We start from the raw sequence: 121,896 nt of genomic DNA on the forward strand, positions 1-121,896 counted from the left end.
GCTACTATCAGAGGCGTACGACGGGGGAACGTGAATGGTTGACTCCTCCCAAATTTTACGCCGCTGGTGAAATTGCTATTTTAGTGCAATTTTTTGATTCTCCAATACTTTCTATGTAAATAACATACTCTTCATTCGTAACGATAAAGTCATTAGTTTTCGAGATATTTGAAGCTAAAAACGAAGGAGCGTAATACATTAATCAAAATAAGTGTGCTTCTTCATTTTTAACTTCAAATATCTCGAAAACTAATAACTTTATCGTTGCGAATGAAGAGTATATTATTTGGGACTTCATTAAATTGGATGGTCCGAGAAGTTAGCCACATTAGATTTTCATAGAACGTTGAATTGAAGTTTGACAGTGTTGCCATGTAATTATAATGTATATAATGTATAATATGTTGCACGCTTCAAATATAGAGAGAAAACTTTGAAAACTATCTTTTTTACATTATTTTGTGGATTTTGCTATTTTTTAATGTATGTAAAATACGAACGAATAAATATTTGTTGTTTTTTTTTGATATTAATTGCAGTTAATTATTAAAAATTGTTTTGTGGCAATTGTCCTGATAGGTTACTGAGTAGATTTGGCAATAGAGCGAGAACGTTTAAATTTGCGTTTGCCAGATTGCACAGATGTTCCGCAGATATACATTGTATGACTTTCTTTTTATTATATTATATTTCTTTTTATTATTTGGAATGAATGTACCTGAAATGCTTTTAGTTACTGAAAAGTGTTTACTTCGTCAGTACGTTATTTTTGTGTTCATTTTGTATTTTTTAAAATATTAAAATGCCTACAACTATTGTAGCACGTGAAAGACTTTTGAACATAGCGCAAATGCGGGAAGAGCGATTCACTTTAGATTCACATATATTTCTTTTAATTAATTATTAATGTTCTGACAGTTTTATGTAAATTATTTATACTTATTACAAATAGCAATTTTTTTTAATTTCTGCGTTTGTCGGTTTGATAAATAAAACACATTATTACCGCGATATTTGTCATTTCAAATAAGTACTTTAATTAATAATAATAAACATTACATTATAATACACAACACTAATTTACATTTGTTACCAGGTTGACGTTTTTTTATGGAATTATAATACATATTATATATTTATACAAAAAAATATATACCTACCCTTTACCCATATAAATAGTTACCATTTCCATTTTAGACAAATTATATATTTTTCCTATTGGCTCCGTGAGTCTCCCCTCTACGTACAGTCACGTGATACGCTGTCAGATTTTGTAAGGACGTTTTAACATTGAGTCTTATGGGATTATTTTGTTAAACTTGAATATATTATTTTGTAGTGATAATAACCGAATACAATTGTTAGAATTCATTAATTATTAATTTATACTGTAATTTATAGTGCAACAAAATATTTTCTTTTTCGTTAATAAATATTTATTGACATAAACTGCGATAGTGAGGTTATGCATACAAAATTAAACTGATAATCAATATTGGAAAGTGAAGAATTTATAGTGCGTTTTTATTTTCTGTTTATATTAATACATAATATCACTAGCGTGACACGACATTTTTTTAAATGTCTCATTTAAACATACACAAAGCGTCCTTATAAAATTTCAAAAAACCGCCACCATGAGCAGGTCGGTCGATTTTGCTTTGACACTTTGTTAACGCTCGGAGCGAATAATAGTACTGTCACCGAACAACGTACTGTGGACTTGTATGTTGTTTATCTGTATTTTCAGTTGCATATAGTCTGGAGCCTGTATCACAGCTTTATTATTTCTGTGGACTTGTATATCTGTATTTTCAGTTGCATATATTCTGGAGTCTCTTATTATCACAGCTTTTTAATATTTTTGTCTTTAATCAATGTTAGAGTTTTTTCGATTGCTATAAGTTCAACTGAAAATATGCTATGTAATAATATTACTAGATAATCTGTAATTATTGTATTGGCGACTTTATTATTTACACAAATCTTATTTTTATATAGATAATAAATAAAGTATATAGTAAAATCTTAAAACAGCAGAATTTTACTTACTTTGCACTTTATTTTACAAATTTCATTTTCATATAGATTATAATAAACAAAAAATATATAGTAAAATCTTAAAGCAGCAGAATTTTACTTATTTTACACTTTTTAACTTTATTATTGATACTAAAATCTTGGTATTTCGAGATAATTAGAGAACATTAAAAAATTTAAAAATTTTTGTCGTTATTTTATCTACATAGTTAATGTTTTACATTTATTGTCAATAAATAAATTAATAAAAATATATCACATGCTCTTTCCCGATTTATTCTAAGAACACATGGCAACACTGTTAGGCCTTCATTTCCTTGTATCTGTAGCTAACTTCTCGGACCCCGCAATTTAATGAAGTCCATTATTTGCATAGAAAATATTGGAGAATCTAAAAATTATGCTAAAATAGCAGTTTCATCAGTGGCGTAGAATTTGGGAAGGGTCAACCTTTCACTTTTCCCTGTCGTACGCCCCTGGTAGTAGCCAGAAACAATCATTTAACATAATTTAGTAGGGTGTACAGTTCCTACACTTTCTCTGCCAATTATGACACGGATATGTCAAATTATTTTAAAGTATTCTTTTTTTTTAATAATTTATTCCATATTTAAAACTGTAATAATTATGTGTACCCGGTACTATAAAACTATTTGACATATCCTTATGATACTTGGCAGAAAGTGTAGGTACTGTACACCCTACTAAATTATGTTAAATAATCGTTTCTGGTTAATACCAGAGGCGTACCAGAGGCTTACAGCACCACTTACCAAATTTCGTGTTGTTGTCCCATGCCTGTCAGGAAATATTCAAAAATAAATAAAATAAAATAAAAGTTTAATTTTGACACTCTGTATTTCGGTTATTATCAACTTTTGTACTAAGGTAAGTTAGCTTAAATCGTCCTATTTTAACCTCAGGAATCTAAGGTTAAGCTATGGCCCATTCTTTACCAAACACCCTGTATACATTCAAAAAGTACAAAATTCTGCATAATTCTGCGACTAATGTTTATTAATCTTAATTTATAAGTACATATAGTAAGAAGCTACAGAATCACTTTGGTTTAGCTGCCTATAAATGCCTATGCAATGCTGGCAGTTGTTTGAATAGAAAAGTGGGAAGAAACTCATATTATATGATTCTGGCGATTGTCGAGTATGTATGGGCGGTTCTACATAAGTAATAGGTTCTCAATATTGTATCTATTTCATAAAGAAAATGTATTGGTAATCAGCACTTTCAAAAGTCTTTTATAATAGGTATTAAATGTTAAACAAATATGCGTTTAAAATAAAATTTTCGAATTTCTTTCGGCAATATTGGATCGGCCATTTTGTTTAAAAAAAAGTACTGTTAGATTTGTAATCAGCGACCTTAAACTACCAAATTTGACAAAAAAAAATTGCGTTTTGATTAATATTTTCAATTTCTTTCCGCCAAGTTGGATTCGCCATTTTGTTTTTCAGAAAAAATAATGTCACATTCGTAATCAGCGATGCCAAAAAAACCTTAAGAACGAAAGTAATTCCGTAGTGTAAACAATATGCGCTTTTAAACGCTCATAACCACGTTATCGGCATTTGGAACCACAGTGCGAGTATAATGAGACAAGTTCAAGAGAAATCATTAGAATACAACAAACCGGTATATTTATGTTTCGTTTACCTTAAGAAAGCATTTGACAGGGTCGAATTCAAGGACCTTATCCATTTGTTATACTCAAGAGAAGTACCTCTAGGAATAATATAACGATCGAAAATATCCACCAGAAGAGCACGATAAAAGTAAAAGTAGAAAATGAACTGTTCCAATTGAAGCTGGAAATGGGATAAGACAGGGGGATTGCCTGAGTCCTTTATTGTTCTACCTGATCATGGATGAAATAATAAAAAAGTCAGGCAGGATCAAAGAAGGATACCAAATGGGAGAAAGACGACCTAAAATAATCTGCTGTTATACAGACGATGCAATATTAACATATGTACACTAATCACAAAAAATGTTGCATAATTTTTGAAACAGAAAAAAAAAGTTTAGAAATAATTTTTAATTTTTAGCAGAATGTTATGTTATAATACATTAGTGTCTTTGGTTTAGGTGTTTACAAACCCATAACATTTTAAGTTGAAGCGTGTTTTTACAGAAAAAAAAACAGTAAACAAAACGTTGTTAAAATAGTTATTTATGTACCAAGTCAGTAAAGTGACTCTTTATCGAACGAGTCTGATATTATGAGCCGAGCGAGCGAGGCGAATAACAGACGAGTTCGATAAAGAGTCTTTACTGGCGTGGTGCATACAAAATTTTATCGCCAATCATAAAAAACATTAACACTTACTTAATTACATCCTAATGAAAAAAGAGTGTGTGTACTTGTACCTAGTACGCACGTAAGACGTTATACTTCTATTATTATGATTTCAACGAAATAAATATATTTTAAACAGTTTAATCGTATTGTTATTTAAATAATAAACCAATTTTAACACTTAAAATAAAATACCAAAAATTAAAAATACCGTTAATAGTTACGTTATGTTTATGAAGTGTTACTCCGGTCAACTTACACGTCCGAGGTTACAAAAATTACCATCAAGCTGAAAATTGGCAGCATTTTTCAAAATACCATCATAAATGAAATCTAAAAAGTTCTTATAAATCCTACCCGAGCTAAAAAATTTACGCGGGGTCAAAGGTCACCAAATATAGTTTTTAGCGATTTTCAGCGAAACGTTTTATCATAAAATTAAGTTCTAACAAAAAATGTAGATTAGCAGGGTTTCCCAAACTTATTCGTACTGTGACGCCCTTGAGACTTGCTATTTTTTTGCGAGGCCCTCAACCCAACCCCAATAAAACTTACCAATTTTAGTAAGTACTAGCCTAGTAACAGGTTATAGTTATAACAAAAAAAACTATTTGAACATTTATATTTTTATTAGAAATTATAGTCGGAGAGATAGAAGTGAATTTTGTGTGTGATAAGTAATATGGAAAAACTATACGGGGATATGTTGAATTAGTTGTGTACATGACTTTCACCAACGACCGGCAACCAGAGTTGGGGCCGAGGGTAGTTATAAGGGGTCAAAGTCGCGGATTTTATTATTTTTTTATGACGCTCATGATCGAGATAGTGCACCAAAATTTGGGAATAAGTAGGTCATGACGTAACTAAGTAAAATCTCTAGGGTCGGAACGCTGCGTGGCCGACAAAGGGGTGGGGGTAGGGGTAAATATAAAAATATAAAGGGTTTTTTGCGACGTTCGTGATAGAGATAGTGGACCAAAATTTGGGAATATGTAGATCAGGACATTACTAAGTAAAATCCCCAGAGCCGGAAACCAGAGTTGGGGATAAGGGTAGTTATAAGGGGTCAAAGTCGCCGTTTTTATTATTTTTTTGTGACGCTCATGATCGAGAGAGTGCACCAAAATTTGGGAATAAGTAGGTCATGACGTAACTAAGTAAAATCTCCAGGGGTGGCACGCTGCGTGGCCGACAAAGGGGTGGGGCAGGGGTGAATAAAAAAAATATAAGGGGTTTTTTGCGACGTTCGTAATTGAGAGAGTGTACCAAAATTTGGGAATAAGTAGACCATGACATAACTAAGTAAAATCCTCAGAGCCGGAAACCAGAGTTGGGCATGAAGGTAATTATAAGGGGTCAAAGTCGCCGTTTTTATTATTTTTTTTGTGACGCACATGATCGAGAGAGTGCACCAAAATTTTGGGAATAAGTAGGTCATGACGTAACTAAGTAAAATCTCTAGTGGTGGCACGCTGCGTGGCCGACAAAGGGGTGGGGGAGGGGTGAATAAAAAAAATATAACGGGTTTTTTGCGACGTTCGTAATTGAGAGAGTGTACCAAAATTTGGGAATAAGTAGACCATGACATAACTAAGTAAAATCCTCAGAGCCGGAAATCAGAGTTGGGCATAAGGGTAATTATAAGGGGTCAAAATCGACGTTTTTATAATTTTTTTTGTGACGCTCATGATCGAGATAGTGCACCAAAATTTGGGAATAAGTAGGCCATGAAGCAACTAAATAAAATCTCCAGCCGTGGAACGCTGCGTGGCCTATAAAGGGGTGGGGGTAGGTGTGAATATAAAAAATATAAGGGGGTTTTTGCGACGTGCTAGATTGAGACAGTGCACCAAAATTTGGGAATAAGTAGACCATGACTTAGCTAAGTAAAATCTCCAGAGCCGGAAACCATAGTTGGGGATGAGGATAGTTTTAAGGGGTCAACGCAGTGTGTATTATTTTTTTGTGACCAGGCAGAACATTTGTCCCCCACGCAGCTTTCCGCCCTGGAGATTTTACTTAGTAATGTCATGATCTACTTATTCCCAAATTTTGGTGCACTATCTCGATCACGAACGGCAAAAAAACCTCCACATATTTTTATACTCACCCCTGCCTACCACCCCTTTGTACCCCAAGCAGCGTTCCGCCCCTAAAGATTTTACTTAGTTACGTCATAACCTACTTACTCCCAAATTTTGGTGCACGATCTCCATCATGAGCGCCACAAAAACAAATAATAAAAACCGCGACTTTTACCCCTTATAACTACCCTCATCCGCCACCCTGGTTTCCGCCTCTGGGGATATTACTTACTTATGTCATGGTCTACTTATTCCCAAATTTTGGTGCACTATCTCAATCACGAACGTCGCAAAAGACACCTTACATTTTTTTATATTCACCCTGCCACACCCCTTTGTCGGCCACGCAGCGTTCCACTCCTGGAGATTTTACTTAGTTACGTCATGACCTACTTATTCCCAAATTTTGGCGCGCTATCTCGATCATGAGCGTCACAAAAAAAATAATAAAAAACGGAACTTTGACCCCTTATAACTACCTTCCTTCCCCACTCTGGTTTCCGGCTCTGGGGATTTTAATTATTTATGTCATGGTTTACTTATACCCAAATTTTGGTACACTATCTCAATCACGAACGTCGCAAAAAACCCCTCATATTTTTTATATTCACCACTACCCCCACCCCTTTGTCATCCACGCAGCATTGAGCCCCTAGAGATTTTACTTAGGTACATCATGACCTACTTATTCCCAAATTTTGGTGCACTATCTCGATCATGAGCGTCATAAAAAAAATAATAAAATCCGCGACTTTGACCCCTTATAACTACCCTCGGCCCCAACTCTGGTTTCCGGCCGTTGGTGAAAGTCATGTACACAACTAATTCAACATATCCCCGTATAGTTTTTCCATATTACTTATCACGCACAAAATCCGCTCCCAGCTCTTAGACTATTAAGAACGAAATCAAAACAGGCACAAAAATAAAAAGGGATATTTTTTATGTAACTGACTGGTTAATGTGAGGGGTGCGCATGTTTTTTTGAGCACAGCTTATGAAACCGGGACTCCAATTTAGAAATTGCCATTCTCATTTTTTTTCTAAGTTTATGTTTGGCCTGTACTTGTTTTTAATTACTGTCATTGCAGAAAAGTCCGTTTCGCACGAGTACGAAGCCTCAAATGGTAATAAATATGTTGCAGTGCTGATGGCATGATGTTCATGAGAAACTGAGGTCCAAAATTCAAACAGTTTCTCCTTGTATTGAAGCTTTAGGTTGGAATCACAGGACAATTCTGTCAGTTGTTCTTCTTCCTCTGTTGAAAGTGTCGATGATGTGGATAACTGGAAAGGGTTTCTGACCCAGTCATATTACTCCAGATCTTCGGGAAAATATTTCTCAAAGTGTTCGCTCAATGATAACATGTGTTGTGTAAACATATTTTTTAAAGAGGGATCGAGGATTTCTATTGATTTTTCTTCTAGAATACCTTGTAAAGCAGGGAAACAGTAAATTTCCTGATCTTCTAATTTTCTCTTGTATAAGAGCAACTTCTTCTGCAACTCAGTAGATAACTTTATCTGCCAATTGCAGGATATAAGTATTGTAATAAATATATTTTCTGTATTAAAAATCCGCTCTGACATGCGACGCCCCTGGGACAACTCGGCGACGCCCCAGGGCGTCGCGACGCACAGTTTGGGAAGCCCTGGATTAGACAATTATCTATAAAAAATGTCTTTTTACTTTTTGAAGTTATACTTCTTTAGGCGCGATTGAGAGTAAAATTTCATAATACTGCGCGCATGCGCACACAGACAGTATGGCGTTTAGTTGCTATCTTTGAAGTTATGTATAAATAAACTGCGCGTCATAGAAAACGGGCACCCTAAAAAATGGGTTTTTGAGGTCGCGTATCTCCTAAACCTGTTGTCCGATTTAAGTGATTTTTTGAATATGTTATAGCCCTAATCTTTGCCAATATCACTGTAATAATATTTTTGCTAAACAGGTAAATTTTCATTGAATACCGGGTGTACGAATCAAACTGTGTTTTTTTCTCAAAGTTCGCAACACCCTGGGGAATATCCTAGCATTTATAAAATATTTAAATTAAAACCCAACTATAGCCTCAGGTTTTTTCAACACTCTGTTTTTTGATTCATTCGCTTATGTTGGATAATACAAAAGTTAGGTACATTAACAACTTAGACATGTTCTTTTTCAGTACAGGGTGTTTCTAAACAAGTGCAACAAACTTTAAGGGGTAATTCTGCATTAAAAAATAATGACAGTTTGCTTTATAACCGTATGTCCGCAAATTCTTCGTTTCCGAGATACGGGATGTTGAATTTTTTCTTACAAACTGACGATTTATTTATTGCTTTAAAACCGGTTGAGATATGCAAATGAAATTTGGTAAGCTTTTGTTTTCACCATTGGCGTGCATACGGGTAATATGATCGGTCATATTACCCGTATGCAGGCCAATAGTGAATATTGCGACCCACAGAAACACGCTTCAACTTGAAATGTTACCTATGGGTTTGCAGACACCTAAAGGAAATGATAGATGCGTATTAAAAAAATACTGCTAAAAAATTCTGCTAAAAATTAAAAATTGCTTTTAAACTTTTCTTTTTCAAAAATTATGCGATACTTTTTGTGATTAGTGTAGGTACTTATTAATTTCGCAAAAAGGCAAAATGCATGGTTGTAACAGAAAATTCAATAAGATGTAAATTAGAGCTGGAGGGTCAGATAATAGAACAACTGATGGAGTTGACGGATGGTGACAGAACAGATAAGATGGTAATAAATATGTTAAAAGGGAATACGAATGAGGTGGACATTTTTTACCCACCCTTGGGCGTTTAAGGGTTAAATTTTTCTTTACTTCTGTGAAGTATCTCTCTTTTGGTCTTTCTCCTCAGTAGTATTCAACTCAGTCGATCTATCGACATCCTCCACAAGACCCACCTCGCTTGTGAATTGATCGGCGGGATTAATAAAGTCCAGTGTCACTGTACTGAAGTGGTCTACAGTTAAACCACTTGTACTAGTGACACTGCTACTGGGCATTGTAATCACCATTTCGCTAGCCAATAGATCACTCGGATTCATATAAATCAGTTCGCCTTCATTCGTATCAGGTACAGCCATTGTTTGAATCTCGACTGAATTACTTGTACACGTCGTAACAGGTGTATTAGCATCTGCTGTATCAGTCATATTACGATCCCAACCCATGTATGTCATAGAATAGATAGCATCAACTGAAGACGTCGTAATTATGGTAGATCTGGTGGTGCTAATATCAGCATGATCAGGTTCATCAGGAACATCTTCAGTCATGGTACTGACTGACATGGTAGGAACAGGTATAGTAGAATCTGTTGTGCCAGTCATATTACCACTCCAAGTTATGGATGTAGGAGAATAGATTACATCACTGGAAGACGTCGTAATTATGGTAGATATGGTGGTACTAATATAAGCAAGATCAGGTACATCAGGAACATCTTCAGTCATGGTAGTCGCATCAGTAGCAATAGTAGGACTACTGGTACCTCCAGTTGTGTGAACAGCGGCACTACAAGGGGGCTTACATGACCTGTTATCGACGGCACAAGGGCCACTACACGGGTTGTTATTTGCAGCACTGCAAGGGGCCCTACATAAGTTTTTATAGACTGGGCTACAAGAGGCCCTGCAAGTCGTATTAATTGTAGCCCTCGTTTCCGTATTGGCACTATCATCAACTTTTTCATAAGCACTTGCCTGGGATGCTGCATTTGTCGTTATTGAAGATGTTGATGCGTCAACTAAATCTGCAGTGCTAGTAGGGGCCCTACAAGTCGTATTAATTGTAGCCCTCGTTGTCGTATTTGCACTATCATCAGCTTCTTCATAAGCACTTGCCTGGGATGCAGTAGCTCTCGTTCTTCCGGATGTTGATGCATCTTCCTCTTCTTCATCACGTTTTCTGGGCATCTGTCTCCTGTCACGATGCATGTTGTAACGATGCTCTTTGCACGTCGTCTGTCTCTGAAAAGTAAATGAATGTTTGTAGATTTACGTAAAATTAATATTGGTAGAAAAAATGGGTACCAAACATAATTTCAATAAAAAGTGTATGTACCAGAGTCATTTTTATCTTATTTTTCAATTAAATCCAAGATAAAAACTTAAAATTATACAGGCTTACGCACAGTGGCGTAGCTGACAGGCCCGCAGGGCCCGCAAGGCGGGGGGCCCCGACGTTAGGAAAGGACCCTTAAAGCCTTCAAGCTTAATACTTACTTTTTTTAAATTGGGGACCAAAACATATTTTCCTAATAAGCATCAAAATAGGAAATTTGGAAGGAAGTAATGAAAGGTAATTGACCTAACTCTTACTCTTTCCGGGTGCAATTTAGCGATTCGTGGACATGTTGGTAGTTTAGATGGATGTAGCTAAATATGATCCTGTTTTAGCTAAATTAATCGATAAAAACAATAACGTAAAAACAAATTACTTGAGCCGCCAAATACAAAACGAATTTATAAATTTGCTGGCTCAAGAAACTGAAAATACATTGATTATTTTAATTAAAAAAGTTGTTTTTATTCAATAATTCTTGACACCAATCAAGATAGTTATTTCAAAACACGATCAGCTTATTAGTTTATTTTTCGGTATGTAAAAATAACTTGCGGTGAAAATAATTTACCTTCCTAAGCAGAAGTTGTTGAAAGTCTTTTGGGATTTATTCGCATATTAGACCAAAGTGCAGAATGTCTTGTAAATGAAATTTTAAAATTTATACAATCAAAGCACCTTTCTGTACACAACTGCAGAGGAAAGGGGTATGATGGGGCAAGCGTTATGAGTGGTGTATATTCAGGCGTAGAAAGGCGCATAACTGACATTGAAACAACAGCTTCCTATGTTCATTCTGCATCCCATAACTGAATCTATATAGTGTTAAATGATGTAATTGCTGGTGTACAGGAGTTGGTTTTTTACGATATAATTAAGACATATGATTTTTTTTAGTGCAAATATTAAAAGATGGGATCTACTATTAGTCCATATGTGGTGAGACCGCTCCCGTCTGAAAAAAATTTCTGATTCGGTTTCTTTGTGGATTCCTATTCAAAAATGTCCCCTTTAAACAAATCTGAAGGGTGCCGGGCGGAATTTTTGGGCAGAAATTGTTTAAACAATTTTTTTAAACAAATACAAAAGATCATGTTTTTTTGCTCTTAAGCATATATTTTTAGATTTTTTGGGTCAATCTAAACAAGAAAGGTATCTTGTAATTTTTCTCAGAAATTGATAGTTTTGGAGTTATAGGCGATTTAAAATCTGAAAAATGCGAAAATACGAATTTTCGAAGCTTAAAAACTCATATTTAAATTAGTATTTTTGAGGTTGCCAGATACTTAGACTGAAGACTGAACATTCATCTTCAAGATTCTGAAGAGTGATCGCGTCTAACTTTAATTTATACCGTTGTTTTTTAATTATTAAATATGCGTGCTTATCTGATTTTTTTGCCGGTGCGGCGCGCTCCATTTCAAAAATCTCCTATTTTCCTCCGAAAAATATTTTTTCTAGATTCTTTGTGATATTCTAAATAAAATAAGTTTCTTGACATTTTTCTCAAAAGTTAATAGTTTTTAAGTTATAAGCGATTTAAAATCCGAAAAATGACAAAAAAACGCATTTTCTGATTTTAAATCGCTTATAACTTTAAAACTATTAACTTTTGAGAAACATCTCAAGAAACTTATTTTATTTAAAATGTCCCAAAGAATCTAGAAAAAATATTTTTCGGAGGAAAATAGGGGATTTTTGCACCAGAGCGCGCCGCACCGGCAAAAAAAAAAGGATAAACACGCATATTTAACAATTAAAAAACAACGGTATAAATTAAAACGCGATAACTCTTCAGAATCTTAAAGCTGAATATTTAGTCTTCAATTTAAGTATCCAACAACCTTAAAAATACTAATTTGAATATGAGTTTTTAAGCCTCGAAAATGCGTATTTTTGCATTTTTCAGATTTTAAATCGCCTATAACTCAAAAACTATAAATTTCTGAGAAAATTTACAAGATGTCTTTCTTGTTCAGAATGACCCACAAAACTCAAAAATATATAAAAATGTATAAACATTCTCAATTTCTTTGCAAAACGAAAATGCAGCAGCTGCATAATACTCTGGTTAAAGCGGAGAGTGCAGGAAGAGTCTATACCGGTTTCGGAGATCTTTTTCCCCTCATCAGTAAACCCTCAGTAAATTAAGGAATCTTTCTTGTTGGAGCTTGTTGGAGCTTTACCACGCTGAGTAGATGAGTTGAGAATTATTTAAAATTCCCTCATCTTAATTTCCTCGGCACCCTGTATGATTTATAAATTTTGAAAATCTCAGGAGGTGTAACCAAAGAAAGTATTCCACCTGTTGTCAATCTGGTGGTACGGAGGCGATATTTATTGTCGTTTTCTGCGCTACTTCGATTGATAACTTAGTTTGTTTTTCGGTAGATGGTCCTAGTTCATCCGTGACATTTCTTTCTTTGCAATTCGGGAAGGCCTAAGCTATGGTAAATGGTTAAAGCGGAGAGAAGAGGATATGGGTTTACTGATGAGGGGAAAAAGATCTCCGAAACCGGTATAGACTCTTCCTGCACTCTCCGCTTTAACCAGAGTATTATGCAGCTGCTGCATTTTCGTTTTGCAAAGAAATTGAGAATGTTTATACATTTTTAATTCATTTACTCTTTTGTTTGAGTATTAAGGAATCTTTCCTGTTGGAGCTTTACCACGCTGAGTAGATGAGTTGAGAATTATTTAAAATTCCCTCATCTTAATTTCCTCGGCACCCTGTATGATTTATAAATTTTGAAAATCTCAGGAGGTGTAACCAAAGAAAGTATTCCACCTGTTGTCAATCTGGTGGTACGGAGGCGATATTTATTGTCGTTTTCTGCGCTACTTCGATTGATAACTTTTTTTTTTTGGATTGAGGTGGAACGCTCTTAGCAGACTAGGGAAGGTGTCCCTAGTACTGTTGGACTCGGACAGGAGAGGAGAACACGCTAGGGCCCACAGACCAGAGTAGGTCCATGCGTCCCGCGTGCCCCCCATAACCAGCCGCCTACCAACTAAAACCACCCCCTCTTCCGACCCGGAATATCCCTGGACGTGTTCATTAGTGAACGATACATGGGGATATCCCGCGCAGTCTATGTAAGTAGGGCTAAAGGAGAAGATTGGCATAAGCCCTTCTATACTATTCTCGCCTTCCTAGAAACGAAGAGGCGGATAGGGGGGAGGTCTTTGAGGATAAACTCATAAAAAGAAAGGACAGGCTCGCCTACCTAAGATCAGCAGACGGGCAGGGGAGGTCTTTGGATAGTGAGCTGAATAGTAGTATAGTATTAGCTATGCTATTCTCGCCTGTCTGAAAATGACACGCGGATAGGGGGAGTTTACGACTGAAGGTGGGTATTATTTAATTGATAATCGGCCCAGTGAGCCTACCTACAAATGGTAGAAAGAACATAATTGATTAAGGTGTAGGGAGACTTAAAGATGAATATAAATAGGTAGGCCTTGAAAAAAATTTAGGGTAATGTGCCTGTGAATGTTTATATCTGTTGTGGCAGTTTTTTTCCTATTTTTTGTCTTTTTTCTGTTTTTTTTACTATTTTTTATTTATTTTTATTTATTTTTATTTTTTTTTATTGTTTTTTTTTATTTTTTTTTTTTATTTTATTTTTTTTTTATTTTTTTTTTATTTTTTTTTTATTTTTTTTTATTTTTTATTTTATTTTATTTTTTATCAACTACGTGTAGCCAATCTCACCCATCTTGTTCCGCTCGTTCTAGAACCGCTCTGCGCTTTACAATACCCGTGACTACGTCTATAATAAATTCAAAATTGGACTTATTCTCGACCGCGACGTTAATTATGTTATTGGGGCCTATATCGCCGAATCTGTTCCTGAGCCTGACCTGCTCGCAAGCGAAGACGCTACACCGGAAAACGCAGTGTTCTGCGTCTTCCCTCACGTGGCAGGTCCGGCACAGGTCATCGTTTGCCTTACCGATTCTGTAAGTGAACGCCCGGAAGGACCCGTGCCCGGTTAAAAATTGGGTGAAATAAAAATTAACCCGCCTAAACTTGCAAGCGTACCACGTCCCCACATTCGGTATAAGCTGCTTGGTCCATTGGGCTTTACTTATTTCCGCCTCCCATTCTACCTGCCAGTCCATGAGTAGCCGCTCTCTGGCAGCCGCTCTTACTTCCGGTAAGTGGCCGTTTTGTTGCTCATATAGAGATTTTCTTTCCCTGGCTAGAAGGTAGATAGGAGGGGCGCCCGCTATCACTTGTAGGGCCGTGGTAGACGTAGTCTTGTAGGCACTGACTACGTTCAACAGAGGTTTCCTCTGCGCCTTATTTAACAATTCTCTGTACTTCTTGTGCCGTAGAGCCTCGACCCAGACCGGGGCTCCGTAGAGAAGGGTGGACTGTATAGTGTTGAGGTACAGTCTTCTTTTGGCACTACCTGGCCCTCCGATATTTGGTGTTATTCTTCGGAGGGCTGCGGTTTGTGCCTCGGCTTTCCTTACCACTCTCGTTAGGTGTTTGGAGAACCCAAGTCCACGTTCGAGGTCTATACCCAGGTATTTGGCGCAGAAGGAAGGTTTGACCTCGTTGTTTCCAAAATGGAACAGCAGGTCTGGTCCGTTTCTAGGTTTCTTTAGAATCACCACCTCTGTCTTTGCGCTTGCAAGTTCAAGATCATTCTCGATCATCCAAGCGTTCACCCTGCTGAAACATCCTTGAGCAATCTCAACTAACTCCCAGTGACAGTCGTGGCTGACGAAGACGGCAAGATCGTCCGCGTAAGCCACAGCCTCACAGTAGCGCCCGTGCCGCAGATTCAGTACGCCGTTGTATAGTATATTCCAGAGGGTCGGTCCGAGGACTGACCCCTGGGGAACGCCGGCAGTGAGCTTGGTATTATTGTTTTTATTAATTATTAGGGACCTGTTAGACAGATAGCTCTTGACTATGTTGACCAAATAATCCGACAAATTGAGGGCCTCCATCCTATTTATGATGTGCCCCCAATTTGCCGAATTAAATGCGTTTTTGACATCAAACATGATCAGCGCGGCCCATCTTCGATTGATAACTTAGTATGTTTCAAAAATATATGTTTCGGAGCAAAAAAATGTGATCTTCTGTATTTGTTTAAAAAATTTTTTTAAAGAATTTCTGCCCAAAAATTCCGCCCGGCACCCTTCAGATTTGTTTAAAGAGGACATTTTTGAATAGGAATCCACAAAGAAACCGAAATCAGAAATTTTTCCAGACGGGAGCGGTCTCACCAAATGGACTATATGTATGTATTATTGCGACTTTGGATTCATCGCGTTTGCCAACACTTAAAAAAGGTTATGTGAAACCCGGTGGTCATCCAAACATGATGCTGTTATGGCTTTGCTTCGAGCTTTCCGACAAATAATGAAATCTTTAACGATAATTTCATTGCTATCTAAAAAAAACGATAAAAAATTAGAAGCTAATACATTATAAGAGCATATGAATAATTTTGAATTTGCCGTTAAGATTACCATTCAATCTAAAATACTTAACTTTATTAATCTAACATCAAAATTTTTGCAATCTGAAACGACAGAGTTAAAGGTCACCTTCAACTTTTTGAAAAAACTCGTGCTAATCTTCGAGAAATGAGAAATTCGTTTTCCGAGACTTTAGTAAAAGCAGCAGGAGTAGCAGAATAGTGGGGTACTATACCATACCGGAATTTAAAAATAAACAGATAAAACGTATAAAAAAAATTTACGATGAGCTCAGCTGCGACCAGGCCCGGCCCTAGGGATTTTGCCGCTCTGGGCAAGATCGGCGACCGCCGACCCCCTCCTCCAAAAACTCACTATCCATATCCATAATTACACACTTACATTTTTAAGTAAGTAGCACTCTTCTTATCTTTGGCACGGGAAAAGTCTTAACAATCCTCCAAGATCCAAGGACTCTGAGAGAGAGAGAGAGAGAGAGAGAGAGAGAGAGAGAGAGAGAGAGAGAGAAAGAGAGAGAGAGAGAGAGAAAGCTTTTCTCTCCAGAGGCCACTGTCACTGCTAGGGTTAATAAAATCCTCAAAGCAACACTATTGTTGGGTGCGAAATCAATATCATACTCTCTAATCATTTTCAGGGTCTCTAGAGGTGTACTCTTAGGCAGGCCGCACATCAAAGAAACATGAAACGTAAATTACGTTTCATGGAAATAAACCACTGCTAAACAAATATATCTCCGGCCATTTATGAAACTCTCCGAAAATAAAAATGTGTCATGAGCATGAATCACACTCGTTTCATTGGTAGGCGGACTTTGAGATTTGTTTAGCAGTGTTTTCGTATCATGAAACATGTTTTTCGTTTCATGTTTCATGTTTTTCGTTTCATGTTTCTTTGGTGTGCGGCTTGGCTTAGGCTTCACAATCGTGGAAAGTACTTTGAGTTCATCTTTTAGATCAGCATAATTTAGATCTTTTGACTCATCAAAAGTTAAAGCACAGCTTAAAACATTTATCTGATAAATCATGCGTCTTTTTTGCGTCTGCCAAATAGCCCTGAAATTTTAAATCACTTCTTAGAGACTTAAAATAGATTTCCGTTTTTCCTAATAAACTCACAGCTTGATACATTCTTCCATATCAATACTCTGTAGGAATTAGCTGACTACGTTGATGTGAAGTAAAATGTCGTGCCATATTACCACAGAGCAAAGAAAAGGAAAATCACTGATTTTATAATTCCGTGGGGACCATTTTAGCGTTGTTTTTATTGACAGTGATTTCTACAACAGCATCGTAGATTTCTTCAATTTGATATCTGATCGGAGTAATTGCATCAATTCTCATCTAGTTCCCATCTAGTTGCGGACAAAGGTTTCAATGTTATGCTATAAATATGATTTTTCAGTATAGCCCAACGATGAATAGATGCTGAGAAAACGTTGTAAATTTTTGTCACTACACAAGTAAAAGAAAGAAACTGCAAACTGTGCGGCTTTAGCAGCATCGTTCATGACTAAGTTGGGTGAATGGCTAGAACATGGGACGAAAAGTTCTTCACTTTCATGTTTGCCCCATTATCATACCCTTGTCCTCTCATATCTTACAAAGGTTTTCTCAGTTCATTCAGTTCTTGCAAAATAACTTCTGTAAGTCCCAAGCCAGTGGCTTACAGTAAAGGCACAAATCCAAGAAAATGTTCTGCAATTTTAACACTTTGTGAACAGGAACATGAATGACAAAACGTACAACAATAGTCATCTGTTCCCACCCCAGAAATAGCAGGTGTACAATCTAAAATTATGCTACAGTTCACCAAGAATAGCTGAAAGTCTGAAAATAACCACGCCCATGATGCGCATTCGTCATCCGACGGATCTCGCACTGAGCGTTCACTTACTTAATATCTATTGTCCAAGTAAAAAATACTGTAGAATAGCTTTAAGCCGGTGAAATATGATATTCTATGAAAGCATCTGTGTTTACGGCCAGACCTCCCGCATATCTATTCACAAGTTTCGTGCAAAACATTAGTTTTAGTTCGGTAGCCTAGCAGTGTATTAGTACTGGAGTGTACGTGTGTTAAGTGATACGAGTGTTTTGTTTGCTGTAATTATTTTGAATATTGGTTTAGTATTTCGTTTGTAGAGTGTCAAGTGTTGATTATTGTAATTTAATTAATGTGAATAGTGATGTGGCGCCCGTGGGATAATGTAAATATCGCGCACGATAACGCTGATATTGTAGAAATTGCCAGTGCTAGTGTGAATGTAATTACTAAAAAAAAAAGAGATCGTAAAGAAGATTCGAATGCATTTAAATGCAGAAACACAGCAAGTATGTTTGAATGTATACAAAAATCTACGTACGAAATTCGGCTTCGATGAAACACTATTGGCACAAGCCACCTCGGATTTAACAGAAATTCCACTTTCTACTGTATATAAAATAGTTAAAAATGAATCATCGCAAGAAACGATGTGACTACAAATTTTCAAGACCTTTAAATCCTTCACTTGTAGAACTATTGAAAACCACAATATACGACTGCTACAAAAGCAATGAAATACCTACAATAGAAATAATAAGAAAGAAATTGGAAACTACCGGTCGAAATATGAACTGCTGTGAGAAAACTCTTCAAAATTGGATAAAAAAAATGGGCTTTAAGTTCAAAAAAATAAATAAACGTCAAGCAATTATGGAAAGCCAAAGAATAGTCAACAGACGTAATATGTACCTAGAAGAAATTACTAAATATAGGCAAGAAAATAGGAGAATTTATTATTTAGATGAAACTTGGTATGATACCCACGATACAGTAAAGAAAGGATGGACAGATGGTTCAAGCATGTGCATACCAGAAATGCCTGCAAATAAAGGCTCGCGACTAATTATTGTACATTGCGGAGGAAGTAAGGGATGGGTTCCGAATGCTTTAAAATTATATGGGAAGAAAATGGAAGATTGTAACGTTGACTACCACAAGAATATGGAAGCTGGCATTTTTGAAGATTGGTTTGAAAATTCGCTGATCCCAAACTTGGAGAAAAACAGCGTAATAGTGCTTGACAACGCTTCCTATCATTTCCGACAACTCACTAAAATACCAAATACATCTTCAAAGAAAGATGACCTGCAAAATTTTTTAATGGAAAATGATTTGTATTTCGAAGATTTTTACACAAAAAAAACAACTTATTGAAGTTCTACACACGAAGCAACTTAGAAAATTATACGCTCTAGAGAGTATTGCCGAAAAGCATGGACACACTATATTGAGACTTCCCCCCTACTTTTGTGTTTTCAATCCTATTGAGTTAATTTGGGGACAATTAAAACCAAGTATAAGGCGTTCAAATAAATTTCCTAAATTTGACAAAAAGGTAATTGAGATAATTAAAAAAGAAGTAGCCAATATTACCAAAGTAGACTGGCAGAAAAGAATCGCCAAAGTGATCAAAGTGGAAGAATATTATAAGAAGATTGGGCACTTCCACATTAATGGTGGAAATAAATTTATTATTGAATTGGGCGATGATAGTGACGAAGAAAATACGGAAGAAGGAGAAAATGAGTTAAGTGTATCAGTATTTTAATTGTTGTGTTGTGCAATTCATTTTCCAAGCATAAGTGTACTAATGAAAAGACTCGGTTAAAAAAATATTTTTAGATTTTGTATTTTTAATAAAAAAAAAGAGCGGGGACATGCTTGCATTTTGTGCTGAATTTTAAAAGTTTTGAACTGTATACCTAAAGTAATTTTAGATCTAACTGTGTTTTTATAAAGTTCTTTTAGTATCAGTAATTCTAACAATAACAAGATTAATTATAAAAGCTATTCTACATCAGTTATTAATGCAAGCATGCGGTAAGAGGGAGGTCCCTGTGAGGTTAAATGTTATTAAAAAATTGATAAAATTAATTTTAACACATACAATATTATGTCCTGCTTTAACGGTATTTACCTAAGTATAAATAAATATTTTTAACTACATATTTAATTATCAGAAAACACCAGCTGCCGGCCTAATATTAAAGAAGAACAACCCAAAGAAAGCTACAAATCTTACCTATTACACTATATAGATTGCTTGAACTATAAATGTAATTTATTGTTCTAAACGAGGCGGATTCTCATTTTACAGGTCCAAACTGGTCAGTCTGCAAATTTAAATTGTAGGTAGCGTGTTGGTTTTTAAGATACACTTCAGGACGACCCTGTTTAGCTTTCATGCGCGTTTGTTTACAGTTGGGAATATGTAAAATGAATGGACTTTAGACGCCTATATTTTTGACTCTGATATTATTCCACGCTTTTTTTTATATTGTAAAACTATATAAAAAAAATTAACCACTTAAAGTCCTGTGTTTTGGCTATGTGTGGGCAAATTTTCAGTCAAATCGAAGGTCATGTTTTTTGGGAATGGAGCAAAATATAAAAACGGTATTTTAACGTTTTCTACACAAAAATAAAATTTTTAATCAAAATAACTTATTTTGATGTGTTATAATGACATTTTTGTGTCCCTACTATTAAAACATTATTTTTTTCCATTGATTTCCATTGATATATTACGAAAAAATGGAAATTTGTTTAAATAAATACCAAATCACTATGAAATTTTCGTGGACTCCACTTACAACTTGTGAACCCCCATTTTTATTTCACGCCAACGTAGACCCCCGTTAAGTCCCTCGTGGATCCCTGGGGGTCCACCTGGACCACTTTGTGAATCACTGGTCTACACGCTAGGATTGGACTGTGCAGCCGCGATCTAAAACGGTTTATCGAATAAAATTTAATTTTGTTACTGCCAGTGGCGTAGCTAGCGTGGGTAACACCCGGGGCGGTAATCGATGGTGTCACCCCAAATCTTAAAAATAAAGATTGTTAAAATCAACGAAAATCCGATAAACGTATGTTTTGAATAATGAAAAAATTAAGAATTATAGTTAACGAAACTGCAGTAAATAGTATATCATCATCATCGTCTAACCCAGCGGTTCCCAAACTGGGGGGCGTGAGAACATATCAGGGGGGGCGCGAGACAAGTTGAACATTAAAATAAATTTAGTTATATTTTTCTAAAATTCAATATTAACCGCTTGTCAAACTGTGTCTGGTAGCGCAGAGTAAGCAAAAGTTATCTCAAATACCTCTTTTTGACAACACTGTGCATGAAACACCGCATTAATGATATGACCGAAGACGTACAAAACCAGGTAGTTGATGCAGTAAAATAATCGCCATTTTTTGCTATTCAGCTAGACGAGAGTACTGACATAGCACAATGTTATCAGTTAATTGTTTATGTTCGGTATATTCAAAACGAAAGAATGAAAGACAAGCTACTCTTTTCTACAGAGTTGGAGACTGGAGACCACGACAAAAGCTATTAATGTTATGAAAGCAGTGTGAGAGTTTTTTGACAAACATGAACTTTCTTGACAAAAACTGATCAGTTTATGTACAAATGGCGCACCTTCAATGCTAGGTTTTCGCTCAGGCTATTTGCAATTAGTAATAGAGAAAAATGCTGGTGTGATTGGGATACATTGTTTTATACATCGACAAGCCTTGGCAGCAAAACCCCTTCCAAATGAACGTATGGCTGTCTTAAAGTTGTGTATTAAAGTAGTGAAGTACATAAAAAAAGAGTTCGTTGAATACTCGACTGTTTAAAACGCTTTGTGAAGATTTAGAAAGTGATCACAAAACACTGCTACTTCATACAGAAGTACGATGGCTCTCAAAAGGAAACATGTTGGCAAGATTATTTGACCTTTGAGATGAAGTAATCACCTTGAAACATCAAAAGCAAAATGAGCTAAACATGGCCTTCAAAAAACATTGTACCCAAGTAATATTGGCTTATTTGTCAGACATCTTTGACTCGTTGAACATCCTCAACCTAAAACTGCAGGGTGGAGACTCAAATATAGTAGTTACTCATTGTGATGGAGGCTTTCCACTTTGGAGGCGTAAAATATCAGCAAATCCCTGAAATTATTCAAATTTCTCTAAAGTAGAGCCAATCTCAGAAGAAACACGCAGAGGAAAGGACATTTATGAAGGATCAAGTTTGAAAATCCAAATATCAAACGATTTGGAGAGCCTAATTGAAGAGTTCCAGAAATACTTCCCAAACACCTGTGACAATTTTATTTACAGAATGTCAACTGATCCATTCCATGTCAACATAGACTCCCTGCATGAATCACTTCAAGAAGATGCTTTGCAAATAAATCCAAATGATTTTTTGCACGATTCCTCTGCCAAATACTTTGTTATAATGGCCAAACCTTCATTTTGGTTAAAATATTTCAAAGTGTATCTTAGTGTATCACGGGAAGCTCTTCATTTATATTTGCCTTTTTCAAGTAACTATTTGTGCGATTTTCAACACTTGTGGCAATTAAAACAAAGTATCGGAATAAACTTGATGTTGCTAGTGACTTGTGCTGTGCACTTACTAAAACTCAGCCTAGGAATCCTAGTAAATAAAATGCAAGCACATTTATCTCACTAAGCAACATAATCTATTTTTCTTTTATTAATAATTTTTGTATTTTATGGAAACTGATATTGTTGTATCTTATGGCAGAATAAATAAATGTTTTGTTTTCAAGCTAATACTTATTTGTTTTTGTTTTGTTCCTATTTAGGCGCATACAATTTATTGTAAGGGGGGGGGGCGCGAGAAGCTTTCTTTAAAAAAAGGGGGCGTGGTACAAAAAAGTTTGGGAACCCCTGGTCTAACCGCTATCGTCCACTGCTGAACATAGGCCTCTTTTAAGTTTCTCCATGTCACCCTATCTTGAGCTACCCCTATCTAGTTCCCGGCAGTTCTATATAACAGTTTATTTACTTTTTTGGTTTACACTATGTGAATGAATTAAAATATTTTTTTAGCTTTACTAGCGACAAACTCTGAAATTACATTTTCTATATTTATGTTTTGTGTTGCTTCATGTTCGATAGTTAATCATCATCCGACCAAAAGTCCACTGCTGAATATAGGCTTCCTCCCTTCATTTCCAACCCCATCTATCCTGCGCCGCTCTGATCCAGTTTTTTAGCTTTCTTAAGTCGTCAGTCCATCTTGTAGGCGGTCGACCGACGCTTCTCTTGTCTTCTCTTGGCCTCCATTCCAGTAACTTCTTCGTCCATCTCCCATCTGTCGTTCTGGCTATGTGTCCTGCCCATCTCCACTTCAACCTGGCTATCCTTTCGATGACGTCAGTCACCTTTGTTCTTCTCCTGATTTCTTCGTTTTTGATTTTGTCTCGCAGAGTTATTCCTAACATTGACGGCTCCATTCTCCTAACATTGACCGCTCCGTTCGATAGTTAATAAACCTAGGTTATTTAGCCTTGTTGACGTCATTGTTTCTCGCAAGTAATTCTTGATTGATTTTAGCTTCCCAAAATTTCTCTCCCATGAAGCAACCGATACAAAAATGGTCATAAACAATTTTAAGGCGACCATTAAGTTTGGGAGAGATTCCATAAAATCCCATTCCACAATGAATTTTAAAAAGTCTACAGCTAACCATTTAGATGCTGTAATATTGGCCGCTTGTAAAAGACTTCTGAGCCTTGGTATTTTTAGCATTAGGTCTTCTTCTGATACCTCCTCAAGGTAAAAGTCAACAGCTAATTTCAACTGTTCACTGTTCGTGGAAAAGCAAAGTGTGTGTCTGCACAGCCTCGAACAAGGAAGCCATATGAATGGACTGATCTGGTTTCGAGTTCAACATTGAATGTCAAAACATTCCAACATAATATTATCTTTTTGAAGTTCTGCTCGAAGTCTAAGTCCTATATAGGTAGCTAACTCACCATCCATTCGTTTTCTACGTCGAATTAGTTTTTAGGTGGAAATGTCGTCGTCCTCATATTTTGTCGTGGCAAAATCTATGCATTACTTTATTTATAATATGATTAAGTTTTTCTTCAATATAAAGACGAAGTGCCCCTATTTTGGTCATGATTGATCAATGCCTTTAGTTACACAGAGCGGGCATGAGGTTATGTGCAGCACCTCTGGTGTATAAATTTTCTTGTTGATGAGAGAATTTGTAAATTGAAGCAACAACACTATAAAAATGTTCTGCCAATACTTTAACTGCAGCCAGCATAGTGCGCAGTGACTGAGAACTCCAACGCGTTGTGGAAAGTCTCTCAGCAGATGTTTTGCTGTGTTTAATAAGCACTTCCTAGCAGCTAATGGAAACATAAAAAAAAACTTAAAAATTGCTTCTACAGTAGTTCTGAAAAATGTTACACAAGATGTGTTTTGTGCAAAAGAGTGCTGGCCACATAAATTAACTAAATGATCAATAGATCCGAAGAAAATGGCCTTTTTGATTTTTGCTTTAATAATAGCTTGTATTCCTCCATGTACGCCGATTATAACAGCTGCATTATCGTATCCCTGTGAACGGCACTTCATAATATTTCTACACCATCAATTTCAAGCTTCTTGAGAATTTCGTTACTTAGATCAACTTAGATTAACTGTTTTTTTCTTTTAACGGAAAAAAATCCAAGAAATGCCTCTTTGACCTCGACTTCTCTTGGTTTTGTCACAGTATAAAGAGGAACAGTAAAATTTCTTCTATGTAGGCACTTTGATCTCAAGAAGTACTACCGGCAGAGTACGCAATTGGTAATTCACCAGTAGTGGGTGCGGGTTTTCCCTGTTAAAAGCCATACGTTTCTATGCGGATAGCAATGTGAGAGTGGTGCAATGCGCCTTTTTTACTTTTTACTTCTTTACTTCTTTTTACGATTTTACTTCCAATTTTTCGGAGAGAAGTTTTACTATCCCTCTTTATACTGTGGTTTAAGGTGTTCACAAAATAACATCGAACTTTAGATTGATACGTGAGTAAAGTCACAAATTAACGATTTATTCCTTTGTGGTCGGGTCTCTCGGGTGTCACCCCTTCAGGGGTGACACCCGGATCGGACCGCCCCCCCACCCCACCCTAGCTACGCCACTGGTTACTGCCTGTCGATCGTTTCCACCGACCAAAAATTTGCCTCGATTTGCGTCCACACGTTCGGTTCGATGAATCGACACCAACGCACTGTACATACTTAGGCCGTCCACACATGGGGCGATCGAAGACACGTCTCGAAATTCGCGCATCTTGCTCGTCTTGTACGAACCCTGCGACACAAGCGATTGCCCTCCGCACACTAGTCGATTCTGTTTTTGTAAATTAGGGAGCGTTCAAGTATTAAACGCGATTTTTGAAAATTTTTGACCCCCCTCCCCCCTATGTAACGCACTCTAATGGGCGTTTAACTATTGCGTAACGCAATTTTTGAAGATTTTTTTAACCCCCCCTACCTGCGTTACGTAATACTTGAACGGTTCCTTAACGTATTTTTTATATAGTAACCAAAAGGACTATTTCGGTCTGTGAAAAGTACGCTATTATTACATTCTTATACAGTTGAGGGTATTTTTCTACTTCCTCAACGATTTTTATAATAAACACCTAGAAACAGAAGTTCAATGTTTTCAGAATTTTACATTACAAACAATATATTTCCACAAAGCTAATAGTACTACAATCAACGAAAATAACATTCACCGATCTTTAAAAAGACAAAAATTTAATTTAGGGCAAAAATCAACAAAAACGAAGCCAACAAATAAAATAATGACTGTAAACGTGCGTCTCACTCGAACTTTCTCGTGCGCTTCAGATCGCAAGGAACGAGAGTCGTACAAGACGAGGAGATTTGCAATCCTAAACGCTCCGTGTACGGAGCTCAATGCCACAACGAAGGAACTTAAGTGACGGGGAGAGATCTACGCGATTGGAATCGAGTCGATTACTTCGAGCGTCGCTCCATGTGCGGACGGCCTTACTGTATATTGCGGGCAATAACGTAAATCTGGCCAATAACGTTAATAACCGGCCAATATCGACAATGGCCTGTCGAATTAGTCATTGTCGACAATGGCCGGATATTAACGTTATTGTCCATAGAAACTGGACATTGATGAAAATTTTAAATTATTGATAACATTTCCATCATTGTCCGATCAATGTCAACAATGCCCGTTGTTAATCGGTCAGTGTTGAAATTTAGACTAAAAGATAGGTTACCTATGTTTAATATTTGCTTCATTTCTTTGCTCGTGCTGAAATTATTCGTAGTAAAATGCCTAGAGCCGGGTAAGATGATGAAAAATGCCCCCAACTCAATTCGAATTGCATATAGGTCAACATTTAGCACATATAGAGAAACTCACTTTCTGAAATTTTTAGCCCCCTAGGTGGTCACGTGACTCACCTAGAGACTAATTAGGCTTTTTATGTTTTTATTTTTTATCTCAGCGGCATCGAGAGCTAGCGAAAAACTTTAAATGAGAAAGTTGTAAGTTTCAAAAAGTTCTGTCCGAAAATTTTTTTTTTATTTTTTGGCGGGAAATTCAAATTTTAGGGCGATTTTAAAATTTTAAATAAATATAAAAAATAACTAAGACATTCGATCTCACGAAAAAAATTTGTAACGTGTATTTTTGCATAATGTTTCACCCTGAATTTTTTCAGATTTTTAAAATTGGTGAAACGTACTTTTAAAAATACGAAACCGCATTTTTTCGCTTTTTTTTTTTCGTTTTTTGATACAATTTTATACAGGGTGTTTAAAAAAGCTCACACAGTCACTAGTACAGGTGAAAAACTAAAAAATAATTGGGGTTTGCTGAATAAAAAATTTTTGTAATGTTATTCATTTTCAAGATACAGGACGTTGAAAAAAACAAAATTTTTCACATTTTTTACGATTTTGCCGAAACTACTGGCAACATTGTAATAAAATTTGGCAGATTTTAAAAGGTAGTTATTGTTAATTTTTTCACATACAATTAAGAATTTTATATTCATCATTAGCGCGCATACGGGTAATGGTCTGAATTTTTAAAGACAAAAGATAGTACGCCACTGACATATTTCAAATTAACAATCATTTTTGAATTCCTCGTTCAATTTGTGACAAAAAATCTCTCCTCCCATTTTTTCTTGCTTAATTCCAATACTTTGGAAGCGGTAAGCTCTTTTATTGTTTGCATGAAAACGGCGCGTCGTATGAAAAAAATGGTGGAAAGATTTTTTGTCCAAAATTGGACGAGGAATTCAAAAATTATTATTAATTTGAAATATGTCAGTGGCGTACTATCTTTTTTCTTTAAAAATTCAGACCATTACCCGTATGCGCGCCAATGATGAATATAAAATTCTTAATTGTATGTCAAAAAATGAACAATAACTACCTCCTAAAACTTGCCGAATTTTATTACAATGTTACCATCAGTAGTTTCGGCAAAATCGTAAAAAATGTGTAAAATTTTGTGTTAACGCCCTGTATCTTAAAAATGGATGACATTACAAAAATTTTTTATTAGGCAAACCCCAATTATTTTTCAGTTTTTTACCTATCCTATTGACGGTGTTACCTTTTTTAAACACCCTGTGTAAAATTCTATCAAAAAGCGAAAAAAAAGCGAAAACATGCGGTTTTTTATTTTTAAAAGTACGTTTCACCAATTTTAAAAATCTGAAAAAGTTCAGGGTGATACATTATGTAAAAATACACGTTATAAATTTTTTTCGTAAGAACGAATGTCTTAGTTATTTTTTTATATTTATTTAAAATTTTAAAATCGTCTTGACATTTGAATTTCCTGACAAAAAATAAAAAATTTTTTCGGGCAGAACTTTTTTAAACTTACAACTTTTTTATTTAAAGTTTTTCGCTAGCTCTCGATGCGGCTGAGATAAAAAATAAAAACATAAAAAGTCTAATTAGGCTCTAGCTCTAGGTGGGTCACGTGACCACCTAGGGGGCTAAAAATTTCAGAAAGTGAGTTTCTCTATATGTGCTAAATGTTGACCTATATGCAATTCGAATCGAGTTGCGGGCATTTTTCATCATCTTACCCGGCTAGGCCCTTTATGTAAAAAGTGTTACAAAATGCCATGGTTCACTATCTTGTCAAAATAAAAATGATTAGCCTTCAAAAGCTATCTTATATAAAAAAAATAATAGGACATCATACCTGATTTTATTTATTTATCAACATTGGCCCTTTGCTGTTGGCCACTGTCGTTATTGACCGGTAATTGATGAAAACTCTAGTTTTAGGTTATTTTTTACAACATTGGCCAATAGCTAATGTCATTGTCGTTAATGGCCGGGCATTGTCGTTAATAACCAGGGGAAATGGACATTCACGACAATGCCCGATCTTTAACGTCAATGGCCAATTTATATCATTGTCCGTAACGTACAATCACATCATTACGAAAAATCGTTGTCGTGTATACGGGCTATAGGCTATAACTTAACACAAGATATTCCCTATATTTTTAAATACGCAATGCCAAAGAAGACGACAGCAACAAACTCGTCTGATCGTCTGAAAACTAATCACGGCGCATTCCCAACTCACTTAGGTAAAAGTTAAATATTATCCCTTCTGGGGTATGCTTATGCGATCATATATCACAATGTGACATCAACCATATTCTTTTCAAGTGCGATAAACATACGTAAGTATGAAACAGATCAGCTCTATTCAAAATTATTATCAGATCATAAAATTCAGACTCCCATAAACATCCCCCATTTACTTTCCTTAGACAGTAGAGAAATAATGAACTAATATGTAACTTTCTTTTTAAAGTGGGTTATAATATTATTTAAAAACCAATATTATATCTATGTATTACAATACAATAATTATGTGGCTAAAGAACTAGCTTCCAAGCCAACTCTTTGAACACACACATATATTTATATCTGGTCAGAAAAATGTGAAATAAAATAAATTTTATTTCAATGTAGGTACTTACGAATAATTACACCAACCCTAAATTATAGATACTTCTATAACTACCACTTTACATTAACTATTAACTTTAATTATGACTATTAACTTATATAACTAAGTAAGTATTTATTATAAATATTATTAGATAATTTTATACACGAAGCTAATTACTTTGTTTGCAGTGTTATCTAGCTTTGATTTGATCACCATTCAACTATAAAAACAAAAGACATGCATTATTTTGACTTTGACACATGCAGGATCTTTTCTTCCATTGGCGTGCAGTGTATGTTTTGAATGTTTAATAGAGGGTACCTAAATTATAAAGTTAATTTAACATTTGATTATATTAGAAAACATTTAAAGAAATTCTATTCATTGAGAATTCGGGCGGGTTGTACCAGACTGCAATGAACCTAATAACCTTCATTTCTTTTTCATATATGTGAGTCACAGTGTCACAGTGTTGCCATTCTTTATTGTTTAGTTCTTGTACCTAATTATAATCACTCATCTTTTTTATTTATCAATTTATCCACTTTTTTTATAACAATGTAAATTATCTTTCATTTAAAAACATTTACAGTTTATCTTTATTTATCTTTTTTATTTATCAGTTGTTCTTCTTTTTTATAACAGTTTTAATTAACTTTGATTTAAAACGCTGTGTCTAGATACACGCTAACGTGTACGCAAATAAAAAAGTTAGGTACACGCAAATTCATCAAGCCAGTGACGTCATTATTTAGCGTGCGCAGTGACTTTATATTTTGGTACACGCTATTTAGATATGGTATAATATTTGATGTTTGTTTGATAGAAAATATTTTTATTAAGAGAAGGGGAAGGGAAGCAAAACTATTCAGATGTTTCAAATTTAATTGTAATAAAACAATGTATTTAAAAGTATATATTCAGGTTAGCAAAATAAATATTAGTTAACATGATATATACAAAATACTGCTAAAATAATTTTTATACGTAAGTTAATTGTACCAGTTTATATTGGTGTTTATTTTTGCTGTGGTGTTTATTTTTATTTATACAGGGAGTTGACCTTGTTACGATTTTCATAGAAACTTGGTTATAACTTTGTAAATACCCTGTATAACATAATAAACCTTTTTATTTGTGTGATATGGAAGTTAAGAAGATTTCGAACATAAAATAAAATATAGAGTGTTCCATTTAAAAAACGTAAGTTTGGTCGGCCACTATATTATCGAACGCCCTGTAATATTCTAACTAATTTTAGTAATTTTGTAATATGAAGCTCAAAGTTTGCTAAAATTTTTGTTACTAACTTTTATTGCTATCTATTACTATAGCGGATCTACTGAGCTTTATCACACTAATCAATCGCCCCGTATATATTTTATCTTATTATTTCTGCTACCCTTAATCACAAATTTTTGTCTCTTATCTTTTTCATACTGTTTTAGAATGTTGTTAAACTCATTAAAAGAACTAAATAATTGTCCACACTCCATAGTTAATTAAAAACACTAAACAAAGTAAAAATAAGAAAACTCGTTACAAATCAATATTAAAGTGTAAACATAACGCGATTAAACAAATAATTCTAACCACACTCTGACACTCGCGATACTTACAGATACTTAATACCACAGCATACATGCGGCTCAAATTAGCGTGTACCAAAAAACCCAGTCATAGTACACGTTAAATAATGACCTCACTGACTTGATGACGTTTAAGCGTGTACCTAACTTTTTTATTTGCGTACACGTTAGCGTGTACCTAGACACAGCGGATTTAAAATGCCTCTTTTGAGCTTGTTGTATCCAATATTTACACTGATATTGTAGATACTATTTACTTTTCAAAACTTTACTTTTTTGGTGTTTCAAAACTATTTTTGTATCTAATTTGTAACAAAAATGTAACTTTATCTAATGTGATAGTATGAAAAAACATATGGCAACGGTGCCATATGTCAAGCTTAAATCCAACATTCATTGCTGGTTTGTACAACATGTCCAAATTATAGGTACCTATTTCTCTCTTTTTTGTTTGTTTTGTTTAATATAACTGGGTGATGAATAGTTAAACGGGCGATAGGAAACTCAATGGGAAATTCTAAATTGTTCAATTTCTGCTTCCCTAATTATTTTACATCAAAAGTCGTCACCCCTTTAATAGATCATTAACGAATACGGAAAGAACGAAATAAACCACGTACCGGGTGTCCCAATAAGAATGGCTCTCGGCCATACGCATACGCATACCTCAGGAACCGTTTATAGTAGGTACAGCTTTGAGAAAAAAATATTTATAACAAAATTTGCCTCGGGAAGAACCTGGAAATTATTTTCATAATTGTAGGTTCACCGCTAGAAGGCGTAATTGAATATCAAAAATTAAAAAATCAAAATTTACAAAATTTGCCTAATGAAAGGGCACTGGAATCCGATCATCGTATTCTTCATAAAATTCTGCGCATATTTGATTGCACATATTTAAGTCTACCTTTGCAAAGAAGAGGTGGGGGTGAGTGGGAACCTTGTTATGAAAAAAATGGCTGTAAGTCCGGTTCTGCTAAATCGAATTTGGCAAACTTGGTCTTGTTGAAAACAGCTCTTTTTTGTCAATATAAGAGTTATAATTTCGAAACAGCCTATTAAGTAATATGCCAGCTAGGAGGCGTTATTTAATTATTTTCAGAAATCTCGTTTTCTTTGGAAAATATTAAATACAAGTATGCATTTCTAATCCTGTATTACAAAATTAGATCAAATTAGCAACAGAATAGCGAAAATAGCATATCAATACCTTTTTTCTGTCTCGAGATATCTTACGAAACGTGTAAATTTTAAACCTAACCCTTACTGTCACCGGTATAAACGAAGTTAAGGAAAGGTAGTGTGCTGTGGAAAAAACAAAGAAACATTTTCCAGATCTCAACGTATATAATTAAAACAACAATAATACAAACAACACTATAAAATATAACAAAGAAATAAAAACAACTATTTAGTGACGACTTAAACGTTCAAATTATTGCATATCATTTTTGATTCAAGCATTTACTCTTTCAAGCGTATTTTGAACAGCAGTCTTTTTCTGCTCTCAAAATGCTTTGAATGGGGTTTCGTATTCTCTGGATCATTTTTCTCGAGTAGGCCTAGCTGCAAAAACAAGGTTTTTAATCCGTCCTCATACCTAAATAAAGTGAAATACCAAACCGTCCCCACACCAAACAGTTAAATCTGGTGATAGTCAGAAAATTGGACCCTTTCTTTTCGATAATGCTATTATTGGTGAACTCTATCTGATTTTTTTAAGGAATGAATTGCCTCTTCTTTTAGAAGATGTACCGCTAGCCAGGGGCGTAACAGAGGCCCCCGCACCGTGAAGCTTGCGGGGGCGGGCCCAATCACTTAGGGGCCCCATCTTGTCATCTGATATTATGTAAAAATCTGTTATTGTTATATTATTTTACGTTGTGTGTTTAAACTTAAAAACGTAAATTTCTAAATAGACATATTTGCCAAGTGAATTATCTCATAACATCTAGAAACTTAATCCCTTCTGGCCTACCGAAATTTTATACGAACGACAATAAACTATAATGCTTTGTACGTGACTATTGAAAGATTTGAGAACTGCAATTTGCCGAATTTTAGAACAATATTTCTAAATCTAGAAATGGGTTTTCCCTTTAATCTTTACCTACGTTTAGTATTTCGATACAATTATGCTAGCAGTTCGTAGGTCCATGCTGTTTCAGCACGATGGTTCTCCCGCCCATTTTTCCAGAGTAGTAAGAGATTTTTTAGATGAGTCATTCGCTAATAGATGGATAGGACGTGGAAGCCTATTATTTGGCTAGCCAGATCACTAGATTTAATTGTTTTAGACTTTTATTTATGGGGGCGGATTAAAGACCTTGTTTTTGCCGCTAGGCCCACTACTCGAGAAAACATGATCCAGAGAGTAGAAAACGCCATGCAAAGCATTGCGAAAGCAGAAATTGAGACTGGCTGTTTAATATACTCTTAAAGAGTAACTTGCACTTGTACTTGCATCAAAAATTATGGGCCATAATTTGAACATTTAAGTCGTCACTAAGTAGTTGTTTTTATTTCTTTGTTATATTTTATAGTGATGTTTGTCCTATTGTTAATTTAATTAATACACTTTGACATCTAAAACATGTTTCTTTGTTTTTTCCACAGCACACTACCTTTCCTTAACTTCGTTTATCGGTGACAGTAACAGTTATGATTAAAATTTACACGTTTGTTAAGATATCTCGAGATAGAAAAAAGGTATCGACATGCGGTTTGCGCTATTCTGTTGCTAATTTAATCTAATTTTGTAATACAGGATTAAAAATGCACACTTGTATTTAATATTTTTTAAAAGAAAACTAGATTTCTGAAGATAATTAAATAACGCCCCCTAGCTGGCATGTTACTTAATAGGCTGTTTCGAAATTATAACTCTTACATTGACGAAAAAGAGCTGCTTTTAACAAGACCAAGTTTGCAAAATTCGATTTAGCAGAACCGTACTTAGAGCCATTTTTTCATAACAAAGTTCCCACTCACCCCCCACCTCTTATTTGCAAAGGTAGATTTAAATTTGTGAAATCAAATATGCGCATAATATAATCGGATTTCCAGTGCACATTCATTAGGCAAATTCTGTAAAATTTTGATTTTTTAATTTTTGATATTCAATTACGCCCTCTAGCGGTGAACCTACAATTAGGAAAACAATTTCCAGGTTTTTCGCGACGCAACTTTTGTTATAAATATTTTTTTCTCAAAGTTGTACTATAAACGGTTCCTGAGATATGGCCGAGGGCCGAGAGCCATTCTTATTGGGACACCCGGTAGCATATTTACAGATGCTAGCGTGTGTGGACACCAGGGTGTTGAAATCAGTTAGGGTTTGGAAAAACAGTACGTTTACAGATGCTAGCGTGTGGTGACACCAAGGTGTTGAAATCATTTAGGGTTTGGAAAAACAGTACATTTACAGATGCTAGCGTATGTAGACACCAGGGTGTTGAAATCAGTTAGGGTTTGGAAAACAGTACATTTACAAATACTAACAGATTAGGACACCAGAGTGTTGAAACCAGCTAGCTTTTTTAGTGGCGATACATGCATAGATGCTAACGGCTATTGGCATTGATTTTATGCACCTACTTCTGTGAAAAAATATTTAAGTGATTTAGATATTAATAAATAATTAAACGTTGTTAGGATATGAACAATAAAAATATACAGGGTGATTCATTAAGAATGTCCAATATCTAAGTTGTAGATTCTAGACCTTAAAATAATGAGATTTAACCCAAATGACTTAGATAAAATGTGGCTCGTTACTGAGTTATAGGGTGTTTTATTTAAAAATTTAATAAACATTTTTACTCAGTACTTTAACACTATTTGACGTATCCTTGTCATACTTGGCAAAAAGTGTAAGTACTGTGTACCCTATTAAATTATGGTAAACAAACGTTTCTTGCTACTACCAGAGGCGTATGACAGGGGAAAGTGGATTGTTGACCCCTCCAAATTCTACGCCACTGACGGAATTGCTATTTTAGGAAAAATTTTATATTCTGCAATACTTCCCATATAACAATCTATTCTTCATTCGTAACGATAAAATAATTAGTTTGCGAGATATTTGAACTTAAAAATGGAGGGGCACAAAACATTAATCAAAATAGCTGTGACGTTTCATTTGTAACTTCAAATATCTCGAAAACTAACGACTTTATCGTTACGAATGAAGATTATATTGTTTACATAGAATGTATTAAAGAATCTAAACATTGAACTAAAACAGCAATTCTGCCAGTGGCGTAGAATTTGGGAAGGGTCAACCATATACTATACCCTGTAAGTACACAGTACTTACACTTTCTGGCAAGTATGACAAGGACACGTTAGTGTTAAAATTAAATCATTTTTTTAGTAAAATTGTGGCTTATTTCACATTAAAAATAGTTAAATAGTGCTAAAGTAGGGGAACAAGGGGCTTGTTGTCAGGGCCGCCGAGAGGGATGAGCGGGCCCCGGTAAAAAGTGAAGGGCGGGCCCCCGGCAAAAAGTGAAGAGCGAGAAAAATTATTTAATTTTTATAGAAATAAAATTATTAATAATAATAAACATTTCAAATATAAATTTTATTAAATTTTGATTGTATTTATAATAGTGAAAATATTTATAATACAGGTGCTGTTCGAATTTTCTGATTGGCAAAAATGTCTCTAATTTCAATTTCTTTTTCATTTCTTTAAATTTCAATTCACAAACTTGATCGGCAGCTAACTGATCCTGTTTCATTGTAGCTATCATTACCTCATATCATTTTTATTCGAAAAAGAAAACTAAAAGATCTTTCTGCTTCTGCGACTGTCACCGATAATGTGCAAAATATTCTTAACGCAATAACGATTCAAATTTGAGATGTTTAATTTTATTAAGCAAATCTATTGAAGAAGGTTGAGATTCACCAATATTGTCCTTGTATATCGCTCTCAAATTAAAAATTTCATCTATCAATTCTTCACTGATGTCTTCTTTATAAAACTCGCGCAATACATATATCATGAATGAATTTTATTTTACGCATTAAATCGTCTAGTTAAATTCTTATATGACAATATTAAAAAATATTTCCCAGCGAAATATTGCGTCGGGATCAAAATTTTCAGTCTCATCACTACTAGGCCCAGGCAAATCATCAAAAAATCTTACAGGTTTTTTGCGCCGTTTTTCTTTATTTGATGTAAATTCTGGATTTATTCTATAATTTCTGGTATGGTAACTAATTTAGATTCTTCAACATAGATTCTTCCGATTTTTTGTAAATATTCTAGAAGCCCTGATATATTTTTAATCTCCATATCCATACCATAGTTTTATCTGACTGCACTGTAGTATTTGGTTCCTGTGATTTATTGCTGTTAAAATGTTAAACAAAATCGATTAAAGATAATAATATTAAATACAGCCGAGTATTATCTAATTAAACGCATTATGGACATAAAGTGAACATATGGACATAAAGTGAACAGGAAAAATTACGTCTTTGGTCTGGTCGACGCCGGGCCCCTTACATCGCCGGGCCCCGGTAAAATGTACCGGCTGTACCGCCCTCTCTGCGGCTCTGCTTGTTGTAACAGGGATAAGTAGTAACACGGCTTTTTCATAGGTTATTTGGCCGTTTTTAACTAATTTAGCTGATAATTGATAGATTCGACCGTTACTTGATGGAAGTTCATTTTATCTCACAATAAAACACTGAAAAACATTTGTTTTTCTATACTTCCACAAAATTTATTACAACTATGTTATTACTACAGCTGTTTCGGCAAAGTGCCTTTCTCAAGTGATATATTTTACAATGTGTTTGCCTTTTTAAGTCTTTAACTAAAAAGGCAAACACATTGTAAAATATATCACTTGAGAAAGGCACTTTGCCGAAACAGCTGTAGTAATAACATAGTTGTAATAAATTTTGTGGAAGTATAGAAAAACAAACGTTTTTCAGTGTTTTATTGTGAGATAATTTAGCTGACTCAATCTTATTCTCTTATCGCCCTGCAAATAATACCGTCTAGCCAGCCATCCTCCGATAGTTGCAAATAGTAGTTTTTAGGCCAGGGTAATAAGACAAAAATATACCCTGTTCGTGACACTCGAGCAGCCAGGGTACTGAAGCGTTTTTTCGACAAGTAGTACCTATAGGAACAAATTGTAACTATTTCCTGCGTAGGATCTGGCGGCCATTTTTATTTATAAACAATTAACTGTCAAAAAATGGCATTTTTCCCTTTTTTTTCAAATCAATGGAAAACAGTGAAACTTATGATTTTTTTAGTACAAATATCTTTGAGATTCTGGAAAAAGCTTTAAAATGACATATTACAAAGTTTGATATACTCATTTATTGTTAATATAATTGCGAAAAAAGGTCGGAATTGCAAAAAAAAATTATTTTCGCAATAACTGCTGTAAAAGTTAGTGTACAGGTTTGAAATTTTTGTCAAATGAGGGTTCTTTGGTGCTTAATATGTGATAAAAATTTCAACTCGATTCATTCAATTGTTTAAATTTTATTCGAATTGTTTATCTCAGTGAGCATTTTTTTTGCACTAACATAAGTCAGAAAAAAATTACGTTAGAACCATTCCACAGGTGTCAAATGGAAGAGCATGAACTATATTTTCAACTTGGTTTAAAAAAAGCGAATAAAAAATGCATTTATTAGTAATAAATAATTGTGCAAGAGTATCGTAAATCTTTCCTTATAAACTTTTTGAATAACTTTTTCCAAAAAAATTAACTTTTTTACCCTGTTTTAAGTGCACAACTACCAAATAATGTTATTTATATCATAATTGATAAAAAATTGTAATAAATATATATAATTTCTTATATAACAAAATAAAAAGTTTATAAGGAACGATTTACGACACTGTTGCATAATTATTTATTACTAATAAATCCATTTTTTATTCACTTTTTTTAAACCAAGTTGAAAATATAGCTCATGCTCTTTCATTTGACACCTGTGGAATGGTCCTAACGTCATTTTTTTCTGACTTATGTTATTGTAAAAAAAATGCTCTCTGGGATAAACAATTTGAATAAAATTTAAACAATTGAATTAATCGCTTTGAAATTTTTATCACATATTAAGCACCAAAGAACCCTTATATGACAAAAATTTCAAAGCTGTACACTAATTTTTACAATAGATATTGCGAAATTAATTTTTTTGCAATTCCGACCTTTTTTCGCAATTATATTAACAATAAATGAGTATATCAAACTTTGTAATATGTCATTTTAAAGCTTTTTCCATAATCTCAAAGATATTTGTACTAAAAAAAACATAACTTTCACTGTTTTCCATTGATTTGAAAAATAAAGGGAAAAATGCCATTTTTTGACACTTAATTGTTTATAAATAAAAATGGCCGCCAGATCCTACGCAGGAAATAGTTACAATTTGCTCTTATAGGTATTACCTGTCGAAAAAACGCTTCAGTACCCTGGCTGCTCGAGTGTCATGGAAAAAACCTTAGTACCCTGGACTATTTGTGCACGTGCTTCATTTGGATGAGGTAATTTAAAATTTGACTCTCATAAAATTTTGGTTATCGCTATTGTTTTAAACGGAAATTAATCTTTCGGTGTTCATTTCTTTTCTAAATTTAGTTATACTTTGATGTTGCTTAACTATTTTACGATTAGCAAGATATTTTTACAGTTATTTTAATAAATATACAAAAGTGTGCTACGGGGAAAGTTGTAACAAAACGTTGGGGCTTGTTGTAACATGTTACACATTGCGCTGTATCTTACTAAATTTATGATCTACAATATAAAAACGTATTATTTAGTTTAGTAATAGTCCAGAACGAGACAACATAAAAGAAAATCAGAAAGGGCAACTCAAAGCCAGGAAGTGAAGTCTACGAGTTAGGTTCAGGGAAATTTTAGATAATCAATGTAGCATAAAGCAAGCAAGTAAAACAGCACGGACTGTGTGATGTATCTTTATAACGATATAGAAAAAAAGAAAAACATTAAGAGTCTACAAGTGGGCTGTACTAAACCAGGGATAGTTTTTACATCCGAAGAAGAAAGTAAAATTGCTTCGTATATTCTGAAGTGAGTGCACCGAAGTATATTTTGGACTAATTCTCATGAAGATGCAAAAAATGCCTTACCAATATGCTGTGAAACTCAGTGCTAAGCAACTTCCTTCTTCTTGGTATCAAAATTATACAGTTGGTCCAGATTGGGTCCAAAGAAGCCAGGTTGGACCAGAAGCCACCTTATTAAGTCGAGCAACATCTTTCAACAGGACCAACGTTAGTATTTTCTTCGAAATATTCCAAAAAATTCGAATTTTCGTAATGTTACAACCTGCCCCAATAGATGTTACAACTAGCCCCAAGCGCGGGGTAAGTTGTAACAATGCACTTTTTTGGTAAAATGCTAGTTGATTAAAAATAACAGTCTTCTTAACTTTTCTTCAGTTCAATTTTATTCAGAAAGAGTTAAACTAGCGTTTAGTGTTTAACTAGTTATAATTGGGAAAATAGCTGTCAAGATATATTTGATTTTATGAAAATTGTTACAACTAGCCCCCTGCTCCCCTACTGAGTAAAAATAGTTATTAAATTATTAAATTCAAATATCTCGCAAACTAATTATTTTATGCTTAGGAATGAAAAATATAATGTTACATGGGAAGCATTGGAGAATATAAAAATTCTCCTAAAATAGCAATTCCGTCAGTGGCGTAGAATTTGGAAGGGTCAACAATTCACTTTTCCCTGTCGTACGCCTCTGGTAGTAGCAAGAAACGTTTGTTTACCATAATTTAATAGGGTACACAGTACTTACACTTTCTGTCAAGTATGACAAGGATACGTCAAATAGTGTTAAAGTACTGAGTAAAAATGGTTATTAAATTTTTAAATAAAACACCCTGTAACTCAGTAACGAGCCACGTTTTATCTTAGTCATTTGGGTTAAACCATATTATTTTGAGGTCTAGAATCTACAATTCAGAGATTGGACATTCTTAATGAATCACCCTGTATATTTATATTGTTCATATCCTAACAACGTTTAATTATTTATTAATATCTAAGTCACTTAAATATTTTTTCACATAAGTAGGTATATAAAATCAATGTCAATAGCCGTTAGCATCTATGCATGTATCGCCACTAAAAAGCTAGCTGGTTTCAACACTCTGGTGTCCTAATCTGTTAGTATTTGTAAATGTACTGTTTTTCCAAACCCTAACTGATTTCAACACCCGGGTGTCTACACACGCTAGCTTCTGTAAATGTACTGTTTTTCCAAACCCTAACTGATTTCAATACCCTGGTGTCAACACACGCTAGCATCTGTAAACGTACTGTTTTTCCAAACCCTAACTGATTTCAACACCCTGGTGTCTACACACGCTATAGCATCTGTAAATATGCCACCCGGTACTCATTACCTACGAATATGGTAAATGTTAGGTATATGTAAAATTATCATTTTACTTTCATTTTTTCTAAACCTAACGTGTACTTAGGTATAAGCCGTATTTTTTTCCAACGTCATAATTGGAGTAAAAAAATGCAACATGTTAAAAATACAGCACCAAATAGTAAATTTATTCTCTATACTCTATATTATAGACTTTTAAATAGTTAACTCGTAATTTGTGTCCACCGATTTATAAAAGCCACCCGTATAGATTATTATTAACAATTATTCATCAGTGTTGGAGTCAGAGGTCAGGCCAACAACACTACACACGTCCTGACACGACAAATAATTTTGTCGGGATGTTGGAATAGCAAGATCACCCGACTTACACTTTCTGTCAAGTATGACAAGGATAGGTCAAATAGTGTTAAAGTACTGAGTAAAAATGGTTATTAAATTTTTAAATAAAACACCCTGTAACTCAGTAACGAGCCACATTTTATCTAAGTCATTTGGGTTAAATCTTATTATTTTGAGGTGTAGCTACAATTCAGAGATTGGACATTCTTAATGAATCACCCTGTATATGTATATTGTTCATATCCTAACAACGTTTAATTATTTATTAATATCTAAATCACTTAAATATTTTTTCACAGAAGTAGGTATATAAAATCAATGTCAATAGCCGTTAGCATCTATGCATGTATCGACACTAAAAAAGCTAGCTGGTTTCAACACTCTGGTGTCCTAATCTGTTAGTATTTGTAAATGTACTGTTTTTCCAAACCCTAACTGATTTCAACACCCTGGTGTCTACACACGCTATAGTATCTGTAAATATGCCACCCGGTACTTATTACCTACGAAGATGGTAAATGTTAGGTATATGTAAAATTATCATTTTACTTTCATTTTTTCTAAACCTAACGTGTACTTAGTGCAGTCAAATGTGTCGGTGCACCCTGTATTAGAGCTCTACTGATAACGTGGAGCGCCGAGTGCGCAGACGATCATGTGTTTTCAAGGCAAACCTCTCTTGTATGTGGATGATTCGTTATCTGACTCGATAAAGATAGGAAGTAGTTTTTAGTTTTTGTTTTGAATACAAGAATAATATATTGTTAGCGAGTGTAATAGGTAATAATAGTGATTATTACAGATATAGTGCAATTCCGTAGTTTTATTTAACATTGAGACTACATTAGGTATAAGCCGTATTTTTTTTCAACGTCATAATTGGAGTAAAAAAAATGCAACATGTTAAAAATACAGCACCAAATAGTAAATTTACTCTCTATACTCTATATTATAGACTTTTAAATAGTTAACTCGTAATTTGTGTCCACCGATTTACAAAAGCCACCCGTATAGATTATTATTAACAATTATTCATCAGTGTTGGAGTCAGAGGTCACTCCAACAACACTACACACGTCCTGACTCGACAAATAATTTTGTCGGGATGTTGGAATAGCAAGATCACCCGACCAAATCCATCAACCTGACTGTCAGGATTATTCATTTTTGTTGTGCGACAAGCCTAGACACGCTGCAACAGTCAGACCCAACGTTGTCAGGCCCGACAGTCAGGTGGTTTTGTCAGAGAGTGTGTAGACGTTATTAGGCTTTTTTATTTTTTTTTTTATTAAAGAATCTAAATAGTGGCATCTTTTACACTAAGTTGTTAATAATTAAAAAGATGCCGAATTCCCTGTAGAAAACGTTCAAGTTTTCTTCATATAGGCCCATAATAACTAAAAAAAGTCAAATATACTCCATCTAATTTACTTTCCGTTGCACGTCATCCGCGTCATAGCAAGAGACGTCACATGATACCAACAAGAAATATTTAGGCGGCAGGTGTGTTCTTTTTTAGAATCACTTTGCCGAGTACACTGGCGTTACAGCCACTAGGCATATTTTATTATATACGCGTAGAAATAATATTTAAAGATTTCTGTTAATGTTAACTTAAAGAAATACACAATAATGTTTCATTTAATTTGTATAAATGGATTATAAAGCGTTTTTATGAAGCATATTTGTTCGGAATATACTGTAAATATAATCGAACGAAGGTGATATTTTGGCATAAATTGGTAACATTTATTTGACAGTTGCGGTGATGACACTTCAGATTTGTTTATATTCTTTACTATAAGTATTTGTTTCATTATATTTACTGTTTTTATTATGTACCTTAACTAACGTAAGATTATAACTTAATTATTGTTTTCTATTTCTAAAGATTTTATTTATTTACATTGAATATTAATTTGTTTTGTTGTATAATCCACTTCAGCAAAAATTGTGTGATGTATTTGATTTAAAATGAATTCAAGAATTTTTTGTAATTGGGTAACAATGTCAACTTAGATCTCTAACGTAAATAATGAAATAATGACGTGCAACGGTAAGTAAATTAGACGGACTGTAGGTACCTACCTGTACCTAGATTTATCACAGTCCCAAACAGTTTTTTGCTTATTTCACTGTACTTAGTAAGTCCTTTTACCCTATGACGGCCGATATGCAATCAAGAGATGATCAGTGGGTCACAAACAGCGGGGCGTTAAATAATATTTAATTCCGATCGCTTGAAAAGTAAAAATATTTAATTTCTTGTATTTTATGTTCATTAAGAATATTGGATTTTACTCTATCAAAGGCAAATAAAATGAATATAATACGTATATACAGGGCGTGTTAAAAGAAGTGGGACGGAATATTTCGAATACTCGAAATTATTTGTCGACATCATATGTTCATTAAGATCTCTATTTTGCGTAGAATGAAAATTATACGAATGGTTTTGCATGCAGTAAAATTGGAAAATACTTGACAAGTTGCTGGTATGTCCAAATTTGAATAAAATACATCCAGGACTTTACTTTCTACAGACACTGTATTAAATATAACCTTGAAACAAACTGACACTAAATCACTTCCGAGTTTTCAACAAATTGAAAGGTTTAAATAAGTCTAGTGATTTCAAAAACGGTTGGCATGTTTTAAATAAGATTTTTTGCTAATTATGTATTTTGCTAAAATATTAAATAACACCAATACAATTCACAACCATCATTTAATTTTCAATGATAAACAAAAGTGTAATATGATTACAAGTTTGAATTTGATCGACTTTGTCGATAACAGTGTCGTTAATAGATATTTTTAAATACCATGAATCATTTTCCAATGATTGATGATTGGGTGGATTTAAGAAATACATATTTACTAAACAATTTTTTTTACGTTAATAAAGGAGATTTTAATAATTATGACACATGGTAGGTACTCCTTATATTTTTTAAATAATATGGTTTTGTAAAGGCATAACTTTGATTATTGGCTAAACCTAGGTACATACATTATAAGATACGTCACAAGAAATTAAAAAAAATTAACATGTAAATTCACTGTTTAAATAAGATACAGTGCGATGGAATAAGTGTTACCCCACTTAATAACCTATTTCTTTCTAGCACATAAGCAAAACACTCGGACAGGTCGATTTTTAAAATAATCAGTTTCGAACATAATTTAAAATAATCAAGAAATAATCATGTTTCGAACTTTACGCGAACCCTCTTAAGGTGACAAGCAAAACTTTGATTTTTTTAAATGGGAAAGTACATTTGTCGAATTCATTATAGTAGAGGATCTGATATAAGGTCGATTTGCACCGATCTGTTTAATGGATAAAAATTATTGGATATGTAATTTAGAATGTTAGCTTAGCAATTAAAAAAAACAAGGGTTGCCCGATCTAATATTTAATTAATAATTAAAAAATGGCATTTTTTATGAATTTAAAAAAAATCGACCCGGGTAGATATTATATCAGATTTTTTGGATCATTCTAAACAAAAAAGGTCTTTTGTAATTTTTCTCTAAAGTTGAACGTTTTCGAGTTATAAAAAATTTAAAACTGAAAAAAGAATGAAAGATGACATCAAGGCTCAAAAACACAATTAAAAAATATGATTTTTGTAATCATGGAGTACATAAATTCAAGTTCAAACCTTTTCTATCAGGTCCCGATAAGAATTTTAGCCATGTTTTATTCTAAAACATATTTTTTTAATGATTAATGAGGAAGGTTTCTTAGGGGGAGACGGGCATTAAAAACTAAAACACAATGTTTCAGAACGAAATAAGTCCAAAAGGCTTATCAAGAACTGATAGATTAAGGTTTGAGTTTGAATTTAGGTATACTTCTTAATTTCAAAAATGATATTGTATACTTATGTTTTTGAGCCTTGAAAATCGTCATCTTTCGTTGTTTTTTCAGTTTTAAATTGTTTATAACTAGAAAACGATCAACTTTAGAGAAAAATTACAAAAGACCTTTTTTGTTTAGAATGACCTAGAAAATTTGAAATAGTATCTGCCCGAGTCGAAATTTTTTTTTAATTTATTAAAAAAATGTCATTTTTTAATTATTAATTAATTATAAGTAGTTAGAACAAGATTAGATCGGGCAACCTTTGTTTTTTGTAATTGTTAACATGCTAAATTACATATCCAATAATTTTTTTCATTAAACAGTATCAGACCTTATATCGTATCTTAGACTATTAGTTCAAATAATATGTTTATACAAAATTTTAATGTTATGTTTCAGATTTCCGTGATAACTCAGAGGCGTACCAGCTGTTCGTAAATTTTAGCCTCGATCTGTGCAGGTGCCTGAAAGATCTGGACCATAGCAGATTGTCGGTCGAAAATGTTATAAATGAAATAAGGATAATAAAATAGTATTATATAATATATAGGCAGGGCTGCTTTATCCATTAGGCATAATAGGCAGCTGCCTAGGCGACAGATTATGAGAGGGCGGCAGATTATGAGAGGGCGGCAGATTATGAGAGGGCGGTAGATTATGAGAGGGCGGCAGACTATGAGAGGGCGGCAAAAATACTGTACAAACATATTTGTATATAAAAATTAAAATCGAATAACATTTAAGTACAGAGTACATCCATCAATGGAATATAAGTGGGCATTCATTTCTAGAAAACAAATTGCATTTTCTTAACACTATTCATTCAAAAAGTACAGAAGTCGTAAATTGGGCCGTCGGCAGCACCGCAGAAGCGGCGGGCGCACTGTTCTATATATTTTTTTAACTGAATCCTTTTGGGTTATTCGTGGTGGAAAATTTGCCACTTTCATTAAGAAATGTCGCCTTTTCGGACAGTTTTTTGTGAATACCTTAAAAATTATGCATCTAACGAAAAAAACTATATAAAACATTTTTGTAGCTTATGAAAAATCAAAGAGATTCGTTCCTTCATAAGTCTTCAAGTGATAACATAAAAAGAGATATGGTAGGTGGAATGAAATTTTTTTTGTGCATGCTCAAATGGGTGTGTTCAACTTAATAACAGAGAAATGGTCGATTATAAGGGTATAATGCTATCAATATCTTTTGTAAGTAAAGTACTGTCTGAAAAGACTTTTAAAACGACCGCACTGTTAAATTTCGATTACATTCAAACTAAGCGAGATAGGGTGCAACAAAAAAGGATGACTAATGTATTTTAAAACAAAATGCGAAGTATGTATATTTTAACCCCTCATCCACCAGATTTAAATACATCGTTTTGCTTCTACAATACCTTTTACTATAGTGTTATTTCTATGTTCAACAAGTTGGACGGGTTTAAAATGTATGGTTTTTGAAAAAAATAAGATAAAATTAATTATAGAGAGCATTTTTAATTTTTTTTTTAAATCTTCCTTTTTCTTCATGTACAATTTGGCAGTGACAGTGACAGTATGGAAATAATAAGTATTTATCCTTCAAAATATAATAAATTAAATATAATTAAAGTCATATTCATTACATCACACCTCACCAAAAGCTTTTTACAAGAACGTAGTCAGCGATTTTGATATGGCTTAGAGCCAGACTACATCAAGATCGCCTATAAATCGTGCTGGTAATCGCCTTGCAGCGAGACCAAAAACAAAAAGAAGCAGAAGAAGAAAATACACTGCTCAATTTTCTACAAAATACGCTTTAAGAGTCGTATCAGTTTTTTTGGAACCAGCTGTAACTCGAAAATGATAATGAGATGCAGTAATGAAAGAAAAATAAAATTGTTATCTAAAAGTAAACCTACATTTTTGTAAGGTATTTATTTACGTATCTCTTTATCACTTTCGAATTACATGGAGAAAAAGGAAGATTTTTAAGAAAATTTACAAATGCGCTCTCTAATTTGATCTTATTCTTTTCAAAAACCATTCATTTTAAACCCGTCCAACTTTTTAAATATAGAAATAACACTATAGAAAAAGGTATTCTATAGAAGAAAAACGATGCATTTAAATTCTGGTGGATGAGGTGTTAAATATCTTCTTATTTTTCCTTAAAATACATTAGTCATTAGTTTTTTCAGCATATCTCGCTTAGTTTGAATGTAATCGACATTTAACAGTTCTCGTTTTAAAGGTCTTTTCAAGCGCTACAAAAGGTATTCGTAGCATTATACCCCTAAAATCGACAATTTCTCTGTTATTTTAAGTTGAATACACCGATTTGAGCATGCCCAAAAACCCTTTTTCACCTACCATCTCTTTTTTTTTATTAAATTTAGAAGATTTATGAAAAAATTAATCTCTCTGATTTTTCATAAACTACAAAAATGTTTTATATAGTTTTTTTCGTTAGATGCACAATTTTTATGGTATTCCCAAAAAACAGTCTCCGAAAAGTGTCATTTTTCAATGAAAATGGCAAATTTTTAACCACGAATAACTCAAAAAGTATTGAGTTTTCAAAAAAATTTATAAAACAGTTATTGCTTAGAATTAGGTTTCCTAATTCTAAGCAATAACTATAATTCTAAGCAATAACTGTTTTATAAATTTTTTTGAAAACTCAATACTTTTTGAGTTATTCGTGGTTAAAAATTTGCCATTTTCATTGAAAAATGACACTTTTCGGAGACTGTTTTTTTGGGAATACCATAAAAATTGTGCATCTAACGAAAAAAACTATATAAAACATTTTTGTAGTTTATGAAAAATCAGAGAGATTCATTTTTTCATAAATCTTCTAAATTTAATAAAAAAAGTGATGGTAGGTGAAAAAGGGTTTTGTGGGGCATGCTCAAATCGGTGTATTCAACTTTAAATAACAGAGAAATTGTCGATTTTAGGGGTATAATGCTACAAATACCTTTTGTAGCGCTTGAAAAGACGTTTAAAACGAAAACTGTTAAATGTCGGTTACATTCAAACTAAGCGAGATATGCTGAAAAAACTAATGACTAATGTATTTTGAGGAAAAATAAGAAGTATATTTAACCCCTCATCCATCAGAATTTAAATGCATCGTTTTTCTTAGCGTAGACTTTGTTTCTTGAGCTATTCCCTACTTACAGCGAAAATATCAAGTAAATTTATGCAGTAGGATGGAATTCGGAGCCAAATACCCTCACTAACTGCACTAATAGATACCTACATCATTCATACATGAATGCATTCATTTAAAGGTTCATTTGGATACCACAATAAAATCACCAATCACCAATAATTGACATATCTAAATATTTAAAGAAGAGTGGATTGAAAGATATTTTCCCTAATTTTGATATTGCTACCAACGTGTCCGCTGAAAGGTCATTTTCGAAAATGTCAAGAATTTAAAATAGTCACGAAGATAATTTCCGATCAAGTATGACGCAAGAACGTCCTAACAATTTGTCAATTTTGTCCATAGAAAGTGACGTAACAAAGGCGATAAATTATGACATTATAGATGATTTTTCCAAAGAAAAATCAAGAAAGAAATTTGATGTGATCGAACTGGACTGACAATTTTTATGTATTCTTATTTAAATAAAAAAACACAAATGGTACATGCTTGAAGGGCGGCTACTAGAGAATTGCCTAGGGCGTCAATTGACCTAAACGCGGCCCTGTATATAGGTAGTATTTAAGTATGTATATAATTTTTAAATATATTTTTTACATCTCTTACATTATTTTTATTTTTATCTCATAAATTATCTTCATTAGTACTTAAAGTAAGTTGCTACTCAACTCCTTATGAATGGAAGAACTAAGAACAGATATAAAGGCCCATATACCTACTAGAAGAAGATTGAATCAGGAGACAAACCACTCTTTTTACGCTAAAATAATTCCACAACGGTATGAACAGGTTACAAACGGGAAAGCTGCAGGTATAGATGATATATGCAGTGAACAAATAAAGTATCAAGGCCAATGAGCAAAAAACTGGATCTTGCAACTTTGTAACACGTGCTGCAAAGCACTGCAAAACTCTAAAATCATGCAGAAAATCCAAAGTACCTAATAGCCTTTTTAAAACCAGGAAAGGACCCGGTAAATCCCAGTAGCAACAGACCTATTTCGCTGTTGTGGCACTTTTTGAAACTACACGAGAGACTCATCCTCGCCAGAATAGAAAAAATGTCGACAAGCACCTCATCCTTCAACAAGGAGGATTCAGACCCGGCAAATCTTGTACCGGTCAAGTCCTCGCAATAACAGAACACAGAACACATTGAAGAGGGCTTTGAAGAAAAACTAATAACAGAGGCTGCTTTCGTAGATTTGACAGCAGTCTATGACACAAAACATTGCTCCGCAAATTATACGACACTCTCAATGACCACCATCTGGGTAAAGTCATAGATTAAGGTCGTTAACCTACTTTTGCATTGAAGTTACCAACCATTAGTAGGTATGTACTATGTAATTTCGGATACTTTTTCAATTCTTCTAGTTGTGTTGTTCATATAATTCCATTTTATTGTTTTCTGTGTGTATCTAGGTAGGTACTTATTTTTTTTAATTGACTTGTTTGTTTGCTCTTTTCATATATGACATTAGTCCATTCATTGCTTTGAATTCTGTAACTTTGTCCCTTATCTTATAAATTACAATAGATACCTAAATAAGGAGATTATGAAAGGCTCTTGAATTTAGAAATAAGAGATATACTAGGAGGCGAGGATATAGTGACAGCTATAAAAACCCAGCGACTACGGTGGTATGGACAACAAGAAAAGGGGAGAAGTAGGGGTGGAACCCAAATATAACAAAGGCGAAAGGAAGACTAAAAAGTAGATGGAAGCAGAACCTATTTTACTTCAAATCAGGCCCGAGGCACTACATAATTTTCGGGCCCCTAAATATAACTTAATAATAATATTAATTAAGTTAATAGTTAATATTGATATCAAATTTTTTAATTGTTCTAAGACCTTCTTCTTCTTCTTAACGTGCCCTATCAATTCCTCTAGACGTTGGCGATTAGCATGGCGAAACTGTCTCTGTCTCGATCTATTCTAAATAGTTGTTCTGCTTTCTTTATTCCTGTCCACTCCCGGCTATTCTTCAAACCAAGAGGCCTGCTTTCTACCAATTCCTCTGCGCCCTTCGATTTTACCCATCATAATAAGTTGAAGAATATTATACCGGTCTCCCCTTACTACGTGTCCAAAATAGGCCATCTTTCTATATTTGATTTGATGTTATCAAGCAGCTCGCGGGCAGCATTTGCTCTCTTAAGGACTGCCACACTTATCAGAGTAGCCGTCCATGGTATTTTCAGTGTACGTCTGTGCAGCCACATTTCAAAGGCCTCCAAACGATTAATGGTCGATATTTTTAATATCCATGCTTCGACAACATACAAGAGGACTGACCAAATGTAACATTTAATCATGCGCTTTCGAAGTTTAAGTTGCAAGTTATCATTAAGTACAGAAGAATGACCTCATTTTTAAAAATGTCGTGCGGGCTATCTCGATTCTACATTTTATCTCTTTATCTGGATCTAGTTGTTCAGTAATATGGCAACCAAGATATTTAAAACTGGGTACTCTTTGAATTGTATGACCATCAACATATAACTGTGAATCTTGATGGGCCAAACGGCTAATTACCATGTATTTTGTTTTTGAACAGTTTATGTTTAGGCCAAACTCTCTTCTCTCTTCCCACTGTGTCAATGGCATTTAAAAGGTGATATAATCTATTCATATCATCACTTGAAATAACTGTATCGTCTGCATATCTGATTGTATTTATCAGAATTCCATTAACTTTCACACCCCATTCCAAAATATAGCGCTTCCTTAAATATTCTATCTGAATATAAATTGAATAACAGTGGGGACAATATACAACCCCGTCTGACACCTCTTTGTATTTTGCATATTTCTGTTGATTTTCTTTTTATGAAAGCTGTCGCTGTTTGACGCCAGTATAATTTTTCTATGATTCGTACATCTTGACTATCAACTCCTTAATTCTTTAATATTTTAATTAATTTGTGATGTTGTACTCGATCAAAGGCCTTCTCATAGTCAATAAATACAGCAAATACGTCTTTCCTTTGATGTCGACATTTCTGCAATAATACATGTAGTGCAAAGAGTGCGACCCGGGTTCCCAGTCTATTTCTGAAGCAAAATTGTGTTTCATCCTGGTCTTCTTCACATTTACCTTTGATTCTACTGTAAATGATACGTAGGAAGATTTTCAAAGCGTGGCTCATGTGGTTCTAAGACCACAGTTGACAAATTTGAAAATTTATCTTGTTTTATTGCAATAAAATTTTTTTGATGGTCTTTCCGGGCCCCATTAAAATGCGGGCCCGAGGCAGGTGCCTCACTGGCCTAGTGGTAAAATAGGCCCTGGATGGAAGACCAGGTCTTGGAGGACATAAAAAGACTGAAAGTGCAAATATGGAGACATAAAATACAGGACCGGGATATATGGAGGAAAATAACAGAGGACGCTAAGAGGAACCCTAGATTAAACGAGTTAACTAACTGGAGAGAAGAAAGAATATTGGAGTGACTCGCCACAATAAATGAGTCAATGAGCTCAGTAAGAGCGGCTCCAACTCCGCACGGAGTGTATAGCCTGTATATATAATACAGATAATTCACTCTATCTTTAATAAAATCTAAATTATAATTTCTTGAAACTATCTGAATGCATTTTCAGATATAAAAACCAAATAAATAATATCTAATCATGTTTCCGATGTTTCTTATTCTTTTGCACCGTCCCCTGTAAAACCTAACTTCAGTAGAATCCACTACTTGCGACATCTAGTAGAGGAATTAACACTATAATTATAGTTTCCAATCAATTTTCCAATAAAGTATAATTTTGATTATTTAAATTATATTTTTTTTAACCATTTTGTTATATTATTCTACTATTCATCACAAGATAAAAATAAAAATGTTTAAGTTTAAGCTTAGCTATTATAAAAATTGTTGGTTATGAGACGACGGCCGCTACAAATAAACTGAAATAAAAAGAAGAATTTAAAAATGGTTGATACTTAGACAAGGAAAGAGAGAAACTCTTTTTTCCTTGTCTAAGGGTTGATAAACAACAGATTGATGAATGATTGATTGATGATTGATGTTGATTCTGTCATATTGTTTTTGTTAGTTTGTTGCCGGTTTATAGAGGAAAAATATTATATTGTAGAAGTAGAATAGTAGTTAATACAAACCTGAAAGAATATTAGATTATAAGGATGGCTGACAAATTTGAAGAGTTATATCAAAAGTATAATCTTTTATCCAGCGCTAAGGAAAACATTACAGAGGTTAAAAATTAAAGGTTAATTTTTAATAAAAAATATACTTATATTTTGAATATATTTCAGCTTTCTGATGAATACCTGGAATGTATAGAACATGCCAAAGGTACAGACAAGGAAAAGAAATTAGCGGCACAAATTATTGCCCAATATTTCAAACATTTTCCACAACATAATGAAAAAGCTTTAAGTGCCGTCTTTGATCTTTGTGAAGATGGTGACACATCGGTAATTAACAAATTTAATTCTTAACACGTTTTGTGCCCATCTTGAAAAAGCGCCAATTGGCTGGTACCACAGTATTGTACATAAATCGTTCATTTATTAACACAATACTACTCTGCCCTGCTTAGCCAAAAAGCCGTATCTACAGAGACATCACATTTGAGTATAATCGATTTTTGTTCGAAGTATTCGTATACATTTACACAGGATACGGCATAAGATGCGGTGTGTTTAATGTGTTTTGGCTTAACTTACGTCATTTTTAGTAAGTAAATAAGATAGATATGCACATTTGGTTTAGAAAGGAGTAAAAATTTAATTTTTTCAGATTTTTGCAGATATGGCGTTTTCGCTAAGCATGGCAGTACTGCGGTACCTTTGATAAAACCTTAGTGATGCTCACATTGTACTCACAGTCACTAAAATTAGTAGAGAAGATGTCGACTTTGGTATTAAGACCTCTCGCATTTTGATAGTAAACAGATACGGAGTTACTGCTGGGTGCATTCAGTTTAACGGAATCATTTTAGGTACATTGTTAAAATATTTAATACGAACCTTTTCGCCAGCTGAAAGCCTCAGAGTCAATTCTTCTTTTACTTTCTTAAAGTATTCCACCTGTTTTGGAGTTCGATCAAATGAAATTGAAACAGCAGTCAATGATGGTTTGTTCTTGATTTTCTTCGCGTTTTTGATAGCAAAAATAACCTCAGATTCATTATTTAATGTAATTTTTATAGGACGTTTCTTTTCAGGTGCAAATTTACCAAGTCTAAACGGTTTAAGGGTGTTAATGTTGATGTTGGGATTAACTACGCCGAGTACTTCCGCAACTTTGTTTCTGTCAGTATTATTCTTGATATCCGAGGCTTCATTATGATCTGATTCATCAAGGCCATATATTATTAGATTGCATTTACGCTTTTGGCATTCCGCTATCTCATTAACAATATCTTCAAAATTCGGCGCTATGTCGGTATTACTCAGTTTGGTAGTGTTGCTTTGGATGGATTTCAGATCTTTAATTTCATCGCGAAGACTAACTATTAATGTTTTGAGCTCTTTGATGTCGTTTTTTATGTCTCTACATCCAATGCAAGACCAATCATAACCTTTATTCATTGCCATTACCCTGATTTCCGAGGTCGAAACATCCACACAAGTGTTCTTAAACCACTTCTTGCAGATAGAGCATTGCAACATCTGTAATTTATCTTGAACTTTTGTGTTACAGCAGGAACAAATGTTGTTTGGCATATTTCCAGAATGACAATAATAATAAATTTTTTGAACCAACTAACCGTATACTTCTCACAATCTGGCAACGTCGCTCAAAGCTTCAACGAGAAAATGATCCAAGTACATCTTATAACCTCTTTTTACACGAACGTCCACTATTTCATTTTTATATCTGTTCTGTACTAATACTAGGTCAATCATGTTTTCTTAATATTCTGTTTTTTATTCATTCACTTATTCCATTAATCACGTGATGTTTTTTTTGCATTTTTTAACCCCCCTCCCCCTTGGTGATACATGGTGTGGTTTAAGACCATCTATATCATGTGTATATTGACTTGTCGTGATGTTTTTATGGACCCCTCCCCACCTTTCGAGCCTCACGTGGTTAATGGACAGCCCCTTATGTTGGATAATAAAAAAGTTAGGTACTTTAACAACTAGTCTTGTTTTTCATCATTACAGGGCGTTTTTAAATAAGTGTGGCAAACTTTAAGGGGTAATTCTGCATGAAAAATAATGACAGTTTGCTTTATAAATGCATGTCCGCAAATGCTTCGTTTCCGAAATAGTGGGTGTTGAGATTTTTCATACATACTGACGATTTATTTGTTGCTATAGAGCCTGTTGGATATGCAAATGAAATTTGGTGAGTTTTAAGAGGTAGTTATTGTGCATTTTTGACATACAATTAAGAATTTTATGTTCACCATTGGCCACGAGCGTAGCCAGGGGGGGTTTTGGGGGTTCAAACCTCCCCCCGAAAAGTTAAGATATTAACATATTTCAAATTTTAATTATGAATATAAAGGTTATTTTATGTAGTTTTAGTCGTTTTACTTTTTTGAACCCCCTCCGAAACTAAAACCTGGCTACGCCTGTGCCATTGGCGCACATAAGGGTCATATTACCTGTATTCGCCAAACCACCAGCTACGACAAAGATCAAGAGTGGCTGATGTAGTAGAGAGAATAGCAACACTAAAATGGAACTGGGAAGGTCATGTGGCTCGAATGACAGATAACAGATGGACAAAGAGGATACAAGAAATGATGCCAACCGAAGCAGAGGGCGCCAACCAACACGTTACACTGATGATCTAAAATGTTGTCATAGGAATTGGATGCAAGAGACACAAGATCAAAATGGAAAGATGGAAAATTGTGAGGGATATCTATGTCCAGCAATGGACAAGAGAAGATTGAATGATGTGTTCATTGTTTGCCAAATTTGTAAATAGAACTGAACAAAAAATTAAAAGATTGGGGTAATTTTGTCAGAAATTAGTGCCTGTTTTTCATGCCAGTGGCAGTGGGTGTATTTTTAACAAGAGTTTTGGGCAATCTTTAAAAGTGAGGCATTACATGGATTAAGGCTAGAAATCCTTGTTATGTTATTTCTTTTTTTTTCAGATACGAATAAGTGCCATTATGTTCCTGCCAATGTTATGTAAACATTCTAAAGAAATTGCTACAGTGGTAGCTGATATTTTAGCTCAACTGATGATCCTGTTAGATCAACAACAAGAATTTAATGTTACTTGCAATTCTCTGGATCAGGTATTCAAAGAGTACCCATTACAAACATTAAAAGCCTTGTTTGCTCAGATATATGCAGCCGAACCAACTACTAGGGAAAATGCTGTCAAATACATATACAAAAAGATGATCAAATTAGATGATAAAGTTACAGCTATATGTACTGACTTACTTATAGAGGAAGGGAAGAAGATACTACAGGTAATTATGCATTTTTGTTCTATTTCTCCAATGGCACTACAGGCCAAGTTGGACCCTGGCCTCCTCCAGTTAGCCACCCTCAGTACCTATTTACCATGGGTTCTCACTTGGTGTATCCACCGCATCCTTGGTCTTCATATTGGTATACACTGGTATACATGTCCCGCCATAGTTCCACTAATTGTACTAGGTGTTCTGTTATTATCTATTTTAAAAAGGCTCTCAGAGTTAAAGGCGAACACACCAAATATTTGAAAATCATGCGTGGAGTGAGGCAAGGCTGTATTTTGTCTCCTCTAATCTTTAATCTCTACTCTGAAAGAATATTAAATATAAAGAATATTAAATAAATTTGATCGAAGCTTTAACATCAGATATGCAGATGGCACTATAGTATTTGCGGACAATTTAGAAGACCTACAAGTCCTTATGAACAGAATCACATATTACAGTCAACAATATGAACTCGATGTAATAGTAAAGAAGACAAAGCTTATGGTCATTAGCAAGAAAAAGATAGAAGGTCAACTCTCATCATCATCATTCTCTTTGCTTTATCCCTATGCGGGGTCGGCTTCCCTAATTGCATTTCTCCACACAATTCTATCTTGGGTCATATCAATATTAATCCTCTTTACCAACATGTCCTGCGTAATCGTCTCCCCCACGTCTTCTTTGGTCTTCCTCTCCTACACCTTCCAGGAATCTGCACTTCAGCTATTCTTCGTATTAGGTGATTAACGTCTCGACGTTGAACATGACCAGACCATCTCAACCTATGCTCTTTCGTTTTGGCATCAATTGGTGCCACACCTAGACTTCCCCTAATATGCTTACTTTTGATTTTATCCTTTTTTGTCACTCCACTCATCCATCTAAGCATTCTCATTTCTGCCACATGCATTCGTTGTTCCTCTTTTTCACCGCCCAACATTCAGTTCCGTACATCATAGCCGGCCTTATGGAAGTTTTATAGAATTTTCCCTTCAACTTTATTGGAACTTTCCTGTCACACAACACACCACTCGGCTCCTTCCACTTCATCCATCCAGCCCTAATTCTATTGCATGCATCTTTTGTTCTAAGTCTCTCACTATTTCCTACTAACACGACATCATCAGCATACATTAAGCACCATGGAATGTTACCCTGTAGTTTCGCTGTTATGTATCTGGTCCAAAACTAATGAGAATAAATCGCTGGTGCCTATGATTAATGTGATTCCTAATACATTTCCAGTGAAAATAATAACTCTTTGATAAGTGTTAGCGATACAATTTTTTTTATATGCGTGTCCGCGAAGATTATAACTTCCAACATATTTATAACGAAAAGATTTAGTTCATAATAGATGCCGACGAAAACAATTATTTCCGTTTCTGTTTCTGCCGACGAAAACAATTATTTCTGAGAACTTTTTAGTACATATGTAATTATAATTTTCATGGACCCACAAACAGAAATGATGTTTTTTGCTGATACTCCTCAAAATATAAATTTTTTTCGCTAACGCTTTATTAGGGATTATAATTTACACAATCATATAATCGAAAATAATATTTTTCGCGGCGTTCATTGAAAGTTCTACTCTTAACGGCATTTTTCGGAGTTATACTTTTCGTAGGCGGCGGCGAAATACGGACTAAGCACTGAGCCTTGTTGCAATTCTAGTTTCACATGAAATTTATCAGTCTCTCCCACACCTGTCCTAACACTAGTCGTTACTCCCTCATGCATATCCCTCACAATATTTACATATTCACCAGGGACTCCTTTCTTATTGAGTGCCCACCACAAAATCTCTCGAGGAACTCTATCATATGCTTTCTCAAGATCAATGAACACCATATGAGCGCTTGTTTCTTTACTCCTGTATTTTTCCATCAACTGCCTTATAATGAAAATTGCATCTGTTGTTGATCTGCCCTGCATAAAGCCACATTGATTCTCGGATATTTCGGTCTCTTCACATATCCGTCTATCAATTACTCTTTCCCATATTTTCATGGTGCGGCTAAGCAGTTTTATAGCCCTGTAGTTTGTACATTGGTGTATATCTGCCTTGTTTTTGTAGACAGGTAGTAGTATACTGCTTCTCCATTCGTCTTGCATTTGTCCTACTTCCATAATTCTATTAAATAACCCTGCTAGCCACCTTGTTCCTGTCTCTCCCAATGCTCTTTATACTTCCCCAGGAATATCATCTGGTCCTACCGCTTTTCCTTTCTTTATTTTTTGAAGCACTTGAGCCACTTCCTCGTTTGTTATTTTGGTGACCATTGCTGCTACTGTCTCCGTTGACTCCACAGGCTGTCTGTCAAATTCTTCATTTAATAAGCTGTCAAAGTACTTTCTCCATCTCTTTTTGACATCCTTTTCGTGAACTAGTATTTTATTATTTTCATCTCGGATACATCTAATCTGATTAAAATCTTTTGCTTTCTTTGCTCTCTGTTTGGCTATTTTATATATCTTCGTTTCGCCTTCCCTGGTATCAAGTTGATCATATAAGTTTGAATACGCTTCTGCTTTGGCTTTTGCTACTGCTACTTTCGCTTCCTTTTTCGCGACCATATAGTTTTGAAGATCTGTGTCGGATCTGGTTTCTTGCCACTTTTTATATAATTTTCCCTTCTCTTTTATTTTTCCTTGTACTTCGTTTGACCACCACCAAGTCTCTTTATCCTCAAACTTTTTTCCTGACGTTTTCCTAAGTATTTCAATAGCAGTCTCTCTAATACTACTGGCCATCTTTCTCCAAATTGTATTAGGGCTTCCTTTCATATTCCAACATATTTTGTCTACTATTCTTTCCCTGAATAGACCTTCTTTCTCATCTTTTAGCATCCACCACTTGATTTTTTGTGGTCCTCTCCGATATTTTGGTTTAACTTCATTTTTTACTTCGATATCCAGAACAAGCAGCTTATGTTGTTGGCTTACTGTCTCAGTAACTATTACCTTGCAGTCCTTGCATTCAGTCTCTCTAATACTACTGGTCATCTTTCTCCAAATTGTATTAGGGCTTCCTTTCATATTCCAACATATTTTGTCTACTATTCTTTCCCTGAATAGACCTTCTTTCTCTGAATAGACCTTCTTTCTCATCTTTTAGCATCCACCACTTGATTTTTTGTGGTCCTCTCCGATATTTTGGTTTAACTTCACTTTTTACTTCGATATCCAGAACAAGCAGCTTATGTTGTTGGCTTACTGTCTCAGTAACTATTACCTTGCAGTCCTTGCATTCACGTATGTCTTCTTTCCTTACCATGAAATAGTCTATTTGGGATTGATGTTGTACACTTTTGTACGTAATAAGATGAGTTTCTCTCTTTTTAAAGAATGTGTTAGCAATCGCCATATCTAGTGCTGTTGCTAATTCAAGCATATCATCTCCAGCTTTATTTGTAGTTCCAAAGCCTAATCCCCCATGTATTGCTTCGTATCCTGCCTTGGCTTGGCCCACATGTGCATTGAAATCACCTCCTATTATATACACTCCTGGCCAAAAAAACCGGGACACCTTCAAAATGGGTCATTTTTGATATCTCGAATCTCCTTAACCTGTTGCCCGATTTTAGTGATTTTTTTAATATGTTATTGCCTTATTCTCTAAGAATATGGATGTAGTAATAGTGTTGCTGAACAGGTAAATGTCATTGTATACCTGGTGTAACAATAATACTGTGTTTTTTCATGAAAGTTCTTAACACCATGTGGAATATTCTAGCATTTAAAAAATGTTGAAATTAAAACTCAATTGTAGCCTTAGCCTTTCTTAACATTCTGCTTTTTGACTCATCACTTATGTTGGAGAATGAAAAAGTTAGGTACTTTGACAACTAGCAACGTTTTTCATCAATACAGGGTGTTTCTAAATAAGTGCGACAAACTTTAAGGGTAATTCTGCATAAAAAACGCCTAACTTTTTTATTAGCCAACATAAGCGAATGAATCAAAAAGCAAAATGTTAAGATAACCTAAGGTTCCAGCTGAGTTTTAATTTCAATATTTTATATACGCTAGAATATTCCACAGGGTGTTCCAAACTTTGAGGAAAAAACACACTATCATTGTTACACCCGGTATACAATGACACTTATCTGTTTAGCAACAATATTATTGCATAGATATTCTTGAAGAATAAAGCTATAACCTATTAAAAAAATCACTAAAATCGGACAACAGGTTTAGGAAATACGAGACATTAAAAATGTCCCATTTTTAAGGTGGTGCGTTAATTTTGGCGCTTAGTGTATATTTGGTTAAATATAATAACTAATTTTCCCATGGGGGAAAGCTGCAATCTCTCCTGTACTGTGTAGGAATAATGTATCTAGGAGCAGTTCATGTCTTTGCAGGTACATAGCATGTCTCTACAAGCAAGACTCTTCTGTGCTTGTAGTGACAGAGCTCAGTTCAATCAGAGCACATTTAGTGCTATATAGTAAACAGTGTCATGTATTCAGTATTACTATGTTGAAAGTGAAGAAATCCTAACATGAATCACAACTTAAAAAACAGATTTAAAACTTGTTTGAAAATTCCTGATGCTCGTTCTTTTCATCCAATCGTACCAATCTCAAAAAATAAAGCCAAATGTTTTAAAACATCCCAGGCAACTAAATATTTAGAATTTGTTACCTACCTTTAGTGTTATCTAACTTTCCCTAAGTGAAAATGATGTAATAGCCTGTGTGTATGATGGAAAGTGGTGGCTAGGGGTAATACAAACTGTTAGCATTGAACATAATGACTTCTATGTGCACTTTTTTGAACCTTCTGGACCCAGAACATCATTTAAGTGCTCATGATGAATCTTGCGTGCTTTTTCATAAAATCTTGAGGAAAATCACACCTTCAGAACTAAAAACAGCAGCTGGACGCAATGTTAACATATCTCAAGATTTATGTGATGTCATATCCCAACTTCTGAACTGCGAAAATTAAAAATGACAGTTAATGTTTCTATAATGTACTATAGACTTGTATTTATTTTGAAATTTGGCGAAAATACATTCATTTTTATTTCATTAGACAGTTTATTTGAATTTAATAACTCTGCCAGCAAACGCCCAAATTAATGATTTTTGACCATTTTCTCAGGCCGGTAATTCCTATTTGCCTTAAGTCTACAACTAAGTTCTGCCCCTTTTTCTATTTATTAGGAGCTAACATTTAGCCAAATTTCAAATGTTTACTTGCTTCTTCATCAGAGATATAAGATATAAATTTCAAACTTTGAAATTTTTCAAAAAATTACATCTTTAAGATTATTTTTAAATGTACCTAAGTCTCAAAGCTCAAACTTTTTTCATTTTCTTTTCCAGAAAAAAATTACAAACCATTATCTGCTTGCCTTATGTTGTAAGAGAAATGCTGAAAATTGAATTTTATCAGTTTACCTTTTCAAACTTTGAGGTTCATATAAGGCCTTAAGGGTAGTTTGTAATTAAATAATGCCACAAACCATTTTTGTATTGATGAAGAACATGGCTAGTTGTCAAAGTACTTAACTTTTTCATTTTTCAACATATAAGTGAATGAGTAAAAAAGCAGAATGTTAAGAAAGGCTAAGGCTACAAAGTTTTAATTTCAATATTTTTTAAATGCTAGAATATTCCACAGGGTGTTACGAACTTTCAGGAAAAAACACAGTATTATTGTTACACCCAGTATACAATGACATTTACCTGTTCAGCAACACTATTACTACATCCATATTCTTAGAGAATAAGGCTATAACATATTAAAAAAATCACTAAAATCGGGCAACAGGTTTAGGAGATTCGAGACATGAAAAATGAGCCATTTTTAACTCCGTTTTTTTTTTGGCCAGGAGTGTAGAAGGTCAACTATGTCAACCAAATCCCTGTAGAGAGAGTGAAGCACTACAACTACCATATCAGCACCATAATAAATGAAGAATGGACCAATAACCAAGAGATAGGAGCGCGCATCGGAAAAACTAGATCCACCTTCAACCGGATGGGGGCTTTTTTCAAGAGCCACAACTTCTCTCTTGGTATGAAAGTAAGAATGATATGATGCTACATCTTTTCTGTCCGTTTTTATGGTCTTGAATCCTGGACCTTGAACCAAGATATGTGCAGAAAATTAGAAGCATTTAAGATGTGGCTATATCGAGAATACTGAAAATCCCGTGGACTGACTTGAGTCACAAATGGAGAGGTCCTCAGAAGAATGGATTCAAGGGCGGATCCAGGGAGGGGGCCATGGCCCCCTCCGAGAATTTAAAAAAAATATATAAATTTAAATATTTGCAGTTCAAATGTTTTTAGTTTTAAACACATGTATATATACAAAACAGGGGATAAGTACATATTATGTCTTCTGGACTAAAATTTAACACAAGCAGTAACGGAAACTTCAAGAATGACATAGGATGTTTGGTCAATCAAAATGTTAGAACGACCTCGACAGCCGTCAAAATCGTATAAATTTCCATATTCTTTACACACAAAGAATAAAAACGAAATGAAGCTTTACTTGGGTCACCAGCACTTGAAACAAAGGAGTTCGTTGGTACTTTCGCACCACGGGCGCCCATATAAAAATTTTCAGGGGGAGGGGCAGACGTGAAGATGTTGCTCATTATATTTTGTTTACTTTGGATAACCATATATAGTTTACCGCACCCGAGAAGCTGCTGCCATGGGTATGGGCGCCCAATGTTTCGCACATGCAAAAGGGATTGTTCTGCAATTACTGCGTTTTATTTGTCTAATGAAAAATATAGTCAGAATAAAGGGATGACAGCCCAAAGCCTTGTCACGAAACCTTTAGCATCTTTCGCCAAAATTATGGGTAAAGACGGAGCCATACACACCCATGAAGAAACATCATATCACAAGGAGTGCAGGTTGGGCTAGATTTTCTGCAAAGTTATCGCAACCCGCAAAAGTCAGTCAGTAACCAGATAGACTCTCAGAGGTCTAAACAGATATAAGAAAGTAGAGAAAGAACGACAAATAGTAGTCTATAGTGTTCTTTAGGTCGACAAAATATTCCTCTGAGAGGCCATCGTGATGATGGCCTTCTGTTTCTGGACGAAGATGCTGGAATTAGTAATGAGGGGAACTGTTCAGGTTTAAAGTCGCATCAAAAGATAAGACTTGAACAACACCTATCCACAGCATCTTCCCGAGCAACATAAATTAGTAACACCAGTCAAAATCAAATATTGATATCATGTTGTGATAAGAAATAATTGAACCAATAATGAATCAGGGTCAAAGTGCAAATTATTACTCTGTCATATTTAAAGAAACGACCGACGTATTCCACGTGGAACAGCTTTCTTTAAATTTGAGATACATACACAATAACAACATTCGTGAAGACTTTGTCGAAACGCTTATGAGAACAAAGATAATTAGTGAAAATCAACAAAGAGGGGAAGAACAAGGCCTGACAGGAGAAGCATTGGGAAAAATAAGTATTAAACTTGTTGAAAGAACTGCACTTGGATCCGAAGAAATGTGTAGGAATCGGTACTGACTTTATTAATACTTTAGTAACGATAAATTTTGAATGTCTTTATGGCACTCAAAAGTTTGTGAAAAATGCCTTAAAACTCATCATTGTAACCCTAATTTTTAAAAATTACCCCCGGTACCCCTCCCCAAAAAAGTTCGTGGCCCCTCCCGAAAGTCGGTCCTGGATCCGCCCTTGAATGGAGTGGTACTGACCACCATCAAATCTTGAAAGTTACAAAATTTCGGACACATGCGAAATGAATCCAGATATGCCCTCCTACAAGCCACCCTGAAAGGAAAAATATTTGGAAACGGGTCCAAGAAGAAGAACATCCGGGTTGAAGAACCTCAACAGGTTCAGCACAACACAACAGATGGTTCAACACAACATTGTGCAGCTTTTCTGCATTTGTCATGAATAGGCAAATCAAGAAGACTAAGGCTCTACTTATTAGGAGATCATAATTCGCCTTTGGCTTTGTGTACTTCACCTGATGAAGATGTTTTACTAACGTACTTCCCTGTAGGTTATCCTGCTACTGCTGAATGAAAATTTCTCTTTTAAAACAAGTGATTCCCATACATAAGACTCATAATGTATTCTTAGATTTATTATTTTCTAATAATCCTCGTAAAATATACGATGCAGAATTATTTTCTGCAAAATTTCTCTACAACGGAAAATTAGTTATTTGGTGCCTATTTTTGAAGATATTCTTCTTTAGTGGCGAATCGATTGAGGGTAAAATTTGATTGATCCGCGCGCATGCGCACACCGACAGTATGATATTAGTTGTTATACGGGCTCTGATTGGGTGTTGAAATTTTGAAATGATCTGTCAATAATTGTTCAATATGGAGGTTATCGGTAAACAAAAATATTGTATAATATTAGTTTTTATTGATGTGTGGACAGAAATAAAATCAAATTTATAATTATAGTGACTTTTTAAATAGTTTTGAAAAGCCGCAGGTACGTAATTCTAAATGCTTCAGTTGGAAATACCTAATAGTTTCAATACCTATCTATCTGGAAAATGTAAACAAAATAATGTAGTTACGTATTAGTAGGCAATGCTTTAATTTACATAATCTGATTACGAACAAACTTTCTACAAATCTTCATCTCATATATCGTTTTCTTACTCTATATTTTGTTGTATTTTATTTCGACAAAAATCAAACTAGTAATTTTATTAAATTCATATAAATTTATGGTGTAAACGTTTAGTTTGTGTATATTCCCACATGACGTATACGAGAGTTTGGTGCAGTTTGAAATGGCGTCAACTTTCGTACGGCGCGGTATACGTAAAGTGGGTTCAAGCCCCAAGCAAGTTATTATTTTTTTATTTTTTTTTTATAGATTTTATGATTGTAAGTATATTATTATATAATTTTTGAAGATATTCTTCTTTTTTGAAAGTGGTAGATAAGAAAGTTAGTTTGATTTTTAAATAAAATAAGTATAAATAACCTTTTAAGTATATTTACTTCGTTTAAATTACCTATTATATCATAGAAGAATATCTTCTTACGTGCTTACAAAGTACACACACATTCTTTTTTTTTTTTTTCATTCCAGGGTTTAGTTATTTGGTGCCTATTCTGGCATCAAACATCACACACTTTCATGTAATATCTTAGACTTCTTCCATTATGTTGGTAATTTATTATTCATTTAGTTATTTGATTATCATCCATTCTCTTTATATGTTGTTTCCATTTTCTTTTATTTTGTGTGTCCATTATTGTGTGAATTATTTATTGTCTTATTGTTCAATGTTCTGTGAATTGTTGTGAATATATATTTATGTACTGAAACCTGTCAAACAAAAGGTGATTTTTAATATGTAATCCTCACAGTCAATTCCTTTGTCTTATGAATTTGTAGCTTATGGTCTAGGTCAGGGGTCACCAATTGGCGGACCGCGGTCCGCAATATACCTAGTGTAATATGTAATCCTCATCTAGTGTAATATGTCCGCAATATGTAATCCTCATCCTAGTGTAATATGTCCGCAATATGTAATCCTCACAGTCAATTCCTTTGTCTTATGAATTTGTAGCTTATGGTCTAGGTCAGGGGTCACCAATTGGCGGACCGCGGTCCGCAATATACCTAGTGTTTCGCAATTTTGAAAATGTTTGGCCATGAAATTGTGTACTATGTTTGACTCAACTTATGTGTGCGAAGCCGCTTTATCAAGAATGAACTTTATTAAAAATCGGTACAGATCTCAGCTAACAGATGAATATCTCAACTCCCTAATGAGAATCAGTCACTAAACTCATTCCAAAGTTCAAACAGGTTGCACATAACAAAAATAACGTTTTTCTCCCTGATAATTTAATTTTGTTAAACGTTTTTTTCGTTATTGTTATACTTATTATAATCATTATTTTGAACTTAAGTAAACTGTAATATAACATTGTCATGTGCGTTTTTTATATTCATTTCCTCTCTACTATAATATGTTAAGTGGGAGTACTTTTCAGCCGTGCATTTAACTAAAATAAGTTTCAGATTTAATAAGTTTGCAACAAACAGCTTGCATTGAAACTAATGTAAAAACAGTGGTGTAGCTGACAGGCCCGCAGGGCCCGCAAGGCGCCTTAAAGCCTTCAAGATTTAAGGTAATTTTTTGTCGGTGGTTTCCCAAAAAGGTAATTTTTTGTCGGTGGTTCTTTTACTAGCTAAATATGATCATGTTTTAGCTAAATTAATCGATAAAAACAATAACTAAAAAAAACACATTACTTGGGCCCCCAAATACAAAACGAAGTTATAAATTTGCTGGCTCAAGAAACTGAAAACGAATTGATTAATTTAAAAAACAATGTTTTTATTCAATAATTCTTGATACCACTCAAGATATTTCGAAACACAATCAGCTTAATTTTATTTTCCGGTACCTACGTAACTTGCGATGAAAATAATTAACCTTTTAAAGCAGAAGTTGTTAAAAGTTTTTTGAGATTTATTCGCATGTTAGACCAAAATGCAGAAGGTCTTGTAAATGAAATTTTAAAATTTATACAATCAAAGCACCTTTCCGTACACAACCTGAACCTCTAGTGTTGAATGATGCCGTTGCTGGTGTACAGGAGTTGGTTTTTTTAGGATATAATTAAAAGATTATGTTTTTTTAGTGCAAGCATTAAGGGCAGCCAAACTTCAAAAATTGAATTTTTTAAGTTTTTTGGGTTATGATTGAAAATTATTCTCTGAAATCTTCTGTTTCCAACGATATTATAACACATTACAGTATAAAATATCCATGGTTACAAAACTATTTGTTTTCTGAACGTCTGCACTCAACTTACCGTGTACCGGTAGCTTTATAACCTATTAGAGTGTTTTATGTTTTTGCGATTTCCCGAATACTAGGTTTTTGACTTTTGATGTCAGATATCTTTGGTTCCTGAGATGATAGAAGGTCCAAATTTTTACAGTAATTGTAGATAGATAATATCTAGTCCCGCGTAAATTTTTATTGAAAAATGTACAAAAACAAAATAAAAAATAAAATCTAAACTTTTTTGGGTTTTTTATTTGTAAGAGAATTTTAAAAAATTTTAAAATAAATGTTTCTTTCACTCTAACTTTACAAAAATCTACGTGGGACTAAACAATACATGTAGTTTCAAAATAAAACAAAAATTAGGTCCCTGGGTGCTTTGGTTATAGAGCTATATGACATAATGTTAACATTGTCGTTCAATGGGACTTTGGGTGCCCTTAAAAGATAGGATGTACTATTACCAGTGGCGGCGCCTGGTGTAAAATATTGGGGGTGCACACATAATGTTAACATATAAAAAGACCTTGAGACCCCATTTCCGTAGGTAAAATTTTTTGAGTGTCTTCAAATTATAAAAATCAGAGGACCTTATTAAAAATTACAATAAATAATGTATTTTATTGACTTAAAATTATAATTTAGTGTTTAAATGTTACAAGCAAGTTGTAACGAAAGTCAGTCGCCTGTTATTTTTTAGAAAAATTGTTCACAAACAAACTCAGTAAAATTTGGAATTTCTTGAATCATTTTTTTAAATTGAAAACATTGCGAGTGCAGTTAATCGATTCTGGCCCATATCTATTCTAAGGAAGGTTTTGATACGTTTCAATGCAGAGAGACATCGTTCTGTTTCTGCAGTTGTCACTGGCATCGTAACAAGTACATAATTGGAGAATTCAAATTATTTCAGAAAAATCGTCTTGTAAATTATTTTCAATCAAAAATTTAGTTAAGTGGACTGCGCCGGATAGTTAAAATCGTATCTTCTATTTTATTCATTATGCTTCCTCTTCTCCAAATATGTGCTTCACAGCTACACAATTTGTAAGTTTGTACACAAATCTCCATTTTAAATAATCATTTATAATCCCGACGTTTGCACTTTGGTACATTCTTAATTAACAAATTAGACTAGTAAGGATCTGTTTTTAGGTGGATGTGAGAGGTGGCATTCAGATTTTTGCGGATAAAGTTAGGTGATAACTTCGTTAATAATAATTGATTTATGCTCCTTCTCAAATATGCCCGGAACATTAATAAAAAAATAAAATATTTAAAAATTTCGTTTTTTTTTCTACTTTTTTTTTGCTTATAACTTAAAAACTGTTCATTTTAAAACAAAGTCGTATAAGAATAAAACAAAGATAATTAAATTTTCTATCAGATGCGATTGGTTAAAAATGTCTTAATTTATCACCCTTACTTCAAAATAGCAATAAATATAAAATAAGGGGGCAAAACAAGCCTGTCCTTATTCAATGATTTTCGATCACTTAGGTTACACTTGGAACTTCCTAATTCGCTTAGAAAATTTTTGTAATGTGCTAAAATCGTACACCAAATTTCATTAAAATTAACTTACTACAAACAATGTTCTTACAAGTTTTTTCGTAGGATGCATAGTTTTCGAGATAAACGCGGTGGAACTTTCAAAAAATCGAGAAATTGCAATTTTTGAACGCGAATAACGTTTGATTAAAAAATAAAAATAGCAATTCTGCTGACAGCATTTGAAAGTTTAAGTTAAATTAAACCGGTTTTAATTATTTGCATTGCTAAAGATTAATATTTTTATTTTTAAACAAAGCTATTTGTTTATAAGCTAAAAAATTATTTCTAAATTTAAAACATTGCTGAGGCCCCTTAAATAATCCGATTTTAATTCTGTAAAGTGTATTAGATAGGTAGAGCACCTCTTTATATGTAAAAAAAAATTAGCCAACTTCTAAATGGTCTACTTTTTGTTCAGAAAGATTTTAAAAAATTTGAACTTTTTTAAAAACATTTAGATTGCAAATTTATTATGCAAAATTTATTAGATCGATTTTTATGAAATTTGGTACACGATTTAAGGATGTTACAAAGAATTTCCTAAGCGAATTAACAAGGCTTTAAGTGCCACCAAAGTGGTTAAAAAATATTGAATAACAACAGACTTATTTTGCCCCCTTATTTTGTATTTATTGCTATATTGCAGAAAAGGTAATACCTTAAGACATTTTTTACCAGTCGTGTGTCATACAAAATTCAATTATCTTTATTTTATTTCTCTACGACTTTGTTCCAAAACGAATCTTTTAAAGTTATAAGCAAAGAAAGCAGAAAAAAATCGATGTTTTTCGAAATTTTTAAATATTTTAATTTTTTTATTAATGTTCCGGGCATATTTGAGAAGGAGCATAAGTCAATTATTATTACTGAAGGTGTCACCTAACTTTATCTGCAAAAATCCGAATGCCACCTCTCACATCCAAAAATAGACGTTTTTTCGCAGATCCTTACTGGTCTAAATTTGGTTTCGGCATTTTTAATTTTTCTTCTAAATATAATGAAGAAAATTTAATTGATTTTAAATATTCCACGCTAACATTTACATCCACAAATCCTTCCATTCTTAATATAGTTCCGAAATTCGAACTTCACGAAAGCAAAATTTAAACATACGTGTGCCGGCGCACGTTGAAAATATCATAAGATCATGCCATAAGATCACATCCAACTTGTGATCCTATGGCCATCTAAACTTGTGGGCTATAGAGGGTAGCGGGGTGGGTGGTGAGTTATATTTTGCGGTATGAAAAGTCATTGGTATAGGAACCACCTTGAGAGCGGTGAACGCGGGGTTCTGTCTAAGGCCTCGCATCCGTGAAGTTTCTCCTTTGAAATAGAATAAAAATAATTAAATGTTACCTATTAGATACTTATAAACTCCTTGAATCTGTTATTTCGAATTTCAATTACTGTATAGTTAGATTAAAATGTTATTTATAGAATGATAAATATTACATATATGAATGTTGATGTGAAAATAATTTTGGGGGTTCACGTGCACATGTGCACTTATGGAGAAACCGCCACTGACTATTACTATGTACTATTATGACTTTGGATCCATGGCGTTTGCCAACACTTAATGATGAAACCCGGTGGTCATCCAGACATACTGTTATGGCTTTGCATCGAGCTTTCCGACAAGTAATGAAATCTGTAACGAAAATTTCATTGCTATCTAAAAAACGATGAAAAATTATAAGTTAATGCATTATTAGAGCATTTGAATAATTTTGAATTTGGCGTTAACATTACTATTTAATCTAAAATACTTTAAAACTTTATTAATCTAACATCTACACTTTTGCAATCTGAAATGACAGAGTTAACGGTCGCCCTTCAACTTTTTGAAAAAACTCTCGATAATCTTCTAGAAATGAGACATTCGTTTTCCGAAACTTTAGCAAACGCAGCAGGAATAGCATAATAGTGGGGTATTATACCGGAATTTAAAAATAAACGGATAAAACGTATAATAGTTATTTATAATATAAGTGTTAAAAGTACAATTTTAAGGCACGCATGTGAAAGTTTGCAGAATGAGCGAAGCGAATTCCGCAATTCACATGAGTGCCTTAAAAATGTAATTTTTAACACGTACCTATATCATACAATATTTTTTCTACAAACGTCATATATATCAACATTATAATTTATTCATTCTCAATTATAGGACAATACCTACAAAAACTTTTACTTGAACTTGACTGACATTTCATTTTTATATTTTTCTTGACATTACATCAAAACTGCCTATACTGTCAATACGTAAATCATAACAACTATAGAATAACCTCTACTTTTATTGTTGTATATTCTAACTTTGAATAGTTTTTTTTCTACAAACGTGTGGAAAATGCAATAATACAGTTTAAATTAAATTTTAAAAAACCTTTTAAACCACCTTTTTCAAATTGCGCAAGTTGTACTATTAATATTAGTGTTAATAAATGAAATATAAATATTTTTACGTTTCACAATTTGACAATTCACTTTTAACTGCAGTGCGTTAAAAATGCCAATGCACTAGTTCACTAGTGCTTTAAAGTAGCATTTTTAACGCTCCTATGGAGTGCTAAAAATTGCATTTTTAACAAGGTTGTAGAAAAAGACAATTTTACGATGAGCTCAGCTGCAACGAAAAAATAACTTCTAGCAAAAAAAGTTTTTTAGTTAATGTTTTCAATGTAAATTTAGATAAGTATAATATTGCAACAACTTACTAATAGGTTTGTCGGATAAAGATATATGTATAAAAGGTTTTCATGTCTATTCCCAAAAAATCTATTAACACTAACTAATGAAGACTTATTAAAGAGAGGCCAAATATTGTCATTTTCACATATTTTAGTAATTATACTGTTATTAGTTGTTGTGGTTATGTTTATAATACGGGGGCCCACAAAAATTGTCGCGGGGGGCCCCGCAATCTTCAGCTACGACACTGTGTAAAAATATAACATGTTAATTATCATTTTGTATTATTATTATTTATTTTAAATTCCTCAATTTCAATAACTGGATTTAAAGAAAGTTAAAAACTATGTACAAAACTGAAGATGTCTAAAAACTTCATTAGCATTCAAAATATAAATTCCTAGTTTTTAAAATATTCTCAGTAACAATTTACAATACATACTGATGTGTTCAAAATGTACTGATAATAACATCAAAACAATACACAATGAATTTATATTTTATTTACTATACCAGGAAAGCTTTAAGTCTACAGTGACCAAAAAACAATCAGATATTATTAGTTTTCCTTTCTATATTAGTCCATGTGTGAGGCCACTTTCGTATAAAAAATGTTCTGGCTCGATTTCTTTGCGGATTCTTGTTCAAAAATGTACCCTTTAAACAAATCAGAAGGGTGCCGGAAGAAACAATTTTTTAAACAAATTCAAAATTACCTTTTTGCCTCGAAAAATGTATTTTTAGGTTTCTTGGGTAATTTTAAACAAAAAAGATCTCTTGTCATATTTCTGAAAAGTTGATAGTTTTCGAGTTATAAGCCATTTAAAATCTGAAAAATGCGAAAATACACATTTCGATGCTTGAAAACTCTGTAAGTTTTGATAAAATGACAGATCTTTTTTGTTTAAGATGACCCAAAAATGCTAAAAACATATTTTCGGGGCCAAAAAAAGTGATGTTTTGAATTTGTTTAAAAAAATTGTTGAAACAATTTCTGCTCAAAAATTTCGCCCGGCACCCTTCTGATTTGTTTATAGGAGATATTTTATTACAAGAATTGGCAAAGAAACCGAATCAGAACAACCAGACACAGGCAGCATTAAATCCGGACCACCGAAGTGTCATAGATTTTCGAAACGGACCCTCAGGGAAACTAATTGGTAACCCCTGGTCTAGGTCTAGGCGGTTTCAAAGTGGAAGTCATTTATTTCAGATCAACCGTATACAACAAATCATTTTTTAACCTCTTCCTGTGAAGCTATTTCTACTCTATTCTTATGTTAATATGTTCATTGATTTCAGGTGTCTACAGTAACAGAGTTTTTAATAATAATTCCTTTCTTTATGAACACAAAATATTCAAAAACAGCAATTGGCCAACAGGAATTGGCTAATTTAATAGCACATAGAGCAGACATAAACCAAGAGTTTGATAGCAAAGATAGTTTGTTTTGTGATAGACTTATTATCTGCACTGACCATGTCTTGCCTATTTTCAATGTAAGTATTTTAAACAAGCATTATAATATAGCATTAACTTATATTTTATTTTTAATACACTCACCGGCACAATTAATACACTCACCCACCTTGTAGTTCTTTCAATTTCCAGAAATTTTAAACGTAATTTTATCTGGTATTATATTAAAATTGGGAGGTTATGGTTTATTACGTTTTATAGTATTTTTTAAATATTTTTTATCACTAAATATTTTTTTTATATCTTTGTCTTTAATGGGAGGATTTATTGTTTCAATAATTTGTATCTTTAGAATGATACGGTAAAACTTCAATACTTGGGTCATATAACACGTGGTGACAGATATGAACTTCTAAAATTAATTATGCAGGGAAAGATTCAAGGAAGGCGCAGCATAGGTAGGAGAAAAATGTCCTGGCTGATAAATCTCAGAGAATGGTTTGGATGCAGCTCAACTGAACTCTTTCCGGCTGTAGTATCAAAAGTGAGAATAGAATGATGATTGCCAACCTTCGTCGCGGATATGGCACGTAAAGAAGAAGAATGTAAAAACTACCTTTGAGGAAAAGAAAACAATTATTGAAAAAAAAAGGTTCCTTGGTGAAAGCCTGGTTAGAAATGACTCTCGAGTCGATGATAAGTTGTTCTTTACAGCCCATGAAACCCTTCGTGCATCCTTTCTGTTCTATGATTTTGTTTAGAGTTTTAGAGCACAGGGTTGGAAGACAAGTAATTGGGAGGTATTTCACTGGATTTGGGGTGTTATTTTGATCCTTCGGTATTAAATATAGGGGAGTGCAATTAGAACGAAAATATGCATTGTTTCGGAAAAATTCAAACAAGCTTATATTTTTCTAAAACTTTTTTTGTTAGTTTATATACTTGTTAAAGTAAAAAGTTTTACTCACAGATTTGGCCGCTAATTGTTTATTAATTGTTTAAACAATAACATTTGTTTTGTATAAATAATTTTAAAAATATCGGTAAATTCATCATTTTACTTTGATCAAATATGTTTCTATTTTGTTTTTGATTATGCTGCACCGAATATGGCATTGCAATTTGAAAATTCTTATACAGAAGCTCTTATACAGTATGTATGCGAAGCTAGGAACCACATGGAAAACTTTTTATTATCAATTTTACGAAAAAAAGTTATTCTTCATAAAATGCTCTGGATAGTCAACAATCTAAAACTTAACCATCAGATATCAAATTTTATCAATTTTATACGAGTTATGTCAAAAATATGAATTACGTTAAAGAGTAAAGTACCTTTATATTCCAGAATATCAAAAAATGATATTATGAAAAGTTGTTTGAAATTAAAAACTATGTTTAAATATACAACTACATCATTTTAATTGAAAAAAAAATTTCAATTTTTTCTCAAATTACGGATAGTCATCATCATTTTATTACAATTACGATAACTATTTTATTATCACTTTTAAGAAAAAAAGTTATTCTTCATAAAATGCTCTCCCTGGTCAAAAATCTAAGATACAACCATCAGATATCAAACTTTTTAAATTTTATACGAGGAATGTAAAAAATATGAATTTTTAGTTACGTGCTTTTATTATTCAAAATATTTTAATTAGAAGGATGTAATTGAACACTAAAACAAATTTTTTAATTCCAAACAACTTTTCTTAATAACACTTTTCGATATTGTGAAATGTAAAGGTACTTTACTCCTGAGTGAAATTCATATTTTTTGACATACCTCGTATAAAATTAATTAAATTTGATATTTGATAATTTCATCTTAGATTGTATACGATGCAGAGTATTTTATAAAGAATAATTTTTTTTCGTAAAACTGATAATAAAAAATTATCAATAGGTTCCAAGTTACGCAGACATTCTGTATAAGAGCAAGGACACACCAGGCGGCGCGCGTCGAATCGACGTCGAGGCAGCTTAAAACACATGGCGCGGTGTAACAGCGGCAGCTATGCTACGATTTAAAGTATTTGTATTTCGTTGTTGCCAAATTTAGTCGCCTGTTGGCTGCTGAACGATACGATGTCTGAAAGTTATGACGATTTGTCTTTTGTAATAAATGCAAGTTTATTTTATCTTAGATTAAAGAAACGCAGATATTAGATACATCCCATCATAAAGGAACGAAATTAAAAGGGATTTTTTACACATTATATTAACGAAATTAATATAATAAAGGCCCAGAGAAGTTTTTTAATTTTACAAGAATGTCTAAAAAATCTTTTCAGGAGTTATTAGTAAGTATTAAAGAGCCGTGTTCAAGAAATAACACCGTTATGAGGGAAAGCGTATCATCTAAGAAAAACTATTTATAACGCTGTCCATTCTATGGTACGCCACTGAGCAAATACAGGTGTTAAATTGATGCCCCTCTATTATACCCCATGTATTGGGAAATAGTGATGTTTCACAAATTAATATTAACAAAAAAATTATTCAAATTAAAGCCAAAGTACGTATTGAGAAAGACGAAAACCAGAATATACAAAACCGTAATAAAGAGCAACGGTCACCCACGGATGTGAGACATGGGTGCTAAATAAAACAGAAGATAGAGAGTTGAGAACGGAACATACTGAGCTCTATTTTCATGGAAAAGAATACAGATACAGAAAACGGCTGGCATAGAAGCACCAATCAAGAATTAAGGATGCTTTACAAGGAACCAAGTATAACAAGATACACAAACTCATAAAGAATCAGATGGGAGGTCATGTTGAGGGGATGGATAAGGAAAGAATGCCAAAGATGGTACTGCTAAGAAGACCAGTTGGGACTAGGAGACGAGGTAGACCAAGAAAAGGACTGCAAGAAAGTTTCAGGAATATAATAATATTGATGAAAATTACACACTGGAAAGAGAAGGCGAAAAAAGGATATAGTGGAGAACCATGGTTCAGCAATGTTTACATAATAGACATCAAATAAAATTATATTTATAAGTTATTAGTATAAACTGTATTATGTAAAATTGTAAATACAAGGCATGTAGAGCATAATAAATAAAATAATAAATAAGGTAAGATAACTGTTTTTATCTTTATTTTTATGGAGTCAATAATTTTATTTTTTCAATCCTTCTGACAAATAACTTAAGTCAAGTTAAACTGGTCAATATGGTTACAGATTTGAAAATTCTGTTTGACTGTTTGTGAAATTAGGTTTAAAGAGTTTGAAAAATAATTTATTTAGTAGATTACTTTTTTTCCAGATAGAAATGTTCCTAATTAAGTTGCCCTTTAAGATATAAGATAAAAAAATTAAAAATACAATGAGTCCCATATAAAAATAATTTGATATGGGAGTAAAAAATTCAAGTAAAAATATAGTTCGAGTCTGTAATTTCCATCATTACACCAGATTTGGCAACACTTACAACAAAATTCGCTAGAAAACAGCTCAAACGTCTGTGTTATACCACAAAACACCCACAGACACCACGCCGTCGAAGTCGTAAAACCGCTTGGGCGACATATGGTTTTTAGGATGCGCCGCGGCAAAGTCGATGTAGCGAAAATGTTAAGAGTGCCTGGTGTGTGTCACTGCATCAAAGTATAATAAGGGATGCGTCGCTGTCGACATCTCAGCGGGGGTTCAGTCGACGTACGCCGCTCCGTCTGTGTTAGCGCTAAGAGCTAAAAAAATTTTTTTTACTGAACATTTATTATTGTTGAAGCTTATTATTAAATGTATTTTAGGTAAGTTTTACAGAAAAAAATTTTTTGGTATAAACATTTTTTTAGTTGGTAATTTTCGGTTTTTGTTTTACATTTTTGTTATCTTTCTTAATTTTCTCAAAAAGAAATAGTTTATTTCATTTCTAAAGTAAAATAATTTAGTGCATTTTAAGGATTACATCCTATGCTTTAAAAGAGTACTTATAAAACTGTAGTAGCTGTGTTCAAACTTGAGTAACATCGTCTTAAAGTGGTGGTAATTCTATAAAACTACGAAGATTTAAAAAATTACATTTTTTGAGACGTCATATCATTTGAATTAAATTTTTGAGATTTTTTTTGAGTAAAACATCATTTATTAAAATGCTTGAAAGGTAAGTTGTGCAAAATTGAGAGTTTTATAAGAAAAATTGTATTAGTTACACTACACATTTTTAAATCATTTTTAAACAAAATTCATGTAAGGCTCATTTTCCGCCCACACCGTACTTATAACCATACATTTTATTTCTTTCTATTATAACCATAAGATAGCTTAATTAGACGAAAAAGAAAGGAACGGGAGTCGAAACAATTAGCGACTACCTACATATCTACAGCGGTGTGCCAAAAGATCAACGTGCACAAAGAGGAGTATCCCTACTAGTACATAAAACATTAAAAAATAAAATCACAGACTGGGAAGCAGTAAACGAAAACATACTGAGAGTTAATATGAACATCTTACAACAAAAAATAACGATTATAGGAGTGTATGGTCTATCAAACGATGCTCTAATAGCGGAAAAAGATCAGTTCTTCGAGAATTTAAATGAAACAATAATAAAAGTAGGAGACAACAGAGAAATAATAATATTAGGAGATCTAAATGCTAGAACCGGTAAAAAGTCAAATAATAAAGTAGTAGGACCATTTGGAGAAGACATAGTCAATGAAAATGGAGACAGGTTAATAAATATATGTGAACAACATGAGCTAACAATCAATAATGGTTACTTTAAGCACAAAGAAATACAAAAATACACATGGACACAACCTACTAGAAATTTAAGATCAATAATAGATTATGTGATAACCAAACAGAAAACCGTATTAGATATTAAGGATGTCAGGGTATATAGAGGAATATGTAACATATCGGACCACCACCTGCTTAAAACTAAAATTTTTTTCCCAGTACAATCGAACAAGCAAGGATCAACACAAATACCGGAAGAAAACACAACAGATATCACAGAGGAAAAGTATAATGTAGAAAGCCTACGACATGATGGTACAAAATATCTTTATCAACAAAGGCTAGATAAATATCTTCAAGAAACAGAGGGTCTTACCGGAAAGGAGGCATACGGAAAGTACTGCTCAGTATAAGAAAAGCTGCTAAAGAAGCCTTGGGAATTAGACAAATAACCAGAAGCAATAAATATTGGTGGAACTCTGAGATTGAAGAACTGGTTAGAGAAAAGAAGGAGCTATATCTAAAATGGCTAAACACAAAACAAGATGAAGATCTCAGAAAATACAAAGAAAAGAAAAAAGACACAAGGCGAAAGATCATGCAAGGAAAAAGAGAAACATGGGATAAAAAGTGCAAAGAAATAGATACTTATATCGGAGGTAGACAATGCAGTGAAGCATGGGAATTCATTAACAATGTAAAAGTCGATAAAAAATCCTACAACCCAATACAGCTAATACCAACAAAAAATGGATAGATCATTTACCGAAGAAAGAACAGAACACAAAGATCAAGCTCAAAATGAAATAAATATAGAAGGCGAACAAGTACTAATTGATGTAGCAGTAGTGACTAAAGCAGTAAAACAGCTTAAAAATCGAAAATCCCCCGGCCCCGGCGGAATATCAGCAGAATTGATAAAAAATGGAACGCAGAAATTGTTTAGATCTCTTGCATACATATTCACAAAGTATGTCAATGGAGAAAGCATCCCAGAAGAATGGAAAACAGCTTTCATAACATCGATATATAAAAAAGGTAACCAATTAGACTGCAATAACTACCGAGGACTATCAGTAACGAGTACGGTAAGTAGGATCTATGGAAGAATAATCAGAGATATGATCGAAGACGAATACAAAAACCAAGAGGAAGAGGAGCAGAGCGGGTTTAGAGCTGGTAGATCTTGCACAGACGTGTTCTGCTTGAAACAAATTATAGAGAAGAAACTAGCACGGAATAGATCAACCCACCTTAGCCCGGCCGCACATCAAAGAAACATGAAACGTAAATTACGTTTCATGGAAATAAACCACTGCTAAACAAATATATATCCGGCCATTTATGAGACTCTCCGAAAATAAAAATGTGTCATTAGCATGAATCACACTCGTTTCATTAGTAGGCGGACTTTGAGATGTTTTTAGCAGTGTTTTCTTTTCATGAAACATGTTTTTCGTTTCATGTTTCATGTTTTTCGTTTCATGTTTCTTTGGTGTGCGGCTTGGCTTACATTCATAGATTTAGAAAAAGCATATGATAACATACCTATCTCGAAACTATGGCAGGTACTCCAGGAAACTTCAATCAATCATACACTCATAAAGGCTGTTCAGAATATATACAACAACGTGGAAGCCCAGATAAAATTAGGCAACAGAATATCGGAACCATTCAGAGTCAATAAAGGCCTACGACAGGGGTGCTGCATATCACCGACACTTTTTAAAATCTACATTGGTAAAGCTCTCCACCAGTGGAAATCGAAATGCAAAGGAATGGGCATACAGGTGGACGATGATACTTGTTTGTATACCCTCCAATTTGCCGATGATCAAGTAATATGTGCAAATGACAAAGAGGATCTCGAGTACATGACACGAAAATTGAATGAAGAATTTGAAAAATGGGGTTTGATCATGAACATGGGAAAGACGGTGTACCTCTGCGTAGGAGAGGAAACTACTGACCTGCAACTGGAAAACAATAAAACGATGTGAAGACTGTAAATACCTGGGAATAAATTTTAACAAAGAAGGAACGGATGATGCAGAGATAAACAGTAAAATAAATAAAGCTAGGAAATTAATTAAATCTCTGAATGGAATTTTATGGAGTACTGAAATAGGAAAACAAAGAAAATTGAGAATATATGACACAATGATAAAAAGCACACTGTTGTACGGATCTGAAACTTGGCGTCTGAAAGAACATCAAATAAGGAAAATAGAAGCCACAGAAATTGATGCACTAAGAAGAGCAGCTAGAAAAACGAAACTTGATAGGGTTCGAAACAACACAATTAAGGAAGAAATGGGTCTAAAAGAAGCTGTGACCGACTGCATAGATAGAAAACAGCTTATATGGTATGGGCATGTTCAAAGAATGCCAGAAGAAAGACTACCAAAGAAATCGTGGATGGAAGCAGTTCGAAGATCAATGAGCGAACGAGGTTTGACAGAGGACGATTGTAATGATAGGACGCGATGGCAGTTGGGCATCGGACAACGTCGCAGGACGTTCTAACCCGAATCTATATATATATATATATATATATATATATATATATATATATATATATATATATATAGAGCTTAATTATTCTTCTTTCATGTTCAATTTGTATAATTTCATTTGATCCATTAGTTAAAGAATTACATTAAAATAACTTAACCATACACTTCGCTGTACGCTAGTTTACAGTGCGCCAATGTTTGTGAGAAGGGTGACTTTAGCGTTATAAATAAAAAATTATAGAAGATACAGATTTAATTTTAGAAAATTCTTTATATAAGGTTTTTTCTGTAAAATTTTCTGAGTTTTTCAATGGTCAAGTCAGTTTTTTTCTAAAATTTATATTTTCGGAGTTATTTAAAAAAAAACATCTAATTTCGTAGTTCATTTGTTTAATAAAAAATGAAGCACCCACTTCTCGAGTAGAACTTTTTGATATATTGTTTATTAAACATTTCTTAATGAAAATACAAAAAGTTCTATCTTGTTTGATTTTTTCCGAAGTGAAAATCTATATGCACTCCCCTAATAAGTGATTCCCTGAGTTAGGAATGATGGTATTTTCTGCGGATTAGAAATAGCATGATTAATTAATGTTGATAAACATTTATGAATGCTCCAAAACTTTTTAAGCCAGAAGTTTTGAATTTTGTCTGGTCCAAGATATTTCCAGTATCTTCTTTGATGACATTTGAAACCTCTTCAGTGGTGAATGGTTCGTAGACAGTAGTAACGTAGTAGTGACAGTTCTGCGTCGTATCTTTTATCCAGCCAGCATTGTTGTTAAGAGCAGCTGGTGTAGAAAGTTGATTTCCCCAATGAATTTCTTCTTGGCTAGGGTAAGACTTATCGACACTTTCTACGCTGGGATTGAGTTTTCGATAGAAAGCCTTCTCAACATTCTCAAACAATGCATCGTCACATTTTCGGCTGTTGTAGTCCTATTATTATTACCCCAGATTTAGCCATACGGCTCTCACTCGCTTTAAGGGGAAAATTCACTTATCCCAGGTATCAAAAGGATTGAGCTCTGGTGGGACTCTTTCCGTGTTATCGAGCCCTAGGTCTTATATAGATGTTCATTAAGACCTTGTTGTTTTATGTACTCTAAGAGGTTCTTCGGAATGACTCCAGTAGTAGACAGAATAATAGGTATCGTCTGGGTACTTTCCATTTTCCATTGTCTCCTGATTTGTATTTCTAGGTCTCTGTACTTGGCGATCTTTTCGTTGTATTTAACACGTAGATTATTAACGTTAGGTATTACCACCTCTATTAATGTTGTTTGCCTAGTAAGTTTATTAACTAGTATGAGATCTGGTCTATTATGTGCCACTGGTTTGTCTGTGAGCACAGTGCGGTCCCAGTATAGCTTGTAGTTGCCATCCTCAAGCATACTCTCAGGGACGTATTGATAATATGGGAGATGGTCGGTTTGGAGAAGTCCCAGCTTGATAGCTATCTCCTGATGAAGGATTTTTCCCACTGCGTCATGCCGTTCCTTGTACTCAGTTGCAGCAAATGCCTGGCAGCCCCCTGTAAGATGTTGGATGGTTTCTTGGGCTTGACATCCATATCGGCATCTGTCGTTTTGAACATGAGGGTCTTTGATGATATATTTCAGGTAATTTCTGGTTGGTATAACCTGATCCTGAATGGCCAGTAATGAACCGTCCGTTTCAGGGAACATCTTTCCTGATGTCAACCAGTAGTTCGACGCTATATTGTCGACATAGTCTTGGCTGACCTCATTGGGATGTCGCCCGTGCAGAGGTTTACCCATCCAGGCGCGCACTTTGTCGTCCTTAGTAAGGTGGTTTATGCGCAGTTCTGCTTCCCTCAGTTTTATCGTTGTTGTGTCATCTACTGCGCAGATAGCGCGATGTAGAGTAGATGTTTTAGCTTGCATCTGAAAATAAGATCTTAAATTAGCAATTTGTTTGTCTAATTGCTCACCTATATCCATAAGTCCTCTTCCTCCTAAATTGCGTGGTAATGTCGTTCTTTCTACAGCACTTTTTGGATGGTGTTTTTGTGCCTTTGTGAGGTGCGTTCTTACTTTTCGCTGAAGATTTTCTATGTCCGTTTTTGTCCACTTAACAATGCCAAATGAATAGCTAAGCGCGGAACATGCGTAGGTGTTTAGTGCCTTAAACACATTTCTACTATTAAGGTGTGAGCGAAGCAGCTGTTTTACCCTTCGTATAAATTCAGTAGTTATCTCTGTTTTCTTTTGTTTATGGTTTATATGGTTTATAATTTATTATTATTATAGTATTATTTTGTCAACATTGCTTATATGTGTAATATTTTTTCTGATTGTAGGCAACAGTTGAATCGACAGAGTATGTAAAATTCTATTGTAAGGAAATATTGCCAAATTGGGATCTTATCGCTGAATTACAAGATGGTGAAGTAATGCAAACAAAGCTTTTACAACTGCTGGCTGATCTTTCGAATCATTGTGGCAAATTAGATACTCCATCATCATACATTGTTCATATATTTGATAAATTGAAGGTAATATATTACATTTGTATTATTTATTTTAGCTAGGGTATGGAAAGACTATTGTGAGAAAAAAATTGATATCTGCCGAAAAAATAAAGGAAAACAATGTAATATGAAGGCGTTGAAAACATAGAGCTAGAGCAAATAAGTAGAGAAGAAGTAATAGAAGGATTATCAAACATAAAAATAGGTAAGGCAAGTGGAGATGGCGAAATTGAACCAGCAATAGTAAAATATATGGGAGAAGAAGGAATAAACTGGCTATGGAAAATATATAGAGGCGTGGGAACACAAACAATCCCTAAAGACTGGCAGAATAACATCATCGTGTCAATATAGAAAAAAGGAGAACATGTAAACAGCGATAACTATACAGTATCAACGAAAATAAAACGGGTCATACTAGTGTTGGGAACTATCGAATGATTTGAACTATCGAATAATTACTAGTTGAATGAATTTAACTATCGAATGAATTCATTCGAATAAATCTATTCGTTACTAATTTAATTGAGCGCTTGCGTAGCCGCCATTTTGAAACAGTAGTTTCCTACTATTTTGATCTAGCAATATAAAATAGAAAATAAATTTTATATTCTAAGATTTTGATCCACAATGGAGACAGAGAGGTTAGGCATATCATTTTTTATTCCAATTAATGATGTCAATCAATTTATTTAATTATTGCTAATTTAATGATTTAGTATGTCCCTCTACAGGACATTTTATCATTTATCATATGACGAGCTCATGCACAGCCACCACGTTGAATTACAGTTTCCTACTGTGTTGATCAATATTATTGATGCGTTAGGGATTATAACTGCATTATTTCATTTTTATAACTTGTATAACTGTATTTATACTTGATTTTCATTACTTGCCAAAATATTTATTAATTAACAACAATATTATTATCGTGTATAAACAATAAAATACGTCATTTAATATTTTAAGGATAAAAATGACAAATGCATCTACCAATTTCTATTATTTAATACAAATAAAGAAGAATAATAAATAACCACAGAAATAAACTTTCAAGTAGAAATTTAAATACATAGGATCAAGTATATTTCTTAACATACAAGACTATAAAATATACAACACTTAAAGACCAAAAAAAACTTATGAAAGTCAAGCTTTATTTCTTAGATTGGGCATAATATAACCAAGTATTCAATTCTTTTATTGGATTATTTAATAGGTACCTATAAAGGCATTTTAAATATTTTACCAAAAAGAACAAATTTATTTATTTTCTACTTTATATAGACTTTATTAAATCAATATTAAATTAAATTTAATTCCTTTGGTATTTTTTTCATTCCTTTTTTCATCTACCTCTGTAACAGGTTTTCATTTCAACTAGAATAAAATTCATTCATCTGAGTTTACTAAAAGTATTCATGCTACTTAAAATAATATTCGACTGAAACCATGCGTCCATTACTAAAACTATTCACATAAAACATTCGACTAAAAACATTCGTCCATTACTAAAACTATTCACTTAAAACATTCGACTAAAAACATTCGTCGATCCATTACTAAAACCAAAACTATTCACTTAAAACATTCGACTAAAAACATTCGTCCATTACTAAAACTATTCACTTAAAACATTCGAATAAAAACATTCGTCCATTAAAAACTATTAATTCTACTAAAAACATTCGAATATAAAATAGACGCATGCGTATTAAAAAAAAGTAATGAATGATTTTTCAACCATCGAATAATTCGAATACTTCAGTAACTATCGAATTATTCGATAGTTCCCAACACTAGGTCATACGCATTTAATACATTGTGTCCGAACTGCATTTGAAATAGTCGACCAATATAAAAGTTCAAGACACTAACACCATAAATCATAGGAACATTAACATTCGCATGTAGAAAATATCGTTATATTCTAACCTTCTAAATATAGAAGAAATAAAAATGGAAAAAATAGAGGAAAAAGGTAAAATAATGATAATCATCGACAAAGATAAAGAAGATAATGGCAGAACTAGAAATAGTTATAACTTACGAATATCTGATTATGAATTACTAAATGACGGAAAAATAAACAATAAAATAACAAATAGAGCTAATAAATCAAATAAGTTATACTATGCGTTATCCCTAGTACTGGGAAAAAGAAAACTTACAAGAGAGACAAGGACAAAAATATATAACACAATTTTAATGATACCGACTGTTCAATTTTGACATGTCAAAAATATTATCATATTTTTTACTGTGTTTAATCTCTTATTAAAAACCTTAACTTTAAATAAAACTCAAGCCAGCCCTGTTCAATAGTACCATTTTATCCCTCCTATTTCTTACCCTCTCTCCTCACCCTTACAGACAGACAATATTTGGACAATTTGGGATTGAGAATTTTCTCTCTTCTCGTACACCCGCCAAAGGGTGAACCTCTCTCTCTCATCAGCCGTTCGACAGTCAACAAGTACCACTGACACGTGAGGGTGGAATCTCTTCGCCACGATCTTTCAACGTATCAAGTCGGTACCGTTCATCTCTTAACGGTCCAGCCTTTCTTTTTGGCTGAAACGAACAATAGAAATACGTGCACGAACAGTAATTCGGGAGTGACGCCATACACGATTTCGCAACAGTCAAAACGTGAGGCACGTGGTACGGAAATAGTCTTCTCGTATGTGACCGGCTTCAGTGTTTCGGACAAGATTTCACAATTTGGTAAGACTTTATTATACATATGAATATTGTCTGTATAAAACCTTTATACTCCCACTTGAACCAGTAAACTAGCAATCCCTAACTACAGTCCACACCCTCTGAAAGTATATTCATACTCTAACATATTTACATATTTCGTACACCGACTGTGTTCTATGCAAGTGAAAACTGAACAATTCTGGAAAAACATAAGAGCAGAATAAATGCAATGGAGTTGAGACACCTACGAAGGATAGTTGGAAAGACAAAATGGAATAGATTAAGCAACGAGACTATCAGGAGAGTGGCCAACCAATAATTAATAAAATAGCGCAAAGAGACACATGACCGGTATGGACATTTGATGAGGCTGCAATCCAACAGAATTACAAGAAAATATGAATAGTGTGCTTGAAACCTTAGTACCTTATCACACTCTTGTTTCTATTGTAATTGTGTGTGTACTATCCTCTTATTTTGTTATTTTAATATGATATCCACTCATCGTAATTTTTTTAATCCGATTAGCTGTGTCAGTACATCTTGATTTTTCATTTCATTAAATAAATATTGTATTTCTTCCAATATACCTATAGTCCAGGGTAATAAGGATTTTCTCAGGACACTCAAAGATCCAGGTAGCTGACTACTTTTTTAGTTATTGTAGACCTATAGGAAGAAAACCTACCTGTTTCCTCCCTAGAGTTCGCGTCCGTTTTTTAATTATTAACAATTTATTGCAAAAATCGCGATTTTTTCGATTTTTTGCACCCCATTCAAAAGCTAAACAATTGACATGAAACTACAAAATTTAATTTTTTAGAACATTGAAAAACCTTCAAAATACCGATTTTTGAAAGTTAAAAAGTTAATTTGTTGCTTCACAAATTGCAAAATAAATGAAAATCGATATTTGTTAATAACTTTTACTAAATTTAACTTAGAATTTTGGGGTTTCACCCAAAGTTGGTTATTTTGGTACTTAACAAACCCTCAAAATTTGAGACCGATCCATTAATTCGTTTAAAAGTTATTCAATTTGTTTATCCCAGAGATATTTATTTTGCCATAATATAAGACAGAAAATAATAACCATTGGGCAACTCTGAGTATGCCAAACGAAAGAAGACTGATAGTATCAAAATGTATTAAAAAAAGATGAAAAAAATAATCAATATAATCAAAAATCCTAATGCCAAATTTTTTAAATTTTGTAGTTTATAAACATTTAGAATAACTTGACAAATATTGTCCGTAGGAACAATCTTTTTATATATTCGGTAAGCTAGTATCTTAACACGAATTTTCATATAAAAAAATTTAGCATGAGTTCATTAGGGACAAAGTTAGCCATTTGTTTTTTTTTTAATTCACAGCTAATTTGTTTATAATAATTAAGGAATTTCATTGATGCCATTTTAAATAATGGGATTTGTATTTTTTGTTAAAAAATTTGCATAAACATTGTATCTTCACAGAACCCTCTACGATTTTTCAAAATTGTAGTTCAAACGATTACTAGTATCTGTACTTATTTTCTGTATCTCCGGATCAACTCAATGGATTTTCATCTTTCTTTTTTTAATTCGTATGTAATTTTTACGTACATTACAAATATGCAATTTGTTTATAAATTTATTAATTAATAATCAGTCTAATTTATTTAAACAATTCTTGAAAAAATATTTTTTACAAAAATCTATTTTTTTAATCATAGTATCATTAATGATCATACAAAACGTTAAAGTTCACTTTAATAAATAAATTATTTTTGTTAGGTAATTATTTATTGAAGATAATTTATTTATTAAAGTACTTCTTCTATGATTAATAATGATAGTCTGATTAAAAACATGGATTTTTGGGGAAAAATTATTTATTCAAAAATTGTTTAAACAAATTAGATTGTTTATTAATTAATAAATGTCAAATTGCAAATAGACAAATTACATATTTTTAATGTACAGAAAAATTACATACAAATTAAAAAAGAAAGATCAAAATATATTCAGTAGATCCCGAGATATAGAAAATGATAGTAGTTTTAAGTTGCCTTTTTTAGTTTTTGAACTCGTGCATTTGGCGGCTCCCAGCTCTCCCTTCACTTACCACGACTAGTCACCAACTGAACAACATTTTTAAAAATTCGTGTAGAATACCAACTTTTCGAATATGTAAAATTATTTTTTTCTACGGACAATATTTTTAAAGTTGTTCTAAATGTTTATAAACTACAAAATTTCAAAAATTTGGCATTATTATTTTTGACCATATTAGATAATTTTTTTATCTTTTTTTATTATATTTTGATAGTATCACTTTTCTACTTTCATTTTACATACGCAGAATTGCTTTATCTTCATTATTTTCTGTCTTATGTTATTGCAAAATAAAGGTCTCTGGGATAAGTAAATAGAATAACTTTTAAACTAATTAATGGATCGGTCTCAAATTTTAAGGGTTTGTTAAGTACCCCAATACACAACTTTGGGTGAAACCCTAAATTTCTAAAGTAGTTTTAGTAAAAGTTATTAACAAATATCGATTTTCACTTACTTTGCAGTTTGCGTAGCAACAAATTAACTTTTTAACTTTCAAAAATCGGCATTTTGAAGGTTTTTCAATGTTCTAAAAAATTAAATTTTGTACTTTTATGTCAACTGTTTAGCTTTTGAATGGGGTGCAAAAAATCGAAAAAATCGCGATTTTTGCACTAAATTGTTAATCATTAAAAACGGACGCGAACTTTAGGCAGGAAACAGGTAGGTTTTCTTCCTATAGGTCTACAATAACTAAAAAAGTAGTCAGCTACCTGGATCTTTCGAGTGTCCCGAACATAGTCTATTTCCAGCTTATTACCCTGGTCTACTAGCCCGAAAATTTCTGAAGTTTACAAAGAGGGTTTGGAGTTCTATGTTGCGTTCGCGGCATTTCTCGATTGTTTGAAAGAGTTAATAATATTTTTCTACTCTCATATTTTAATATATCAATTATGATTTCACTACTTGTATCATAATGAGATTCATTATGATACAGATTTTTAACCAATAGACTCTTTGACAGTTCACAATATGTAAACAAACCGGCTAATTTAAAAATTAAATGTTTTTAAGGAAATGTCTGAAGACTATATACAGGGTGATTGATTAGTAGGGTAAAGCTCAATAGCTCCGCTATAGTAATAGATAGCAATAAAAGTTAATAACAAAAATTTTAGCCACCTTTGGGCTTCACATTACAAAATTATTTAGAATGTTACAGGGTGTTCGATAACACAGTGGCAGACCAAACTTTGTTTTTTTTTAAATGGAACACCCTATATTTTATTTTAAATTGGAAATCCTGTTAACTTCTCCATCACAAAAATATAAAGGTTTGTTATGTTATACAGGGTATTTACAAAGTTGTAACCAATTTTATATGAAAATCGTAACAAGTTCAACTCCCTGTATAAATAAAAATAAGCAAAACAACAATGGTTTATTAATGCCATATTGTTTAACGTATTGTCAAAATTTTCAAGAATGGTCGATATTGCTAATTTTCTTTATATCAAATACAGGGTGAGTCAAAACGCAAGTACATTATTTTCTCAGTAATTTTAAATGGAACACTCTGTATTTTATATCACTATTGAAAAGTACCATGACCGTACTTTAATTTTTAGATAAAATTCCCTATGTCTAAATTTATTAGTTTTCGAGATATTTTCATTTCTCAATGGACCAGTAGCGTGGCCACCCAAATCACCAGAATTTAATAAACTGGACTGATTTTTTTTGGGGTTACGTTAATAATAAAGTTTATAAAATACCTCCAACAACAAGGGATGAGATGAAAAATAGAATACAAAGAGTATTTCGATGTGTTAATTTACAAATGCTCCGTAGAGTAAGTAGCTCATTCAATGATCGTTTTTAGGCGTACATAAATATGTTAGGAGATAATTTTGAACACCTTATGTCATTAAATATTAAAAATATTTTATTAAAAGTAGCTTCTAATTTTTTCAAACATGTTTTTTTTGCAAAATGTATTACTGATAAATTATGTTTCGTACTTTATTTGTTACATTGTTACATTTACATATAAAAGTAGTGTTTAGTTGTCTTCACAAAATATTGTATTTTGTTTTTGTGTTTTTTTGTAAAATTTATTACTAATTTTCTTTGTTTATTTGATGCATTTACATAAAAAGATAGTTTTTAATTGTATCAAAAATGTTGCATGTAGTGGTTGTGTTTTTGTTTGTAAAATGTATTACTAATAAATTATTTTTATTTCTTTATTTGCTACAGTGTTACATTGATTACCGGATTGATAATCGGTAATCTTCAATTGTCAATTCAGTCATGGCTTACTTAAAATTTAGATAAATTTAAACACCTAAAATAATTTGCTCTGAAAAATGAAAATATCTCGAAAACTAATAAATTTGGGCATAGGGAATGTTATATAAAAATTAAAGTACGTTAATGTTACTTTTCAATAATGATATAAAATACAGGGTGTTCCATTTAACATTACTAAGAAAATAATGTACTTGCGTTTTGACTCACCCTGTATTTGATATAAAGAAAATTAGCAATATCAATAATTCTTAAAAGTTTTGACAATAAATAAAAAATATGGCATTAATAAACCATTGCTGTTGTACTTATTTTTATTTATACAGGGAGTTGAACTTGTTACGATTTTCATACAAAATTGGTTATAACTTTGTAAATACTCTGTATAACATTACAAACCTTTATATTTTTGTGATGGAGAAGTTAACAGGATTTCGAATATAAAATAAAATATAGGGTGTTCCATTTAAAAAAACCTAAGTTAGGTCTGTAACATTCTTACTAATTTTGTAATGTGAAGCTCAAAGGTGGCTAAAATTTTTGTTATTAACTTTTATTGCTATCTATTACTATAGCGGAGCTATTGAGCTTTACCCTACTAATCAATCACCCTGTATAGATATTAAAAATTTATCCTTAAATTCGTTTTAATTATAATTGAAATGTTGAAAATATAAATGTATCAACAAAATAATTAATTTAACCATATAACTACTTAATTTGTTTGCGTTGCAAAATGAATAAATTTTAATATAACTTTTTGTTGTGAATGATCATGGAAAAAATCATGTATACAACTTGCATTTAATTATCATTATGAAGCTCGTATTTTATACGAAACTCACATCATAATGACCATCATTAAATGCTCGTTGGATAATATACTACTTTGTTGTTTCAGCTGTACATGCCTCTTCCACCAGAAGATGAGGATATAAACCAAATTCCAAATCTAAACTTCTCTGCTGTAGAATGTTTACTTTATGCCTTCCACAAATTAGTAAGACAGGCTCCTGAATATTTGACATCAGATCCAACTACATTCAACGATTTTAGATCTAGACTGGCTTATTTCTCCAGAGGTGTAGGAGGATGCAAACGTGCTCTTGAGATAGTACATAACAAAGATGACGAAAAAATTAAAACAGCACCTACACTATTAGACAATATTAATACTTTGATCAAAGACTTATTTTATCAGACCCCTACATATAGGTGTAATATTCACTTATCCTTTAAACCTGTGAATAGTTCTAGAAAGGTAAATTTACAAAATTTCCTTTTTCAAATTTTGTTAAAATGAAACAAATAAGACTTACTGGCAATCACTTTGTAATTGTGAGTATATACAGGGTGTTAGTAAATAAATATGAAAAACTTTAAGGGGTAATTCTACATGAAAAAATAATGACAGTTTGCTCTATAAACATATGTCCGCAAATGCTTCGTTTCCAAGTTACGGGGTGTTGAATTTTTTTTTTTTCAAACTGCGAATTTTTTTATTGCTTTAAGACCGTTTGAGCTATGAAAATTAAATTTGGTGGGTTTTAAGAGGTATTTATTGCACATTTTTTATATACAAATAACAATTTTGTATTCATCATTGGCGCGCCTACGGGTAATGGTCTGAATTTTTTTAAAGAAAAAATTAGTACCCCACTGAGATATTTCAAATTAAAAATTATTTTTGTATTCCACATTTAATTTATGATAAAGAACCTTTCTTTTCTTTTTTTCATATGGTGCACCGTTTTTATGAAAAAAAAAATAAAACATTCGCGCTTATTTTTCATTTCGTAATACATTAACAAGAACTCTCCAATATAATATTGCCAAACTAGAACAATAACAGAAAATATTTCTAAAAAGATTTTAACTATGTGCAAGGCTACAACAAATGTTCAAAATTACCTCCTTTAAAGGTGACAGAGTAATTTTATATTCACCTTTGGCGCGCGTATGGGTAATGACTCGAATTAAAAAAAAAAGAATGTGTGTGTGTACTTTTTACGCACGTAAGAAGTTATACTTCTATTATACAGGGTATTTCATTGGGAAACGGAAATACTTTAATTGTGAATAGAGGTCACCGAGGCGGTTCTAGGTATACTACATTTTTTGCCCTACCGACTTTTATAACCGAGTTACAGGGTGTTTTATCGATTTTGCCAATTTCTTTCCTAAGCCATAACTTTAGAACCACCCTGTATATTTTCTTGATATTTGCTACACATGTGTCTCATTCAAAAACCAAATGACCGACATACTAGTCACAAGAAAAATCCAGGTCCGGATTAACAAAAAATTATAAACTAATTGTGACCTTAAAACAACACCCTGTATATTGAAATTCTGAAAATCTGTTTGCATATTTGAAAAGAGCACAAAAAACTAAGTCTAATCGTTCGCTTCAATTTTTCGGCCAGACAATTTTATGACTTTCATTTTAAAATTATATTGAATTTTTAACCCGCCATTACACGCGCTATGAGGGAATCCCTCACCATATTTGTTTATAAGCAATGAAATTGTGTAAACTAATACGATAACCTTAAGCACCCAGGAATGCCTTAAGCATGGTTCATGAGAGGGTATGAAAAAGTTATAGAATATTTCAGGCGGTCAGTGTGCTGTGTGATAGTTGAAAGAAGAGACATCCCTCTTCAAGTGAGGGAATTCCTCACTGCGCGTGCAATCACCGTGAAATCACGTTTCTGTTATCTCAAAGAAACTTTTAGGTTTTTATTTAATATTTAGGTTGGTTTAATTAAAATATTATTGTTTGGATTAGGTTAGGAACAGTGGCACACCGAGGGGGGGTTTGGGGGTTAAAATCCCACCCAGAGCATATAGAAATATATATAAAAGAAGGTAGGAAAATGTAACTTGTCTTTCACAAATAATACAAAAAACTTTCGGTGCTCAAGCAAACCCCCCTCCCCTCAGAGGAAAATTCTAGGTGCGCCCCTGGTTAAGAACCCATTTTTAAATTTACCTATTCTAATTGGGAAATAAGCCACAATATTTAACTTGAAAAATTGATTTTATTGACGTTTCGAATTCCACCTCGGACGTCGTTATCAAAATATAAAATATTAATAGTTAATTACATAAATGCCACAAAGAAATAGCTTCAGAACAGTTGTTAATTTTAATTTGTATTTTTAGTAAAATTAATTCGCGTAAAGAACGTTAATTTCTTCAGTGGCTTGCTGAAATTGAAAACTTGCTTTTGATCTATATTATTTTTACTTTTGTTTTGTTAAATTAATAAAAAAAATTGGTTTACGAGACTTTCTATAATATGTGAGTACAACCCATTTTATATTTATACATGTTGACATTCATTCTTTCTCGAAATAAGTCGAATTTATGTAGGTGAGGGCGACGCTCATACGCGTGCAACTACGTCACAATAGAAGACGCGTGTAACGGCGGGTTAAGAACTCTGGCATTAAAAAGAAGGTATTATTAACTTTTAATTATAAATTATTAAAGCTATTGAATAAATACTTATTTTAAAATTAATCAATACTTATTTACCACATTGGAACGACCCAATTATTAATCACAAGGAAAATCCAGGTCCGGATTAACAAAAAAATAAAATAATTGTGACCTTGAAACAACACCCTGTATATTAAAATTTTCAAAATTTGTTTGCACATTTCAAAAGACCACAAAAATCTGAGTTTATCGGTTTGCTTTAATTTTTCGTGAAGGAAATTTAATGACTTTAATTATGAAATTAAATATATTGATAATTTTAAGAACACTGAAATTAAAAAGCAGATTTTTAAAGCACTTTTAACAATAAATTATTAAAGTTATTAAATAAATACCCATTTTAAAAATAATCGATACTTATTTACGACATTCGAATGACCCAGTTACAAATCACAACAAAAATCCAGGTCCGGATTAACAAAACAATATAAAGTAATTGTAACCTTGAAACAACACCCTGTATATTGAAATTTTCAAAATCTGTTTGCACATAGGTATGAAAAGAGCACAAAAAACTAAGTTTAATCGTTAGCTTCAATTTTTTGGCCAGATAATTTAATGAATTTAATTTTGAAATTATGTCGAAATTTTTAAGAACTCTGGGAACTCATAATAAAAATTTCGATATAATTTCAAAAGTAATGTCATTAAATTGTCTGCACAAAAAATTAAAGCGGGACATTAAACTTAGTTTTTCGTGCTCTCTTCAGGTGTTCAAACGTATTTTAAAAATTTCAATATCCAGGGTGTTTTTCAAGGTCAGAATTACTTTGTATTTTGTTGTTAATACGGACCTGGATTTTTCTTGTGATTAGTAAGTAAATCATTCTAATGCTGTAAATAATAACTGATTATTTTTAAAATTAGTATTTATTCATGAACTTGAATGATTTATTAATAAAAGTGCTTTAAAAAGCTGCTTATTAATTTGAGGGTTCTTATAAATTTGAATATATTTCAAAATTCAAGTTAATAAATTTTTGCACAAAAAATCAAAGTAAATCTATAAACTCGAATTTTTGTGGTCTTTTCAAATGTGCAAACAATTTTTGAAAATGTCAATATACAGGGTGTTGTTTCAAGGTCACAATTACTTTATGTTTTTTTGTTAATCCGGACCTGGATTTTTCTTGTGATTAATAATTGGGTCTTTAGAATGTGTTACATAAATATTGATTCATTTTAAAATGAGTATTTATTTAATAAATTTAATAATTTATAATTAAAAGTTAATAATACCTGCTTTTTAATGTGGAGTTCTTAAAAAAATTTAATATAATTTCAAAATTAAAGTCAAAAAATTGTCTGGCCGAAAAATCGAAGCGAACTATTAGACTTAGTTTTTTGTGCTCTTTTTAAATATGCAAACAGATTTTCAAAATTTCCATATACAGGGTGTTGTTTTAAGGTCACAATTATTTTATAATTTTTTGTTAATACGGACCTGGATTTTCGTTGTGATTAGTATGTCGGTCGTTTGGGTTTTGAATGATAGATATGTGTACCAAATATTAAAAAAATATACAGAGTGGTTCTAAAGTTATGGCTTAGGAAAGAAATGAGCAAAATCGATAAAACACCCTGTAACTCGGATATAAAAGTCGTAGGGCAAAAAATTTAGTATACCTAGAACCGCCTTGGTGACCTCTATTCACCATTATAGTATTTTCGTTTCCCAATGAAAAACCCTGTATAATTTCAACGAAAAAAATATCCTTAACAGGTTATTTGTATTTTATTTAAATATTAAACTAACTTTCTTACCTACCACTTTTAAAAAAAATTTATTAAAACGATACCAAAAATAAAAAAAAGAATCTGAATAGTCCTGGATTTGAACCCTGGACCTCTCGATCTCTGGTCCAATGATCTACCAACCAAGCTATCAAGCCCCTTGTAAGTGGTCTCGGTAATTACACATCACGGTGACAAATACAGTATGTCCCTGTAAGTTGTATCCATATGGAAAACTTGTTTATTATTAATTTTACGAAAAAAAGTTATTCTTTATAAAAAGCTCTGCGTGGTCAAAAACCTAAGATTTAACCATCAAATATCAAATTTTTTGAATATTATACGAGGTATGTCAAAAAGTTTGAATTTCACTCAAGAGTAAAGTAGCTTTATTTTTCGTAATATTGGAAATTGCTATTATGAAAAGTTGTTTGGAATTAAAAACTATATTCTAATATGCAATTACATCCTTCTAATTGAAAATTTTTTTTTGAAAAATTATGGATAACTATCATTATTTTTTCAGTTATTTCAATTCTGATAACTCTTTTATTATTAATTTTACGAAAAAAAGTGATTCTTAATAAAAAGTTCTGGATGGTCTAAAACTTAAAATACAACCATCTTATATCAAATTTTATCAATTTTATACGAGGTATGTCAAAAAAGATAAATTTAGATCAAAAGTAAAGTACCTTTATAGTTCAGAATATTTCAATTAAAAGGATGTAATTACATACTGAAACATAGTTTTTAATTCTAAATAACTTTTCATAATAACAATTTTCGATATTGTGAAAAATAAACGTATTTTACTCTTGAGCGAAATTCATATTTTTTGACATACCTCGTATAAAATTGATAAAATTTGACATAAGATGGTTGTATTTTAGATTTTAGACCATGCAGAACTTTTTATTAAGAATTACTTTTTTCGTATAATTAATAATAAAAGAGTTATCTGAATTAAAATAACTGAAAATAATGTTAGTTATCCATAATTTTTCAAAAAAAATATTTTTCAATTAGAATGACGTAATTGCATACTAGAATACAGTTTTTAATTCCAAACAACTTTTCATAATAGCAGTTTTCAATACTGTGAAAAATAAAGCTACTTTACTCCTGAGTGAAATTCAAACTTTTTGACATACCTCGTATAATATTCAAAAAATTTGATATTTGATGGTTAAATCTTAGGTTTTGGACCATGCAGAGCCTTTTATAAAGAATAACTTTTTTTCGTAAAATTAATAATAAAAAAGTTTTCCATATGGATACAACTTACAGGGACATACTGTATATCAAGTGAAGTATAAAAATGTTATAATAGATATTTTATTTTCTTACTTTCGAGGAAGACAAATCCAAAGACACAAAAATTATAATAAATAATACATTTACTAAATACACTAATATATCATTTCAATGACTTATTTGCGCTGACAGCGCTGATACATACATATCTTGAAAGATTAGCAACGAACTACATACTGTCTGCGTGCGCATGCGCCCGGAATTATAAAATTTCACTCTCGATCGTAAAGAAGTATAACTTCAAAAATAGTACGCCGCTGAGATATGTCAAATTAAAAATCATTTTTGAATTCCACTTCAATTTACGACAAAAAATTGTTTTTGTCTTTTTTTCATATGAGGTGCCGTTTTTATGTAAAAAAATAAAATATCTTAACGTTTACAAAGTATTTGAAATAAGTTTCTATGCATATGGAATCTACCTCAAATAATTTGTAAGCGTTAAGATGTTTTATTTTTTTGTATAAAAACGGCGCCGCATATGAAAAAAAAGAAAAGAATTATTTTTTGTCGTAAATTGAACGAGGAATTCAAAAATTATTTTTAATTTTACGTTTCTCAGTGGCGTACTATTTTTTTTTTCTTTAAAAAATTCAGACTATTACGTGTAAGGGCGCCAATGGTGAATATAAAATTATTCTGTCACCTTTAAAGGAGGTACTTTTGAACATTTGTTGTAACTTTGCACCTAGTTAAAATTTTTTTAGTAATATTTTCTGTTATTGTTTTACTTTGGTATTATTATATTGCAGAGTTCTTGATAATGTATTAAGAAATGAAAAATACGCTCGAAAATGTTTTATTTCTTCGCATAAAAAAGGTGCACCAGAGGAAAAAAAACAAGAAAGGTTCTTTTTCATAAATTAAACGTGGAATACAAAAATAATTTTTAATTTGAAATATCTCAGTGGTATACCATTTTTTTCTTTAAAAAAATTCAGACCATTACCCGTAGGCGCACCAATGATGAATATAAAATTGTTATTTGTTTGCCAAAAGATTCTCAATAACTACCTCTTGACACCCACCAAATGTAATTTTCATATCTCAACCGGTCTTAGAGCAATAAAAAAATTGGCAGTTTGAAATATTTCAACACTCTGTATCTCGGAAACAAAGCATTTGCGGACATACGTTTATAGAGCAAACTACCATTATTGTTTCATGTAGAATTATCCCTTAAAGTTTTTCATACTTATTTACTAACACCCTGTATAGACCGGTGACTCTAGTAGAGTATAGGTCGCTAAGGTTCATGTGCTCTTTTAATCCATTACATGCGGTGGATTGGTCCGCATAAGTCCTCTTTATTATCCTTTATAGATTTTCTTGTTTTTTTGCTTTCTCTGTGATCTGTTTCCATTCTTTCCTATTCTGTATTTTTTCTCCAGACTGTAATTTCCATATTGGATATATCCTCTCGCAGTTGATCTTCCCATCTTATTTTCGGTCTTCCTCTAGGTCTGTTTATTACTGGCGTCCAATTTGGTATCTGCCTAATTAGTTTATCCGCTCCTCTTCTTTGGATGTGGCCTAACCATTTTAGTCTTTGTGTCTTAATGAATTTCACTATGTCTTCTCCTTCCGTTAGATTTCTTATTTCGTGATTCATCAGAATTAGTATTTCTCCTTGATCTGTCTTTCTATTATTCTCAGTTTTTCTTCATCTTTTTTTTTTGTAAGGCACGTTGCTTCTGCTCTATAGGTGATGACTGTAATTGCCGCTCTATATATCTTTGTCTTTGTTTTCTTGCCCAGGTTTTTATCTTTAAGTAGGTTGTGGTATTTCCAAAATGTCCTGTACCCTGATTTAATTCTTTCATTTATCTCTATGCTTCTTCTGTTTTGCCCACCTACTATCACGCCTAAGTCTTTAAAGCAATCAGCTCTTTAGAATACATGATCATTTATTCTTATTTTTTCTTTTATTCCATTTATTTGGTCTCGACTTCTCGTACTTATAAAGTATTTTTTTTCTCTGATTGATATTAACTCCCTGATTTTTGCCTCTCTAGTCAATGTTAGCAGTGCACCTTCTAGACTTCTCTTACCACGGGCTATCACTCCTAGGTCATCTGCATACCCTATTTTTTGTGTCGAGCTTTGGGTTATTGTCTTTTATGTTAGCCCTGTGTTTCTAATTACTCCCGCCAAGGCTATATTAAAGAGAGTTGTCGATAGGCTGTCACCTTGTCTTAGCCCATGTTCTATGTTGATATTCCTTGTTTCACCATCCACTGTTTTAACCTTTGCTGTCGAGTCCTTGATTGTCATTCTGGTCAATCTTATTAACTTTGCAGGTATATTCATATTTCCCATTTGTTTTAGTAGCTGTTTTCTATAGATGCTGTCGAAAGCCTATTGGAAATCAATAAACAATATGTGCAATTCTATGCCATGCTCGTAACTTTTTTCGATTGTTTGCGTTAAAACGTGGATTGCATCTATTGTTGATCTCCCTTTTCTAAATCCCTGTTAATACGGTTCTAGGTTTTTTTCTGTTTATCTGGTTAGCCGATTTCTTATAATTGTTGTCATGATCTTATATGTTGTCATGATCAAAGATTTATTGTATCATACCCCTACATATAGGTGTAATATTCAGTTATCCTTTAAACCTATGAATAGTTCTAGAAAAGTTTACAAAATTCCCTTTTTAAATTTTTGTTAAAATGAAATAAATGAAAAGACTTACAATCAACAATGAATAACCATTTTCAATTTCGTTGCAACACGAAACTACAGCCGCATCATATTCTAGTTCAATCAAAAAGTGCTGCAAGCACCTCTACCGGTTTCGAAACTTATTAGTACTAGTTTCATCAGGAGGCACATATGCTGCTCACTCTGACCCAACCAGGACAGATCCCGGCGTGCAGTTACGAACTGCAACGAACGAAATGACATGGATGCCCTAGCGGCAACTGCTAGCAAAAGACTAAGTTTTCAATCTAATAGCACATAAAACAATATCAAAACTATTACTCTACATCCCACTAGACTGAAAACAATGGGAACCTTCTCTGGTTACACCTCCGAGGCTTCTAAAATTTGCAAGCCATAACGGATGCTGAGACTAAAGAAGATGAGGGAATTTGACAATTTATAATTCACGTCCCATCTGCTCAGCGCGGTAAAGTTCCAACTAGACGGTGTTTTGTATATATCAGAAAGGATTTTGTATATTACATTTAGCAATGTAATTGGCGTATAATTCTGGCATTCTGTATACGTCCATTCTGTCCATTCCTCCGACATTTGCTTCTTGGTCCATGTTAATGTTATTAGGTAATGAATTCTTCCCCAGAGGTCGGATCCTCCATGTTTTGATAATTCTGCCGAAATTCCGTCCGTTCCTGGCGCTTTATGGTTTTTAGTCTTTTTTTATTTGAACTACTTCTTCATAACTCGGATTTTCAATGTTCTGTTCAGCCATATAATATATTGTCTCGTTTTGATCATTTTCATTGTCTGCATTTAGGCTTTCCTCGGAAGTGTTCTTTCCATCTTATTATAATTTTTTGTTTCTCTGTTAGTAGTTCTCCGTCCTTGTCTTTGCATATCATCAATTTTGGTCTAAATGACTGCGTGCTTTCTTTTATTCTTTTATAGAATTTTCTGCTTTGTTGAATCTGAATTTTGTGTGCTGTTATGCTCTAGGATTTCTTGTACTTGTTTTTTCATTTAATTCACTTTACCAAAAATTTGAAATGGATTTACATAGACAACATTTTTAACATGTTCTTTTTAACGTTATTCTAAATTATTACATATTTTTTAGGAACCAATAAAACTGCTAAGTACACAGAAAAGATATGCTCCTATCGACTTTAACTCAAGTAATGGTAATCAAATAAGTCATAAGCATATAAGAACAAATAAAGGTTCTGAAAATATGAAATTGTATACGCCACCTAGTGGGAAGTTTAGCAATAATTTCCAAAGCTACGGTGAGTACATGTAAAAGTTTGTGTATGTATCAAAATTCAGCAATTAACTAACAGTTAACCCATCAATGCTAACACTTTTTGAAGGGCATTCCAAATATCCCATCATGTTTTTTTTTTTGTTAATATTAGTTATAGAAGTTCCCCATTGTGAAAAATTTACATAGTTAAATGTACAAATGTTATGTAAATAGAAAATATACGTAGTTAATCCATCAATGCTAACACTTTTTGAATGACATTCCAAATAACCCATCATGTTTTTTTTGTTAATATTAGTTATAGAAGTTCCCCATTGTGAAAAATTTACATAGTTAAATGTACAAATGTTATGTAAATAGAAAAATAAACGTAGTTAACCCATCAATGCTAACACTTTTTGAAGGGCATTCCAAATAACCCATCATGTTTTTTTTTGTTAATATTAGTTATAGAAGTTCCCCATTGTGAAAAATTTACATAGTTAAATGTACAAATCGCACCTCCCCTCAAAGAGTTTCATAACTCAAAAAATTTTAAAACCGGTTAACTCATCAATGCTAACAGTTTTTGAAGGACAATCCAAATAAACCATCATGTTTTTTTTGTTAATATTAGTTATAGAAGTTCCTCATTGTGAAAAATTTACATAGTTAAATGTACAAATCGCACCTCCCCTCAAAGAGTGTCATAACTCAAAAAATTTTAAAACCGGTTAACTCATCAATGCTATTGTTTTTGAAGGACATTCCAAATATCCCATCATGTTTTTTTTTGTTAATATTAGTTATAAAAGTTCCCCATTGTGAAAAATTTACATAGTTAAATGTACAAATCGCACCTCCCCTCAAAGAGTGTCATAACTCAAAAATTTTTAAAATCGGTTAACTCATCAATGCTATTGTTTTTGAAGGACATTCCAAATAACCCATCATGTTTTTTTTGTTAATATTAGTTTTAGAAGTTCCCCATTGTGAAAAATTTACATAGTTAAATGTACAAATGTTATGTAAATAGAAAAATATACGTAGTTAACCCATCAATGCTAACACTTTTTGAAGGGCATTCCAAATAACACATCATGTTTTTTTGTTAATATTAGTTATAGAAGTTCCCCATTGTGAAAAATTTACATAGTTAAATGTACGGGTGTCCCAATAAGAATGGCTCTCGGCCATATCTCAGGAACCGTTTATAGTACAACTTTGGGAAAAAAAAATTTATAACAAAAGTTGCCTCGAGAAAAACCTGGAAATTATTTTCATAATTGTAAGTCCACTGCTAGAGGGCGTAATTTAATATCAAAAATTAAAAAATCGAAATTTTACAAAATTTGCCTAATGAAAGGGCACTGGAAATCCGATCATAGTATTCTTCATAAAATTCTGCGTATATTTTATTTCACAAGTTTAAGTCTACCTGTGCAAATAAGAGGTGGGGGTGAGTGGGAACGTTGTTATGAAAAAATCGCTGTAAGTCCGGTTCTGTTTAATCGATTTTTGCAAACTTGGTCTTGTTGAAAACAGCTCTTTTTCGTCAATGTATTAGTTATAATTTGGAAACAGCCCATTACGTAATATGCCGGCTAGGAGGCGCTATTTTATTTTTTTTTTAGAAATCTAGTTTTCTTTGGAAAATATTAAATGTAAGTATGTATTTTTTTTCCTGTATTACAAAATTAGACTAAATTAGCAACAGAATACCGAAAACCGCATCTCGATACCTTTTTTCTATCTCGAGATATCTAAGAAACGTGTAAATTTTAAACATAACTGTTGCTGTCATATAAGTGGAAATATATAGAAGCCAGTAGTGTGCTATGGAAAAAACAAAGAAACATTTTCCAGTTGTCACCGTATATAATAAATTTATTTTAGTTTAATTTTCATTTTAATTGCATTTTAATTTAAATATTAAACTAATTTTAATACTTAAAATATTACCAAATATTAAAATAACGTTAATACGTAGAATCGTAGAAAATCTAAAAAACGTCAGATTTTCTACCCAATTTTAATAGAAGTGTAACTTCTAACATGCGTACAAAGTATGTATACACAAATTATATTTTTCTATATTAATAAGTCCAAAAATATATATAAAAACTATTTAATTTAAAAAGTCAGTACAACTATAAACCCACTTTTGTCTCTGTTAACAATAAAGACAACTACTTAGTGACGACCTAAATGTTCAAATTGCTGCCCATCATTTTCGATGCAAGCATTTACTCTTTCAAGAGTAGATTTTCCTTAACTTAGTTTACCGGTGACAATAACAGTTATGTATTTATCTTAGGATAGGATATAGTAGATATGTATTTATCTTAGTATAGGAATAGGATAATTAGTATTAAAAAATAGTGAAATAAAAATTAAAAATTTGTGTAGAAAATCTGACGTTTTTACATCTTCTACGATTCATCGAAAGAAAAGCAAATGCGCGGAGGCAACAATTCATAAAAATTTACATATTAACGCTGTTTCTAAGTATTGGTATTATTTTAAGTATTAAAATTAGTGTAATATTTAAATAAAAATAAAATTAAACTGTTTAAAATATATTTATTTCGTTAAAATCATAATAATAGAAGTATAACTTCTTACACGCGTACAAAGTACACACACTCATTTTTTGTTATATTTTATAGTGTTATTGTTGTTTTGATTCATTATATACGGTGACATCTGGACAATGTTCCTTTGTTTTTTTCCATAGCACACTACTTGCTTCTATATATTTCCACTTATATGACAGCAACAGTTATGTTTAAAATTTACACGTTTCTTAAGATATCTCGAGATAGAAAAAAGGTATCGACATGCGGTTTTCGGTATTCTGTTGCTAATTTAGTCTAATTTTATAATACAGGAAAAAAAATACATACTTGTATTTAATATTTTCCAAAGAAAACTAGATTTCTAAGAAAAAATAAAGAGCGCCTCCTAGCCGGCATATAACGTAATAGGTTGTTTCCAAATTATAACTATTACATTGACGAAAAAGAGCTGTTTTCAACAAGATCAAGTTTGCAAAAATTGATTAAGCAGAACCGGACTTACAGCGATTTTTTCATAACAAGGTTCCCACTCACCCCCACCTCTTACTTGCACAGGTAGACTTAAACTTTTGAAATAAAATATACGCAGAATTGTATGAAGAATACGATGATCAGATTTCCAGTGCCGTTTCATTGGGCAAATTTTGTAAAATTTCGTTTTTTTAATTTTTGATATTCAATTACGCCCTCTAGCGGTGGACTTACAATTATGAAAATAATTTCCAGGCTTTTCTCGAGGCAACTTCTGTTATAAAAAATTTTTTCCCAAAGCTGTAGTATATACGGTTCCTGAGATATGGCCGAGAGCCATTCTTATTGGGACACCTGGTACAAATCGCACCTTCCCTCAAAGAGTGTCATAACTCAAAAAATTTTAAAATCGGTTTAATTGCACCAACAGTTTAATAAAACTGTAAACTCCTATCTCACAAAGTGTCATGTCTATGGGCCAAGTATTTATCGTTAGATGACACTCGTGTCATTATACTATTATCCAAAATGAACGACGCACCAAACATAAACAGTGTCACGTATCGACTTGTGCAAAGCATTTGTCCATCTAATATGTGTATAAAGCGTCGTTTGTCGAGTTAAGACAGTATATGTGATTACTTTATTCAAAACAATCTGCGTTTGTGCTCAAAAAAGTGACACATTTATCACTTATTTATCTTTCTTTTTGCAGTATTTTTTGTTTAATGTTGTTACTTGTATTTAAAGTTAATCATTAAAAAGGATAAGTCTGTTAACCAGATAATAATAATGATATTATATTCTGTACTGCAAGTGTCACTTTTGATAAATAATATATTTTGTAAATTTTTCGTTATTTTATCTGTTATAGTGTCACAACTCAAAAAAAAAATATTTTTATTTAAATATTTTTAATATACTTATACGCTATTTTATAGAGCTTCAAAAACCATTGTAACTGACTACAATAGTTATTATTCTAATTTTAATAGTTTTTGAATTAAACCCGAAAATGTTGTAGGACAAACTTTAAACGTCGTTTTCTCGAAACTTTGCTTTTTTGGCTTATGACACTCTTTGAGCGGAGGTGCGAAATGTTATGTAAATAGAAAAATACACATAGTTAACCATCAATGCTAACACTTTTTGAAGGGCATTCCAAATAACCCATCATGTTTTCTTTTTGTTAATATTAGTTATAGAAGTTCCCCATTGTGAAAAATTTACATAGTTAAATGCTTTTGAAGGGCATTCCAAATAACCCATCATGTTTTTTTGTTAATATTAGTTATAGAAGTTCCCCATTGTGAAAAATTTACATAGTTAAATGTACAAATGGTATGTAAATAGAAAAATATACATAGCTAAACCATCAATGCTAACACTTTTTGAAGTGCATTCCAAATAATCCATCATGTTTTTTTTTGTTAATATTAGTTATAGAAGTTCCCCATTGTGAAAAATATACATAGTTAAATGCAGTAAAAGGTTTTTCTTTTATTTTATTTTTGCGCGCACAAGGCAGGTGGATATGATAAACTTGAACCGGAAATGGTAAAATACAGTAAGAAAGTGCATAAAGGCGTGGGAAAACAAACAATCCCTAAATACTGGCACAACAATATCATCGTGCCAATAGGTATACAAAGAACATGTAAACTGCAATAACTATAGAGCTACGAGTAGACAGGTTGGGGCATTAGTGTGACAAAGTCCAATTACTCGTTTGCCGTAAGAGATACGAAAAAAGTGTTATTTAGGTAAAAGTTGGGGCACAGGGACAGGGTGACACAAACTTATGTTTTTTTAAATGAAACACCCTATATATATTTTTACATTTTTGGATTCTCCTTGATGCCTTCTTTCATAAAATGTAGGGTTTTGTAATATTATACGAGGTAGTTTAAATTTCAACGATAATTACGTTTTTTTGTTAATTTCGTATCAGCATTGACACCCCGTAGAATTGTAGCGATTTTACATGAAAATTCTATTTATGTTCAAACGATTTTTAATATAGTCTACTATTGTTAAACATTAATAGTATAGCGAAATAGGTTTAATTTTAGTATACAGGGTTGGTCGAAACTCGGAATGAGTATTTTCTGAGTTTTCTTAGCTGGAACATCCTGTATTTTATTATTGTAATGAAATGATATTTTATGGTACTTTTTTATTTCTTAAGCATTCCCTATACCTAAGTGCTTTAATCCAATACTTAAGATTGTTGGTGCCTAAAATATTAATAAAAACATCCAAAACATCCTTGTTGGCTATGGTACTAAATTTGCTTAAAAATCTGATATTATACTATTTTTATAGTTCCAGTTCCTTTGTTACCATTACTAATATGAGTTTTTCTAATGAGGAACTGATTAATATGGTTTTTCTGCTAGTGGAGTATAACAAAAATGTGCTACTAGCAATAACAATTTTCATCAGCAATTCCCTGATAGACGACAACCAAGAAGAGAAACTTTTGAAAGTACAGGCACTAATTTGTTTAAATTACAACCAACAGTAGCTGTGAACCAATTTTACAAAGTTGTTGCAGTAAGTAGAAATACAGTGTCGACCATCTTAAGATTAAAAGTAGATCATGGATCTTTTCCGAAGCATCTACATAAAATCGGAGTTCTCCCAACAGGCAGATGTGACTGTGGAACTAGCATAGCTGATCTAAATCACATATTTTTTAACTCGATACAAGTATGTGGCTGCTACAAGAATTGCTGAAAGCATGTTTAAATACTCCCCTAAATTTAAATGTACTACTAAGTGAAGATATCATAAAAACTTTTAAACTAATTATGATATTTCTGCAAAAAATTAAATCAAAGGTGTGAATGTAAAACTAATCGTTTGAATAGGTAGGTATTCCCTTTGTATTATGTATGAATGAGATATTTCCTGTTATTAATTATATTATTTTGTAACCTATGTTCGGAAAAAAAATTATATAAAAAAAAGGATTAAAAAAATAATAAAAAAATAAATCGGTTAAAGAGGTTCTAAATCTCCGAGAGATTGAATCGGGTTTAGTTCCTATCGTAGTGAAAAAAAAAGAAAAAAAATAATTAGCATAGTTGTATTTATTAACATAGTAAGTAGACATTGTTATTTGTAAGCTTTATTTTTTTATTATTCTTTATTTTTAAGTGTATACTGGACAATTTTGTATGAAGAAATAATAATTTTATATGTAATTAAGTGGCTAAAGGTTCTAAACCAAGGCCAGAATCAAAACAAAACAAAAACTTTTGAAAGTATACTAAAACGGTTTCAACAGACTAGATACTTATATTATGATAAACCTGATCGAACAAAAAATAATGTAAATGAAAAAAAAAAAGAATTAAATGTAATCCTTAGTGCCACTGAGGATCTGCTTATTAGTACGACCGTTCTTATAATCTAAGTATCTAGTCTGTTGAAACCGTTTTAGTATACTTTCAGAAGTTTCTCTTCTTGATTTTTGTCTATCAGGGAATTGTTGATGATAAATTTTTATTGCTAGCAGCTAGCTCATTTTTGTTATATTCTCATAGCACAGAAACCATTTTAATTAGTTTCTCATTCATATTAGTAATGGCAACAAAGTAACTGGAACTATAAAAATAGTATAATGTCAAATGTTGAAGCAAATTTTGTGTCATAGCCAACTAGGGAGAATATTGTATGTTTTATTAATATTTTACGCACGAACAATCTTAACTACGAATGTATTTGGATATATGATCCAATATTAATAAATTAAGGATCATTCTAGATTAATCTGTATTTTTTTTTTTAAGTTTTTTGATTGAATATTTTCACGGCCGCCTAATAAAATTTCACGTAATTTTTGTTGCAATTAATGTTTGGCTTAAAGAATCACGAATTACTCACAAATTAAAGCACTTAGGTATAGGGAATGCTTAATAAATAAAAACGTACCATAACATATGATTTCATTACAATACTAAAATACAGGGTGTTCCATTTAACAAAACTCAGAAAATACTCATTCCGAGTTTCGACCAAGCATGTATATTAAAATTAAACATTTCGTTATACTATTAATGTTTAACAATAGTAGACTATATTAAAAATCGTTTAAACATAAATAGAAATTTTTATGTAAAATCACTACAATTCCACAGGGTGTGAATATTGCTAAGAAATTAACAAAAGAAACGTAATTATCTTTTAAACTACTCCGTATAATATTACAAAACCTTATATATTAGGAAAGAAAACATCAAGGAGAATCCAAAAATGGAAAAATATACAGGGTGTTCCATTTAAGGGGGGTATGGTTTGAAATATTTAATTTTTTTTATTATTTCAAATAAAAGTGCATACTTTCAAGAATACTCTCTGAAAATTTCAAAATAATCGGAGTAAAATTACCAGAGATACAGCGTGTTGAATATCCCTACCTTCGACTGGCTTTGCCGCGACTTCGCGCCAGCACGCTTGAGCGTAGTGAGAAACGTTAAACAACTGTTCGCCTACTCTTTTGTAGATTACTCCTCGATTCAAAAAACATGTTCCAATGTGCATCACTTTACGAATTGGCAGACAAATAAGAAGATGAAGATGCAGTTGTCAAAACTTTAAACGCATTTTTCTCAAAACTGTTTTCTCAAATGCGGTGGACATTGTAACTGAAAAACTACTCGGCCGATCTACCTGATATTTTGCACAGATTTTCTTTAGACATTTCATGAGGTAACAACGTCGAGATATTTTTCTTTTTTTTGCTTATTTTTTGTTCAACAATAATAAATCTTTTTCACAAAATTTTTACCAAAAATTTCATTTTTTTGATTTCTGAGTGATACCAAAAATTTAAAAATAAAAAAACTCGACGTTGTGACCTCGTGAAACTCATAAGCTAATTAAATCTTTTTGAATTTTTTGTTTCGTATGATCTAGTGATGAGTTCTGATGTCCACCAAAATCCAAAATTTGTCACCCATGGCTTAGTTTTCAATATTTTGGACTGAATTTTTTTTGAATTTATTGAATTTTATTTATTTATTTAATTTTATTTTATTTAATTTATTCTTTGAATTGTACTTAATATGTTTATTTAATTTAAAAATAAAACAATTATTGTACCATAGCTTCGAAAAAAATTTACAAAAATGTGCTTGATATGTTGATTTCAAACCATACCCCCCCCCTTAAAAAAACATAAGTTTATGTCACCGTGTCAATACACCCTGTTATATTTGAAAATATTTTTAAATTATGTTCCTATCAGTGCCCCAACTGTTACCTAAATAACTTTTTTCGTATATCTTATGACAAACGAGTAATTGGACTTTGTCACACTAATGTGTGAAAAATATACAGGGTGTTTGGTAAAGAATGGGCCATAGCTTAACCTCAGATTGCTGAGGTTAAAATAGGTCGATTTAAGCTAACTTACCTTAGTACAAAAGTTGATAATAACTGAAATACAGGGTGTCAAAGTTAAACTTTTATTTTATTTTTTTTTGAATATTCCCTGACAGGCATGAGACAACAACACGAAATTTGGTAAGTGGTGTTGGTATTGTACAACCTACTAAATTATGTTAAACAAACGTTTCTGGCTACTACCAGAGGCGTACGACGGGGGACGTGAATGGTTGACCCTTCCCAAATTCTACGCCACTGGCGGAATTTCTGTTTTAGTTAAATTTTTTGATTCCCCAGTACTTTCTATATAAATAACTTACTCTTCATTCGTAACGATAAAGCCATTAGTTTTCAAGATATTTGAAGCTAAAAACGAAGGAGCATAATACATTAATCAAAATAAGTGTGCCTTTTCATTTTTAACTTCAAATATCTCGAAAACTAATGACTATCGGTACGAATGAAGAGTGTATTATTTGCTTATATAGTATTGGAGAGTCTAAAAATTATGCTAAAATAGCAGTTTCATCAGTGGTGTAGAATTTGGGAAGGGTCAACAATTCACTTTCCCCTGTCGTACGCCTCTGGTATTAACCACAAACGATTATTTAACATAATATAGTAGGGTGTACAGTACCTACACTTTCTGCCAAGTACCATAAGGATATGTCAAATAGTTTTATAGTATCGGGCACACATAGTTCTTAAAGTTTTAAATATAGAATAAATTATTTAAAAAAAGAATACTTTAAAATAATTTGATATATCCATGTGATATTTGGCAGAAAGTGTAGGTGCACTGTACACGCTACTAAATTATGTTAAATAATCGTTTCTGGCTACTACCAGAGGCGTACGACAGGGGAAAGTGAATGGTTGACCCTTCCCAAATTCTACGCCACTGATGAAACTGCTATTTTAGTATAATTTTTAGATTCTCCAATACTTTCTATGCAAATAATATACTCTTCATTCGTAACGATAAAGTCATTAGTTTTCGAGATATTTGAAGTTAAAAATGAAAAGGCACACTTATTTTTGATTAATGTATTATGCTGCTTCGTTTTTAACTTCAAATATCTCGAAAACTAATTTAATCGTTACGAATGAAAAGTGTGTTTTTTACATAGAAAGTATTGGCTTGAAATATCTCGAAAACTAATGGCGTAATCGTTACGAATGAAGAGTATGTTTTTACATAGAAAGTATTGGAGAATCAAAAAATTGTACTGAAATAGCAATCCGCCAGTGGCGTAGAAATTGGGAAGGGTCAACCATTCACGTTCTCCCGTCGTACGCCTCTGGTAGTAGCCAGAAACGTTTGTTTAACATAATTTAGTAGATTGTACAATACCAGCAGCACTTACCAAATTTCGTGTTCTTGTCTCATGCCTGTCAGGAAATATTCAAAAATAAATAAAATAAAAGTTTAACTTTGACACCCTGTATTTCGGTTATTATCAACTTTTGTACCAAAGTAAGTTAGCTTAAATCGACCTATTTTAACCTCAGGAATCTATGGTTAAGCTATGGCTCATTCTTTACCAAACACCCTGTATATGAAAATAATGGAGAATAGACTAAAACAAGAAGTAGAAATGGAATTGGGAGAAGAACAAGCGGCATTTAGACCAGGAAAACAGACAAAATACAACATATGTATCATTAGGAACCTAATGGAAAGAAGCATAGATACGGGCGGAAACTAGTAAGTAAGAGACAATATAGAAAGACAAATTATAGGGAAAATGCTTGAGGAATATAAATGTACCAAATACATTGATAAAAATTATAGGGAGTAAAAGAGGTAAAGAGTAAAAAAGGAAAAGTACAAATATTAGGGGAAAGATCGGAAGAAATTTATTGGAAGAAAGGTATTAAAGAAGGAGATAGTCTCAGTACATCTAAGGTTTTATTGCGGTTTGAAAGCAAAAGTATAGACTTTCTATCAGATTTTTTTGCCGCAGCTAGATGAAATCAGGGGAGGTGCACTTTGCTCTCGGCAAAGGATGGATATTTTTGCTGAAGATTTCTACGTTCACCCATACGGCGGTATACAGGGTGTTTCATTAATAATTGTCCATATAGTAACTAGAGAAACCTTAGCACAAAATACGAAGATTTAACCTAAAACACTTAAATAAAATGTGGTTCCTTACTGAGTTACAGAGTGTTTTATCTAAAGATTTAAAAATTATTTTCGCTCAGCATTTTAAAACTATTCGACTTATCCTTTTCATACTTGGCAGGAAGTATAGGTACTGTACAAACTACTAAATTATGTTAAACAAACGTTTCTGGCTATTACCAGAGGCGTACGACGGGGGAAAGTGAATGGTTGACCCTTTCCAAATACTACGCCACTGGCGGAATTGCTATTTTAGTTCAATTTTTGGATTCTCCAATACTTTTCTATGAAAATAATATACTCTTCATTCGTAACGATAAAGTCATTAGTTTTCGAGATCTTTGAAGTTAAAAATGAAACGACACGGTTATTTTTATTAATGTATTGCGTCGCTTCATTTTTAATTTCAAATATCTCGAAAACTAATCATTTTATCGTTCCGAATGAAGAGTATATTATTTACATAAAAGTATTGGAAAATCAAATAATTACACTAAAATAGCAATTTCGTCAGTGGCGTAGAATTTGGGAAGGGTCAACCAGCCACTATCCCGTCGTACGCCTCTGGTAGTAGCTAGAAACGTTAATTTATCTTAATTTAGTAGGGTGTATAGTACCTACACTTTCTGCCAAGTATGATAAGAATACGCCAAATAGCTTTAAAGTACTGGGTACAAATAATTTTTAAATTTTAATCATATGAATCATATCATAAATTAATCAAAATAAGTGTGCCGTTTCATATTTAACTTCAAATATCTCGAAAACTAATAACTTTATCGTTATCAATTAAGAGTAATATATTATTTACGTAGAAAGTATTGGAGAATCTAAAAATGACACTAAAATAGTAATTCCTCCAGTGGCGTAGAATTTGAGAAGGGTCAACCATTCACTATTCCCTGTCGTGCGCCTCTGGTAGTGGCTAGGAACGTTTGTTTAAGAAAAGGATACGTCAAATAGTTTTAAAATGGTGAGCAAAAATAGTTTTTAAATTTTTAGATAAAACACCCTGTAACTCAGTAAGGAACCACATTTTATTTAAGTGTTTTAGGTTAAATCTTCGTATTTTGTGCTAAGGTTTCTCCAGTTACTATATGGACAATTATTAATGAAACACCCTGTATACCATAAATAATGTTGCTGACATAATTTTTGAGAAATCACATCAGAGGATAAAGTTTTCGTCTGACCTGGAAGATGTAAAAGAAGCAAGGATAAAATGGGCAAATGGATTCCAAATAGCACATTCCTAGCCATTGGTGCACTGGATTGCACCCATGTTCAAATTAAAAAACCTTCAGAATTTGGTGACGAACTTATTAATAGAAAAGGATTTCCTAGAATAAATGTACAAATAACGTGTGATGCAAATGATGTGATTAAAAGTGTAGACAATCAGTAATTTACTATTCTAATATAGTAAATGAGTAAAAATATTCTTACAATAGCGCATTATTTCGAGCTTTTCGGCGAATAAACAATTATTTTGTTATTAACAAAATAAGAATATATTTTGAGTAACCGCGACTAGTCGTATTCGATTCAGCGACCAAAAATACACCAGAGAAGACCTTAACACTATCAATTTATTCACAGGGCTTCTAATAATTACTAAAAAACGCCTAATTTTACCATAAATTGTTAATAACAATTAAACGCACCACATTTGGGCTTCCAGACCACTTCCATTGGATTCAGCGACCCAAAAAACCTATAATACCACCATCAAATCGCGGCGAACTAGAAGTGTCCACGGACCCCCTATGTTGCGACTAGACTAACAGATCAACTCAAGTAATAGTATAAGCAAGCAGATGATCTAATCGTCTAGATCAGAAAAAACAAAGAGAAATAAAAGTAAACAATTTTTAAACCTAAAATGGTACAAAAGGCATTCAAAATTATCAACCAAGAAGGTTTGTCTTCTATCAGTAAAAATATGTTTGTACAAAGACAAGCTTCTTTCAATGTCTACTGATATAATCGGAGAATACTGCAACTGATGTAGTAAAATAATGGCCATAATGGATATAACTTCGTTGGATGCTTTACTTTCACAAATGTTTTTTACTGCAGTTAAGTATTCAAATCCTTCATTATTTTTTACAGTAACACCAATTTGTTCCTTACTTGACCTCATACTTTACCGGAAATGTTATTGTTATTACATTTAGCGGAAAAAGTTTCAACAATACCAATTGAGTCTCTCAAACTCAAATTTCTACTCCCTAACGATATTATGTCCGGTATAAAATTAAAATTAATAAAAACAAGATCTTTAGCGACACTTGCACTTCTTAACAACTCTTTACTTTGCACAACACATTGCGAATCGTCATCTAAATCCAAAATTAATTAAAATAAAAATGAATACCATTTTTATTGAGTTGCAATGCGAAGGCAAAACAATCTTATTTTTCATTTAGAACAGGGAGCGCAGTCCAGCACTCTGAATCGACGATTTTCGACTTTTATTGGAGTCATCATCAGAGAGGCGTAGGCCTGCTGCTAAGTGAAAAATAAGATTGTTTTGCCTTCGCATTGCAACTGAATAAAAATGGTATACATTTTTATTTTAGTTTATATTAGTATTACTCCTCTAGAGTACTAGGTCAATTTTCCGTTGGAACTTTACCAATCTGCAGACGGGGGTTGTGAATTGCAACTTTTTAGAATTCCCTCCCTTTGTCTTCACTGCAGCATCCATCTGGCTTGCAAATTTTAAAAGCCTTGGAGGTGTTACCAGGGAAATGGACCAATAAGTTTTCAATTTAAAAATCTTTTAGTAATATTTTTAATATTTTTCAATATTATTAATGTTGCTATTAGGATTGAAAAACCGATTTTGTCCCGATTAAACATTTTAAGTCATCTAACTTTCCATCTTGGTTTAGCAGGGAATTACAGAGGCTAATCATTGATAAGAAAAAAGCACATTGTAAATTTAAGCAGACTGGGAATTATGAGGACTATCAATTATTTTCACAAAGTAGAGATAGATGTAAAATTTTACGCAATGAATGTCACAACAACTACATAATGAGAATAAATACAGAATTGTCCGTTAACCCTAGTCTGTTCTATAAACATGTGAATAATTTACGGAGATCAAGTGCATATCCTAATAGTATGTGTCTTGATAATGAGACTGCCGACAGTGGTCAAGAAATTGTAAATTTATTCTCAAAACATTTTGCTTTATCATATAAAAACATTGATGGGGAGATTCCTGACTATAACTTTAATTATAGTTTGGATCTTAATACAGTGCAATTTTCTTTAACAGAGGTCTTTGATGGTATAAATAGTTTGCAGAGTAGGTATTCACATGGCCCAGATGGTATTCCCTCTGTGCTGCTGAAGAAATGTGTTTGTACGTTGAGCCAACCCTTGCTGCATGTGTTTAACTTGTCCATTTCTACTGGTATTTTTCCCGACTTTTGGAAAGTCAGCTTTCTTACACCTATCCATAAAAGTGGCAATAAGAGTGACGTTCGTAACTATCGAGGGATTAGCATACTATCAGCTATTCCTAAGCTTTTTGATCAATTATTTTCCACCCATCTATCCTGGCACTGTCGCAAAATATTAAATGACGAGCAGCATGGATTTTCTCAAGGTAGATCCACCGTGACCAACCTTTTAACGTATCAGTTTGACCTGTTGAATGCCTTTGAGAGCTCCAAACAGGTAGACAGTGTTTACACGGACTTCTCAAGGGCATTCGATAGAGTTAGTCATAAACATATTGTTGCCAAACTAAGTGCAATGGGTTTGGGTGAGAGCCTTGTAAGATTTTCTTATAGTTTGTTAACTGGGCGTACTCAGTTCGTTCGGATCAACAATTACTTATCTAGCGAGATTCAGGTGTTCCACAGGGGTCTCACTCAGGCCCTGTCTTGTTTAACTTGTTTATTAGAGACCTGAGTACTTATAATATTACATTCTGCACTTCTGGCCTTTGCGGACGATTTCAAATTTTATAAGGTTATTGAGTCCGAACTAGACACTGTACTGCTACAAAAGGATCTAAATAACTTATGTGTATGGTGTACTGATAATGGTCTAGAATTAAATGTTAAAAAATGCTTTAGTATTACCTTCAGTCGCTCTAACAATACCATTGTAAAAACGTATATATTGAACAATACTGTTATTGAATCTGTGGACTGTATTAAAGACTTATGTGTTTTGTTTGACAGAAAATTAACTTTTATACCACATATTACAGACATGATTAATAGGAGTATGCGAAATCTTGGATTTATAACACGTAATAGTTCTCAACTGTCACCGAATTGTTTTTTAAGGTTATATGTTTCTTTTGTGCGCTCATTGCTGGAATATGCCTCAATTATATGGTCACCTTACTATGATTGTTACATTAGAAATATTGAGTCCGTCCAGAAAACATTTCTTCGTTCTTTGGCATTTCGAGCTCATATCAATATTTGTCAGGGTTTTAACATTAATTATGATCTGATTAATCAAACATTTAAATTGGATAGCTTGGAAGTAAGAAGGGCTAAATCAGATTTAACAATCATTTATAAAATATTAAATGGTCTATATCATTGCCCAACTATCTTACAAGCTATAAGCCTCAATACTGTCCAAAGACGGGTTTCCCCAATTTTTCGCATACCTTATCATAATACGAACTATTGCTTTTACTCCCCATTGTCACGCACCTTGCGTCTAATTAATCATAATCAAAACAGTCTTGATCCATTTGTGGACAGTCTTCGTGTATTTAAAAGAAGCATACATAATTCAGTAACTGAAGTAAAGTACTAAGTTCCTATAATTTATTAATTATTTATTATTGTTACTAATTTAATTTTGTTGGTTTTTATTGTTGTCATTGTTGTCATTTTTATTATCTTTTGTTATTTGTTATTTTAGGTTAAAATTGGTTATCTTTACTGTTTACCATAATATTTCATTTTTTTTATACATTTTTTGTAAATTGGCTCTGCCGTTTATTGAATAAATTAAATTAAATTAAATTAAAACTTTACCTTCCAAAATTAGTTCTTTAATGGCTTCGAAATTTTCTGCATAGAATATTGGGGCCTTAATCCACGTGCCCCTCCGGGTAATAACAGTGTTCTGTAGGTAAACTAACTCCTGGTAATCTCTCCTTATACATCTGCACTCTTAGAAGTGCTTTTAGAAACACTTTTTTGACATTTGAAATTAATTTATTTATTAAAAGATATTCATTTCTGACGGTTTCTGCGTCTTGGTTTATTCCATGTAAAAGACAAGTCGCATTGTACCATATTGGACCAAGAGTCGGAAAAACAAGTATTTTAAGACAACTGGTTCTTTAATATATCATTCCCTATGCTTCCTCGAACACCGTACCGGCCATGTGGCTACTGATAGTGCTGAAGTTGCGTTCATTACTGCGCAGCACACTTGTACAGGTAAATATATCGAATTTAAAATTACTTTAAGACGACAAATTTTTTTGTTATTACGTTTTAAGCATTATTCGAAATATGAATTATAATTGCCAGACACTTCTGTGGTTTACAAAGTAATGACAAAAAAATTTTTCGTCTTAAAATAATTTAAATTCAATATACAGGGTGATTGATTAGTGTGATAAAGCTCAGTAGATTCAGATTCGCTATACTAATAGATAGCAATAAAAGTTAATAACAAAACTGTAGCCAACTTTGAGCTTCACATTACAAAATTAGTTAGAATGTTACAGGGTGTTCGATAACATAGTGGCAGACCAAACTTTTGTTTTTTTTTTAATGGAACACCCTATATTTTATTTTATATTCGAAATCTTCTTAACTTCCCCATCACAAAAATATTAAGGTTTGTTATGTTATACAGGGTATTTACAAAGTTATAACCAATGTTCTATGAAAATCGTAATAAGTTCAGCTCTCTGTATAAATAAAAATAAGAATAGAGATTAGAATTAAGCATTGTTATTGTTTAACTGTAGTTTTTGTTATTGTATATAAGTTAATGTAGATTTATAAATAAACTTTATTCGATTATATTGTTATAGTTTCATTATTTAATCATTTAAAATTTTCGCTCATGCTTTTGGAAATTGGGTTCCTTTTTGAATAAAATAAAGTAAAATAAAAACTATATAAGTTCACAAAAATATTATCTAAGTACCTAGGTAGCGTGGGGGAGTTCGTAGTCGCCCACAATAACTTCAGATTGGAAATCCCTGAAACCAGTCCCGGACTGCACATTAACGCGAAAACATAAAAATATGCTCATAAAATAATAATTTGTGAAAAATATGCATTTTATTATAAAATCTACAAAATATGCAAAAATACATGTTTGCATTTTGCATATATTCCGCTCTTTAGTCATCAGCATTGAATGGATTAATTTTATTGTCAGTCAGATATAGCGATACTATTTATTATTCGCATTTTACTTACCTTTTAATTGTATATTTTAACAAAATAAATCTTTTCCAGATGATATGGGCGGTCGTGGTAGAGGAAGGGGTGGAAAAGGAATGAGAGGAGGTCCTAGAGGACTTAGAGGAATGAAACCTAGAGGATGGAAAAACTAGGTTCAGGCTAAACGTCCAGGAAATTATTTTCAGTTCTAATAATTAGAACTTCAACAAAGTGACTTTTTATAGTATCTAATTCTAATTCATTGTTCTATCGTATTTATCCATATTTAAGTTGTAACTTATTTTCTCTTTATATATTGGCGGGCAAAAAATTTAGGTCACATTTAAATTTTGCGTTTTGGGGTAGTAATTTGTTTACAATTGTATCGGTCTCTTACATGGACGTATAAATAAAGATTATACGTCTTTATACATCTTTATTTATACGTCCATGGTTTTAATATTATGTAGGGATGGTTGTTTTGACTGATCCAATATTTTTGAATACATTGATATTATCACTGGAGAATGATCCGATGATAACTCATGGCAGGATTTCGCTATGCATTTTTTAGTTTCAACACCTTTTGTGACTCAAAAGTCAATAGCATCGGGAATCTTGTTCCTGTCAGATGGCCAGTATGTTGGTTCTCCAGTAGATATTTGCTGTAGATTATTCGCCCTCATTGCTGAGATCAATGCTCGCCATTTTGTAGTTGTTAATCTGGAACCCCATTCTGGATGTTTGGCATTATAGTCGCCACCAGCCAGGAATCTGTTTCCGAGTGTGTAGAAAAACTCGTAATGTTCGTTCTTATTATTGAGTTTTGGAAGACAATAGATTAATTCAATATTGATTATTAAAATTAGTTTCCAAAATAAAGTAACGACAGTTTACAACCGAAAATGTCAACGAGACATCACAATTTCAATCATCATCATCACGTAGCGCTACAACCCTGGGTGGGTCCTGGCTGACTGTACAACTTTATTCCAATTTGTTCGGTCTTCCATCAACCTAGGGTCAAATGGGATGTTCATTTTTCAGAGATCTGCTTGAATGTTATCTCTCCACCGCATTCTGGGACGTCCGAGTGGTCTTTTGCCTGTAGGAATCTCCTCGCATACCAGTCTTACAAGTCTCTCGTTATGAAGTCTGTGCACGTGGCCTGCCCATCTTAGTCGCTGTGATTTAATTTCTTAGACAATATCGGTGTCATTGTAGAGTTCTTTCAATTCGAGGTTGGTTCAGTAGGCGAATTCTATAATTTTCGTTATAATCGCGAAAGCTAAGCTAAACGATAGCGAAGTTGATTTATGTTCATATTCTATAAGGTTAGTTTTCGCTTTCGCTTCGTTATCATAGCGGCATACGATAATATACGAGTTTAAACGATGTATGAATAAATAATTACGGCAACATTGCAAATATACGTGCAGGGAGTAAAAAAAAGAAGAAATAAAGAAAGAAGAAGAGTAACTAGCAGTTACATGACGTATTTATATAACCTTATTGCCTTATAATCACAAGTTTGATTGAATTATTTCCTTGAATAGCTATATTTTTATTATGTTTTAATAAAAATGTTGCCAGTGCAATTTGTTCTATATTATGGAAAACTCACGAAGAAACCATCTACGGTTAACGCGAGAGGAAAGCGGGTTCCTTCGAGATAGAAGTGACCCATTTGGTGTAACAGATATAAGGTTTATTGATATTTTTCACTCAAGCAAAGAACTAGTTCGATTCCTTTTTGATGAGCTACAGGAACTTACGGAAGATATGGTGTAAGAGCATCACGAATTCATTATCAACAAAAAACACAGAATTCTTGTGGAATCAACAACAACGAACAACCCGCTTAGCGCTTGCGCTTGTGTACCACGTGAAAATGATCGACCAATCACTATCGAAAGCGAAACGAAACGCAAGCCAAAAGTTATCGCTTTCGCTTTGTAATCGGCTTCGTGATCTGCTTCTCCGGTTCTTCCCGAATTAGCTTACAGAATAGCAAACCGTCGGATAACGAACGTAATTGTTTCACGTTGATCTTATAGAATCGGTCCACTGATCCTATACTGGTTTGTGTTAATGTCGTGGTGAGGTCCGAAAATTTTTCTAAGTATTTTTCGTTCAAAACGTCTGAGCTTTTCTTCGTTTGCTTTGGTCATGCTCCACGTTTCGCAACCATATGTTAGTACAGCTCTGACGATGGATTTATAGATTTTGATCTTGGAACTTCTTGTAAGATTTTTTGATTTTATAAGCTTATCCAGTGCGAATAGACAGCGATTTGCTGATTGGATTCTGTCTTTTATTTCTTCAGTAACATTCCATACTTGGCATTCCATACTTGGCTTCTTTCTACGCTGTCATATGCCTGTCGAAAGTCTATGAGGAGATTGTGTATGGGTCTGTTATACTCCCATCCCTTTTCTAGAAGCTGTCTCAGCGTGAATAGTTGATCTATTGTGGATCTGTTTGCCCTAAAACCGGCTTGATATTCTCCTAGGACATTTTCAGCATAAGGGGTTAGTCTACTAAGAATGATGTTTGAGAGGATTTTATATGCCGTGTTTAAGAGTGAAATTCCTCTGTAATTCGCGCATTTTGTTTTGTCCCCTTTTTTGTGGATGGGCACTATGATGTTTTCCTTCCATCTTGCTGGTATCCTTTCTTCTAACCATATCTGTGTTATTAATTGATGGATTTGGCGATGTAGTGTTTCTCCACCATATTTCAGAAATTCTGCTGGTATCTAGTCCGTACCCGGCGCTTTGTGATTTTTCAGCTTATTTAAGGCCTTTCGGGTTTCTTCAAAAGAGGGATTTTCTACGGGCATGTCTGCTGTTATATATACAGTGATGAGCGCGCTAATAACCGGCAAAATAGCTCAAAAGATGGAAAATGTATTAAGTTGTAAGATAAAAAGAAATGAACCTACTGGAGGTGGGATTTTATCGGTATTAACTTATAATTTACATTACCATTATGGATAGTTTCCACCTTTATACCTTTAAACGTCAGCTAGTTAACTTCGGTCATAATTCTAATTCTACGTATGACGTTCCTTCAAACTCAGTTTTATCAGGTTATGTATGTCTTCTTCTTTGGTTTATTGGCCTCTACCTGCGTGGATATTTTGGCCAGCTCATCTTTTTAGAATAAAATAAAGATCAGTATTAATTATCTACAATTTAGAGTTAATAACTCAATAATTTCAAGTTTTAATATATAATTATTGCAAAAAAGTCACAAATCTGCGATTTGAAACAACCTTTGACAATTCTGTAGTGACATGAGTGAATGCGAGACGTCTAAAATCATGGTAGAGATTAAGTCAATTTTAGAATAAAAAATTACTACTAATTAAACTGTTTTTATTTTGCTTTATTATCTTCAATTGATTTTTACTTTGGGCGAAATAAAAAAAAATGATAATGTCATGTCAACGTCATACGTAGCTATGAGGAAAGCAAAATATTGGAAATGAATGGATAAAATAATAAATAATTTGAACAATATGTCAAAAATTACATACGACTAGATAATTCAAATCTGGGTAAAATAACAATACAATCTTTTGTATAAACAGTCTGTAATCATCTGGGTTCTTCACTTCAACTAACCAAGGCCACATTACGCAATCTTGTAATGATCTTCTTCTTTCTCTTCCTTTATTGGGTTAAATCCCTTGGGATAATTCGCCCAGCTTACACCAGGGAAATCTTGTAATGTTCGGCAGTTGTTCCTGAGCTAGAAAGTTTTTTGCCTTTGTTGTATTTGTCCCATGACAATTCAAAATTGCCAATTAACTAAAGAACGATAAGAAGAAGTAGAAGCAGATTGTGTAATGGTCGGCAGTTATCCCTGCACGAGAAAAGTTTTTGCCTTTGTTGTATTTGTCCAATATCAACTCTAAATTGTAGGTGAATAAGGGATTTTTCCTTTATTCGAAGACGATGGATTAGCCAAATACCCATGCAGGTAGACGCCAATAAACAAAAGAAGAAGACATACATAACTTATTAAAACTAGGTTTGAAAGAATGTCATACTTAGAATTATGACCGAAGTTAACTAGCTGACGTTTAAAGGTACAAAGGTGGAAACTATCCATAATGGTAATGTAAATTATTATTATTAAAGTTAATACCGATAAAATGCCACCTCCACTAGTTGCATTTCTTTTTATCTCACAGCTTAATATATTTTCCATCTTTTGAGCTATTTTGCCGGTTATTAGCGCGCTCATCACTGTATATATATCTCTTCTTTGTGCTGTTCTTCCTGTATGATGTTTGGAAGGTTCCTGAAATACCCTTTCCATTCTTCTGTTAGTTCTTTATCGTCGATTATCATATGACCTTGATTGTCTCTCAGTATATGGATAGAATTGGTTCTATGTCCTCTTTTCTCAGTGGAGATTGCTTTATAGAATTCTCTGGAGCCTGGTTTGGGTCGGTCTCTCTCCATAGCTTCATATTTTTGTTGTTCGTAGTTTCTTTTCTTTGTGCGTATCATTTTTCTTGTTTCTTTTTGGCAGTCGTCGTATTCCTTTTTACTTTTGTCTGTTTGTAGTTGTATCCATGTCTTCCTTACTGTTTATCTTTTTTTCCAGCTGTTTCCGACATTCATCGTCATACCATGTTTTTGCTCTCTTCTGCCTACTCCTTCCAAAAATCTTGTCAGCTGTCTTGGTTATTATTTCGGCAGTCGTTTCCCACAGCCTTTCTATATCATTGTAAACTGTTTCAGAGTTCAAGGTTTGTTCAAGTTGTTCTATATATTTTTTATGTTTCTCGGTGTTCTGCATTTCGTCCATGTTCCATTGTGGGTTCATTGTTTTCTTGTATTTGTGGCTAGATATTCTGCATTTTACTTTTGCTGTGACTAAGTAATGATCTGTGTCTCCGTCTATTCCTCTGAGGCTTCTTACGTCTATGATATTGTTCCCATGTCGGGCATCTACAATGATGTGGTCAATTTGGTTTCGCGTAATATGGTCGTTTGAGATCCAGGTTTGCTTATCAATGTCTTTATGCGGAAACATAGTTGAGTTTATTAACATATTATTAGCTGCTGCAGTTTCTGTGAGTCTTAAGCCATTGTCGTTGGATATATTGTGAAGGCTGTGTTTACCGATTGTGGGGTGTAGGCTAGGCTCTTTGCCTATTTTAGCATTAAAATCTCCGCAGAGTATGTGCATATCTTGTTTGGGCATCGTATCTATCACTCTTTCTAGGTCGTCGTAGAAGTCATCCCTGATATCTTCATCCTTCTCTTCCGTTGGCGCATGAGCTGAGATGATCGAAATGTTGTATCGTTCTCCCTTCATTCTGATATAGCATATCCTTTCGTTTATAGGTTTGAAATTTAGTATATTCTGTACCAGGCCGTCTCTAATCACAAAGCCCGTTCCAAATTCATGTCTTCCGATTTTGTTACCGCTGAAGAAGATGGTGGATTTACTTATTTTTATATTTCCATCGTCTGGCCATCTTATTTCTTGGACTGCTGTTATATCCATTCCTATGTTTTCCAGTTGTTCCACAGCATTTGTGGCAGCTCCAGGTCTACACCAACTCTGGACGTTCCAAGTTCCGATATCCATAGTCCTTTTACATTGCATTGGTAGTTTTTTGTGTTTATCCGTCCGGTTCCGAGGCAAAGTTGCAGTTTTCATAACTATCTTCTTTTTCCGAGGGTGGGTAGTTAACCCTCCGCTCAACCCTCCTCTTTTACCCGGTCTTGCGACCGGCTGCAGTAAGGTGATTTCCGAGCTACTCAGTTCACCCGTTCCTCACCCTACCCCAGGCAGAGTTCCAATGCATGACCTAAATTTTTTGCTTGCCAGTGTAGTTATAAAAGTCTTATAAAGTGATTACTGATTGACTTTTTAAATTGAATATATTTTGTCCTAAAACTTTATATCAATATTCTGTTACGTTAAAAACAATTTTTTAATAAAAATAAGATATACAGTACCTACTTAACTAAGAATTCACGAAGTTTCACTATTTTATGTGACATTTATGATCTGTTGGATATAATAAAATGTGTTTTATGAATTCGTAACTGTTTTTTATTTTATATATGCTTTCTCTCTCTCTGTGACCTGTAGCTTCTAAGTGCGGATCTAGAAATTCATAATAGTGGGGGGGGGGGCAGACTTACCTCAAATAATTATATTTTCCAGATTTAGCCATACGACTCACACTTACTCTAAGGATAAAATAAACTATATCGCCGCCGGCTACGAAAAGTATAACTCCGAAAAATGCCGTTAAGAGTAGAACTTTCAATGAACGCCGCGAAAAATATTATTTTCGATTATATGATTGTGTAAGTTATAATCCCTAATAAAGTGTTAGCGAAGAAATTTATTTTTTGAGGAGTATCAGCAAAAAACATCATTTCTGTTTGTGGGTCCACGAAAATTATAATTACTAAAAAGTTCTCAGAAATAATTGTTTTCGTCGGCAGAAACAGAAAGGGAAATAATTGTTTTCGTCGGCATCTATTATGAACTAAATCTTTTCGTTATAAATATTT

The 121,896-nt window shown here is 33.0% G+C and overlaps 1 protein-coding gene across 1 annotated transcript; it reads left to right on the forward strand.

Annotated features, from left to right (window-relative positions):
- The first annotated feature begins 51,223 nt into the window (after nt 1–51,223).
- LOC126893173 (apoptosis inhibitor 5-like) lies at nt 51,224–116,821 on the forward strand. Its single transcript, XM_050663127.1, has 8 exons — nt 51,224–51,463; nt 51,524–51,685; nt 54,334–54,660; nt 71,018–71,215; nt 80,679–80,873; nt 88,809–89,168; nt 98,247–98,415; nt 115,418–116,821. Exons 1-8 carry the CDS (start codon nt 51,392–51,394, stop codon nt 115,513–115,515), a joined length of 1,581 nt encoding a protein of 526 aa, XP_050519084.1. The 5' UTR covers nt 51,224–51,391; the 3' UTR covers nt 115,516–116,821.
- Nucleotides 116,822–121,896: the final 5,075 nt, after the last annotated feature.

Source organism: Diabrotica virgifera, chromosome 10 (genome assembly GCF_917563875.1).
Source record: "Diabrotica virgifera virgifera chromosome 10, PGI_DIABVI_V3a".
Taxonomy (NCBI): Eukaryota; Metazoa; Arthropoda; class Insecta; order Coleoptera; family Chrysomelidae; genus Diabrotica; species Diabrotica virgifera.

Excerpts from the sequence above, each read along its gene's own strand:
- LOC126893173 (XM_050663127.1), top strand. The coding sequence starts at position 51,392 with ATGGCTGACAAATTTGAAGAGTTATATCAAAAGTATAATCTTTTATCC. Across the intron at positions 71,216-80,678 it reads ATGTCTTGCCTATTTTCAAT|GCAACAGTTGAATCGACAGA; the intron begins GTAAGTATTTTA and ends TTCTGATTGTAG. Across the intron at positions 89,169-98,246 it reads CTGTGAATAGTTCTAGAAAG|GAACCAATAAAACTGCTAAG; the intron begins GTAAATTTACAA and ends CATATTTTTTAG.